The sequence below is a fragment of the Dermacentor variabilis genome, chromosome 5 (genome assembly GCF_050947875.1).
Source record: "Dermacentor variabilis isolate Ectoservices chromosome 5, ASM5094787v1, whole genome shotgun sequence".
Lineage (NCBI taxonomy): Eukaryota > Metazoa > Arthropoda > Arachnida > Ixodida > Ixodidae > Dermacentor > Dermacentor variabilis.
The window spans coordinates 15,331,402-15,457,081 of record NC_134572.1 but is presented as its reverse complement, the minus strand read 5'-3'; the positions used below and the strand labels follow the sequence as shown (position 1 = coordinate 15,457,081).

General features: G+C 44.1%; 1 protein-coding gene across 2 annotated transcripts; it reads left to right on the top strand.

Moving 5' to 3' along the window:
* Positions 1-4,879: 4,879 nt before the first annotated feature.
* Positions 4,880-74,851, top strand: Moca-cyp (nuclear cyclophilin protein Moca-cyp). Of its 2 annotated transcripts, XM_075691798.1 has the most exons (18): positions 4,880-4,975; positions 7,180-7,253; positions 10,914-10,988; positions 11,400-11,507; positions 16,688-16,732; positions 21,824-21,911; positions 22,399-22,428; positions 25,410-25,555; positions 33,377-33,530; positions 34,321-34,452; positions 39,506-39,593; positions 43,231-43,373; positions 44,214-44,294; positions 46,803-47,259; positions 64,268-64,333; positions 64,479-64,817; positions 65,803-65,861; positions 71,033-74,851. In XM_075691798.1, exons 2-18 carry the CDS (start codon positions 7,187-7,189, stop codon positions 71,829-71,831), a joined length of 2,877 nt encoding a protein of 958 aa, XP_075547913.1. In that variant the 5' UTR covers positions 4,880-4,975; positions 7,180-7,186; the 3' UTR covers positions 71,832-74,851. The 2 variants fall into 2 exon arrangements, with proteins under 2 accessions (XP_075547913.1, XP_075547914.1); XM_075691799.1 differs by lacking the exon at positions 64,268-64,333.
* The last annotated feature ends 50,829 nt before the right edge of the window (positions 74,852-125,680 follow it).

Sequence of the window (125,680 nt, the reverse complement as noted above, 5' to 3'; positions counted from 1 at the left end):
ATGGACCATAAATTTCCTATCTCGCCATAGCAATAAGCGACTTTCTTTTCTTCACCTTTTCATGATTTGCCCATAGCCGCTGGATGTTATTTATATTGTCACGGAGCACCCTCTTTTTTCACTGACGCGCAGATCATTGAAGATGTTGCGTTACTATCTCATACTTAACAAAGAAATTTTAGGTGTAGGCAATTGGTTTCGCATATATAAATGTGTCTAAAATGGTCTACTTTCCTTTTTTTTCATCATTTATTGGATAACAACATTAAGTAAGTTAGGGGAGGGGCTTGGGGGGAAGGTGAAGTAAACCGATTTCGTTTGCCTCTGGAGCACGACGTCACTGTAAAACAGCGTGGCTCATATTACGTCATGCGTACTGGTTGCTGCTATACGCCCGTGCGTGATGCCAGAGATCGCTAGTTCAAATTTAGAAGGTGTACAATCTGGTCTAAACGCACACCGAAATCCTAGCTCCATGGCCAGCTCTGTAGCTTGAGTCTCTTGTCAAAGTAGAAAGAAAGGAGAAAAACGTGTACCCCACGTTGCGAAAAAAAGTGCAGCTCACATATAAGAGCCGGAGTAATGTAATTGACATTGACGAGAGCAGTTGTGGTAGCTGTTTCCACTCTTCCTGCCTTGCCTCTTTGCTTTTCGGACTTTTTCTTTCTTCAATGACGCGGCTGTGTTATAGGTTCCATCTGTTTTCTAGTGCAGCACGTCCTGTATCGCTATAGAAAGCGATGACAGTCTTTGTCTTGCGGCCATGGAGCCATAAACTAAGAAAATGGCGCAATTGCGGGAGGAAGCACTCGGGAGGAATTTCCGTGACGCGAGCTGCTTGCGCTGTGTCATTCAGCAGCCACTTGTTTACTCAGAAGTAAGCTACGGGCGACCCTGCTTGCGAGATGTGCGTTGCGATGCCTGTTCGTTCGGCTGGTGAGCGAGAGGTGCGGCTCGATCGAAGGCGGTAACAATCGAGCAGGACTCGCTCCAGGGGTATGTGTAACCTCCTTGTTTGCACTGTGAAGGACAGTCGAACGGACCTGCTGGGGACCTCGGGAATTTACTGAATCGAGCGAGAAGAATGAGGGAACTAGCCAAGAGGCGCATTTTTTTTTAGTTACAATTATAAGCAGAGAATGAAGCCAGAGAAAGCACAGGGGTAATATTTTTTTTTTAATTTAAATGTATAGCCTGCGGTTGAAAGGATATGTTATCTCGTGCGATTGGCTGCACCAGTAGTGACGTGGTTGCTCTCCGTCGCAGCCGAGCGGGCCCGCACTGCAGCTCCGAAATGGGTAGGCCACGCGTCATACCCATATACTGCTGAGGAGCCAGCAGCTTTCGATCAGCAACGCCGCGAGCAGAACCGGGAACGAATTCGTCTAAACCGTGCCGATGCTGCAGCTCGGGCACAGGAATAGGCTCGTGCAGCCGAGCGCAAGCAGCAACTGCGCGCCGAGGATCCGGCAGCTTACCAAGTCGTCGTTTAATGAGCCGTCGGGATTAACTCAGTGATAAACACCGGGACCGCACGTTCCAGCTTCGCTGGTTAACCGTACGGAATGCTTATAGGCGGTGATTTTTTATTTATTTCCTTCATTTCGTTCTGGCTAACTCAAAAGGAGCCTGCTCGAGGGTACTGCTTTATAAAGTGAAAGGGAGCGCAGCCACGTGGTATTCTCTATATTTCGCAGTGCTTATTTATCCGTCGGAAAAAAATTAGTACGCTATTAGCACGTCGCTGAAACTACAGCAATGATATGTCCCTTGGCTGTGCCTACAAATGCCTCATTGACACTTTGATAGTTATAACAGTATGTCTCGAGTTAGGTAATTACTATTACCTAAATAAATCTCAGTAACGAAACAATTACTGGCAGCTACTCCGTTGTACTGGAAACAATATGCACTACGTCTTCTTTGAGTAACGCATTGCCTTTTTTTTAAATCTTGGTGCATGATAGTTTTTGGGACACCCTGTATATACTTATGACCTCTGCATGCAAGTGACTATGTTTCCATTCCTAATAAATGTTGCAAATTATTAGAAGTGTTTTTTAATGAGTCATTAGCTTTGCTTACTGGAAAGAGAAGCGATACTGAGACACATATATCATTCACATGCATTTCACACACCGTTGATAAAAGACTGCCGAAGGGGTGAGTAAAGTCTACAGGTTTTTTTTCAGAGTCACAAAAGCACCCAAAGCATTTTGAAGCGTGGTGAACATATTGCAACATATTCATTCTCTAAGCACAAGCTATCCATACTTTTGGAAATAATTTTTAATTGGCTACCTCGTTCTCTTTAAAAAATATAGTAAACCTTCTCCTGTGTATACATTTAAATATATTGTGTATGTGCATAGTGTTTACAGCGGAAAATTAAAACAATGTTGAAGTGAGAAAGTATACGGATGAGGCAGTAGTAGTAGTAGTATAAACTTTTATTTAAAAAGAAAATCACACTCAGGTCCAGTGGGTGGGTCCCTCAGTCCAGGGCCCCACTGGCGATCCCGGCACGCCGGGCTTGGTCAAGAAGGGCCAGTTGGTCCTCCCGCACCGTGCTGGCTAGCCACACCTCCCACTGCCTACTGTTGGAGTTTTGCCCCATAAGGGGTGATTGGATTTCTTGCGGCCGACTCTGGCACGACCATGTGATATGGTCAAGAAATGGCCGCCCTCCGCACCAAGGGCAAGTGTTGGGATACCGGGTGGGGTGTATGTGGCGAAGTGGGAGTAGGTGTGGGTATGTACGGGTTTGTAGTCGGCGCCAGTCCCGCATTTGCGCTGAGTCCAAGGATGTGTCTGGAAAGCTATACCGTTGCCTTCCTCGTCTCTGTGCCTCCAAGATATCTTTTGCTGTGATCGGAGATTCTACGAGAGTGCGTTCCGTCGCTCGGATGCTATATTCTCGAGCGAGGCGGTCCGCCCTGTCGTTACCGCTCACTCCGGCGTGCGCCGGACACCACGTAATAGCGTGGTGTTCCGTGAGATTTCTTCCTAGGATTTTGACGGTGAGTTTGGGCAGGGTGCCTGCCATGAAAAGGCGACATGCCGACTGCGAGTCGGTTAGTATTAACGCAGAACGTGCTCTATTTTCAGCGTCACGTATAGCCAGAGCCACCGCAGTAGCCTCTGCTGTGGCCACCAACCCTGTTCTGACTGTTGCGGAAATAGTAGTTTGTGCGTTTGTGGCTACCACAGTGAAAGTTTTGCTATCCTGTTTGCACGCGTCCGTGTAATAAACCTCCGGATTTCTACCGAACCTGCTACCGAACCTCCTATTGTCAGGATTTGCAGAAATAAAGCAAAGTATTAATTAAAATCCGTGCACGTCCGCGCCAACAATGAAGCAGTAAGCTATTAGCCACAATAAAATTTTAAGTGAAAAGGCCGAGGCAAGTGAAAAGAATCCTCAAATGATGTGGGTGACAAAACTTGCACCGACACGTTAGGTAGGGGGTGAGACTTCGGCATCGCCGGAAACTTCGGAAAAGGCTCGAGCCCCGGAGTACCCCCCCTCCCCCCCCCCCCCCGTAATCGGCGCCTACGCTTGGCAGTGTTCTTCCTGCGCTTCTTTCTTACGTGGCTCCATTTGACGTAGTTCCTTGTTTGCCAATTAAAGGAGAGGTGTATCTCACAGGCTTATCTGTGTGATACACTTTATTTCATTACAAGCAGGGAGAAACGACACGGACGAGCGCTGTTTTAACGAATGGTGGGCGTTATTCACATTTGTACTAGTAAAGGTACCCCCTCCCCCCCCATTATTTGCATAGAAATGTTACCGTTAAAGTTAAGGTTTCCGTAGTCGCCGGGTGGCGGATCACCCTCTCCTTCAGATGTGCTCGAGGATGAGAGGAGTCGCCGCCGCTGAGACACCATGCTACCACGACTACAGTGAACTAGAAGTATATATTTTCTAGTGCACTGTAACCACGACGAAAGACCACAGAAACTTTGAAATTACCCTGATGGAGAGAGTTCCACTCTCGAAACTGTTGAGGCAAATAAACTTGTCATCCAGTTTTCGTTTACCACAACGCCTCCCTGGTTCCATCATTTCTTCAAATAACACACACACACACACACACACACACACACACACACACACACACACACACACACACACACACACACATATATATATATATATATATATATATATATATATATGTGTGTGTGTGTGTGTGTGTGTGTGCGTATATATATATATATATATATATGTGTGTGTGTGTGTGTGTGTGTGTGTGTGTGTGTGTTATTTGAAGAAATGATGGAACCAGGGAGGCGTTGTGGTAAACGAAAACTGGATGACAAGTTTATTTGCCTCAACAGTTTCGAGAGTGTGTGTGTGTGTGTGTGTGTGTGTGTGTGTGTAAGCGAATATATATATATATATATATATATATATGTGTGTGTGTGTGTGTGTGTGTGTGTGTGTGTGTGTGTGTGTGTGTGTGTGTGTGTGTGTGTAAGCGAAGATATGTATGAAACCGATCATAAATCAAATAGCACGTAAAGTGTAGTCAGAATAGCATAAACAGCAAGAAATAAAAGAAAAGACTTTAAAATAATAAAGCGGTATATTTAGTAGTCGACACCATCATAATTATATCACGGCGGCACTGGAGATCATTTTTCTATGCCTGGTAGGCCAGTGAAAATGTTTTCCTATTTTTCGACAAGGTCTTGACTTTTCTTCACGCTCGACACACTTGCAACGCCTTGCCCAACATTCAAATTCCGCGCCACTTGAACCAGCTTTGGCAATGACATTACCTAAAACCAGGACTGATCGTAAACGTAACAAGCTAGTCAGGTATAATATATATATATATAACAAAAGAAGGAACATTATTTTATGAAAATGTGAACATATGTTGACGGTAAATTCACAACATCGCTTTTGCCGTTGGCAACAAAGGACGTCGCCGAGCATTCAGTTTTTGGAGTTTACCGATGCTGGGTAAGGTTTCTTCGCTGTTTACAAATTGTCGATGACTTCAGCTTCGTAGGAAACAGTTATTTTCTTTACACTAAGAATGTACGGAAGTGTATGATTGGAGAGGCAAACCTAACGGCTGTTTCATAGCCTTTGAAAACACGAATTTTTGATGCCTCGCCAGTGATAGCTACGATTTTTCCAACATGGCAGCGAACCATGCTCGGGCGCTCGGTATTTTTACCTGTGTATATAATGCGGAAAGCGCTGTATATATCATCGCAAAATACGGTCCGAAGTTTGTACAAACTGAATACGCGCGATCGGTTACTTAGATTTGTTTTCATTGTCTGCAAACGAAGCATATAAGCAGACTAGCGTTGGCTCGGACGCCGGGTAGTCGCTTCCGACGTGATGAAATCAATGCTTTCAATATTCTGCTCGTGAGGCTGCACTGGATTTTCTGAGTTTCTGTTGGGTTCTCGCCATCCGGTATTGTCACCTTAGCGTTTCAGTTACTTTTGGCCTTTGCTTGCAAGCTTCTTCAAAGTTCTCCGGCCTTTGAGAACGCGCGCGATCGTTTCAAAACGGACGACGTCATAGCTTGGTTGCGTACTGTTTTCCGCGCTAGGCACGGAATTCGACAGCGTGTTGCGTCTTGCCCTGCCAGATATGTTGCCTGTTTGTTTAAGATATTGAGGCTAACAACACAAAACTGCCCGCCTATTTCTCATTTCGATTGCTGTGTTGAGTGCTCGCGTTCATTTTTGAGAGCGGGCGTTGTGCTCACAGCTGAACTTATACATAGTGTGTGCGCTGTTACATGCTTAAGAAGTGTAACAGCCAGCGGCAACAAGCCGTTGCGACCATACATACCGTACACAAATGACGCTAGCGCGCTTGCTGTTGCGTGTGCGACATTTTATGTGTGTGGCCGGAACGAAGGCAATCTCTAATTCAGACTTAACTTACGGTGCTGCATTGCACGCGGCACAGCTCCTTTTTGAGTCATTAAGTCGCAGAAGACATTTCTGCACACATGTTAACGTGGTATTCAGTGAATGATGAACTTCGAACATATCACTAATGATACGGTTTTGAGATAACTGCAATGCCAAAAGGTTAAGGTCGTACGCATACAAATACTTAACTGTGCTTACGAAACAATAATTGCATGCTGTGCAGCCTCTCAGTGAAGGCTGCTTTCTAGAAGCAGCGCTTCCACAGAATTACTGTTTTGTTCAGTGAATTTTACATTGAGTACTGAGCAGTGTATGCCAGTTTGAACAACCCATGTTTTGCTTCTTGGCATTTTTACATCAGTATACTGTGAATTGCTTAAAGGAGGACTTACATAACGTGTTTGTCTTGTTTTTATTTGTTTATTAGATAGCTTTGACCCAGTAATTATACTATAGAGGCTTAGTTCTTCAAGAGCGCAACAAATAATTATGTCACCTTTTAAAGCGACAAGTTTAAAGTGCAAGTGAAGGGCAGTGCAGCTTGGGTCGTTAAAAAGCAGACTATTCACGCCACTGAAATCTGATGTGGTAGTCTCTTGACACCCGACACTGCTGACATGCGCACACACAGAAACACACCATGACCATGATGCTGACAGTTGAGTCAATTCACGGCTTAACAGAACATGAGGAGAGAGCAGGTTGCCTTGTAAGAGATGTGCACAGATCAAGATATGCACAGTTCTGGCTGGTTTGGTAGCTCACAGTTGCATGGTCATTGTGTATTGGAGGCAGTGCACTTGGTGTGCATTTTTAATTTTTGCACCAGTACTCCTTTAAGCTTGGTTGTTTGAATGGCTTTGGAAAAAGCAGTAAGAGCACATGGCAGGTTACATCAATAGTTATGTGCACAGGTATGCCAAGTATAGATTGAACATACTTGGAGAGAATAAATATGTTAATTTTATGTAAAATATATTACCTTATGTCTCAGCCCATTCCATTCATTGTCACGCTGGCTTTATTTTACCTAGAGACATTCATTTGCTGCTGCTTTACACGAGGAAAATGGTAGAGGTGTGTGTGAGGCAAAAAAGAAACGGGTATAAAATAAAAAATGCAAACAGAGCTCAAGTATCTGACTAGCATTTCAAGAAAACTAGTGTTATACTAAATGGTTATAACTTTTGTTGGCTTTGTGAGGCCTTGCATTGTGAGCCTTTGCCAAAGCCAGTGTCTGCAACAGTGCATTGTGATTTCGTGCAGATGAAAGATGACCATAGAGAAAAAACGATACAACCCTCGCTGCTTCTTTGATGTGCAGATCGGGGACGAGTCTGGTAAGTCACAGTGGTTTGGGCCCGGGAAGTCGCTTCTTGGGTTGTTACAAATGGGTTTCAGGGTACCAGAGTAGCAGAAAAAGAATTTTAAATGAATCAGTAGCATCTAAAAATAGAATATTGGGGGTAATAATGGAAACCCCATCACTTAGATTGGCCATTGGTGGAATGGGTGACACAAAATTAATAGAACACAAAAGAGAAAAATTATCTTCCACCGGACTGTAGCACAAAAATACAAAGGAAAACAGTATAGGTTTTCTTTGAAGCTCTGTGCTGCAGTCGGGTGGATGACAATTTTTCCCTTTCATGAACTTTCCTCCACCTTGCGGGCTTCTGGAGAACTCATTTGCCAAAAATAATAAAATTGAAAAAAAAAAATACAGAATACGGTCTGGGGTGTTAAAGCATGTAGCGCACAGTACATTAATTGCTTTGTATCTTGTTTCTGAGGATTAGATTAATTCCTTTTGTAAAATATAAGATAATGCCATTATAGAGTAAAACAGAGTCTAAGTTTGGAGAATTCAAGTTTATGGTTCAGGGAACTTATTGACATATTTCTGCTGGTGCTCAATCAGCGTTGGTGCTCACTATTTCCGGAATTCCAGTTCAGTATTTTGACTTGCTGCATCACTTGGTAGGATGGGCATTAAAAGGCCAACTGCAATGAAACATTACTGTATAGACTTGCGCAAGGGCTGCACCCCCAACGCAGAAGCAATCACTTTCGATGCCCCATGCTGCGCACATGCATTGGCAAATTTTCATGCGCTGCTCGTTTTCGCATGCTGCTACTAGATGGCGAGAGCTGTGTGTTGGTCTCTGATGCAATGGATCTGGGGTGTGCACGAGTCGCCGGCTGCGCCGACACCCTTTTGACTAAAAAGTTTCAGTCCTGACTAAAAGGTTAGGACTGTCACAACTAAAATGTTTCAGTCCCGTGTAGGGGCCGCACCTCACCAAAATTTTGAAAATATGTGCGGCCCTTACACGAGTCTATATGGTACTTTGGCTGAATTGTATATAAATGACTAGTATGCACTACTGAAGCAATCTAGGTAATGCTGCAGGACCAGGTGCAAGCAGATGCTTGCACCTGGTGGTTAGCAGATGTGATGCAGATCCCTGCACATCGCCTTCTAGATTTTGAAATTGAAATTGAAATTGAAATTAAAGTTTATTCAAAATAGGAAAGTACACAGGAAATGTGGTACAGGACATCTGGATCCCTAGCTCAAGGCTAGTTGGGATCCATGCTAGTTATTATTCACAATCTTAACATCAATACGAAGTATAAGTAAGTCATATATACATAAACATTCATTGAAAGCACAAGGCAGGGTACGTGTATTAGCTACGAGAAACCCACAGAAAGGAATTTGTATTTAGTAAATTATACACTGCAAGTGAAAAAGGTAAACATGTGTACACCATCCAGATGAAAACTATGAAGATAATAGTAATGAGTGATAATGGGATTTCACTGATAGTGAAAAACATTTTGCTTGTTTTACTTCTGTTGGTAGGCCGTTCCATAGGAGTGCTCCAGTGTTGCTTAACCTTCGCCTTCCATATACATTATGCATTTTTGGCAAGAAAAAATTTCCCTTAAGTGCGCTGCGTGTATTGCTTCTGGAATGTAAAAAATTTTTACAAGGACAGGATTCAAGGACAGTTAGTGGTTATGCCGTTATGAGTATGCAATATAGTTTTAAGATTCAGTAATAAATTAAAAGGTAGTATATTTAAACTTTGAAACAGCGGCATTGATATAGCATTGTAGTCCGAAAAAGTCATAAATCACAAGGCCCTTTTCTGAAGAAGTACGATAGGCTCAACATATGTAACGTATGTGTTACCCCACGATGCAATACAGTAGGATAGATGGCTATGGAATATGCTAAAGTAAATTGTTCTCAGAGTGGCAGGGTCGAAGTAATAACGGCATTTATACAGCATAAAACAAGCCTTGCTCAACTTTTTACTCAGCAATGCAATGTGAGGCTTCCAATGAAGATGCTCGTCTAGTGTGACACCCAAGTATAGAATTGAACTCACCATCGTGCCACAGCCACTGCCTAATCTTGGGGGGTCATGCATAAAAGTCACGCTAGTTTTGTACATTCTGGCTTTGGGTTATTTTTGGCAAGCGGTAATTCTGGGGTGTTTTGCTTTCTTTCGGTTTTGGTACCAAAGGCATCTCCTTTCATGACACATCGACTCCACTCATTTCAAACCTAAAATTTTGCAAGGAGGCTGCTCTATACCTACAACATCAGAAACTAGGCTTTATGGTGTCCAAACTTTCGTAGTAGTTGGTCTTTAATACCCTTTGCTAGTTCTAGACAGTCTAGTGCTGGTGCTTTCACAATGTCTGCAGCCTGCGCTTGGGAAATCTTGCATACATCTTCTTTTTGGCAGTTTATCAGGATGACCTTGCCTATTCTTTATTGGCTTTTTGTGGGGTACTGCATCTCCAAGTTGGTTTTCCTGATGCAAAGGCTGTATTCCAACTTAGCGCTTCCTTAATTTGAACACTTCGTCTTTTTAACTATCTTTGTGTTTCCTCACCCTACTGTACACACCCTCTTGTCTTCGTCCCCCATTGGGGGTGGGGAAGAGTGAGCTGTATAAATTCTGCCTAGAAAAGTAGTTGCTGCCCTGATAAAGACAAGTATTGAAACATTGTCTCCAGTGACTTCCCTTGTTCATCCACCGTTGAAACTTGACGAAGGCGTGATCAAGGAAATTAAGGTAGATTCACGCAGTGCTTGTGTGTAAACATACCTTAATTTTGTTGTCCTTGTCTTTGTTAGTACTGTTTGCATCAAGTATGAACGTACACCAGTTTGTCCAAGTTCCTCTGCTACTCTACTGTTGATCACTTCTCAGTGTGATAAGCATTTAGTATGGTCCCGAGTGGTTTGCTGTAACAGGTTCGTACTGTACTTTCTGAAGGTGACGGCTAGTGTTCATACTTTTCAGAAAGCTTGAGTGTTGCAGAGAAAGCTTAAGCACAGCACCGCTGCATGGCTTAAACTTATCCTAGGTCATAAAACATAATGTCTATATTTTTCACTGAGGGTGTACATGCGGAAGCAAAAGTCTGGAGACCATGACTGCCACAGATAACTTTTTTTTCGCAGCCTAAGCGTGCACCTTGAAATCGAGTGGTGCAGTGTACAGGCTGATGTTCAACCAATGAAACACATATACTGTTTGGTAATGCCAGAAGAAAATTAAGTTATTTTGATGGCTGCCATTGTTCACAAACCTTTTCTCCCAATGGCATCATTGTGAGCAGTATGAAGAGAGCTCTGAACCAATAACTATGCCTGGTGCACAAATTCAAACGTGAAATTTGAACATGCATGATTTCATGCTGTGCAGTAGTAGGTGCCGTGGAAGTTTTATATTTCTTTGCATACATGAACCAAATGTTTCCTGTCATGTTACGTGGTGCTGTATGTGATTAAAAATTAACGTTTTTGGCACAAACATTTTGGCATGTGGTAATACCTTAAATATACTGTAGGCTTACCTTAAGCTATGTTGCCATGTGAATTAGAGTCTGTCTGTTTGCTTTGGACATATGCCTCACATACGCATGAGTGAGACTAAGGGCCCTTTAATAGTTTTCTTTTCTCTCTGTTGCAGCGGGAAGGATTGTTTTTGAACTGTTTGCAGACGTCTGTCCCGTCACATGTGAGAACTTCCGGGCCCTTTGCACAGGTTTGTATACATTTACTATGCTAAGCTTATTTTTGAATTTATATAAATTTATAGAGCTATGTACAAAGGTTGGATGATGTTGCACAAGTTAATTGAGCACAATATATAGACGTTATGTAGTGTACACCTTGATGAAGGGTGTTAAACCGAGCTTGTTTAAGCCATATTGAGATTAGCTCTTGTTTTCTGTTTATTTTTTATTTTTGGCTAAGCCCTCTGCCAGTGAGTGTGCCTTTTGGAAATCTGGACACAGGCTCTGTAGCTAGCTAAGAATGCACCCTGCAGCTAGTGACCCTCAATAAGCAAGTGTTTGACAACAGTGTCTGCTGTGAAGACACCACCTGCAGTTTAACTTCTGTTACCTTATACCTAGTAGTAACTCACTAGCTTTCGTTTAATTTCATTCTTCAGGAGAATGTGGCATAGGCAAGACAACGGGCAAGCCACTCCACTACAAAGGTGCAAAGTTTCACCGTGTCATTCGCAGCTTTATGATCCAGGGGGGAGACTTCTCTGTTGGTAAGCGACACTGTCTTCTTTTTGCCTTTTTGTTGAATACCTGACGTGACTCTGAACAGTTGTTGTAAATATAATGCTAGCAGTTCTTCTCTCTCTTTCTTTTGTCAGTAGCTGGAGGATGAGCAATGCAAGTGTGCCTTCAAGATAGATTAATAAAGCCTTCACATGCCTAGTGACATACACGTATTTGATGGAACGTGCAGTCACGTGTGTCTGAGCTTTGCATTTTTGTTCTTTGGTTTATGCAAGGTGCACTAATAGGCATTAGGTTAGTGCAAAACACTGGACTCCTGAAGATGGCACTATACATGCCATCACGCTTGCAATGCCCTTGTTGGTGACTGCGCTGAGAAAAATATTGCTGTTACTAGTGGTGTCAAAACAGCTTACAGTTGTTCATTTGCTCATGTCATACGTGGCAATGTAAACTGTTAAATTTGATGTACATATTGTGGTGAATAAAGTTTGTGGGGCCTTAACTCTTTTGTTACCACACCTATTCAAATCGATCACCGGTGAACGATGCTTTAGATGGCCAATTGCAACTTATAGGAGCCGTTTCTTATCCATATAAGGCCATTCAGTAGTTAGTACAGGCACTGCACTTTCAGAATAACTTTAAATTTTGGCACTCCGGCGATTTCGTGATTTTTGACGGATATTTTTGCAAACTAATGTGCGTATGTTGTAGCGAAAAGAGGCGTGGCTGTCACCTTCTACCGCTCTCGAAAAAAAAAAGCATGCCGCTCACGATTACGCCGTACTTGCATGAAGATCTTGTAATCAAATGACTCCCAGTGCATCACAAATTAAATTATATCACCGGCTTTGCTGTCCAACAGTGTCGAGCGGTGATAATTATCCGAATATGACGCCACCTGTTCACTAGTGAGCTTCGGTTTGGACTCCGAGTCGTTTTATTCCACTAAAATGTATTTCTGAAGGTCGGCCGCATGTCCAAATGTGGACCTGGCTTTTGCAACCAGTTTTCAAGAGTTCCGGTAACGTTTCTCGCGTAAAATTTCGGCAAGGAGCGCTGCTGGTGTCACTGTGCAGTTATCGAAAGTCGTTCCCATGGCGTCGTCCCGTGCAGCTGCATCGCGAGAAAAGCGTCCTGCTCGAAACTGTGTTGCACCCGGACTTGAATTTAGTGATGAGGACTCGAATTAGGATTCTGAAGATGACAGTAAAGCAGATTCAAGCTCTGACGGTGAATGTTTTGAGTCAGCATCGGACATCTGCAGCTGTTCACTAGCAAATTTCCTTTACGGCCTTGAGCGGTCTCCTTCCTTGTGCTCACTTATCTGCTGATATTTTTTCACGACCTGAGAGCTCAACTGATTATCTTCACGGTGCATACTTTGCTTGGTTATGACGTGCTGCCATTGGGAGCAAAGAAACTTCTGTTCACGCCAAAAAGGCCCAGCACTACGGATCAGCGCAAGACGTCTTACAACAGTGTGGGATTTCTTTCTACTCTTCTTCTCTGCAGAGGTGATAAAGACAATGTGCAAAAATGCAAACAGATATGCTTGGATGCATAATATTGTAGTTGCCCGGCTGTGCTGAAAGCGAACGGTCTTGGAAGAGTTGCATGGCTCTAGACAAACTGGTGAAGCACGTTCCTTGGACTTCTCATCGGACCATCCTCAGAAGGTGCCGAAAAGGCGGAACTGCAAAATGTGCTATGAAAACCTCAAAGTTCAACAAAAACCATGCGTTTTGCGGGAAAATTGTGGAGTTCACCTATGCTTCACAAAATCCAGGAACTGCTTCATTGCATGGCATGACCGATTTTCTTTTCTGTATCGGAAGAATGGCGGTGTACTGAGAATTTCATTTTTCAGACACTATTCCTAGTTTATTTATCTTTGAAATGTATATTCTGAATTTGATATTTATATTGTCATGCCATGGGCAGCTCCAGTTATATTGCTCAACAAGAAAGATGACTCATGGTGATTCTGTGCCACCTACAGGTGCCTAAATGCAGTGACAAAGAAGGATGTGTATCCTCTCCCGCATATAGATGACGCCATTGACTGTTTACATTCTGCCTCGTAATTCTCCTCTGTCGATCTGCACTCGGGCATACCCAGACAAGGAGAAGACTGTCTTCATAACGCCTGATGGACTCTTCAAGTTTAACATAATGCCTTTTGGTTTGTGTAATGCTCTGGCAACATTCGAACAATTTATGGACATGATTCTGTGCGCACTTCGGTGGGAAATATGCATGTGTTACCTGGATGACCTTGTCAGTTACAGCAAGACATTTCATGAGCACAACCAACGACTGGAAGTTGTCCTTGACTGCATACGGCAAGCTGGACTGATATTAAACTCCAAAAAGTGCCACTTTGGTGAGCATCAAACACTTGTTTTGGGTTTCCTCGTCGACAAAGAAAGCATCCATCCAGACCCGCAGAAGCTTGCAGCTGTCTGTGGCTTCCACCAGCTAGAGACGGCGAAAGACCTCTGCAGTTTCCTGGAATTATGTTCGTACTTTCGCCGTTTTATTAAGGACTTTGCACGCCTAGCTCAGCTGCTCACGGCACTCCTTCACAAGTACACACCGTTTGTATGGACTACTGAGTGTGAGTCTGCATTCCGTCAACTAAAATTTCTGCTCACCGCAGCTCAAATTTTGTGCCAGTTTGATCCTGAGGCCCCAACTGAACTTCATACCGATGCTAGTGGTCTAGGCGATGGAACAGTACTCATACATATACATGGTGGACGCCAACAAGTCATCGCCTACGCAAGCCATACTCTTAACAAGGCTGAGCAGAATTATACCATAACCGTATTGGAATGCCTTGTGGTAGTCTTCGCCACTCACAAGTTTTGACCATACTTGTATGGCCACCACTTCACGATAGTGACAAACCACCATTCTCTTTGTTGGTTGGTTGTGCTATGCGATCCATCTATCCTATTGGCTCGGTGGTCATTACGGCTTCAAGAATACAACTGTTTCATCACGTACGAGAGTGGTCGCTGTCACACTGATGCTGACTGTTTATCTCGCCTTCGGTCAGCAAGCATGCGAGATGCGGACGATGACTTAGATGAATACCTCCTTACTATCTCTGAACAGTTTCCTGATGCGATTGCCTTCAAGCCTGAGCAAAAGCATGACGCTTCCATTAGACCTATTCTTGACGCCGCATGGTCACCAGCACGGGGCTCACCTTCATTAAATTGTTGATGGTTTATTGTATAAGATGAATTATTCTGCTGACGGTGCTCCACTTCTCCTCGTGGTTCCCCAAACATTGAGAGCTATGATCCTTCAGGCCATGCACGATTACATCACGTCAGGCCACCTTGGCTTTGCTTGGATGCTCCACCAACTGTGCCCACGTTTCTATTGGCCCAAGCTCTGGAAGACGGCGAAGCAGCAAGTTTCCAGCTGTGCAGTTTGCCAACGATATAAGCAGTTAACGCCTTCTGCGGGTGCCCTGCAGCCAGTTAAGCCCTCGACCATGCCATTTGAAAGAGTTGGTCTCGACTTGCTGGGTCCCTTCCCCAAGTCTACTACCAGACGTCGCTGGATTGTTGTGTGTGTGGACTATTTGACCCGCTATACTGAGACTGTGGCACTTGCTTCGGCCACAGCAGCTGATGTGTCATCTTTCCTGCTATACTCCATGATGCTCCGCCACGGTGCTCCACGCGTTATGATTAGTGATCGCGGACGGCAGTTTACTGCGGACGTTGTTAAAGAACTACTACGTTTTTGTAGATGTGATTACTGGCACTCGACCCCTTACCGCCCGCAAACAAATGGCCTCACTGAGCCCACGAATCGTACCCTGACCAACATGCTTGCCAGGTTTGTCTCCACAAATCGCGAAAATTAGGGTTCTTTTTTACCATTTGTTACATACGCTTACAATACTGTCAAGCATGAAGTCGCATGTTATGCACCTTTCTTTCTTCTTTATGCGCGCAACCCCCAAAGCTTTATCGACACTATCCTTCCCTGCTCTCCACATGATGACTTTTTCATAGGCCAGATTTTATGTTGTACCGAAGAAGCCTGTCGACTGGCCAGCCTCCGGACTTTCTCCTCTCGAGATTGTACCAAGGCTCGTCATGGGGGGGGGGGGGGGGGACGCTCGACATATGCTCGTCACATTTGCTCCAGGGGACTTTGTTTGGCTTTGGACACCGGTACGGAAAAAGGGGCTGTACACAAAATTTCTTTTATGGTACACTGGCCCATACGTCATACTGAAACGCTTGAGTGACGTGACATAGGTCATCGCAAGACTGACTTCGCACAACCGGCGGTCACAAACGCAAGTCATGCACGTTGCTCGATTTAAACTGTAGCACCATTGGGCTACGAAGCTGTCATGCTGCATGACACAGCGGAAGGAAGAGAAAGTAGAGGTCTGCATGAGGAGCTGGCTGCTGCCTGTTGGCCTTGCATGACTATCCTGTCCCTTGCTCTACGCTAACCACCTATCATATTGTATAAACCCATCCTATCTGTAACAATTTCTTTGAAGATATCGTGTTTTTTTATTGTTTTGATCAACTGGTGGCAAAAATAGCGGTTTCTAGAATTTTTGTTTTATTTTATAATTTTTTTTGGCAACGTATGTTTTTGGAAAAAGCATTTCATTATGCACAATATGCTATGCTGCAGTGTGTGCTGAATTATTATTTGTAGTGGTAAATAACTTTTTTCTGAGACCTATAAAAAACAACCATTTTCTCACGGTAATGAAAGAGTTAATGAGGCGTCAATATCTCCTGTCAAATGTGCTCTACAAGAGCCCTGTTGTTCCTTCCCAGCACTTTGCTCCTTTATAATTTTTTAAAACACATGTGCCTTGAGATACACAAAAGAAAACTGTTGAAAGCTGTTAAACCGGCCAAATTGTCTTCCTTGGCAGCGCAGAAAATAAACCTTACGTTCAGTCGTGTTGGCTGCTAAGCACACTGAATTACAGACTTCTTAACAAACAACTCCTTTGCCAATTCTTACGAAATCAGAATTGATTCCTGTTGCGGCTGGCCTTTCATTGGCACAAATAATATGTGGATAACTCGGAAAACATGCAGAGAGAAGCTGTAGTGTTTGTTTCACCTCTGGACGTACACTGTTTATGTTTCGCTGTGCTGACTGATGATTTGCCTGTCATTCTTTCTATTGGTGTTGCCAGGTAATGGAAGCGGTGGGGAATCCATCTATGGTGGGACCTTCAAAGGTGCGTTCCATGCTCTTCATTGATAAGGCTTAGCTGAAGTTGGGTTGTTCAGGCCTGCATGCCATAGAGGGAACATGCACTAACAGCACTTGGGGTCAGAAATGCATTATATATCAGAAAAATATAGAGTTCAAGTCACTAGAGACTTTTAGCTTGTATGCTATTCCGGTAAACAGGAGCGGTTTGGGCGGATTACCGGATGGTTTGGGCGTAAACGTGAGCGGCCGGAGCGGTGAAGCCGCCTGGTGTTGTAGAGCTCAACCAGACAAACGCATAGCTAAAACTGCAGTAACTCACCATATCCTGCTTCGTCACACGTGCAAATTTTTGGCAGCGGCGTAATTGTGGACACGATTACGCCACTGTCGAAAATTTACGCCAGCAGCTAAGCAGAATATAGTAATTAGCTCTGTGTATGTGTGGTTGAACTTTGCGCCACCAGCTGGCGCCACCAATCTGGCCGCTCACGTTGACGCCCCCGCTAAACCGGAAAACCGCCCGCGCTTGCCCGAATACCGGACACGCTAAAAGTCTCTACTCTTAACCATCTGTAATGCAGTACCGGATAGGAGATAGCCTTTCCTGACTCCTGTTTTTCTTCCAGCAGAACTGAATGTATACATATAGCATGGCTTAGAATACAGCTGCTGAAAGAAGCTAGTCAATGAGTATGCTTCTTGATGGTGTGCTGAGCGGAGGAGCGTCTGGCAGAGGTGATGGGGAGGGGGAGAACAGTTAAGAAAGTAAAAGATACTCGCTACAGCTGCCATTGTGTAAAGGGGGTGTTCAAGCATTAGCCATGGTGCAGGATAGGCGATTTCCTTTCCAATCTCAAGCCTGCTGAATTGCTTGAGGGTCTGGAGTTCCTGCATCCTGAATGACATTTCAGTTTGAAGGATGTATTATAGTATTCTGGTTTAAAATACTACGCTCCTCTTCGATGCTCAAAGTGCTCACTGGCTCTTCAAGTGTACACTGGCACATGCCACAATGTTAAACACCACACAGTTAATGCGATGTGACTGCAAATGCCCGTCACCATCACTGACACACAGAAAGACAGGCAAAGCGTGGTCACATCATAGCATAACTTCCTTGATACTGCGGCTGCAATATGGGGGTTCTGCCGCCCGTGGTGCGTGGAAGGAAACACCATCCATTGGGAGTTGCAGGAAACCAAGATTTGCGCCACGTGACGGAACACTCCTCTTTCATTGGTGGAAGTGCACAGTCATGCACTTCCACCATTGAGAAAGGAGAGTGGAGCAGGTCTGAGAGATGAGAGAGAAGGTCTGCAGACCATGCCAACTACACGAAACTGAAAAATAAGCTAAGAAAAGCTAATGCTTTAAAAGGAGCTCACTCACACCAGATGTGTTCCACTGAAGTGTGCATGTAGCATCCAGTCAAGTGAATCTACAATGAACGCCTCTACAGCGAAGTGATCTGTATATCGAAGGAATAATTCTGTCCCGGTTCTATTGTGAGATGGGTGCACTACCTTTACAACGAAGCGACCTGTGTGATGAACAATTTTTGGAGGCCCCAAGCACTTCGCTATAAAGGTGTGTGACTGTACATGGTTGTAACATTAGGATGCTCATTTGCTGAAATAGGAAATTCTGTGTGAGAGTATATTCTCTTTATTTAAATGTTATTCTCATTATGTATAACATAATTATATTAATTAACATCATGAAATGTGTAGTGCATGCTTAAGGGGGGATGAGGGTCTTTAAAACTTTTTTTTTATTTCTTAACATATCTTTCTGAAAATTGGCATGCAGATATATCTTTGAATGCTGATTCCAAATATATATTCAGATTTTATATATCTCATCTAGAAATGAAGATATTGCAAAATAATTTATCCCACATAGGTCTTTTCTTACGGGCCATTATGATAATTTCTTAATTAAAAAAATCAGTTTTAAAGAATAGCTGTCATTTTCAAGGGCCCACTGCACATCCTAAAGCTAAAGAAATTTTTAAAAAGTCGTCATATAGGTCATGAATGAATAACAAAGTAGGAAGAAAAAAACAATGTGGGAGTAATTAGCTTACATCTGACTTAATTGCTAGTCTATTGGGTTTAATGAAAAATGGAAAGCTTTAGGATGTAGCTGAGGTCTTACTGAAAAAAATGATACCTAATTCAATAAAATCAGTTGATGCAAACATTATGAAAAGTTCTGTAAGGCAAAGGCATTTGATCGAAAAAGCAAAGCTGAGAAAATTGCATTCAAAGTTTTGCTTACTCTACCACTTTTGTTTACCTATCACATGGAAAAATTTAATGCTTTAGCATGCAGCCCAGTCATTACTGAACACAATAACACCAAACTCACAGAAATCTGTTCATGTAAAAATTGTGAAAACTTCTGTATTGCATTGGCACTTGACAAAAAAAAAAAAAAAAGAAGCTCAGAAAGTCACTTGCTATTTTCTTTGAATCTGCCACACATTCACAAAAGTCCTGGGCAGTAGTGCTGGGTTCTGTCAGGCTTGTGCTTCTTGGCCATCCTCTTCTTCATCTTTTCAGCATTGGTGTGACTTTTATCAGACCTGCAGAGCCTCTGTTTATCTTTTTCAAGGCTCCTACGAATGAGGTAGCTCCCAGGACTGTAACCAAGCTGTGCTGCAACAGCTCTGCTGGTTCTCTCACTGCTCTCTCTCACTGCACTTTGCGAGTTGGAGAGTGGCCATCCCACACTTGCTGCAGCTTGAGGACGCAAACAGCTTCTTTAGCACAGAGAGATCAACGATGATGTACTCTGTGCCGCGATCGTCGTCTTCACTTCCTGTGCCGACGTTCATTAGCTCGAACTCGCGGGAAGTCGCGGAATTCTTTGCCAATGAAGTTTTAATGTTGTCTGCGTATCTTTTCGCGCCCCGCGCACTCCGCCTCCGTGAAAAACACCATGTCGAAGCGTTGAGCACGCGAGCTCGGTTCAGCCGCGTCCGTCGGCACCGAAGCGGCGTGCGGAAACGCCGAAGTCGACGTTAGGCTTCGGTCAGCCGGCTCGGCCGCTTCCGACGACACGGAATCCGAAGCGACTTGCAGCGTCTCAAAAGTTGGTATTTTCGACGGGCTTAGTCCAGGCGCATCCACCGGCACTGCAGAGACTTGCGGTAACACCTAAGTTGACACCGATCGACACTGTCCAGCCGCGTCCACCGGCGAAGCTAGCGTCGATGGGGTTTGTTTAGCCGCGTCCTCCGGCGAAGCTGTTGTTGGCGAGCTCAGTCCGGCCGCATCCACCAAGGGCACAGCAGCTTGCGACATCACCGAAGCTGTAGTTGTCGAAGATGTAGCGCTCATCTTATTGCATGCGCGTCTTTATGCTGACTGCTTTTCGCGTGCTTGCTTTCAAGCGCGCGTCTCGCGCCATCGTGACACGCGGAACAAAGACACCAGGCACGCAAAAGCAAGAAATTTGTGGTTAAAAGAAGCGACTCAATAGCCAAAATATCTACAAGAACGATAAAGAGAAAGGAAGAACGAAAAATACTAGGAAAGAAAGAGCGCGAAAAATGACGTGCGTGCAGGCGAAAGCAGACGACGCGAAGGAGTCGAACAACGGGGCCGCGGCAGGCGAAGCATGCGTCACGGCCAATCAGAGGGCTGCCCTCGAGGAGGCGCCCGTTTCACCCAATCAGCGGCTGTCTCGCGACGATTTCCCGCTTGAGAACTGGTGCCGATCGCTCCGCTGCACGAGAGTCTACAGCGTGCCGAGGGGCGCCAGAATGGAGAGCGGGAAACCAGCTTTTAAACGAGACCAAGATGGCGCCGATCGGTTCGCGTCGCGCGGAGCTACGGCAGCTTGAAAATGAGGCAAACATTCGCGCTTGGCGTTCAATTTCGGCTCACCGACGTTTCTAATTGCCGTTTTTTTTATACTTCGAGTAGGAATTGAGCCATAATATTTTGTAGAGACATAGTTGGGACATTAAAGACTTCAAAAACGCAATTTTTGAAAATTGCCATTTTTGACCATTTTTCGCGATTTCAAGACCCGCGTCCCCCCTTAAAAGAATGTTGTGCTTGATTCTGGGACAGATCTTAGTTCTTGAAAGCTTATTGAAGATAGTGAATCATTTTATATCATTAATTTGATTGGTGTTGTGGAACAATTGTCTTGGCACTTGACTAAACGCCAATTTACGGCTCGAGCATAAATTGACCTTAATCCTTCGCCACAGAGAACATTTGCATAATGCCGTTTAGGAAGATGACTTATCTCAATTATTTCTGTGCGTTCTTGCACATTGTTCATAACAGTCCTTTATTTTATCGCTCTTTGGTTTCCTGCTAAAGCAGCCCAGGTCTGGTCAAGTTACTGGAAAACAAACTGGACTTTATTCCCATTTCAATTATTAACGCTTTTGCTGTCAAGCTGTCTAAAAAAGAAGTATGGAAATTTCCAAATACTTTTATCCTGCTAAGCTGTTGCAGATTTATTTTAATTAGAAAAGTATTTTGCATGTGCTCTGGTATAGTAATTAATGAGACACTTTTCTACAGAAATGCCATGAGGCTTTCCCTCAGCACATGTGACAGCTAGCGCTTTTAGACACCATGTTAGACTGCATTGGCTTTGGGATCGGCCCATGTTTTTAGCAGAGACAGTGATACCTCCAAATTGGGTTAAGTCCACCTATGGTGCTATTGCATTAAAATGTTCCTAGTACCGTTCGCCATAAATGACACATAATCCAGAATGTCGACAACCAGCATGGTTCCTTGGCATGACTTCCAAGATTGGGTGGCATCTCGGACACCATTGTCTGGGATTTACATCATATTTGCTAACCAACAGATGCATGTGTCATCTTCTCAGTTGCTATTCAATTGCTGCTTATAAGAAATTTATACAATTACAAGCCTTACAGCATTGCCAAGTTAGCTTCAGTATTACATTTTTAACTTATTTTGCTAAAGTGAAGTTTTTTTGCCGTTGGCCTTGAAGAGAATATGGCACTTTGAGTGTCAGCTGTGCCGGTGAAGTGGTGACTAAGTTGCAGTCTATTACATTGGAATTCTGTTCTTTTGACACAGCTGCTTATTCTCTCTGGTCATTTTTAACGCAGATGAGAGCTTTGAGCTCAAGCATGATCAGCCATACCTGCTGTCCATGGCCAACCGGGGCAAGGACACTAATGGATCGCAGTTCTTCGTGTGAGTTAAGCAACTGCTGTGTTTTGTGTTGTCATTTTACAGGGAAATACCCTTTCGAAGAACATCGTTCGAGTAAAGTAATCGGGTAAAGTTATAAAGCTCCAATGGAAATACCACTGTGCTTCAAGCAGAATGCAGGAACCTTTTCTTTGTAATTTCCATCGCACTTTATTCACTCAGTATATCTGCCATTTAGTACAGTTCATGTGCAGGTCATTTGTTTTTTTCCTCTTTCGTTAGCTCTGTTTTGTGTTGTGAAATTAAAAGGTTTCAGTGTCTAAGAGCGGTAAGACTCCATGTTGTCGAACAAAAATGCTCAGAAATGCAGGAGTTCCTCGGAAATGCATTCTTATGTAGGGCTAAGAAGTATTGAGTCCGATGTCATTTGAAGTTTTTAATTGAGTTGTCATTAGAATAATTAGAACTATTTTATGCAAGTACAACAATATTTTTCTGCACTGTATGTATGTTTTTGTTTAATTTGCAGAACAACACAGCCAACACCTCATCTTGATGGGTAAGCCTCATTTTCTGCCCATCATGTCAAAAACCTAAATGAAATTTGAGGATTATGGTTTTGCAGTAAAAGGCATTTGCAATGATGCATTCATCTGTGGATTGCCATAAACTGGTAAGCAAGCATTTATTTACTTTTAGTACTTGACAAATATGGGTACCACAGAGCAGGAAATGTGGAGTCGAAGCAGTGCTTTGCCGTCTGGCCATGGGATGTCGCAGATGCTTCTGAACACTCGGAGCTTGTCACATGCTGACATCATTTATGGTATCATCAGGCCATTATCTTGGCAGCTACAGTTGCTAGGTTCTTGTTGTCGTGACAACTAAACGTGCTTTCACTCCATGCCAGCAGATGCCACCCATCTGCCCTTCTCAGGAGCTGTAAACCTTGTCACCAGAAGTATCTGAGAGCTTCTTTGCATGCTAAAAATGAATTTAGAACTCTTTTTAAAATGCATGTCAAATGTACTGCTTCTTACTATGAGGATAGAACTTTTTCGTAATAGCTGTGCCCTTGTGGTAAATTTTTTAATTGCAATTTCCACTACTGTAGAGCCTCGTTGACATGATCCCATTATGTATGCTTTCCCAGCACCAACATTCGCGATCAAGAACACACAAAAATTTTTGGGACCACAACATTCATATGGGGACAAATTACCAGCGAAGCTGTTCAGGCTGCATACCGTGAAATCTCAATATAATGAACTTCAGAGGACTGCAGTAAATTGTTTGTTATTTTGAAAAGTCACTATAGTGAAAGCCCCAAAATTTACCTTTCCATCCATTAACCCATCAGCTTATAAGTTGTCACCATATGAGCTATCCATGAAAATGTCACAGTTGGCTTCCGGCCCCCGCTGTTGCTATTTTCCATAGATTCTGCCTCCACACACTTCCAAGGCACTGTATAATAAGAGTGACACACACAAAACAGACGCTGACTCTGAGAAAACTACCGACGAAAGGTAGCTCCGTGTTGCCTCCAAAGTGCAATGTTTCTTGCTGTTTGTTTTTCACATTCCTTGTCGTACGCAGTGCAACTGTATCGCTCGAGGCAGACACTTGACCTATGCCAAAGCACAAGCACGCGTAAACAACACATTTCCAGAAAGTGCAATGTGTGACCATGTGGCAACCTCGTTAACATCTACGCAGTGGCGCCATCACTATCCGCCTAAGCAGTTTCACCACACAAAACTTTGCCGATGATGCTGGGGCGTTACTTGAATCTGCTCAGCCAACCTATGCTGTTCTAACGTCATCTGTTCCGATCATGCAGGCATAATCCAGCACTTTGTGCCACACAATATCACCGCTAAGGGCAACTTTCTTGGCCCGCATCTCCACGAACCGGGTGTAAACTGCCTTGTCCAAGGCCTCGTGCACCGGCTGAGTCACTTCCTTGTACTTTGCTGACGTCCCCAAAGCTAGCGCTTTGGCTATGGCATCCTTGCTCTTCAATATTGTCAAAAGAGTGCTTGCCAGAATTCCAGATTCTTCCGTCATGACTGACTTTTTCTTTCCAGCTTCAGCCTGGGCAATAACTCGAGCCTTCTCTTCTAGCGACAAAAACTTGCGTTTCGTCAGCTGCGACATGCTTCAGCTGACAATCCAACAGTTTCAAGAGACAATGACCAAATGGCATGCAATCGTTCATTGTCAATTATGTGCGCCCTAACGCCTCGTCGTAGCCTACCAGGATTTGATCTCGCCACCACTACTTCATATAGTAATTAGTGTTGTACACCGGAGCCATTTTCGTGATATTTTGCAGAAAATGAATGATTAGAAATACTATAAAAGTACAATTATTGTGTGCATGTTATATTTATGTGCACCATTTTCTTAACCAATATGACCCAAAACGTTTCCTTGGAGCTCGGATGCACCTCCATAAGAGAGTGTTGCATCGCCATCACCAATGTGGCATGGTGGCTTTCTGTTTTGTTTACGTTGCGTCATGGCCCGAGCAGCTCCAGTTTGTGTGGTTTTTTTGTGCTATCAAGGTCAATGGTTTGTCAAGGCATGAAAAACAGTCTTCGGGGTTTCGATGAGCTGCAATTTAAATAATTTTACTCATGTCTGCTTTGTAAAAAGTACTAAAAACTTTACGTGAGAATGTGTCCGTGAAGTAGTTCATTTTGAAAGGAATTTCGATGCATAATGTTCTATGGGACATTGACGGGGAATGAAAAAAATTTTGTTGAAGTAGACTTTGTTGTGCTGGGATTTAACTGTATACTCGTATCACATGGACACTTTTTAATGGATATTGAGTGTAATGGCCTTTGAGAATTGCAAACTCTAATAAAAACTTGGAAGTTGTGTCGCTGCTACACATAAATCCTGTTGGCCATTAAGGTGCCTCATTTATCTGGCACAAGTCCCTGTGCAACCATCACCAGTGATGAATCTACATCCCCAGATGTGACCAGCTCTGAAATTTAAGAACTTAAAGAGCTCATTATCATCGTTTTAGCACTTAAGGTAATACTGTTATATCGTTTTTAGTTGTATTGTCACCTTCATCCATTTTTTCAGTGGTTGGTTTGATTTGCTTAAGTGTTCTTGCAACAATGAGAGTGCTGGCTGTAGTATTATAAAGACCATGGTATTTTTCTTGAGATGTGAGATTGACAGTCATTGTTGATGAAAGGAAGATATAATTTTTTCAGGGTAAATAATTTTTTTATTCTTTTCTTTTTCAAATACTTTATTTAAAGTGCACCTATGTAATACAAACCTCCACCTTCCACTCAAAGGCCTTTGAGATTTCAATAGAGTTTCATGTAACTGTTGATGCAGTAATAGTTAACCTGACGACTATTGAAGCTGCCTTTGTTAGTAGTCATCACATTGAATTGACAGGCTTTCAGTACAAAAGCCCTAAGAGGGCCCACGTAACACAAGTTTCAGCGTGGCATCCTCTCTCATCTTGCCTGGTATGACCCTTGATGTGTGTCTCGTGATGTGCAGGGTGCACGTGGTGTTTGGGCACGTGATCAAGGGTGAGGATGTGGTGCAGGCCATTGAGTCCCAGCCTGTTGACGGCAACAGCTGCCCTGTGCAGCCAGTGATCATCGCCAACTGCGGCGAGCTTGTGCTAAAGCGCAAGCACAAAGGTGCGTTTCACGAAGACTTATTGTATCATTGGCACCTTGTTGCCTACTATTGTGGTTAAAAGTTCTTAACATGGTATATCCCAAGAAGTTTCAGAGTTCCTTCCACTCTTGTATCAGAGAAATGTGATGTTAGCTGATGGCCTTTCATGCTGTGCTAGGATGGTCTTCCCCTTTGCTTACTAGATATATAGCTTCCCTCCTTGGTAATTTTTTGTAGACTCTTAAGGTACGCGGGGGATCAGATCACGAAAATTGAAAAAAAAAAAAGAAACGTAGATTTTTGGAAACCACGTGTTTCAGTATCTGCAACGCCTAATCTACGTTGTATAAAAATTGTTTGGCTGAAAACGCACTAAAAGTGCCTGAAAAAAAATTAATTTGCCAGTGTGCAGGGCAAGAAAACAGCTTTAAGTCGCACAAAATCACCGCAGTTGGCAGAGCCATATCTCGTCTTTCCCGCCACCAAACACCGCTATCTTGGTATCATTGGAAAACTCAAAAGTTTCATCGCTCTGCTTCTGAATTCTTTGGTAATCGCCATCTTGTAACAAGCACACAAACACAAAAGAAACGTGGGTCAGATGGAAGTGGTCACACGGGCCCTCTGATGAAAGTGGGTCTCCGATTGGCTGCCGTGCTGAAAGCCATCTCCCTATCGGTTGCTGTGGCCACAGCGGGCAGTCATAGTTGTCTGCTTGGCAAACCATGCCAGGCACGCCGGCGTCTTCATTTGATACACAGAATTCGGATTTCTGAGAGCAGTTAGGTTAGTGATGGATCATCGCTCGTTTGAGGAGAAATTTTGGACGAAGCAAGCCTTTGAAAAAAAAGAAGCGCTCATCTCCTCCAGTAAGAAAGAGACGGTGATTAGCATCCGTGTTTTGCAAACACAGTTGTGAAGTTGAGTGCACTCGCCTTGTTAACTTGCAAGAGTTCTAGCAGGAACCAGTAGGGCGAGAATTTAAGAGTGCATGCATTGGTGTTGCTTCGTCATGCATGCATTGGTGTTGCTTTGTCATACTTTCTGTAGGGGTCTGTGAATATTGAATATCATTGTATCAAACTGAATAGTGAACGTTTGAATCGTTTTATTTGTGAATGGAATATCTACTATTAGATTTTCTTGGATATTCTATATATTTGGGGTAGAGAGCTGTGCAGTGCTATATGTTGCATGCGCCGCGGAGCACCTCGTGCAAGATGCCGCCCAAGTGAGCGTTTCAGTCATTTGTGGTGCAAGGAATGGTGTGCGTGCCGTGGATGGGCTGCCCCATCTGACGTGGTAGGGACATCGTCACTGCGAGTGCTCCCTGACTTCGGTCTGAGGCGAGGTTCCGACACACAGCACCCGAACACCGCAGTTCGCAGAATGGCGCTACACTGGCCAGGGCAGTGTCTGCCGGTACAAGGTTCATCTGGGTAGACAGGTACAATTGAAATGATACTTCTACACAAACTGAAGTGAAGGCGCTAAAATGACGGAGGACAAAGAAGAAACACACATACACACAGGGCGCCACTTCCAACAATGTTTAATCGGGAAAAAACGCCACTGATTTATACTAGGAGCGCTATCACAGTTTCTCAGGGCGCATTCGCGTTTAGGCAAAGCAGTTCTTTGCGTGACAGTGATATGGAAGCAACACTTACGCAGTTATCAGCTGCTTCAATTATTCTTTTGGCCTCAATTATTAATCTAACCCATTTGTCATGGCTTCTGGCAACCACAGCGCAGGCGTGGAAGTCTGGCTTACATTTGCAATTTCTACAATGAATTGCCAGGTGGCCCTCCCTCCCATTGTTCACTTTGTTATTGTGTTGCCTCAGCCTGTCATTCAGGCACTGCTCTGCTTGGCCCACGTACTTTCTACCACAATCTAAAGGAATCTCATAAACAACTCCTGCCTGACATTCTACATATTTGTTATTGTGTTTAGTAGCACAGGCCGGTGCCTTGCGGGAATAAGGGTTGGTCATTCTACAGAGCTTAGAGAGCTTGCACGGAGCAGAAAACACGACATTTACGTTAGCTCGCTTTGCAATCTTTTTCAAATTATGCGACATGCGGTGTATGTAGGGTATGACAACAACTTTTTCTTTTTCGCGGGGTGACTCCTGGCACAAGTAGTCGAATACTTGTAAAGACAGACAAAAACAGAATTAGAGGCCTTTTCTGTGGATCTGAAAGATATATATTATAGCATGCCAAAAGCAGAATTGCTTCAGTGCGTCCAGGAAGGCATTGATAGTTTCGGCTCCCTAGCTTTTCAGAATGAATCTGGTATTCCGGAAGACAAATTCTTGGCTATGCTAGAACATTACCTAGCTTCCACCTATATTGAATGGGACAGTCATTTGTACTTGCAAAAGAGCGGCGTCTGCATAGGGTCGTGTTTAGCTCCGATCCTGAGTGACTTATTTTTAGCTCGTGCTGGCAGAACCATTTCTAGCAGTCTCGAGGGTAGTAGCGTAGTCAAAAGTTTTTAGATTTGTTGACGACTTCCTAATTTTGGTAGATAAAAATTGCAGCGACGCTGACTTGGTCGTTAGTCAAACATTGACAACCTTCAGGCAGACCTTATCCCCCGTTGAAGTGACCCACGCACTTTCAGTAGATTCTTCCATCAGGTTTTTAGATCTTAGATTGTTTTTAGCAAGTAACCATGTCTGTTGGCAGTATGAACCTCGGGCTACTAAACCTCTGCTACCTTTTAGTTCCTCTCACTCTAAGCTAGTTAAACGCAGCATTGCTAACATGTGCCTGCTGAATGTCTTTAAGAAGTCCTGTCCACATCGAGCTGCGGGGAGTTTTCTTAAGCAGATTGACCGCCTGGAAGAGGCAGGCTACCCGCAACCTGTTTTAGTGTCCATAGCGGAAACAATCCTGAAGAAGTAGCGAATCCGCCAACCGGACCAGGAGTCACCCCGCGAAAAAGAAAAAGTTGCTGTCATACCCTACATACACCGCATGTCGCATAATTTGAAAAAGATTGCAAAGCGAGCCAACGTAAATGTCGTGTTTTCTGCCCCGTGCAAGCTCTCTAAGCTCTGTAGAATGACCAACCCTTATTCCCGCAAGGCACCGGCCTGTGCTACTAAACACGATAACAAATATGTAGAATGTCAGGCAGGAGTTGTTTATGAGATTCCTTTAGTTTGTGGTAGAAAGTACGTGGGCCAAACAGAGCAGTGCCTGAATGACAGGCTGAAGCAACACAATAACAAAGTGAACAATGGGAGGGAGGGCCACCTGGCAATTCATTGTAGAAATTGCAAATGTAAGCCAGACTTCCACGCCTGCGCTGTGGTTGCCAGAAGCCACGACAAATGGGTTAGATTAATGATTGAGGCCAAAAGAATCATTGAAGCAGCTGATAACTGCGTAAGTGTTGCTTCCATATCACTGTCACGCAAAGAACTGCTTTACCTGAACACAAATGCGCCCTGAGAAACTGTGATAGCTCTCCTAGTATAAATCAGTGGCGTTTTTTCCCGATTAAACATTGTTGGAAGTGGCGCCCTGTGTGTATGTGTGTTTCTTCTTTGTCCTCCGTCATTTTAGTGCCTTCACTTGAGATCATGCTTAACCAACACGCCCAACTATCCATCCTAACTTCTACACGAAGAGAGGGAACGGCAACAAAAGCTGCATGCATTTCGCCAAGTGCGAAAGCATGTGCGAAGGTCAAGCCGATTAGCTGGCGATAGGCAACAGATTGTGTTGGACGATCTGTTGTTGGGCGATGATCTTCATGCTGCTTCAACAGCTGTAAACCTAATACCAGTGTCACACGTACACCTTTGATCACGATCGGGGCAGATCCAGATCAGATTTTACACGGCCCAACGATCCGGATAGAGTTATTATTATTGGCCGTTTGTTGGCAACTCTCAGAACTTCACAATGGCTTGGCTACAAATTCAGATTTGCGAAATATGGTTAAATTTTCAATTTTTACAATATTTCAATTTTACAGCTTATTATTGCCGATAAAAAGGTTTTAATACGTTTTTTATTAAGCTGCCTTCAGTTTTTGTTTTTAGTGTTTCATAAAGTTTCATATTAGTATAACTAGAGGGAAATCTGGCGCTGCGATCATTTGACCATCATAGGAATGATGGGAGGTACAGGCTACAGATTGGCATTCTGTTGACTGGCGAACTAATCTACAAATATTTTTTGGCAGTTTTGGTTTTGCTCCAAGCGCAATTGCTATAACCTGCAGTGGGACTGTGCAATGCAAAGCTTTCTGCTTTTGTTCTGTTGCTCGAAGTGGCGATAGCTTGCTCGGCCAGCGGCTGGGACGATGTTTGTGTCACGGTGTGGTGTCGAAGCCCTGTCGAGAAAGCGACAGCATCGTAAATGTTGAAAGAACGTGTTTTGACCATTTGGACCTTGATTTGTTAAGTGTGTTAGTTTGGCACTGTAGCGTTACGTGCTTTATAAAGCTTCAGAATAGGAAAAAGAAGGCACTACTGATACAAGAAATAGACAGTTGTACTTCTAGTGGCTTGACAATCAAATTTGATTGTGGGCTTCATTATGCATTGCTCGTTTATGTTCGGATTGAAATGCATGTTTTAGGACTTTGAGAACACAAACTTACTTGTGGTAGGAAAGGTTGCTGCTTCCTGGCTGTAGTCTAGTGTCGCAAAATGGGTAAGCGCAAAGCCCCATTAAGTAACGCTTCGGAAGCGGTACGTCAACATAAAATAAAATGAAGCATACTCGTGGGAGGCCACAAGCATCCTAGTTAGCCCACGCGGTGACGCCAGCATTGCCAACGTGCTCTTGTGCACTAGCACTCACCTCATCCAGGATGGCGCATAGTTTGAATTATCGTATAAGCGTATCGGCTCGTAGTTTGAATGTGTCACTGCAACTGGATATCGAGCAAGTGATAAATAAATAAATAAATAAATAAATATGTTTGCCCCATGTTGGGCACCAACACCTGGTTGTTCGCTTGTGCTGTCATGCGAACAGTGGCGCGTTTGAACAATTGTGTTAATTCATTCCGGCATCCTGCTCCTAGGCCTCGCGAGACGGTCTCACAGAAGCATGGATTGGCACACGCGTGGAACATCCACGCCGCTTGCAGACCCTGAGCCAAAGAGGAAGAGCCTTCTCCCTGTCACGCCCGACCATTGCCTCTTTTACTAGATGCCTGCAGAATGGCTCGAGCTCCCAGCATAATGGGCCTGCCCTCAGTTGTGAAGAAGAGTCGCAAGGTGGCGTTTGCGACCGACACTATTATCACGGGCGACAGGCGCTCCCGATGGCTGGTGACCCAGCTCATGGTGTCTGCTTGGTCGGTACCGCAGTGAAACGATGGTTGGCACAATCCTTTGGGTGCGGTTTTTAAAGGCTGGTTGTTTGGCTCTAGAACAGCTGCCATCTGTAATGCCTGCAAACATACGCTGAGCTATGATTCAGGTTAATGGCCTTCGAGGTTGGCGTGCATGCATGATGAAGATTTCAGAAGCCACGCGAGGTAGTTCCCAGTTGTTCCGCCAGCTACATGTGGTGCTCGTGACCAAAACTAGTGAAAAGGAGGAAAGGGAAAGTGTCTGGCAGCTGGTCTTTTGCTCATGCAGCTGGCATCTAGTAAAGGAGGCAATGGCCTGACTAACCCTGCTATTAGGTGGCAATAGCAGTGCAACCCCCGTGCTAACTTTCATAATATGCCACAACCACACCGACTGCCGCCGGCACTTAGCTGCAGGGAGAAGCCGGATTACAGGAGACGTAAGAGCCATGCGGGGAAAACAGCATTGGGGGACTCGTGATAGTTGAGCATCCCCGCAATGTGGACAGTTAAAATATCATTGCAGAAACCTTTCAGTGCTTGTTTTGTGCACAGAAAAAACTTAGTTTAAGAGAAAATTGCGTCTGAAGAGTACGGATACCTTTAGTGCAATTCAAATCGCCCGCCCCCAAGTTGGGGAGTGGTGACGTTGTATACGCGAGCTCCACCCTTTAGAACCCTCTGTAGGCAAAACATTGCCCTACAGATGGCGGTACGGTTTTTTTGTGCAAAATACAAACGCGCAGCCATTGGGAAACCGAGCCAAGATGTTGGATTCACTGCTGCAGCTGCTTTTGCTCAAGTAGCATGGACTGTTTGGGCATCCCACGACATCACGTAGACCTGGAAAGCTCTGCTGCTTGCATTTTGTGGTAGTTTTGTGAGCCAGCAAAACCAGAGTAGTACTTAGCGATAATGAAACTACTGAAGCACGAAGGCACAGGCAGCGCAGATTCGACTGAAAACGAAAAGTTTTGACCGCCCGCATCGTTGTCAAGGGTAACATTGAGTTGATTTTTTCTAAAAATCTAATAGAACTGGACAAGTAGCATTTTCTTCCATCCTATAATGGAATGCAATTAACTTTTTATGAGGAGAAGTTGAGTGCCAGCGACAGAAATAAAATGAGGAGTGCCTTCGTCATCGGGCTAGTACTTTGATGTCCCTGGTGAGTCACAAATTGTGTCCTGCATTTACCTCAATTTCCCGATTACTAAAACATTGTTCTCATTAATATTGAGGTCGTAGGTGTCCTCGAGCAATGATGTATCACTTCAGCTTGACTTAATATTTGCCTTTAGTGTCCCTTTCATCTTCAGTTCAGTCTTGTTTGTGTGCAGCAGTATAGTATCGTCCTACACTTAAACATCTCAAATCCAGACATACTCACATGCTTATATTTCTCTGTCATTGATGCTTCAGGGACTCTCAGAACTATCATATGATAAGGACACCTGTACACACTTGCAGAACTCGTGCCATGGTGTAAATTCTGTCAGTTTGTGTTATCCTTGTAATCTTAGACTGTTCTTTTTCATCTTATATATATGGCCAACTATGTCGAACCACGTTACAGCTCGTAACTATGCACTCATATGAAAGTTTTCCATGTATGGCTGCCCCCTTAAATATTTGAATATTTTAATGGTGATATCAAAGTGCAAGTCAGTGGATTTGGTGGTAGGCTGTAAACAATGCCATGAACGTGCTTTTGGTTTCGTATCTGATTGTATGCACAGGCAATTTTCGGACCCATTTTCTCTGAAAAAAGGTGCATGTTAGGTTTATGTAAATACGATATTCAATATGATAAAGTGAAATAAAATTGCATCATGTGTTGTTGTTTTGGAGAATTGCATGCATCGCAGGATGAAGTAGCATAGTGGTTAATTTAGGCGTGGGCTACTATTCTGTTTGCGATTGTTGTGGAGCCATTTGATAAGCACAGAATATCAAATGCACTATGGACTGTACGAAGGACATGTCGTGGTTCTTCATACAGTGATAAAGTGTTGTCTGAGAGTGATGATGATTGACATTAAGAAAATAAATTTACATTCTGTGAAGGTAAAGTTCGCTGGTTTCATCCTTTTCACATTCGCAGAATCCTAGGCAGGTATAATCCTAGGCATGCATAATTCTTCTAAATAATTGGGCGCGTGATAAATTTCTTTTTTATTTAGGAGCTATAATGTATTTTCTATGTGTTTTCTACTTTGAACTCTTCATCCAGTGTAGAAAATGGTCGAAAAAAATCCCAAATAAATCAGCTGTATTTTGATATTTTTTTCTGCCTCTTGTTTAATTCGACCTGCTGGATAAATGAACCAATTTCGTCAGTCCTGCCAAGATCGAATTGAAGCAAGTTAACTGTATTCGGATTGTGCAGGCTATTCGTCTAGGATCATGCATAGTATATTCTGTTTCACAGCACAAAAGTGTCAGTGAGTGACGAGAAGTCCTGATGAGAAACACGCTGCACCACAGCCTCTCGGTGTTGCTATTTGTGCAGACAAGAAGCACAAGCGATCAGCATCCAATGCACCCAGTACTGGAGCAGAGGAAGGCTCCTCGGCAGAGAAGACCTCGGAACACAAACACCGCAAGCACCACAAGCACCACTCCAAAAAGTCCCGCAAGGACAAGTCAGGCAAACGGGATGCCAGGTGGGTTGTCACTGCTTGCATCTGCACATTTTTGGTGTGGCTGGATTGCTCTGCGTTTGTACAAGGTAGCTTGCAGAGTATGTATCTTCCATCGTGGACTAGTTTGTTTGGTGTAGTTATTCAGCAGAGTTCATGAGGATCCTACACCTTTGAAAACTCTTAAATTTTTTGAAGTGCTTAAACATCTTTGAATATCGCTTTAGGCCAAACTTAAGTGCAGTTTTGTTTTGACACCCGTAGTAGTAGCTCAGTGGTTATGGCATTGCACTGCTGAACTCGAAGTTGCAGATTAATCACTGCGGCGGTGGCCACATTGTAGTGGGGGTAAAATCCAAAAACATTTGTGATATTAGGTTATGTGCTCGTTAAAAAACCTGAGTTGGTCAAAATAATGTGGAGTTCCCCACTACGGCATGCCTCGGGATTAGATTGCAATTGTGACTTGTAATAACCCAGAATTAAATTTTTTTTTTAGCCCTTGTAGGACGTCTTACCTTCTATTTATCTGACTGTCTTTTCTAGTTTCTTTTTTAATGTAAAACTTGTATGCTTAAATGTCATAATATGTTGAGCATAATCTTGCTTGTCAGTTGTTACTTCTTTTCTTGATCAGGAATGTCCTTTCTACGTGTAGCTTTATATTGTACTGAACGATTGTTTGTTCAGCATTTGAAAATCGCTTTTTCCTACACTTGTAACATCATGTTGCTACGCTTCTGCTTTTTTGTTATTGCTGTGCTTTTTTGAGCTAAGGTTTCTCTCTGTCTGATTGGGGTTTCCTTTGTGGCAGCGGGGACAAGCAGGCAGACAAGGTGGATGACGACGCTGAGCAGTCCTTTGTCAAGCCTGAGGAGATACCTGAGGTCCCTGCAAACAACTTTTTGATGCGGCGTGTGCCTGATGAGCCGGCACCTAACTACATGTGAGTGCAATAATCTGCTGTTACTGCCAAAACTATCTTGCAGGCCATGGCTGTCATTTCCCTGTCTTCTCTGCAGCAAATATGGCCAATTGAACAAGCCACACAAGGTGATGAGGCACGCCTTGCTTTGTAGCTTGACGACTTCTGAGGCTCATTTAATTTAGGGCAGAGCAGTTAATGAAAGAAATCCAGGAAAGTCAATCACAAAGTGATAAACGTAAACACTGGTGATCATCCTGGAAGCAGATCCTTAAAGCAAGTTGCCAGTACAGGTTTCTGGGCTCTAGACTGTGGGAACCCCTTGGACCTCCCTCTCCGGTTCACAAAACGACTTGAGTCATTAGGCCATGCAATCGCTGGGGGCACACTATTCCAGCCTTATTTTAGATAGCATACATTCCCCGCGATCGCTGGCACCGGCGTGACGCAGAGCCTGCTGCTTGTATGCGGGGCTCATGTTACGTCGTGTGCCATGCATGAACATGCCCGAAAACCGGGCCCCTGTTGCTCTCTCTTCAGCAGCTCTCACCTTCAGCATCTGAAGTACACAGGCGCCTTCGCCTGACAGGTTCAGCTTCGGTGCTCTTGGTTGTTAGACGTGCGGACCCACTTGGTCCCGTGTCCCTTTGTGCGGCGGAGCTAGCTCAAAAGAGCCTGTGTGGCTGAGTGGACTTCCTGGGACCTTTCATCCATAGTCTGAGACTGACACCCTAGTGCCGTAGCCCTTGTATTGTACCCGCCTTTTGTACACAACAGAGAATAAACCCTTTTGTATGTACCATGGCTAGAGTCGTTTCTACGCCTCGCCAGTGAGTCAGCGAACCTGCCGCAGTGCCCCTTTGCATGCACTGTGGAGTGGGGACGAGATATGTTAGAACTTGACTAGCTGGTACCAGGCATGTAGCCCAAACTCCCACAAGACGAGCGGGCTGGGTACTGTGTATAGCGCCTTTCTGCAGTGCCTTGCCATGTATGGTCGTGTTCAATATGAGCTGCAACATCCGTGCCTATGGTTCAAGGTGCTCCAAGATTGCACGGTGGCACTGACATACTAAAAATGGCAGAACTATACACACTTTCAATTATTGGTATTTATGAAACCAATTTTTCATATGTCAGAGCCATCATGCAATCTTGGAGCTCTTTCCTTGAGCTTTGTTTTTTCTTTTCGATCTGCCAGATATTTAGAGGCAGCTGCATCTACAGTAGAACCTCGTTCACACATACTATTAAAAAAAGAAACACAAGAAAACATAGTGCAGTCGAACCAATTTATAACGATCCCAGATATTTTGGTCTATCAATTATGACAATTAAATTTCAGTGCACTTCAGATTCTCCAACTCTGCCTATTGAAACTGCTTCCATTTATAATGAACATTTTTTAAATTGCCATACTGTTGCAATGAACGCTTTGAATCCAGCCAAGGCAGAAAGAGGGCGCACGTGAAGTACCAAAGCATGTAAATGTGACCAAACTGGGTGCATGGGAGCACCCCTCGTTCCAATCCAACCGTGACGGTGATATGGCTTTCGAGATGAACAAGCGACTGCCAGGCGCGGATTTCAGAAGCCATGAAGGAGGTCACTCACTTTGGAGGCATGCCTCCAGGGAGGAGGTGTACAGTATAAACAGCATGGCATGGGGCATGCACTGGCATGTGTGCCTTTGCGATATTGCATGCCACGACGGTGGCGGCACTCTCGTCGACACCACGTGCGTTACACCTATTTATGTCTTTCCACCATGGGAACAATGGCTGCTCAAGCGTTCCTGTCATTAACATCAATACTCACACGACCCGAGTTGGCAAGAACACTGTGCTACGTGCCGCCACACAAAGTTGCAAAGGGTCGGCAGTTACAACGCCGTTATCAGGAGTTCACGGTTTACCTATGCTTCGTTTACGCATTGCTGATTGCTGATAACAGTTTGCATTGATGTTCTACCTTTCGGACATTGCATTTTTTTGCCCGTAGTGACATATATAACATAATTTTAAGGCTCTTGTAGGGCTGATGCTCATTCATAATGTTAATAGCACATCTGAGACCTTTGCTGGATGGTGACATGGGCAGGACATGTAATGAGGAGGGAAGATAACCGATGGTCATTAAGGGTTACGGACTGGATCCCAAGGGAAGGGAAGCGTAGCAGGGGGCGGCAGAAAGTTAGGTGGGCGGATGAGATTAAGAAGTTTGCAGGGACGGCACGGCCACAATTAGTACATGACCGGGGTTGTTGGAGAAGTATGGGAGAGGCCTTTGCCCTGCAGTGGGCGTAACCAGGCTGCTGCTGCTGCTGCTGCTGATGATGATGATGATGATGATGATGATGATGATGACATGCTGCAGGAGTGTCCGAAGTTTATGCTTCCAGCCCACTAGAACGCTTTGCTCTCTTGTACAGGATGCAGTCATCGTCCACTGATAGTAAAATATCACAAGCTCTCAAATAAAAAATGGCAGCTGCGCTTGTAGTTTCGAAATGACAGGTGATCGGAACTGGGTACCATTTTGAAAGAGCTATATGACGCCGCGTTTTGTTCTTTAGATGGACGTTTCTTATGGAAACTTGTGGCTAGATGCCAGAATGCACCGGGAAAAATAATTACACTGAAAATATGGTTTTGAGCCAAAGTGCTGCTGAATTTTTACTGCTGATGCCAGCTTTAGTGCAGTTAATGTTTGAGGGTTTCTAAGGGAGAGTCCATATATAACTGCTGATTTAACGACCACTTTTTCTGAAACTATCTAGTTCATTATAAACGGGTTTGGCTGTAATGGGGAAAACGTACGATCTGAAGTTATTAAAATTTGGCAGATTCTACTGGGGGGTAGCTGATATCTATGTAATGCGAAACTTTGCCTGAACTGTAGCAGCATGAAATGCCAACTTGCACTGCATTGGTGCGGCCCAAGACGCATGTCAATTTCGCAGCTTCCTCAAGCTTATATTTGCGCTGCTCGAATTCAGCCTGGGTCAGCAGCTCCTTGGGGTGGGGCATTTTGGTGGGAAGTTTTGATGTGCCCACTTCACAAGAACCGTTTTTGCAGCAGGGACGCCAGTGCAATGCGCATTCGTAGAGCTGGTAGGGCTTGAGCAACCAGAGACGCACTGTTTTGTTTTTTGAATTCGTAGTGTTTTGAGACAGCAATCGGAAGCACGCTAGAATACAATGCTGCCAGAGCGAAATATCACACTCACTTCTTGCCGCCTGCAGCAGGGAACTGCGGCGTGTTTGGATTATCGCCTGTTAAAAGTGTGCAGTATGTCACACGCACTGTGAAACAGATTGGTTAAGATACTTATCACAATAGGGTTGGCGGTGATTGCTGTGAATGTAAAGTGTGACAATCCGCAAGGAATTTTGTTGGTACCAGAAAAGAAAACTGAGTGCCTGCCGGCGTGACATGGGCATGCGAGCATTGCGGGGAAGCTGCCAATGGCAAGTGCTTCCTGCTGTCAGTCATGCGTGCCTTACGCCTATTGTTCACATGGGATCTAGCAATGGGAAAACGTATCATATGATCGCAGTTTAGTGATGTGAATGTTAGTGCCGAAAATAGTGTTTTTCAAAAAATATTAGCTGCTAAAATAGAAGTGTAACAGCATCTGGCAATTTTTTGGGTTCTCAGTCGCAAACGTGAGTGCCGGAAATTGTACAAAACTGAATCGTATCAATGATGTTTTACTGTACAGACTCGCACACACTACAGAATCCTAACATGATGTTGAGACATACACAAAAGTTAGTAGCACAGTTGTAGTGCAAACTGAGTAGAAATGATAAAAAATTTACTTGAACAGAAAAGTGTGTTTTGAAGCGGAGTTTCCCAGTAATACCTTGTTAATATGCACCTGCATTGAACGTACTGACAGTTTAGACTTATTTGATATGTATTCTCGACCCAGTCTTCTTAGAGCCTAATGTCTGATTACTGATGAGCGCATCATGAGAAGCCAACAAAGACACCAAGGACAACATAGGGGAAATTATTTGTGCTTACTAATTGAATTAAAGAAATGATAAATTAATGGCAATGAAAGTGGATGAAAAAGCAACTTGCCGCAGGTGGGGAACGATCCCACGTCTTTGCATTATGCGTGCGAGCACATAACATGATCTCTTTTTGTCACATAAAGGTTAATTGCACTGCCTCAACTCGTTATACGGCCAATTTCACGCTGTACTGCAGAAGACCTTACGCCTTTTTGGAAAGAACAGATACCGATTCAGGAATGATTCCCACTTCGGCACGAGTGCAGTGATGCCTATTCTGATAAGCATCAGAAATGCATGAAGGTATGATCACGTCTTCACCAAACTCTGTAACCACCGACGAGCATGCCAGTGTGACTTATTGCGGCCAACCTTATTGCGATAAACATCTTCAACTGTCTGCTCAGCAACGTTGTAATGTTGTACAAGCAATGTTGTAAGGCCTATTGCATGCTTTTAATAGGTAATAGCCCAAAAGCCCCACCAGCTGTTTTCTGCTGCCTTTTTGAGCAGGACCACATCAAGTATGCATCGTTTCCATAAATGAGAGCAGCTTGTTGTCGGGGCATTGCCTCAACAAGATATGTGCATGCCGAGGAGCTGCATATCTGTACTTGGTGGTTAGCGCATAGTTATGCTACGTTCTCGCCAAGTACTATTAACAAGGTTTCACTGGATTGTGAGGGCAGTGCTTGAACTTGGCAACTTGTAGTACGCAGTGATGTTAAGCATCAAAACAGCGAAACAAATTGTACATGAAAGAGACAGACAGGCACAAGCATGCAAGTCGACCGACCGACCGACTCTCTTTCTTGTCCTGTTTGCTGTTTCTGTTCTTATAACCAGCCCAACAGAAAACTCTCCTGGAATATGCAGTGATTGCTACTTGGCAGGCTGGTAAGGCAGCAGAGCAGTAGGTGTTGAGACTTGAAGGGTGTGTAGATTTGTGCCATTGGGTTTGTTTCTCTTGTAAACCAAGTGAGGCAGCTCCTGCGTGATAGAGGTGACAGTGTTGCTGTTGCTGATGCAGCTTGTTTTCATCTTTGCAGGCAGCAAGGCCGTAGAATGGGGAGCTTCTACAGCCGTCGTCCTCAGGTCTCCCGCTCAGGCCGCAAGATCAAAGGCCGTGGCTTCATGGTGAGTTAGTCCATGCTCCGTATGAAGCAAGGCTGCTTCTGTATTTCTTCCTACTGCTGTGCAACAGCATGAATGTACAGTAGATAGCCTGCCCACCGGTTATGCTGGTAAGAACACCATGACATAGACGCATGAGGTTTGATTCCTGACTGCACTGGTCATATTTTGATGTGGACAGATTGCAAGATTCCTTGTGTGCCAGGCTTTGGGTGCACAATAAAGAATCCTTGGTGATCACAATCAATCTGAGGCCTTCCACTACAGCATCTCTAAAATCCCGTGTGAGGTGTGACACTCAACTTGAAGCTTAGTGTGCAAGGGAAGCTTCGGTTGTAGCCACACTCACTTGGACTGTAATGCAACCCACAGTAAAAGTATATTGCAGCGATGGCAGGTTTAGGTGAGTAAGGAATGACAATGTTGTACACTCGAGACATTATTCATTGCTTGGATGATAAGCAAGCTGGCTCTAAGTGGAGTGGCATACTTTTATTTATTATCATACTCTCAAGGCCCGGGGGCATTACAGAGAGCAGTGGTGATTATTACAAATAAATTCGTTGACAATATTCTTGAAGTTTGTGGCATCAGAAATGGCAGTGATGGAGGCAGGGAGGTGGTTCCAGTCATTCGTCGTTCTTGGTAAAAAGGAATCAAAATAAACGTTGGTGCGACAAGTTGGAACTTCAACCTTAAAACGATGATCTGTGCGTGACGATATGTGATTAGTGACGATATGAGATTAGTTCTTCCTTAAGTGTTTCGTTAGTGTAATAAATCGTAGGAAAAAGGCATAGGCGAAAGTACTTATGATGTAACTCGAGGTTAGGCAAACCAAGGGTTAGTTTCATTGACGAGACACTTGCGTGATGAGAATAATTAGAAGGAATTAAACGAGCAGCTCAGTTTTGAATGGATTCGACGGTATTTTTTAGCTTTAGAGTAGAAGGGTCGAACATGGAGCATGCATATTCGAGTTTAGGCCTCACTAAGGATTTGTACAGAAGTAACTTGACAGCTGCAGTTGCCGACGAGAAATTACGCCGTGAAAACACACGCATGTGATTAGCGTTACCGTAAATGTAATTTATATGATTGTTCCAGTTAAGATTGTGTGTAGTGTGGATACCAAGATACTTGTATGATGAAACATTTTCTACAGCTATGTTGTTAATATTGTACTTAGGAAGAGTGGTATTTCTGACAGCACGGAGACACACGCATCGCCTTACATTTATTAGAATTGAGCTTCATTTGTGATCTAGAACACCATGATGTTGCTATGCCAATGTCTGATTGAAGAGTATTGCAGTCGCCAGCGTTAGAAATGACACGATAGAGAACACAGTCATAGGTGAATAACTTGATTGATGATTTAATTTGGTCTGGGAGGTCGTTAATATAAATTAAAAATAATAATGGTCCTAGAACTGACCCTTGCAGTACACTGGAGGTTACTCGACCAGTGGAAGACAAACAAAAACAAATTGTGAACGGTTAGACGAAAAACACTTAATCCAAGCAAGCACATTAGGACCAATATTGAGGTTACTTAATTTAGTTAGAAGTAATGTATGTGAAACAGTATTGAAGGCTTTGGCAAAGTCTAAAAAAATGCAGTCAATAATAATGTTAGCATCCATCGCCTGGAATAAATCATTAGTGAATGACAAAAGCTGTGTTTCGCAGGAAAAGTGTTTTTTAAATCCGTGTTGGTAGGGGGTAAAAAATAAGTTTGATTCGAGAAATGAAACCAGGTGGGAGTAAATTATGTGCACCAATAATTTTCAGGGAGCGCTGGTTAGGGATATAGCTCTGTTATTAAGAGGGGAGTAACGATTACCAGACTTATGTATGGGAATCACCATCCCTGCCTTCCAAACGTTCGGAAGGATGGTAGTTTGAAGTGATTGGGGGAGCAAAGATTTCGCGCAGAATTATAGATGAATAAGTAATAGTTCCCTTAAGAAATTTCGAGTTGATACCATCTACTCCAGTGCATGCAGAAACTTTTGAAGTCTGTATCAACTTTACAACACCATCAAGGTCAATGGTAATAGGAAACATTGGAAAATAATATACGTCAGGAAAAACAGTGCTTGCGTACAGCACAGAATACGAAAATGCAGAGATGAATGCGTCATTCAACACTTCACAACAGATGCTGCGATCGACAGGTTTGTTGTTGAGATCGCACAGTTCAGTGGCACTAGATTTTTTTTCATTGACCACACTCCAAAATTTCTGTGGGCTGTCTTTCAAGAAAGAAGGCAACGTGTGCTCATAAAATGTTTTTTTCGTCTCAGCTACAGCATTCTGCTCAGTGCTATTGTGTAAGCATTCGAACGTTCATCACTGCCAGTTATTTTTGCTTGTTGGAAAAGCCTTTTCTTTTTGTTTAGTAAATGTTTAAGACGCAAGTTGAACCAAGGTGTGCAAGAATTAGAATAAATAGGTTTTTGCGGGATGTACCGGTTAATTAAGGAGTTGGCTTTTTCTTTGAATATTCACCAGTTTTCTTTAACCGATCGGGAGTGGAAACTTGGAATGTAGCCAATGATGAAAGATTCTAGTTCGTTATTAATGGGAACAAAATCAGCATTTCTGTAATCACGAATAACTTTGGACAAGGTAACAGACGGGATAGTTAACTGCAAATTACACTGGATTATACAGTGGTCGCTAATACCCGGTAGGTAAGTTAGAGGTGAAACAAATTCCGGTGATGTAGTGAGTATTAAATCTAGGATAATAGTCGAGTGTGCTGAACATTGAGTAGGCTTCATAACAAGCTAGTGCAGGTTTAAATCGAGGCTAGAAATGGTAAACACCCTCGCATCCCAAAATTTCGCGGTCTTCAAATTTGCTAGAAGGCCATGTCTCTGTCAAGATAACAATATCGGCACTGCACGTGTCGACGACAGAAGATAAAGCATCCCGCTTGATGCATACGCTGCAAATATTTGAATACAAAAGAGAAATATATTTTTCCACCGGACCATGACTCCACTATGTTTGTGGACTGCTAGGGCCATCAGAAGGTGTATTTATGACAGAATTTGTTGAATGAAGTTTGTCTATGGGGATTTCGCAGACTCACTCAGTTACCGAACAGTAAACGTAAGTTTTTTTGCAGATTTGTAGACGGTTAAGGCGTAGCATATATTTCTGTCTGCTAGCCTTTCCGAATTCAATCAACTTTTTATGTGACAAGCTTGTGGCGCGGCAGAAGTCTTTGCTAACAGAAATGCCAGAACCTTTGAATTTTTTTCGCTCAGTGAAAACCTTTTGCTTATGCTTTGAGGACGAGAATTTTACGGTTATAGGCCAGTGTTTATTTACTGCGTAGGAACCCAGCCTGTAGGTGCGGGAAATGGCTTTGTCTATTAAAGTTATCTGTAGTAAATTGGTAAGGCAGTTTACCCTTGTAGTTTATCACTTACCCTCTGTAAGTGATAGAAGTTGGCTTACCTCTTGTTGAATATAGTTGGGCAACAAGCTCATTCATGAGTGGTGGGGGCAAATGTGATTTGAAATCCTTACACAATTTTATCACAATGGTTTCATTAGCAAAGCGCCATTGCTGCATCCATGTATGGTCTAATGCGAATGCTACATCATCTATACTGGCATTTAGCGCTACCGGACACCATCACCTGAAGGCAGTCGTTCTGGAAGCGAGACACCACCTCACTGGAGGCAGGCACAAGCGCGGATGCGGCCCCTCCGTGACTACCTTGAGTTACAGGATGGCGAGGAAGAGGGTGGCCGAGAAGAACAGTGAGTGTGCTTTGGCAGACCTTTTGTACTTGCCACTTGCGTTGTACAGCTAGCAGACCCACCATGTATGCCCCACAGCTGCAATTTCAACTGGATATAGCCACAGGGACCGGTTATGCATCTTTGTTAAACTGCTGCAACACAGTTGAACCAATCAATATCTGATGCAAAGAGTGTTCGTTAAGCTGTAGCAGCATCTTTGTTATTTCTTGTGGCATTATTTTGTGGGGATGAGGCCATAATACAGTCACCGACCAATAATTCGAACACAACAGGGACTGCCAAAAAGTCTGGATAATCGAGAGTCCAAAATATTGGATTCACCGGAAAAGAAGTGCCTTTATCCCAAAAGTAGCCAACAGATTCAATACTGTGATCTAAAAACAATGTGTTTGTCTCTACTGATCCAGGTTTACTGCCATTTGCGTGCTGCACCTAAAGCTAAACCATGGTCAATAATGTGCCTATGTATCCCATAAAAGGTGTGTAAAAATGTGTGCTATCCCTCACCCCTCCCTTTCCTCACATTATTATTGTCACAACAAAGATTAAAGGATGTGACAACTCAGTATCGCAGGCCATTGTTGCAGTGCACGCCTGTGTTTCAATCTGCATGAACACAAACGCAACATTCTGGTGCACGCGCATCTGGGGGGGAAAGAGGGGTATTCTGTAAGAGTCCACCTAGTGGACTGTCCATTTCAACTGCTGCTGATTGGCTGGGGCCGCTCTTCCAATCAGCACATCACCAGCAGCCGAAACGGACGGTCCACTAGGTGGACTCTTGCAGAACACCCCTCCAGGTCTCAACAGTTTGCCACTAAACCTCGCTGCTTGCAGGTTACCTGAGGAGGGAGAGCTCACCAATCACACGGAGCAGGCCTCGAAAGAAAAGGAAAAAGAAAATAGGTCACGGCGTAGGTGAGATGCACACCACACATCTTAAAAAGTTACTGTTATAGTAATTTTTGTTCAACCGAGTGGCTGTCTCTCATGCTGTTCCAGCAGTATTTCCCTTGTGTGCCATTGAAAGGACAGCAGTACACAGTTGGAGAAGAGTGATGGAATTTTCTAGCAGTGAAAAGATAGGTAATGCTGTTGAATGTGAGCTTAAATTAGATGTTGGTAAACAGTCTGTGTGCAGCAAGAGAGAAATTGCTATGTTCTCAGTCCATTACTTAATTTTGCTAATCAGTTGTTAATGCCACAGAAGTGCACTGAAAAAAATTTTTTTTTTATCAAGTGCTTTTAAGTGGTCCTGAACCACTTTTTATTGATGAGGAGAAACGAATTTGAAGTTAAAATAGGCTAGTTCAGAAATACTTTGCCACAAAATAAATTTCAATGCGTTCAGCAGAAGCGGAGTTATTGGCAACCAAACACGGCCTTTGCGGTGCTCCTTCTTCAATGTCCTGCACTGCGAAGGCTATGGCAGAGTGGGGCGTGCCTACAGTGCACCATCTTTTAAATGTCGCCATGGTACACAGTTCAAATTTAATTTTGTATGTTACTGTAGACACCGCTAGTTCAATTTTGGTGCCTACGACACGCTAAACATATGTCAAACACGGTTGTCCTCAGTGAGCCACCGTGCGCTTAGCCAGTGGACTCGTCCCGGCACCCCGTGGCAGCTGTGGTATCTACACTACGTAGCAGGCCACCACTACCAATAGTAGCCATGTATGGGAATCCGCTTTATTACGAAATAAAGCGTCCAGAAGAGACTGAGGAGAGGCTTCTGTTGAAAAGAGAGCATTTGAGAGAAAGGTGACATCACGCTGCGCTTGCGAGCTCTAACTGCCTACGAAAGCAAAACTTGGTGGAGATGTTCACAGCAGCGTAGGCTATCTGTGGATTATGTTATTTCACCAAGCCCAAGGGGTGGTTCAGGACCCAGTATTCTGTAGAAAGGCATGAATTTATTCGTGTTGCTCTAAAGGTGGTCTTGTAAGCTAGTCTTTAAAGGGCAAGAGTGTCAGAAAGGGGATCTTATAGATGCTAGAAATATCATCATCATCATCATCATCGGCCTGGTTACGCCCACTGCAGGGCAAAGGCCTCTCCCATACTTCTCCAACTACCCCGGTCATGTACTAATTGTGGCCATGTTGCCCCTGCAAACTTCTTAATCTCATCCGCCCACCTAACTTTCTGCCGCCCTCTGCTACGCTTCCCTTCCCTTGGAATCCATTCTGTAACTCTTAATGACCATCGGTTATCATCCCTCCTCATTACGTGTCCTGCCCATGCCCATTTCTTTTTCTTGATTTCAACCAAGATATCATTAACTCGCGTTTGTTCCCTCACCCAATCTGCTCTTTTCTTATCCCTTAACGTTACACCTATCATTCTTCTTTCCATAGCTCGTTGCGTCGTCCTCAATTTAAGTAGAACCCTTTTCGTAAGCCTCCAAGTTTCTGTCCCGTACGTGAGTACTGGTAAGATACAGCTGTTATAAACTTTTCTCTTGAGGGATAATGGTAACCTGCTGTTCATGATCTGAGAATGCCTGCCAAACGCACCCCAGCCCATTCTAATTCTTCTGATTATTTCATTCTCATGATCTGGATCCGCAGTCACTACCTGTCCTAAGTAGATGTATTCCCTTACCACTTCCAGTGCCTCACTACCTATCGTAAACTGCTGTTCTCTCCCGAGACTGTTAAACATTACTTTAGTTTTCTGCAAATTAATATTTAGACCCACCCTCCGGCTTTGCCTCTCCAGGTCAGTGAGCATGCATTGCAGTTAGTCCCCTGAGTTACTAAGCAAGGCAATATCATCAGCGAATCGCAAGTTACTAAGGTATTCTCCATTAACTCTTATCCCCAATTCTTCCCAATCCAGGTCTCGGAATACCTCCTGTAAACACGCTGTGAATAGCATTGGTGAGATCGTATCTCCCTGTCTGACACCTTTCTTTATTGGGATTTTGTTGCTTTCTTTATGGAGGACTACGGTGGCAGTGGAGCCGCTATAGATACCTTTGAGTATATTTACATACGGCTCGTCTACACCCTGATTCCGCAATGCCTCCATGACTGCTGAGGTTTCGACTGAATCAAACGCTTTCTCGTAATCAATGAAAGCTATATATAAAGGTTGGTTATATTCCGCACATTTTTCTATCACCTGATTGATAGTGTGAATATGGTCTATTGTTGAGTAGCCTTTACGGAATCCTGCCTGGTCCTTTGGTTGACGGAAGTCTAAGGTGTTCCTGATTCTATTTGCAATTACCTTAGTAAATACTTTGTAAGCAACGGACAGTAAGCTGATCGCTCTATAATTTTTCAAGTCTTTGGCGTCCCCTATCTTATGGATTAGGATTATGTTAGCGTTTTTCCAAGATTGCGGTACGCTCGAAGTCATGAGGCATTGCGTATACAGGGTGGCCAGTTTCTCTAGAACAATCTTTTGTTCTCGCAGCCCAAGTCCCTCAGATAAGCGGCGAGAGCGACGTGATCGGAATGTTGACCGCAATCACGACAGAAACCAAGACAGAAACCAAGACAAAAACCAAGACAGAAATCAAGACAGAAATCGTGACCGCTACAGAGACAGGCGAGAACGCCGCGATCGGGACACAAGCCGTCGGTCACCACACCGAAACACCCAGGACGAAAACCAGCCACTGCCTGGTGGGGACGAGCAGCCACGGCGGCGGCAGCGTAAGTTTGAGGAAGATCCACGGTCGAAGAAGACTTCGAGGGAGGAGCGATCACCAAGAAGGCGTTCCCGTTCACCTAGACAGCGGCAGACACGGCAGCGGCCCAATGAAAACAAGAGTGGTGGAAAGCCATCAGGGTCTAGGCAACACGATGTCCTGACAACATCCAACAAGGAGAGGAGCCGTGAAAACAAGGCAAAATCTCCTCAGAGCAGTGTAAGCATTTATTTGACACGGAAGATTTGTCTGTTGTTGTTTCTTGTGTCCTTCCTTTTGTTTTTACAGCCAAACCCACTTGTAATAACACAGTCGACTACCGTTATTTCGACCCTGATGGGACCGCCAAAGTTGATTCAATTATCTGGCGGTTTGAATTAAACAAGGTGCAGAAAAAACATCAAAACACACTGCTGATTCATTTGGCAGTACTTGCCTGATTCTAAAAGCCCCGAATCAAATGCATGTCTGCTTTCTGTCTGTTCAAAGTAGGAAATTAACGTAGAAATTACGTTGAAGCTCCTACACAAAGTAGAAATATTGAAGTGAGAAAAATGGGTGCTGGTCTACTATGTGTTGCAGAGTGGTGGCTGGTTTTCTAAATCAGTTCTGCCGCAATACAGCCATGTTACGTGGCAATGCATACGAATGCCACATACATGGTTTATGGTTCAATTTTCTTGGGGGCAGCCCTCATCAGAATCAGGTTAATACCGTAATCGGTAGGGGTGTGCGAATGTCGAATATTGCCGAACCGAATCAGATAGTGAATGTACGAATAATCCTATTTTTCAAATATTAGATGTATTGGATGTAGAGATGCGTGCAGTGCCACGTGTTGCAGAGCTCCTCATGCTTGATGCCGCCCAAGCGAGCGTTTCACTTCGTTTTAGCTGCATAAGGACTGCCGAGTGTGCCATGGACGAGCCGCCCCAGCTAACGCAGATGTGGACTTTGTCACTTCGAACGCTCCTCGACGGTCGCCGGGGCTGCCTCGGTTGGTGCACGGTTCGTCCGGGTCAACAGGACTGATAGAAATGTTAGTGCATCACCGAAACGGAGGGAACGGCAACATAAGCACTGCGTATTTCGTAAAGTGTAATGATCGGGCAGATTAGCCGCTGATAGGCAGACAGATTGTATGTAGAATCTTTGACAGCTGGCAAATTATGCCAAACCTGACAATGAAATTGAGCGGATGGCGCATGCTCTTTACTGTCAGTGCCAGCAATGCAAGCCATATGATGTGCGATCCTTTCTTCTGTCATGCAGACTGGCCTTATGATAACCCTGGCTGTGAAGTGTGGTGGATAGCCCCTGTGCATTTTAGAGAGAAACTCGAAAGAAAAACTTTCTACACAATAAATAAAACATTGGCGCAAAGCACAGGTACAGTATTATACTGAGAACCTCACTGATTTTCAGTACAGCAGAACACCCCTGATTCATTAGTTTCAGACGAAAACAGCACTTGATAATATTCAACAAAAGTTGTATTGATAAAAAAATAAATATTTCCCAGACCTCTATATACTAGAATTGAGCTGTAATCAGTGCTGGCATACTAATTTGGTGTTCTCTTTAATAAGTGTAAATCGTACCATATTTCTTGATTTCTATGTATCTGTGTTTCTGATAGCTTGCTTGATTCTTGTTGTACAATGCTAGGGGACTTCCGAGCATGTGCAGCATTGTACTTTCTTTCCAAAAATTTTTTGTAAGCATCAAATGTTGTGAAAAATATTCTGATATTCAATTCGATATTCATCATTTTTTCTTAATTTGATTCAATATTCAGTTTGAAATCAAATATTTGGTATTTGCACACCCCTAGTATTCAGTACAACAAAGCGTCATACTTCATTAGTTTCAGAGGAGAAAAAAAGACTTGATTCTATTCAACAAAAATTCTATTGATAATAAACAGATATATTTTCCATATCTTCGTATAAGAACTGAGCTGTAATAGCGCTGGCATACCTATTTATTTATTTCAGATACCCTCATGGCCCACAAGGCATTATTGAGGGGAGTGGTTTACACATATAAGTAAATTTGTTACAGAAGGAGACAACGCATATGTAAAAATATATATATACCGGAACAAATACATAATTCACAACCCGGAACATGAAGTGAGTTCAAGATTATACAAATACCAAGAAACGCTAAATCACACAAAGAAAAGTGATGCAAATTGCAAAATGCCACCATTAGTACAAATATGAACACAGCAAATCTGGGGAAGAAATATATAAGAATGTGCATGATTACGAGGAAAAGGGAAATGGAACCAAAGCTATGGCAAGCAATAATGTGTTGATAATTTCTTCTTAAATTCATCAAAGTCTTTCGAAAGTGCAATATCCCAAGGTAGCTGGCTCCAGTCCAACAATGTTTTTGGAATGAATGAATTCCTGCTGGATGTTGTATGGCACTGTGGAACACCAACTTTGCAAGGATGATCTAAGTGGGATGAAACATATGTTGGGGGCGTGAGTAATGTATCTTTAAGGGTGGAATTCATGTGGTAAATTTTTAAAAACATACACAGGTGTGATATTTTCCTGCGCATTGAGAAAGGGGTTATTGACAATGTGCTTTTCATTTCTGTGACACTAGACAAACGATGATGGTTACGGAAGATGAAACGTGCTGCTCTGTTCTGTACGGCTTCGAGGGTGTCGCTAAGAGAGTTTGTGAAAGGTTCCCATACTGAGTTAGCATATTCTAATTTGGAGCGGACAAGCGATTTGTACAGAAGAAGTTTAACCAGTGTCGGGGCTAAGGAAACATTCCGTTTCAGATATCCAAGCATGCGGTTAGCGGACACGATGATAGAAATGATATGTGCCTTCTAAGCTAGGTTTGACGTTATAATGACGCCGAGGTATTTGTAAGATGTTACCGGTGTTAGTAGGGAAGAACAAATAGTGTAGGGAGCGGGGCAGGGATTGACGCGACGTGAAAAAATCCATTACTTTGCATTCAGTCTCGTTAAGTGCCATCTTACATTGCGAACACCAGTTAGATATAATAGTTAACTCTTCCTGGAGTAGTACAGTGTCATTAGTATTTCTTATTTCCCAATAAACCACACAGTCATCCGAAAAAAGTCGCACTGTGGATGTTACATTGTTATCAAGTCATTAATATATACCAGAAACAGCAGTGGACCGATAACAGAACCTTGTGGGATGCCTGAGGTCACAGAAACCGATGATGAGTTAACCCTTTGAGGGTAGATTTCTTTCGCCATATGCGACTACCCTGGTCCAATTTTTTTATTGCAGATTCTAATTCTTCATAGGGACGTATTTAAAAAAAATTTACCGTAATTTTTCTAGGGTGACCATAAATTGAGAAAAAAATATTTTGAATTGGTATATATGCACTCTTCATTCATGAATAACAACAATAAAAAAGGAAATAAACTTATTAGAATTAAAAATTTTATGCATTTTTATGCACATAGTTCAAGACTTTTAAAATCCGCACACGAGAATATTTCGCAAGTCTCGAAATTTTCCTGCTCTTACACTAATACATACGTCCATAGCATAATCAAACTGTGTAGGTGCGCACACTCAAGAAAACTGTCAGGTTGTGTGCCAACCAGCTAGGCAATTAGTTTTCGCGAGTCTTAACCCTTTGAGGGTCGAATTATGTAAAAAAATAAACTTCCCCAGGTGGTCAAATTACTTTATTGCGGATCTTGAATGTACAAAATGTATAAAGTCGGGAATAAATAGTAAAAAGAAATTAGGAACAGTATTTTGGTGTCGGCATCACTCAGAGCTGCAAAATGTTCAATAGTATTTCAGAGTGTGGTTCTCTTTGAAACACGGTTCTATGCACAGTGCCTTATCGCAGTCTGCACACCTAAAATGCGTGTCTGTTCTCCTCTTGGAGTGACGAGTTGTGTTGGCGGTCACATGACATCTCTGCGTGAGGCTGCCTTGGGCAGAGGTCTGAGGCACCCTCTCGTGTAAGCGCGTTGCCACAGAGAGCGAGAATACCTCGTGAGCGATGGTGATAAACAAGCTAAGAGCAGCGCCAATTAAGATAGAAATCAACTTCTGCCACCTCTGCAAGAGAGTGCTGACGAAGAAAAAAATGATGTTTCACGCGCCTCCGTTGCGATCACCCAGCGAAACCGAAACCGCAAAAGGGGTGTCGCCGCAATCTGCGCGACGCGCTGAAGCTAGAATTCTGTTTATCTCCCTAAGAAGGTAGCGCAAATTTCAAATGCTTCTTATAAGTCCTAAGACGTGGCAGCACCTCCCAGTGAACGCGCATCGTCATTATGGCGCGAAATTTCAAACAGAGGGTCGAAACCGTACCCGTACGGCAAAGACTTTGCGGCACAGAAAACTGCTGCCGTACGTGTACGGCAAAAACCTTCAAAAGGTTAAAAAAAAAAAGGAAAAGAAACGGAAACACATGCACGGGGGCATCCTTCCTATGCGCACCCCTGTGAGCACTAAACAAGCGAAAAACAAGCGGTCGCCCTTTGAGCGATTAGTAACGAGATAGCCATCAGTTTTGCAAGCGCAGAAAGCCAAAACCGCCCGCGAAATAAAATCCAAACGGCTGCCCACACGCGTGGTCGCCAATGCACGAGCAGTAGTATATAGACGCGCGGGAGCAAACTAGCACTAAAACGAACCATGCAACGAAAACCGAGAGAGGGAGGCGCACGAAAAAAAATTCCCTGTATCCCCACATAGTGGCAGCACATGACAGATAAAAAAAGTTAGGAAATTGGCGCACTTTTTAAATGTACAGACGGCATCGTAAATATACTGCATCGACCATTTTCGGACTTGTTCGCAGCGCCGTATATTAACATCATTGACCGTCAAAAGGTTAATGCCGTTAGCGTGCATGTACTAAAACCTGTTAGACAAAAAGCATTCAATCCATCGTAGTACATTTTGGTCGATGTTAAGTTTACTTAGTTTGTGAAGAAGCAAGCTGTGAGATGCTTTGTCAAATGCATTGGGAAAATCTAAATAGATACAGTCAACCTCACTGCCACGATCAAGTATGAAGTGAATATCATTTGTAAAATTTATTAGCTGTGTTTCACAAGAAAAGCACTTTCTGAAACCATGCTGTGCACGAGTGAAAAAGGATGATGACTCAAGAAAGTTTGCTAGGGATGACAAGATGACATGTTCCATTATCTTGCAAGGACTGCTGTTTAGTGATACTGGCCGATAGTTGAGTGATAGATGCTTGTCGCCTGATTTATGGAGTGGAACCAGCTTAGCCAATTTCTAGTCTGGGAGGTCACAAGTTTGAAGGGATTGCTCAAATATACTAATTTGGTTTTCCCTTTAATAAGTGTAGACCGTACTGTATGTGTTGATTTCTATGTGTCTGTGTTACTGATGGCTTTCTGGATTATTGTTATGCAATGCTAGGAGACTTTAGAGCACGCGCAGCACTGTATTTTCTTGCCCGAAATTTGTTAGCATTAAATTTGGCGAAAAATTTTCTGATATTAGATTCGGTATTTGGTTTTTTTTCTTTATTCGATTTGAAATGCACTATTTGGTACTCGCACACACCTAGTAATTGAACATTGTAAGCTACTATTATTACTTGAAAATCTTCCTAGGGCAGGTTGAAAAGGCTTTTTTCGGCGTCAGATTACATGTGTTCAAAGCATTCACTCTCCCACAAGATCTGCTAAGACAGATGCTGCTAGTAAAGGAGTTGCTATTAGGGTCACCGTAGGGGTCGAGCTGTGCAAGTTATCTGGTGAAGAATCATTTTAGGATTGATATAACGAAAGTTTGTGCCCATAGAAATTCATAGGTGCCGGCCCGAAATTTCGATCAGGACCTAATTAACTGAAATGTTAATTAACTGGCATATAATTAACAGAAGTTCTATTAATAGAAATTTACTGTACCGGTTTTAACAATAAGTCAGATAACAATAAGCATCCAATGCATCCTAAATGTGTGTGTGTGTGTTTTTATGGTGTATATATATACAGTAGAACCCCGCTGTTATGTTCCTCACTGCTGCGTTTTCCCGGCTGCTACGTCATTTTCATCCGGTCCCGGCATAGCTTCCATAGGATCCTATGTATAAGGAGCCCCGCTGTTACGTAGTAGATGTGAAAACGTTCCCGCATGATGCGTTGCAACCCGAACCCGTCTGGGCTAAAGTAGGCAACGCGCTCCAACGGCCATTTTGGTTTTTGACGAGTTTTGACCGGGCTTGGCCGGGTTTGGCTATGGAACTGGCTGCAAGAAGCCGCACGCCAGTTCGAGAGGCTGCCAATAGATGGCCATATGTGAAAAATGCTCTCACTATCACTGTGATTACGGTTTGTTGGACGGGTCGACTCACGGAGGAAGGAAACTCGGGAGAGGCCTTGACGTCACTCTTTGTGAAGCTATAGCTAAAGGGAAGGCGGAAGTTGGCGTTGCTCCGCCTATCGGGCTAGCTCTCCTCTCTTGTTTACATCTCTCGCGAAACCACGCTGCACTGCGCGCAACCGGGCTGCTCGGACGCGCACGCTTCGCAGCAATACTAAACAATCGTTAGCACATTAGCATGATTACGCCAAAGAGGGCAAAATTTCCCGCGGATATTCCTTCGTCCGTTGCCATTGCCGTGGCGCGCTGACGACGAGGAGCACGAGCCGCATGTTGCCGGAGAGTTTGGAGAAGCCATCGCGGCTCTGGGCCTCCTCCGCAGGTAAGCCGCACCTCACAGCGACGCTGACAGCAATGCGGCCTTCCAGGCTATTGAGAAACATGTGATTTCTAGCGAGCGAAAGAAACGGCAAGCCACCATTCTGGACTTCTTTAAGGTCTAAGCGCACTCTGTGGAAATAAATTGTCTATAGTTGAAGCTGCACTTTTTTCATTCATTTTCGGAGCTTTCCTCACTGTTGCGTTTTCTCGGCTGTTACGTTTTTTTTCCGCGGTCCGGTGAAAAACGTAAGAACGGGGTTCCACTGTATATATACATATTTCTTGCACTTGAAGAAACTTCGTGTGACCTCAAATTGTTCACTGAAGTGACGGGCTTATATGAGAATTTACAAGACCTCATAGTAGGAGACGGCTCAGTTTTACAGCCTGACTGACATCTCTCGGTGGTGTAATCTACCTTCACATGATTGTTGTATACTTCGCTATCAGTAATACTGCTTCACTTTTCCTGCGAAACTGCTGCCTCTCTCGGTCTTTCTTTCTTTTTTGTACAAGTTCGAGTATAAGTGCTCCTGTGCACGTATGCTTTTGATTCTGATTTTGAGTGAATCTGGCTTGGCCTCATTTTGGTTACTGCTATCATGCACCAAGACTTAAAGAAAGAGCAGTTGCGTTACTAGAAGAAAACCTAGTGCATATTGTTTCCAGTGCAGTGGAGTAGCCGCCAGTAATTCTTTCGTTCCTGAAATTTCATTTGACAGTTGCAATTAATTATGTAAATCGAGAAGTACCGTCCTAATTCTCAAAGCGTCAATGAGGCATCTGTAGGCACCCCCAGGCAGCCCCAAATGACATCTAACTGCTGTGTTTTCAGCAACGTACTAATTGCACACAATTTTTTCCAACTGGCAAACAGGCCTCACAAAATAGGAAATATACCATGTTATTGCGCTCCCCCCCGCATTGTAAAGCAGCGAGCGCCCTCAACAAAGCTGATTGAAAGCAACTGCATTACCTGTCGCAAACCCAGAGACAGTGCGTCACCTTGATAATGGTATGGAAGGAGCACCAACAGCAGGTTTCGCTGCTTTGAAGCTATTCCTTCTCTACGTCACACTTATTCGGCTCTCAAGGCCGACTGATCACATTGATAACAAAAGCCCCTTGCTAATGCGGCTGAAATGCTGCTATGACCACGCACGAAACGCGAGAAGCAATGTAGTAGGTATATAATGGTTCAAAATCTTGGCTTTGTTCGCACTGCATCGACAGAGTGCGCGCAGCTATATCTCGCGCCAGAAACTTGCTTCGGACCAAAGCCAAATTAAAGTGACAGTTTGAGTTTTTATGAGCATATATACATGCTCGAAAAATAAACTTGTGGCAACAAATAAAAGCAAAATAGACAGGGAAGCGACCCACGTGTTGTGAAAAGACAAAACCAATGCGTTCAAGAAGGTAAATACCCACTTCTATATGAGCTGAACTGACAAGGGACGCCTGCGCAAAAAAGAGTACATCAGATTTCCATGTGCCCTTCATCATCATCATCAGCCTGTTTTATGTTCACTGCAGGACGAAGGCCTCTCCCTGCGATCTCCAATTACCCCTCTTTTGCGCTGATTGATTCCAACTAGCGCCCGCAAATTTCCTAATTTAATCGCTCCACCTAGTCTTCCGTCGTCCTCGATTGCGTTTCCCTTCTTATGGTACGCATTCTGTTACCCTAGTGGTCCAACAGTTATCTAACCGGTGCATTACATGACCTGCCCAGCTCCATTTTTTTCTCTTTATGTCAATTAGAATATTGTCTATACCCGTTTGCTCTCTGATCCAAACCGCTCTTTTTCTGTCTGTTAACGTTATGCCTAGCAATCTTCGTTCCATTGCTTTTTGCACGGTCCTTAACTTGTTCTCAAGCTTCTTTGTCAGTCTCCAAGTCTCTGCCTCATATGTCAGCACTGGTAAAATCTACTGATTGTACGTACACCTTCCTTTTCAATGATAATGGTAAGCTTCCAGTCAGAAGCTGGCAATGTCTGCTGTATGCGATCCAATCCATTTTTATTCTTCTGTCGATTTCCTAGGACATTCATGTGTAGATAGGACTCAAAGATGGAGCGAATCCTATGCCACTGTTTCTTGAAGCTGCCGGTTTGTCTCAAGTTTTCATCATTTCTGATGATAGTCGATGCATTTGGTCTACCGCCACACTTACCATGACTGATATACAGTTGCGGCCTTCCTCTTGTCAGTTGCAGCTCCCAAGGCAAGGATCATTTTAAAGCGAAAGCTTTACTGGTCACGAACTTGCGATTTCGCTGTGGCTGTGCTCTGAGGAGGCACATGACGTCACACTGCGTTCCTCGTCGTTGCGTTTGCCTCCGCTCGCTTCGCCAGCTGCGTCGCATGTTTCTCTCTCTCTCGCTCCCTAGTCACTACTGCGCATGCGCCACTAGTAGCACTGAGCCACAGGTCTTCCGCCGCTGCGCAGCGCCGCGCCTTTCCGCAGTCGCCGTTTGGTATGATGTCACACCGCGTTCCTCGTCGTTGCGTTCATCTCCGCTCACTTCGCCAGCTGCGTCTCATGTTTCTCTATCGCTCCCTAGTCACTACTGCGCATGCGTCACTAGTAGCACTGAGCCACAGGTCTTCCGCCGCTGCGCAGCGCCGCGCCTTTCCGCAGTCGCCGTTTAGTATGACGTCACACCGCGTTCCTCGTCGTTGCGCTCGCCTCCACTCACTTCGCCAGCTGTGTTGCATGTTTCTATCTCGCTCCCTAGTCACTACTGCGCATGTGCCACTAGTAGCACTGAGCCGCAGGTCTTCCGCCGCTGCGTAGTGCCGCGCCTTTCCACAGTCACGTTTGGTACGACGTCACACCACGTTCCTCGTCGTTGCGCTCGCCTCCACTCGCTTCGCCAGCTGCGTCGCATGTTTCTCTCTCGCTCCCTAGTCACTACTGTGCATGCGCCACTAGTAGCACGGATCCTCAGGTGTTCCGCCGCTGCGCAGCGCCGCGCCTTTCCGCAGTCGCTGTTTGGTATGACGTCACACCGCGTTCCTCGTCGTTGCGCTCGCCTCCACTCACTTCGCCAGCTGTGTTGCATGTTTCTATCTCGCTCCCTAGTCACTACTGCGCATGTGCCACTAGTAGCACTGAGCCACAGGTCTTCCGCCGCTGTGCAGTGCCGCGCCTTTCCACAGTCACGTTTGGTACGACGTCACACCACGTTCCTCGTCGTTGCGCTCGCCTCCACTCGCTTCGCCAGCTGCGTCGCATGTTTCTCTCTCGCTCCCTAGTCACTACTGTGCATGCGCCACTAGTAGCACGGATCCTCAGGTCTTCCGCCGCTGCGCAGCGCCGCGCCTTTCCGCAGTCGCTGTTTGGTATGACGTCACACCGCGTTCCTCGTCGTTGCGTTCATCTCCGCTCACTTCGCCAGCTGCGTCTCATGTTTCTCTATCGCTCCCTAGTCACTACTGCGCATGCGCCACTAGTAGCACTGAGCCACAGGTCTTCCGCCGCTGTGCAGCGCCGCGTCTTTCCGCAGTCGCCGTTTGGTATGACGTCACACCACGTTCCTTGTCATTGCGTTCGCCTCCGCTCGCTTCGCCAGCTGCATCGCATGTTTCTCTCTCTCTCGCTCCCTAGTCACTACTGCGCATGCGCCACTAGTAGCACTGAGCCACAGGTCTTCTGCTGCGCAGCGCTGCGCCTTTCCGCAGTCGCCGTTTGGTATGACATCACACAGCATTCCTTGTCGTTGCACTCACCTCCGCTCGCTTCGCCAGCTGCATCGCATGTTTCTCTCTCTCTCGCTCCCTAGTCACTACTGCGCATGCGCCACTAGTAGCACTGAGCCACAGGTCTTCTGCTGCGCAGCGCTGCGCCTTTCCGCAGTCGCCGTTTGGTATGACATCACACAGCATTCCTTGTCGTTGCACTCACCTCCACTCGCTTCGCCAGCTGCGTCGTATGCCTGATAACATGTCGGGGGATAGAAAAGGAGAGCTCGCGTGCGCCACAACCACAGTTGAGGCAGCAGTATGGACGGCGACAATTCTGATAAGCAGGAAGAAGCCTGGAATCTACATCGGAACGAGATGAAGAGAAAACGAATCGCCCAGGAAACAAACGAACAGCGTGTCGAATGACTGGCTAAACACCGCAACATAGCTAGACAACCAGACTAACCTGGACTTGCAATCAAAGTTAACCAAGGCTAACCATGCTGTGCCTTAGCTTTTGCTATGTATATCCTGGTATAGCCGAGCTAAGCCACTGCCAATTTTTTACCTTCTGCTCATTAGAGAACAAAATGACGACTGGGACGAAACAAAACACACCTTTAAACATTTGCACTGATGTTGTAAATTTGCTTTTGTGGTGTTAGGTATTCTGTCAGAAAAAACAAAACATCCATCCACTTTATCTACGCTAAGACAACCGCTATCACAGCTTGTTTCCAAGTAACACCAGATGCAACGTGTTACTTCGACCGAGGGGCGGCAGATAAGGCACTGGCTCGATCACAATGTTTTTCTTTATTTTCTTTGTTTTCTTCTGGCTAACTCAGAGGGAGCTTGTTCGAGGGCGCTGCTTTATGATGCAAGTGGGAGCACAGTCGCATAGTATTGTTAATATTTTGTGGGGTTTATCTATCGTTGGAAAAAATTAGTACGTAATTAGTATGTCACTGAATATAATGCAATTAGATGTCCCTCGGCTCTGCCTACATATGCCTCACTGACACTTCGATAATTAAGATACGTCTTGAGTTAGAAAATTAATTACAATTGCCTAAATAAATCTCAGTAATGAAAAAATTACTGGCACCTACTCTACTGTACTGGAAACAATATGCACTAGGTTTTCTTCGAGTAATGCAATTGCTCTTTTTTTTTAGTTTAAGTGCATGATAGTTAACTGGTATATCCTGTATATATATGACATCTGCTTGCAAGTGACGATGTTTCCATTGCTAATAAACGTAAATTATCAGAAGAGGTTTTTTTTTTCATTAGTCATTAGCATTGCTTAATGGAAAGAGAAGCAATACTGAGACACACATCATTCACGTGCATTCCACACTCCGTTGTTAAAAGACTCTGCCAGAGGGATCACTGAAGCCTGCAGGTTTTTTTTAGGGTCAAAATTTGAAACGAGGTGAACATACAGCAATATATTCATTCTCTAAGCATGGACTATCCATACCTTTAGAAATAATTTTTAATTGGCTACCTGCTTGTCTTTAAAAAAATATAATAAACTTTGTCCTATGTGTATATTTACATATACTGTATATGTGCATGGTGTTTACAGTGGAAAGTTAAAACAATGCATGTTCAATGAGAAAATATGAATGAGGCAGCCGCTGCTAGTGCTTCTAATGCGCTTGTCCTGCTATTGTCAGGATTTTCAGAAATAAAGCAAAGTATGAATTAAAATCCATGCGCGCGCGCCAACAATGTTGCAGTAAGCTATTAGCCACAATAAAATGTTAAGTGAAAAGATTGAGGCAAGTCAAAAGAAACCTCAAATGATGGGGGTGACAAAACTGTCCAAGACACGTTAGGGATGGTGTAGGATTTGGCATTGCTGGGGGGGAGGGGCGACCCCCCCCAGGGAACTTTGGAGGGGGCTCGGGCCCCGGAGCCTCCCTGCAGTCGGCGCCTATGGTTATAACAATTAAATTTGGCTTCTGGGTGTGTGCCGGAAGGAAAAAAAAAGCACAAGATCCTTGAAAAGAGGAAAGAAAAAAAAGAAAGCGAATGTGAGCCGCTTTGCTTCTTCCTACCTTTTTGCCTTGTGCCCTGCATGGCATGCCTTCTAGCAGCATAACATCACAGGCTTTCCCGCGCCCCTCTTCCGTCTCCCTTTCATCCTTCTCCCTTCCACCAAGCGCAACATTGCCAGCGTCGGCGAGGTTAAAAGGAGACTGAAGAGGAGGGATAAAGGAATGCCATGTAGGGTGCATAGCACAAAGGCGGGCATGGTGACGCAGCTGGCGCTTTCTTTTTTTTTTTCTTTTACTGAATTTTGCATTACTCTTCTTCACCGCACAGGCACTCTGCAGCCAGATTTACTTGTTATAAGCAATAACATGGCATGGGAACATTGTAGTATGCGGTATATTTTATCATAGAACACATGCAAAAGTTCACAGTGCAACACGGGCTCACTGTTACATTCAAGTATTGTTAAAACCGCTAATGTTATAAGTGAATCATAACTCCGAGTTGGCCTAGTTGGAACAGATTCATTTTTTAGAAAGACTTTATGTGCAAAACAAACATGGACAAAGAAAAGGAGCAACACAAGAAGGAGTGCTCTCTAACAACTGTACTTCTTCCTGTCTAATGACGATGTTTCGATGTTAGTCCCCTCTACTTTTTTAATGCAACCCGGTTATAACAATTATCGGTTATAACAATGGGATTTTCTTGGCACTTCATTATTGTTATAGGTGGATATGGCTATTTCATTAAGGTGTATTCTATGACTGTCTTACGCAGCATGGAAGTGAAAATGGTGGCATTCCTCAGGTTACTTGCATTAGCTAGATGGCTGTTAAGCTTTTTCATTGTTGTATTGGAGCTATGCGTGCCAGATATACAGGGCCTAAAATGTATTGACATTGTAAATCTCAGCAGAGCGGAGATCTACTAACAGCAACACACGAGTGCCTAGCCAACAGTACCGTTCACACTACTTGCTGACCATAGCTGCCTCTATCTTTTATGGTGCTAACAAGGGTTGAAAAAATTGGGAAAGATCCTGAAAAATCCTGCGGCATGATAAATAGCCTGTGTAGCTAAAAATGCACACATCTCATGTGTGCTGTTCCAACTGTGGTGATTATGTGTCGGTCTGCTAAGCACGAGGGTGTGGATCGAATCCTGACCACGGTGGCTGCATTTCGATGGGGGGCAAAATTGCAAAACACCCATGTACTTAGATTTAGGTGCACGTTAAAGAACCCCATGTGAGTGAGTGAGTGAAAGAACTTTATTTCAGTCCACAGAAGGCACAGACCCCTGTGGTCCAAATTTCCGGAGCTCCCCACTGCGGCGTGCCTCATAATCAGATTGTGGTTTTGGCACATAAAACCACATAATTTAATTTAATTGCTTTCACTATGATCGTATGCATCCTGGGATTGAGTCTTCATGTGCAAAAGCCCCTGTTCATGGCCCTCTTAATGCCAGACACATTCCACACTTCTTATGAAAGGTATTGTAAGGCCCAATTAAAGTATTGGCATCCTCACATAACTTGCATCTTGACATCTCTTGTTTTTTGCCTTTGTGTTTTCTTCCTGGACTTGCAAATGATTTCAAGATGCTCATGGGAAGTGGCGCCTCTCTGTGCTGCTGCACAGTGCTAAGGAGCATGTGTGTGTACGTGCAGCACACACAGTTTCGTGCTTACTGCATTCTTCTGGTCACATGCATTGTCTTGCTTCCCATTGCAGTGGCTTCCAACCATTCATGCATATGCTGACTGTCTCCCTCACTCCTAGATGTTTAAAACAACTTTTTTCATCCAATAGCACTTGTGCAGACATGTCATACCAACATGGGGCCTTGCATCGAGTGTGGTGAAGTTGATGCCTGTGCCAGAGGACAACTTGACCTCTGAAAAACACACTTGCTGGTGACTACTGAGATGGTGATCGGAGCTAAAATAAAGGCTCATTAGTTCAAACATACCTTTGAGAACTTATTTATATTTGCACCTCACCTGTGATGGTATGTGTTATGGTACTGCCGTTAATATGGAAAGCTTTCTCTTGGACTCCCTTTTGTGTGTTGTGGAGTCGCCCCAGCTACAGCTGAGGTATTTTTCTTCGGCCTTTTCTCATTCCCATGACGTTATCCTTATCTAGGCGATAGGAATACTAGTATGAAACTCCACATCGTCTCTGTGATGGATTCTGTGTCTTCAGATTTAATTCTGATGCAGTACTGTGCCTCATCACAGCATCCCACTCACTGGTGCACTTGATTAGTTTCACACCATTCTGACAAGTCATCTGCATGCCTGGCCAAGGCCTTGCAGCTGCTCAAAGGCCTTCAACATGCCTGGCTCTTTGGAAGCTTTCCTTGAGACATGTGACAAACTTCCTGCCAAGTTACCATAGAGGGTGCTGCTGAATTCAAGATTGGTTCCTCCTCAACCTTAATTGCTCCGTGGCATTGGGAAACAATGAACCTGCTAAATGCGTCGCTGGCAATGTCCACTCTGCAGTGCTCCGGTACACACACCTTCAATTCAATGTACTTCACGGTGGATAGTCACACATCTTGTGCCGAGCGAAAACAAATGAGAGGGTTGCAGCGGCTGCCAAGCCTAGTGATTTGGCAAAGTACTAGGCTTATACCTGCCAACGTTTACAATTTTATTGTTAAATGTTCAGTTTTTTTAGTGTCCTAATGATAAGAGCTCCTTTACATTAGTAATTTAAACATATTTAATTTGCTTCCTAGTTTAGGGTAAAAGTGGTTACAAAAGAATACAGAACACATTCATGACAAATTTGTTAGCCTGATTTCTTGGTCAAAACTTTAGTCTGACTGAGATAGTTGGTTCATTGCTCTAATAGGTATGTTAACAGCGCGAAAGAAAAAATGAAAACATGAGTAAAAGCATGCATAAAACACATACAGAGACCACTGCTGGATTATTCAGACATACCCACAGTGGCCCTCAAACTTATTGAACCAGCTTATAAATGAAACTGAATTTTCTGCAGCCATTACATGAATGTTTCATGAATAAACTTTGTGAACATTTTTGTTTGTCAGTGGCACATACTGCTCTTGCTGCCACTATAGAAGAGTGCCTTGCTGTTAACAGTGTTCTTACAGAACAAACCCTCGAAATTCAAAAAATAAACAGTCAACATTCTGAGTAATAAAGCAATTTTAGTATCTTTCACCATATTTTAGTATCTTTTGGCTTCAGACAATTTCTTGATTATTATTATTATTTTTTTAGCTGTTAAGTTTGGCAGGTCCACAGACTGTTCTTGCATTAACTCCAGCTGAAATGGATAATTATGGCTGCTTTGCATATGTTGCATTTTCTAGTTGGTCAGCGGGACACGTAATTGCAGGTTTCTTTCATCTTGATGAGCACAACGAAAGCATGGTTCAAGTATTCTATATGCAGCATTGTCTGCATGAAGAAGGATCGCGACCACATTAGTGTCAGCCAGGATTGGCACTTGTTCGCAAGTCTAAGGTACCCGCCGTGGTTGCTCAGTGGCTATGGTGTTGGGCTGCTGAGCACGAGGTCGCGGGATCGAATCCCAGCCATGGCGGCCGCATTTCGATGGGGGCGAAATGCGAAAACACCCGTGTACTTAGACTTAGGTGCACGTTAAAGAACCCTAGGTGGTCGAAATTTTCGGAGTCCTCCACTACAACGTGCCTCATAATAAGAAAGTGGTTTTGGCACGCAAAACCCCATAATTAAATTAAGTCTAAGGTGCACAGCGTCCCCCATATTCATGGTCTGCATAGGTGGGGCCTCAAAGCTCCAGCCATCAGGCTCCTGCCACAGACTAGTCATTTCTCCTCCTCTTGTCCCAGTGACTCTTTTTTTTTTTTATCCTGACGATAACAATATTAGCATCGCACCCACCAATGGATTGTGTAGATTTCGGTCACTTGGGCACCTGCTGCTGCCACATGCTCAGAAGCAACAACGGCTGCCCATTTGCATTGATCCAGCTAAGCAGTGTAGTAGCCACTCTAGAGACTATGCTACATGAAAGCCATTAACAATCATTTTGAAACTACAGCAAGTCACATTTTGAATGTAAACTGTGTGATAAAATTGTGCACATTTAAAAAAATTATCTGCTGGCTATTTTGCACTGTCAAAAGCACCCAAAGGGGTATAAAAATGATTAAGGATGTGCTTCTGACAGTCTGCAGAACCTCACTTCTCTTGTATGCTACAAAGCTAATCAAGATTACTACACTGCAAAGCAAAGCTTTTTCGTTTTCATGAATTTATATAGCAGCTCCTGAAGTAAAACTTGCTGATAAGGGTGGTGGGAAAGGCACATCTCCTACAAACTGCCTTTCTCGAGGTTGACATCTGAAGTATATTTCATTTCAGAGTAGGAGCTTTCATCACTGTGCTCACATGTGTCTCTCCCAACTGCTGATTGAGCAAAGTGCTGCTTAGCTTTGGTGACCCGAACCAAACCGGCGCACTCAGCATGACATGGCTGAGGTCCAGGTTACAATTCTTGCAGATGCACTTAGATAACAACTACAAAACCTTGGGCTGCTGAAACAGCAGTCTTATATGCAGATAACCACCATCTTGTGTTTGCTGAGGCATTCTTACATATTGTTTACTGCTTAGTGAGGTGTTTATAATGTGTTCAATTTGTCATGTGCACTGTGTTTATGACATTGTATTTTGTGTTGCTTTACACTGCTTTCCACAAAGAATCAGCTCTGTTAATGGGTTTATCTGGGATGTTCTTGTGAACAAGAAGCTTACAGTGAGCTTTTGTTTCCAGAAAGACAAGCAACAAAGGTCGCACCTCTCGCATTCTACGCAGAGCTCTAGACCTACAAGACCTCACGTGAGACGCTTCTAAAGACTTCTTGTGTGTGTGCTGGGGTATTGTTCAAAAGCTGCATGTACACTCTGAGGTTTAACACGAAGGTGCAAGATAAAAGACATTTGTTGCAACCAACCCTATGTCACTTTTGCTTTTTGTTCAAAAGGTGTCATCTTCTTTGAAGCCAGCCTCAAAGGGATCAACAGAGACAAACCATCGTGCTGAGAAATCGGGTGGCGGTGTAGCAGCCTCTGCCACAACAGGCCGGCAGACAGCGCTTCGGTCATCTTCCGAGAAGGGAGCAGCCTCATCCTCTTCAACGCAGCAGGGGTCTACGGTGATGTCACGCCCTTCGCGCAAGTTTGAAGAGAATCCACCACCAACTCGAGGTTCCACGGAAGCAGCAGTCGAAGAGGTGGCCTCTGCAGTTCTTCGCTCTAGGCTTCCACTGGCACAGCTGCTCGATCCGACAGAACCACTTCCACCAGGTGTGGAGCCAGATGAGGTGAGGAATTTGTCCATAATACCGCTAAATTTGTGAGCTTGGGGTCGATAACTAGTATTTGACTGTAAACAGCAGTTGTGAGTCAAATGTTCATCACGCTTTGGGTCAGGGATGGCACAATGTAACAGAGGATATAAAACAGTATCAAACTACTAATCATGCAGTTTTATTAGTTTTGTTGCCGCTTTGTGCAAGTGAACACATAATACTTGTCAAGTGAAATCTTCATACCACAATGGAATATGTCCAGTATGAGTAAAATCAAGCGCCACAAAAGTCATTTTATATATACTTGTATAAAGCAAAGAGTTTTGATGTGGTATAGCTGAGGATCCTGATTGACTGTAGTGAAGATTCGCATCATATATGATGTAGATTTGAGACCTTACTCTGTGATTGAAGGGAACAGTGTCTAGAAAGGTAGTGCTGGGTATAAATACAGTTCAAAAGGATCAGAATCATTACAGTCTCTAGCTTTTTGTTTGTGTAGTGCTTGTTTAGTACTTGTTGAGAGCACAATAATTTAACAGTGAAGCTGGGCTGTCCGAGCAATGATATAACTTGAATATACATCTGTAATCTTACCTTGTACCTGCATTTACAAAAATTGTAAAGCGTCAATTGCATTTCGGGATTTTTGCAGAAAGCGAGCTCAATTGTGATACATGGAGAAATTTTTCATTTCCAGTGGTTTCGAGTCACACAGAATGAGATTGAATAAAGTGATTATACACTTTTTGTTTGTAATGGGAGCAATTACTTGTTTTCGTTTTTGCCTGCTATTATAACTTTAATGTTTAAAAACAGCGCTGAAGACTTGCACCAGACAACAGAAAGGAGGATGGGACACACATGGTGCTGCGTGTGTTCCTTCCTCCTTTCTGTTGTCTGGAGTGAGTTTTTAGCGCTATTTTTAGACATTATGGAAATCCACCAACTCGCCCAATCTGCCGCTCTTCTTTAGTATAACTGCTTTTATTTCCAGATATCATCTGGCCTGAACACTGCCAGCTCCTTGCCACTGTCACAAGTCAAGTGGAGCAGGTGAGTAGCATTGCCTGTGCTGTCACTTACCAAGTGTAACAGGGGACATGGTGCAAGAAAATTAATTTTGAAGCACAGGCAAGATTTAAATAAAATTGTAAGACCATGCTCACATTATAAGTGTAATGTGTGAATACTCAAATATTTGATTTTGAAGTGATTAGGGAACATTCGAATGATTTTAATGCGAATAGAATATCTAGTATTTGATGTCTCTAATATTTGGTATACAGTAGAAACTCGTTGATACGATCCCGTTATGTATGTTTTCCTGGCACCAGTGTTTGCAATTGAGAACACAAAAAATGGCCCAACAGAGTTGCACTCATTTGTTACCAATTAGTAACAAATGTGAGCATCATGTTTCGCTTTGGTGGCAGCTGGTGTCGCCCACCGGCTCGATTTAGTTTCGGTTTCCCGTTGCCCTCTTAAAACACCGCGCAATAGGAAAACAATGAAATGCGTCTCGAGCTGCAACGATTCTCACGACGCTTCGCATTACATACATGGCTACAATAGTCGAGTCTGTCAATATTTTTTAGTTATTCCAGATCGTACGTTTTCCTGGTTAGTATGCTTTTTCTCGCATTTTTTTCCAAAACATATGAGCGAGGTTTTGCTGCATTCGGTGAATGACCCGACTGTGGTTGGTGCCTCGACTCGTACAGCATTCCCACAGAGCGCGATCTCTGCTGGTAAAAGATTTAGCAGCATCGATGGGAATGATCGAAATGATTGACTTAATGCAAGCAGAGGGAACAACAAAAGCAGTGCATGTGGAAAGCACAGGAGCCTGTGTGAAGATCGGGCTGATTAGCCACCGGGAGGCACACTAATTGTATTGAATACATGCGTTCACTGTTCAGGCTGTTCAGGCACACAGATTCGTGTAGTTCGAAGCTTTCCGCCCATGTGTGAGCACATAGATGAACTTTGCACCCATGCTCGTGGTACTTGCTGGCTGGTCAACCGCAGACCTGAACCCCGCTTCAACGGCTGTCAACCTAACCTGTATGCATGGTCTCGTGACCGATCACTGATGAACCATATGTAGAAACATATGACTGACAAGCGTTCCACAAAGGTTTACAGCCTTTTATCGCATCAGCCAGCAGTAAATTTTCCTCATGGCCACACCATTGGCCACACTGTCTAGCCTGCCAGCCCTAATCAGAACTGCTTTGCTTGGTGTTGGTGACCAAAGTTCGGGACCACCCCCTTTGGTATTTAGGATAGCTTTGCTATTTCTTCAGCTTCAGAAGCAAAGAAAGCGCTAGATTCTGTTCCACAGGCACATTTTATTAATATAAAGAATATGATAGTTATTCAAAAAGTAAGGGTCGTTTGGCTCGAAAAAAAGTATATATTCTTTAGTAAAAGTTTTACTGACAGGTTTAGTTTAGTACAAACCTACTTCACTTTTCTACATAATCACCATTAACTCCTAAGCATTTTTCATACCACTGCGCCAGTTATCCCTCTGTATAGAAGTTTGCCGCCTGGGAATTGAACCAGTTGACCGCGGTAGTCTTGAGTTTCTCGTCTTCAAACCATTGGCCCCTAAGCCACTGTTTCAAGTGCAAGAAGAGGAAATAATCACTTGGTACAAGGTCGGGTCTGCAGGGTGGGTGAAAAAAAGGTTGCCAACCAAACTCTTGAATCTTCTCCTTGGTTAAGGCAGCAGTGTGAGCATGCACATTGTCATGGAGGAGGACAATTCCAGATGACAGTTTCTTGTGCTGTCTATTTTTGATCATACATCTCAGTTTGGTGAGTGTTTCTTAGTATACGTCAGGTGTAACCGTAGTCCCACATTCCATGAAATCAAACAAAAAGATGCCTTTTTCGTCCCAGGAAACAATAGCCATCATTTTCCGACCCGAGTAAGGAGATTGCTTGAATTTTTACAGGTTTGGGGAAGAGGAGTGGCACCACTGCATTGATCGTTGTTTTGCTTCCAGAGTGGCGTAGGATATCCAAGTCTAGTCGCCTGTAACAATGTGCGAAAACTACTCATCTCTGTCGTGTTGGTAGCGGTCCAAAGACACTCGTCCACTTGACATTCTTTGCTGTTTTAGTTCGCTGGTAAGCATACTTGGGATCCACCTTGCACACACCCTGTGATATCCTAGCTTTTCAGGTACAGTCATGTAAATTGTAGTGTATCCAACAAGAGAAAATTAATCAGCCAGACCACTAACTGTCAGTGGTCGATCTAATTGCAATTTCGGGTCTTTTTGTTGAACAGTTTCATTGTTCTGGATGCTGGGCCTGCCACTCCACTCTTCATCGTGCACGTTTGTGCAGCCATTTTCGAAGTCTCGATACCATTCTCTGACCTTTCCTTTGCTCATCACTGTAGGTCCATAAACTGAGCACAACTGCCCATGAATTTGCTAAACTGATGATCCTTTTGCATGCAAAAATCATCTAATTACAGCTCGCACTTCACAACAGGGGGGGGAAACGATTTTTGCAGACGTTGTCTACATTGCCTGACAAGCAGGCGACTACTGGGCCTAAACACTAACTTCATTACCTTCATGAAGAATTAACAAATGGTGTTGCACAAATAAAACTTTATTCTGACATGTAAATATTTAAACATAAGCAAATGGCTCTCACTTTTTTAACCCTTGTATCTTTCGGGCCTTTGTGTGCCAGCACTGACAACAACCGAATTGTTGTCAGTGCTGGCACACTAATTTGGTGTTTCCTTTAGTAAGAATAGAGCACACTATACATCTTGATTTCTAGGTACTTGAGTTACTGATAGTTAGCAACGTTCTTGTTACTAATCAGCCTCTTCGATTTTCGGAGTTCTGGCAGCCAGACGGCACCCAGCTAGTTCCGGTCCTGATAGGAAGTCACGTGTGCTGGGATCCCAAGACAACCCGAAGCTGCTCGAAGTTTCCGAAATCAAACATCGGGGCACTTGGCCGCCGAGTAAATTTAAACATGCTACCAGCATGGTAGTGCCAGTGAAGTCGGCGCGCGCTCGGTGTAGTCGGCCCATTTATATGCGTTGCCAGCTTGAAAATATACAGTTGCATCCAGGGATACAATCACTTTCGCGAGATTTCATGCGACTTAACGCAGGACGCGCATTGGGCCAACCTCATTTTGCACAGCACAACAGGTGGCCTCCGACGCGTCCAATACCAAGATTCGAAATTGCACGTAAGTGATTGTATCCTTCAAAACGATCACTCGAGGATGCCTGCTCGCAGCGATCGTGTCGCCCATCGGCGACATTGATAAGTTGGCATTGTGTGATCACTTGATAATAAAAAGGCAGGATATGGGGTACGCTTAAAATTTCATGCTGACCTGCTTGGGCTTCAAGTTAAGAAGTTTGTTTTGGCCGATGGTGCTTCTCTTATGACCCTAAGGAGCTGGGGATGCGGCTAGTGCATGGAAATGCATGCCGCCTGTGACCAGCTAAATGTTTCACACGAAAAACAATATTGGTCACGATTATGAGAGCAACAAGCTAATGTATGTGTGCCTATTATTCAACCATTGCATTCCTAACATCAACAGCCTGCAGTTCGAACACATATCAGTTTCGAGCTGCTACCCAAGCAAAGACGGAACGAACACAGGCTATAGCTGCAATACCTTTGCTAACTGCAGAAAAAGGAGCTATTGCCGCATGCATACGCGAGATATGTGAAATGGTACACCACCAGAGAAATATCAACTGAAAATGCACTGCAGTGTGTATGAATGAGCATCTACAACGCATGAGAGCGTGGCGCGCTGTTCACTGCTAGGAAAAAGCCTTCCCGACACACGCACGCGCGCACACACACACACACACACACACACACACACACACACACACAAAAGAGCTTCAAATGGTATTCACCACCACTTGTATTTCACCACCTCACAATGCAGAACGGTGTGTTAGAACCTGAGAAGATAACACGAAGTAAGGAAATCCGAAGATGACCATAGCCAGTTGGCTGAACGAGGTAAAGTCCTCAAGTGCCCGCGTTGCAATCTACCAAGTCCCCACAAACATGGTGCCGAGTGCTCATCGCCTCTTTTAGTCATCTGCTAGCCAGAGAACTAGCCAGACCGAAATTATCTTGGCTGGTTCTGGCAGCCTGCGGGTAGCCATAACCGTCCAGCCCGAGTAATATGAAAGCCCAGCGGAAGTGCGTGGCACGGGGGATGGAGCAACCCGAGAAAAATGAAGGTGCTGTACCCGGAAGGTGCGGGTAGCCAGAAGTGGAAAATCAAAGAGGCCCAGTGTGTGTAGCCTCCTCAGCATCTGCAGTATCGTGTTCTTTTCACAAAATTTGTAGGCATAAATGTTTTAATGCGGAAGTGTTAAGGGCCCCGTGCCGCATAAAATTCGGCATCGGCGCCCAGCGTCGGACGTCGCCCTGGCAAAAATAATTTCGAACCTGATTCCGAACCACGCATACCCAACCACATTCTACCACCAAAGTTGCTCGTACCTTGCACTTCATTCTTTACAAAGTTATTCGTCGGAATTTTGAAAACAGCAGCCCACAAACAAATCTAATGGAAAGAAAACACCGACGGCACATATCTTTTATGTTAGCTCTTCTCAGACTGAAATATTAAAAGTGCGAAGCAATAACAGGAGATGACCCACGCAAGAGGCCGCGTTTCTACCAGAAAGCTTGCCTTCGTGCATAGCGTTAGCCGCCAGCGTTTTCGGGTAAACGTTACGGTTACTTAAGCTGCAGTTGCCGGGAAGCATGAAAAGCAGTCAGAGGGTTTTGAATGCTTTCGTGTTCCACTCTTAAAGGCGAAGTTTAAGCATCCTCCAAATCCTTTTTTAAGTTTTCTGATATTTGATTTCGTATACGACTTTTTTTTCTTGATTCCATTCTATATTCGATCTGTGATTGCTTAGAGAGATTTTCATATGGAAATTAACAAATGGGCTGTGATGCTTATGCTTTAGCTTTCCTAAAGAGGGCACATCATTTATAGCTGGTTATTGTTTATATTTTAGTTTTGTTTACCGCAAATATGCATGTGATGATGTAAATTAATTAATTTACTTTTTAATATGTTGCTGCCTAAGCCTGATCTGCATAGAAATTAGTACCTAATGGTTGACTTTGCTTCCGGCATGAACTGTGCTTGCAACATCAACGGTGCATATTTTTTTTTGTTGCTTTCAGTGGGGGTTCTTCCAGCACATCTGGTGTGACGCCAGTGCCACCATCAACCAGCAGCCGATGGCAGAGTGCTCCCTCCACATCAAAGCCCACTGAATTGAAGCAGTTAGACCGTTCATCCCAAGCTACATCACAGTCATCATCGGCATTGAAACCATCCGCATCCACTAAAGAGCCAGAGAAAGCACCACTGGCAGACAAGGGACCATCGGTAGCCAAGTCATCCTCAGCAACTACCAAGCCTGGGCGCACAAGCCAGGCCAAAGAAGGTGCAAGTAAGGCCGAACAACCAGCGAACAAGCCAGCAGTCACAGCCACGAAGGGGGCGGCGGCATCAACCAGCAGTTCCCGATCTACTGCCAAGACAGCGAGGGAGACATTACGGCGAGAAAAGGACGACTCGCTATCATCGCGTTCTCGCTCACGAAGCCGCAAGCGAGGTCGGAACCGATCATTGTCACAGCGTCGGCGCCGACGGTCGTCATCTTCATCATCGACGTCGTCTTCATCATCCGATGGTGGTGGCAGCGGTAGCAGGCGGCGAACCAGGGGCGGCCGGAGTCGACGGCGCAGCAAGAGTGCCTCAACGTCAGATGGTTCACGTGGTGGGGGAAGCTCCCGCAGGGGCCGGAGGCGCCGAAGGCGATCGTCCAGCTCCAGCTCGAGGTCGTCAAGTTCAAGTTCAAGTTCCAGCAGCGACGGCCATGGCAGTAATCACCGAGGGCACCGGAAGAGGTCACCAGGTCGTCGCAAGAGCAGGCGCCATAGGTCGAGCTCCAGTGGGTCAAGCAGCAGCGACTGAAGCTTTATTATTGCAGTCGATATCATAGGGTGAGAAGAAAAAAATTTGCTGTAAGAGACCTCTTCCTAATGCAGCAAGCTGGCTTCCCTGCATGCAACTTTTCACTGGCGTTGCTTTACCGCTCGTGCCCAAGGCAGCCTTGTGCGATTGGTGATGTACAGCTCTGTTTTGTGCAAGTCCTGTGGAGCCGAAATGAGGAGCAGCTGGAGCACAGTGAAGGTTGTAGCTTGCATGTTTCAAAAATGGTTCCTGGCTGTCGGACAGTGCCATGGCCTCAGAGAAAAGCTTGGGAAGATGGCATATAGTCTGTTTCTCCACTCTGCCCTTGACTTTGTGATATGGCAGCCTGCAGTAAGGAAGTCATTCATTTTTCAGTTAATGAAAAATGATTGCTCATTGCACTGTTCTGTTATTTTCTGGTTTCCTTTTGTCTTGATTTCTTCTTTGTGGCGTATCATCAGTTTGCGTAAGCAAGCGCCCATTCCTGGCCTGCCACAACCGTAAGATATGCGTCATGTTACTCGAGCAAGCATGAATTGTCTGTAATTTTTTGGAGTATTTAGGAAATGCTTAGTCACCATCTAGGTGAATGTCAGCCTGCGTGTGAATTCTTGTAATTGAATTCACCTAAGGGTGATCGATTTCAGCTTGTCAATATGCATAGCGATTACTTGGCTGTTCATCAGGGCACACCTTTGGGACACGGCCCTAGTCGGTCACCTGTTATTTCCATCCGGACATGGTGGCGAATGACCAAAAACGCAGCTGTGGAGAGTCGCGAGTGTCTATTCCTGCATTTGAAGTATAGAACAGCAGATCGTCCCAGGAATGGCATCCTGTGAGCCGGCTTATCTGCTGGACTTAGGGCTTCATATGGTTCTAAGTGAATGCGAGTTCACTGTCTAAGACTTGTATTTAAGAAAGACCGTGTAGATTCCACAAAGGCAATGCAATCCATCCATGTGCTGCGTTGATGTTGGATAGGAGGACATGTCCACGGAATAAAACCTTTCATATCAAGGATTCTTTTTGAATCTGGCCCTATGGGGCTGAATCATGTGCAAGCAAGAAAGCATCATTTACATAAGAAATTTTGATCTCGTATGACAACAGTCAGGTGCAGATGTTCTTAATAGCCCCTACAAGCTACTTATAAATTGTCATTGAGCAGTGGTAGGAAAACTCTTAAGCAAGCACAGTCAGTGAACTTCGTAAAGAAAAAAATGAATTATAAATGTTATCAGGTTAGGATCAGCAAGGAACTGCTTGGTTAAAAAAAAAACTTCATTTGTCATTTAGTCATTGCATGCATTGGCGTGGGTACCACTGGCAACATTCATGATAATTTGTTTGAGCGGTGTGTGCCATGCTATATTCTGTAGGTTTGGGAGAAGTATGGATATGTCGTTTAGTGCCTCCTTGCAAGTTCGGTTGGTTTGTAGTCGGTAGCTTGGACCTTGGCTGTAGGCATTCATTCACTTTAACAGTAAGCTTCTTTATTTTGTTTTATAATATTGAGGCCCAGAAGCCCCTGTGCTCACACTGCTATAACATTGCACAACACCCTTGTCCGAGCTTACTGTATAAAGATTTTGTTGCTTGTGATAGCGGACATCATAAAAAGCAGTATTGGTCGCATTCTTGTCCTGGCTGCCTTTCCTCAATTTATACTGCTGCTCCGGAACTTTTTTTTTTTTCACAGTGGAAACTATTATTGTAATGCAGACCTAGTAAAAACCTATTATGAAGGCTTCATAGTGTTGCAGGAAAGCTGCACTTAATGAATAAGGTCTTGACGCTGAAACTGTCATCTGCTACCGAGCATTGTCTTTTCACAAAGTTGTGCTAACATAATTTTAAATATCTGGCTCTTGGCTGGGTGTTTTTCTCTTTGCAATTGAACACCGTCTGACCTTGCAATTTTATGCGTCAAAGTGAATGTCACTTTGAAGCATTTATTTCTTGCAGGTATGCTGTGAAAAGTGGTAACACAGGTGTAAAAACTTGACTCAAGCACCTACAGAATGAGAGCAGTTGACTGCCTGCGACTTAGCCATGTTTTCTTATCAGAGGGACAGACAACACTGAAATTTGCCAGCATTGGAAATGAGAAATTGCAGATGTTTGCCTGGTTCCTTACCTTCCCTGCTACTCTGGTTAAAGTGTGAAAGAGAATACAACACACATAAGAAGGCACACAGTGCACCAACAACTGTCTGCAAGATCTTGTAAATTCCTGCTTAAGCCAAAAGCATGGTGGTGAATTGCCCGGAATAGGCCACCTCCTCTATAGCTCTGAGGCACTATCCAAGTCTTGAAAGGACTTATATTCTGGACATGACTTCTCGGTTGACTGAATGGCCAGATATGACAGCAGCCTGCAGGACCCCGAAATGTTGTCATAAGTGTACTGTGTTCTGCCGTGCGGGCACAACAATGTTTAGCAGTGTTTGTGGGTTTCCTAACTACATTTACAACCACCGTAGATTTTTCTTTCCTTTTTCTTTTTTTTTTTTTTGCAGCAGTGCAATTTCTGGGCAGTTTCGCTTTCTATAAAGCTATTTACCTAGAAACAGCAGTATGCAAAGGTGCAGGGGCACAGATAAGTCAGTCTAGTGATAGACACGCAGGTGATAGCACTGGATCTGTGGCTACAGGCCACATTGGCAGATTGTTCCTTGGTATTCCGCAGTGACAACCGTACATTTGCATGCTTGTGTAGCAAAATGGTGTTTTTCTTTTTTTTTTATGCGATGGGTTATGAAAAGTGAGACAAACTCAAACAATGCTGCTTTTGCGGCGGAGTCTTGAAACAGTCAAAACTGACATTGACTTATACAACCCGCCTCCTCCTCTTCCTTTCACAGCCAGACCATGTCCGCTTGTGACACTCAATGTGTCTCGTGTGTGTCTATCTTTGTCGTGTGCTTTTGTCATATTTGCACGCACTGTACAATATTTCATGACATTTGTTTCGTGGAATTCACAATGTCAATTAAAAGAGTTCACATTTTTCTCTTGCCCCGCACCTTGTCTCGATCCTGGTTTGGCTGGAACAAAAGAAGCGGTTATTTAAGGCGCCTCGAATCTCCTGATTGGTCTACAAACATTTCATGGTCTGCTTTTTTTTTTAAGCAAGTAGTTTTCTTTCTTTTTTTGTTCTTTTGCCTGTTTGTGTGGTGGACCACAGCCGAACTTTCTACGCCAGTACATTAGTGGTGAAGCTAAGTGCGCATGTAGTCGCGCAACTGTGAGTTGCGCGATGCATTTGCCGCCGAGCACCAACTAGCTCTTTGAGATGCACATGCTGTCGGGCGAGAGCATTGTGACATCTGGAGGTTTAGATGCTGTAGTGGAACACACTGGAAGGGCTGCACTCCCCTCTTCAATTGCCTCGCACTCCACCTGTGGCGGCAACAGGAGTGTCGCCTTCCACACAGGTGCCATGCCGCGGCTCGCGCTGCTGGACACAACAATGTGACATCTGCGCTTATATGCGTTGGGCGCGAGGTTATATGGTGAGTAAAGTGATTAACTGGGCTAGTTGGTGCTCATTCAATTTAAACTGCTCTAATTGGCTCTGGTCACGGTAAATGACATGGACACCACTTGCCACGGTGGCGACATCTTCGAGGAGTGCGCCGCTAGTACTCTAGCCAATGTACCGCTGAAGCGTACGAAGGACAGTGTTGCCATAAGTTTCTTTTAAAGCATTTCGCTAAAGCTTGTGAGAATTTTGGGTAAAGACAGTTTTGGAACACTATTACGCTAGCATGGCGTAAGTCATTCACCAAAACGTCTCGCGTTTGTCTTGGGTCCATGTGAGAGGAATAAACTGAATTTACCAGCAGTGTGTCGTGGACCTTGATTTAACTGTTATATGAGCATATCAACGCATGATAACAGCTGAAATTTGGTGTTTACCCTGAGATTGTTAGGTTCCAAATGCAGCACGATTTAATAGGAAACAAAAGCAGTCTGAATTTCCTAGCATGCAAAGGCTCTTAGTCTACATCCTACCTGAAAATTTTCATTCTCGGCGTTCTTGAAAGGATGCAAAGTTGCATGTTAAAGGCAACACCGGCGATTTCTTTATCATGTCAAGGTAATGGCATCTTTAGGTTCCTGAAACCCCTCTGACACGCAAAATTGTTCCACAAATTCAAAAAAACTTTTAAATAGGCAAAAAAGTGCGATAAACTTGGGCGACACTTTACCAGGAAACGCTTGCAGCGAGCGGTATGCACGGATGCGAGCTTTCTTTCTTTTTTTTCCGCCTGGCTGGTTGGCCGGCGCTGCGATGGTAGAAGCTAGTGTGCTAGGATACGGCTTGGTGGGACGAACAACTGGGGCGGCGCATGCTTTTCAGTGAGGCGCGCGACAACGAAAAATACTGTGGCAGTGCTGCGATTGAAGTGAATTGGGCCACATCAAGGTCGCGCCGTTGGAAACTGCTGGCGATGTTTCTCAGAAGGGTCATTCATACTACTTTGCGCGCTGATATGCGTTCGGACCGCTCAAACTGTGTTAACTGTGTTTATAATTGCATGTGACAGGTATGTATGCCTGTCACATATGTTGCTGCATGTTCACCTCGCTTCAAAATGCATTGCCTTCTTTTTTGACCCGGAAAAATGAATAGATGCCTTTCTTTCTCTTCATTTTATTTTTATTTAATGCAGCTCGGTGATTGCGCAGCATTGCGGCCACAGTGTCAGCTTTCATTCTTTTATGCTATTGTATGGTTCCCTTTGGAGAAAAAATTTTTCTTGTTCTTCAAGCAGCCTGTATCTCTCGTGAGTATTTTTTCTGCATATAGTTTTCCATAAGTAGGTCTTTCGAAACGCAGACGGAAAAACATGTAAACTTCCTGCTTGCCGCTTCAAACAAATAAAACATGTGGCCCATCTGGCACCCTGTACTCAAATTTAAGGAAAGTATTACAGAAAAAGAAATGCAGTGCAACATTCCATTCATGTTTCCATAGGCGCCGACTATGGGAGGGCGTCAGGGGCCCGAGCCCTCTGGGGAGATTCCCGCATGGCGGGGGGGGGGGGGGGGGGAATTGCGATGCCGAAGCCTACCCCTTGCCCTCCCCACACACCTAACGTGACGTTGCCAGAGTTTTGTCACCGATATCATTTAAGGTTTCTTTTGACTTGCCTCGACCTTTTGACTTAAAACTGCACCATTGTTGGCATGGGCGTTCACAGATTTTAATTCACACTTTGCTTTATTTCTGCAAATCTTGACAGTAGAACAGGCGCGTTACTAGTATCAGCGGCGGCTGCCTCATCCGTATTTTCTCACTTCAACATTGTTTTAAATTTCCGCTGTAATCACAATGCACATATACAATATATTTAAATATATATGCAGAAAAAAGTTTATTATATTTTTAATGCGAAGGAGGTAGCCAATTAGCAATTATTTTAAATATGGATAGCTTATGCCTACAGAATGAATATGTTGCTGTATGTTCACCTCACTTCAAAATGCATTGCTTGCTTTTTTGACTCTGAAAAAAAAAAAAACCTGTAGGCTTTAGTGACCCCTTCGGCAGAGTATTTTATCAAAGGGGTGTGAAATGCACGTGAATGATATGTCTCGTATCAGTTCTCTTTCCAGTAAGCAAAGCTAACGACTCATTAAAAAAACACTTCTAATAATTTACATTTATAAGGGATGGAAACATCGTCACTTGCATACAGAGGTAATAAATACATACAGCGTGTCCCGATTAACTATTGTGCACCAAGATTTTAAAAAAAAGCAATGCGTTACTCAAAGAAAACCGAGTGCATATTGTTTCCAGCACAGTGGAGTAGCTGCCAGGAATCTTTTTGTTGCGGAGATTTAATTAGCCAGTTGTAATTAATTATCTAACTTGAAACACTATCATAATTATCAATGAAGCATTTGTAGGCACAGCCAAGGGACATTGAACTGCAGTATTTTCAGCGACATACTAATTGCATACAAATTTTCTAACTGATAAACCCTGTGAAATATGGCGAATACCACATAATTACGCTTCCACCCACATCATAAAGCAGCGTCGTTGAACAGGCTCCTTCTGAGTTAGCCAGAACGAAATGAAGGAAAAAAGAAGGAATCACCGCCCAGGCATTCCGTACAGATGGTTAACCAGCAAAGCTGAAACGTGCGGCCCCGGTGTTTATCACTGGGTTAATCCCGATGGTTAATAAACAATGGCTTGGTAGGCTACAGGATCCTCGGTACGCAGTTGCTGCTTGCGATCAGCTGCACGAGTCTGTTCTTGTGCCCGGGCTGCAGCATTGGCACTGCGTAGATGAGCTCATTCCCAGTTCTGCGCGCTGCATTGCTGATCAAGAGCTGCCTGCTCCTCAAGAGTATGCATGACGCGTTGCCTACCCATTTTGGAGCCGGAAAGAAACTGCTGCGCGCCCGCTCGGCTGTGACAGAGAGCAACGACGTCACGAGTGGCGCAGCCAACCGCGTGCCTCTTTTTTGCTTTGTTCCCTTTTTGTGAGTTCGCATGGGGTTGCGCCGGAGGAGTTTTCGGCATGCAGGTGACAGACGGAGGGACGAATCGGCTAGCCATATACAGCTTCGCTGTAAAACATCGTGATTGAGCTACTGCCTTATCTGGCGCGTCTTGGCCGAAGTAACATGTTGCGTTTGGTGTTAGTTGGAAACAACGTTAGATAAAGTGCATGGATTGTACTTTTTTTTCCACAATATCTATTATCACAAAAGTGAATTGACAACGTCAGTGCAAATGTTTATAGGTGCGTTTTGTTTCGTCCCAGTCATCATGTTTTTCTCTAATGAGCAGAACGTAAAAATGATCCTTGACTTGGGAGCTGCAAATGACAACAAGAGGAAGGCCACAACTATGTATTAGTCATGGTAAGTGTGGCGGCATACCAAACGCATTGACTATCACCAGAAATGATGAAAACTTGAGACAAACAGGCAGCTTCAAGAAACAGCGGTATAGGACTCCCTCCATCTTTGAGTCCTAGCCTACGCACGGATGTTATAGCATTTATTGCCTCAAACCCTCATGCTAGCATGCGGGACGTGGCCATCCAGGTACCAATTTCCAAGTCATCAGTTTGGAGGATTCTAAACAATGGTTGTTCACCCGTACCACCTTAACCAGCACCAATTCTTGGAAGATAGGGACCTGTAGAATCGTCTAGGTTTCTCGAATTGGGTCCTCACAAAAGCCAATGAGTCACCTGACTTTTTCAGCAACATCATGTACAGAGATGAAGCCAATTTTCAGAGAAACGCCTAGGTAAATTTGCATAACACTATTGGAGTGACTACAATGCACACTGGGTAAAGCGCAATCGGCACCAGTAGCAGTGGTTCAATGTGGGGTGCGAAATATCTTGTCCCTAACACTGTTCATATTAACGTCCAATAATTGCCTTGATTCCTTTTCTCGGCAAGTTGATTGGTTCAAGGGGCTAGCGCAGCTTTTAAACGAAACATGCTTTATTCCGCTCGGGAGTTTTCACTTTTTCAATCAGTGCATTCAGAATATTTGATAATCTTTCTCTTACGTATATATGTCGTTAATATATATGTCTATGTACCCTTACATTTACCTATACATAGTATGCACATGACGTCACATCCGCTGCTTCCGCTACCTTCCGCCATCTTGGGGTACCTTATCCACCGTTTATTATAAACGGTGACCTTATCAACAGGCGCGCGCATAGGCCTATAGGTTCCTCAAGATGGCGCTGCCGTAAACCGGAAGTCGCGGAGTATCATTGAATGACGTACGTGCATACTTTGTATAGAAGTGCAATTGGTCTGTGCATATTTTCGCGCCACACAGTTAATAAACCTAGTTTATTTCACTATAATGCTGTTTTCTTTTATCATTTCCTCTGATAAATAATACACCAACAAGAAGCGCGCGTAAAATGACACGATCTCCACAAAAAAAAAAAAAAAAAATTATGTAGCGCAATGTTGCAGTTAGGCGACTTCTGTGGCAAAAGTTACGTGTTACTTTTAGAAAAAAAATGGTAAAAACAGCAGTTCACCTGGATAAAACTACAAGTGTTACCGGCCGACAAGAGTCGTGGACGCATCAAGGCAAGTAAAACCAGAAACAAAATTTTGCTGCACAGACTTTCTGCGAGAAAAACGGCGAACGCCAGCGTCCGCGCTCAATGAACGCGCGCTCGCTATCAGACGACGCACTTGACAACGACATTAAAATTGAAGACGTCATATTGTGTAACCCACGCCTGAAATATGTATACGTAGCAAAAGAGATGTCAATATAAATTTGCTATTGAAATAAAGCACCATTACATGAGGCTACGCGCGCAATAGGTCCCAGCGCCCGCAGCGCAATTATACGTTGAATATGCCGCGAAGCGCGTCTCCGCCCCAATCCAGTTAGAGTCACTGGAAAAAAAAAAATCAAGATTGTTTCCAGTGACTCTAAATCCAATTCGCTCGCACCGCCCTCGCATAATTTTTCCACAAGCGGTGCCTCAGCAGAAGAGCGCCGAAACAGAAAAAGGAGGAAAACAAGAGAGCTCGCCATGCAATAAGCTACATAAACGCACAGGGCGGCAGAAGGAAAGAAAAGTTGGTAGAGTTTGAGGAGCAGTTAAATAGAGAACAAATAGGAGTATATGCGGTTACAGAAACGCACCTTAGAGACTCGGAAAGGCCGCCAGTTATGGATAATTATGTTTGGGAAGGGTGGCAACGGAACTAAATCGCAATGAAAGGGAGGGGGAGTCGGTGTGCTCATCCATCAGAGAGTCAAATGGAAGAGTAAATTCAAGATGTCAAGAGAATCTTCGGTTATCCTGTACAATGAGTGGAAAAAAAAAACTTGGCTAGGCGTAAGGTATTTGTAATCTGGAAATAATTGCACAGAGAAGGATGAAGAGTTAGTGGAATGCCTAATTCCTGATATTAAGGGTTTTGGGTATGATGCCGAAATTATCCTAAGAGGTGAAATGAATGCCCACATACAGGATCTAGATGGCTATACCGACAACAACTGAGCAACATAATTTCGTTATCTTGAATACAGGGCCTAAATGTGACGGGCAGACCACGTGGGAAGTGGGAAACCGGCGATCGACCATTGATTACTGTCTGACGACAGAAGGAATTCTTGATAAGCTGAGAGAAATGGTCATTGACGAGGAAGCGTATAGCAGCATAGGAGTGATCATAAACGATCGAATCATTATGAAAATGGGATATGTAGTTGGGAAAGCGAGCAAGGAGCGAAGAATACCCAGTGCAAATTTGAACACTGAACAAATAAATATAGTGACACGAGTCGAGGAAGAACTTGGCAAATGGCCAAGCAAAGAGTGGGAATATAGTGAGCTTCTAAGTGTAATAACGACAGAAATATGGAAAGAGAAGCAACATAGCTCGTCGGAAAGGAAAAAAAGAACCTGAAAATCTGGTGGAACAGGGAGATACAGGAAGCGATCGCCGAACGACAGAAAGCATCCCTAGAGCACAGGCAGGCAAAAAAAGCGCAGTTGCGGCAGGATGAAGTAGCCGGTAAATGGGAAATATACCGGGAGAAACAATATATGGTTCAAATACTGGTTCAACCCAAGATAAAAGGTGAAAGTGAACGTTGGTTGTCAGAAATACATGAGAAAAAGAAGGCTGCACCTAGAATATTTTGTAACCACATGAACTTATATGGCAGGAAGTCTGGCGCAATACAACAACATATCCTAGATAAAGATGAAAACAGACTGGAAGGGAACACGGCATTAAATTACATCCGGAGAATAACAGCCGAATATTTCCAAGGCGACAACAAGGTTGTATTTGAGGAAAAAGAGGGCATGAAAGAGAACCAGATGGATAAGGAGCTGGTGCTGACAAATTTCAACTGGAAGGAAGCCGAAGAGATAAGCGCACAGCCACAGGGCTAGACGAGGTTCCCGTTAGGCTGATTAATAAACTAGGAACAAAAAGTAAGGAAGCTCTGTTGAAAACAGTAGCAAAACTTTAAAAGATAGACGAATACCAGACAGGTGGCGACAAAGTAGAACGAATTTAATTTATAGAGGTAAGGGGGAGAAAGACTTCACTGATATAGACCGTTGGCCATTACATCGGTAATATACAGGTTAGCAGTGCAGGCAATTAAATTAAGGCTGCAAGCTTGGACAGAGAATAATGGCATTTTGGGAGAACTTCAGAATGGCTCCAGAATATATGTAAACGTCTGGATGATAACTTATTTGTCCTTATTACATCTGTAATATACAGGTTAGCAATGCAGGCAATTAAAGCTGCAAGCACGGGCAGATAATAATGGCATTTTGGGAGAACTTCAGAATGGCTTCAGAATAGGTAGGCGTCTGGATGATCACTTATTTGTCCTTACTCAGTGTATTGAAATATCCGGAGTAGAAAGGAGACCCTGATATGGGGCATTTTTAGACATTACAGGAGTGTATGACAACGTAGACCGCAGCATTTTGTGGGATATTCTGGAAGGAGAAGGGCTTGGGCGACGATTGTATACAGCTGTTGAGGGAGGTTTACCTAGAAAGTACCGTTTGCGTTGAATGGGAAAGGATGAGGAGCGAGGAGAAAGTTGATATCAACAAGGGACTGCTGCAGGGGTGCCCTCTATCCCCCCTGCTGTTTATGATGCACATGGTGAGGATGGAGAGGGCGCTAGATGGAAGTAATATCTGGTCTAATCTCTCACACAAACAGGCAGGCACACTAATAGAGCAGCAGTTTCCAGTTTTGTTTTATGCGGACGACATTGTGTTGCTAGCTAACAAGGAAAATATTATGCAACGTATGGCTAATATCCCTGGCGAGGAAGGCGAGAATCTAGGTTTGAAATTTAGCGTTACAAAAACTGGTGTTGTTGTATTCAGTGAAAACAGTGAACAGTGTGTCAGTACAGGGCCAGGAAATACCTTGCGTGAAGGAATATAAATACCTTGGTATATGAACAAACGAAGGCAATAGATATATGGGAACACAGGACAAGAACAATAACAGTAAGGCGGAAGAGAAATGCGGCCATGATGAAACGCAGAGCGCTATGGGGATACAAAAGGTACGAGGTGCTCCGGGTTACATGGAGAGGTGTAATGGTTCCAGGACTTACTTTTGGAAATGCGTTTGTTTGCTTGAAATCAGGGGTACAATCAGGACTCGATGGCAACCAAAGGTCAGTGGGCGCCTCACATTGGGCACTCACGGGAAGACCACAAATGAAGCTGTGCAGGGTGAGAGGGGCTGGAGAAGTTTTGAAGTGAGGGAAGCTCACTGTAAAATGGATTATGAAGAACGAATGAGGATATGGAAGAAAGTAAATGGGCTGGAAGAGTGTTAAAGTATTCGTACAGGAGAAACATTGATCCACAGTGGAGGAAAAGAACTGGGAAGCTTACCAGCAAGTACGCTATTGGTATAGTGAGTATCGCGACAGCAAAGCACGTCAAGCGCAGTCAGAGAGGCTGAAACAATCTCGTGGGTGGTCGCAATGGAAAAGAAACCTGCTATGAGTAACTACTTAAGAGGAAACAACGAAATCAGGAAAGAAACAATTTACGATAACTCAAAGCAAAGCTCTTTACTTTTCGAAGCGAGATCAGGATGCCTAAAGCGAGATACAACAAGGAAGAAGAAACGTGCTTGCTGCTACAAAGCTAGGGAAACTATGGAGCATGTTTTATTAGAATGTGAAGATATCTGCGCAGCGGTCCATTAGGCACGTCTGGCCTCCTTGAAGCCCTTGGGTTCAGCCAGAGCAGGGAGAAAGTAAACATGTCCGCGATAGAGATTAGTAAGAGGTGATTGAAAGATTGGTGGAAGAAAAATAAGAAAACGACAAAAAACGGATGCGTACAAAAACAAAGTTCACAATAGGGGTTCAGAATCTTTGGTTATGGAAATTCCCATCGTGTTTTATTTTTCCTTTTCTGTTTTCTATCTTAACATAGGTAGGACATTAGACAATACAGTAAGAGCTTGGTGGCGCAACCCATCACCCCGTTCCAAAGGGGACGCTCATAGCATTCACCGATTCACCGAGCCGTTCCCCCCATTGTCTAGTACACCGTAGTAGAAACCCAGCGCGGCGCGCTATGGTTGGTGGCATTAGAGTGGTTGGTAAAAAGCACGCGGCGTGCGCCTCGCTACGACGCACGTTTCGCTCACGGTGAACTCACGTTCAACATCCCTTACGCCGTGCTCACTGCGCAACGGGTGGCCGAAACATGGTGAATCCGCCCGTCCGTAGCGCCCTCGTTCACCCGCGCGTAGGTGGCTGTCCGGTCGTTCGGACTAGAGATGTAAAATTTCATGAAATTTTGAGAAGCGTGAAAAGAACTGGTTTCTGTCATGTTTTTTTTTTTGTTGAGAAAGAACGCGGAACATTTGAAAAGCAAAATTATTGTTCACAGAACTATGAAAAAACCCGACATATTTATTTCTCTAACACTGAAAAGAATATAACTGTTACGTCATTGCATCACAGAAGTCCCAGCAGAGCTTCAGGGTTCGAAATCTACGCACGATTCGACGTCAAGGCATTGATTCCTCATCTAAGCGTCAAGACCGACGTTTGTGTCAATCTGTGTCCTATTCATTTCCGCTTGATGCGTCAACGCTTCGCTGTGCAGCGGACGAAGCCTTTCGGATATTCAGGTTCGAGTGCACGTACACAACGTTCTTGCTCGCGATCCCCTGCGAGCCTGTTGCGTAGCTTGGTGCGCACACTTTCCAACTCGGACCAACTTCCTTCACAGGCCGCAGAAGAAGGAGGAATCTGCAGGACGCGACAGGCGAGGAGGCTCAAGGGTTTGTTGAAGCAGTCCTTGCCACCGCGTGGATGGATCCAGGTGCTTCGTAGACTCCCAAACTCTTTTTGACCAAACTATAGATAAGTAAAGAGAAGTCGCATTGTTTGTTCCTTTTCTCAAATTTTATCCTGGTTGAAAAAATAAAAACGAAAAAAGACCCTACTTCACCCCCGAAATTTTCAATGTTTTTTTCACCGCTTGCATCTCTAGTCTGGACCACATACGGACGACCGTTTGCAACTTTGCCATCCGCCCGCCTGCTCGTCTCTCATTAGCTGGTCCGAGGCGGACGACGTCGGGCGTCTTCATGGCAAACATGGCGCTTGCTTGAATCGAAGCGGGGACACGAGGCCTAAGCTACAGCCGCGTTAGCAAGAGTCTATTTCTTCTCGTCTTTGGGATTTTACTACAGTTATCCAGCACCCACGGAGATAGTCATCGAAAGCAGCAAGCAGATGTACCCTACCAGGCCTCATCAGTGCGTGCGATCGCCAACAGAAACAGACGATGGCAGAGAGCCATCGGCAGGAAGACGAAGATCCATCTCTGTGCCAGCCAACATCGGCAAAGCACGACAAATGTCGCAGACAAAACCCAAGACAAACACAGTCATGCAAAAACCCGGTGATACATGCCCCTAGTGTACGTCCGGTCTTGTAGAACAGGCCAACATAGAGCATTTCATGTGGGAGTGCTCGGGCCCTGGTGATATTCGGCGCCGGGTAACCGAAGAACTCCCTATGGATCAACTACCGCATTCCTTCAGTGCGGGCATTCCAACTAGGGGATGGCCGCCGGAGCGAAATAAGACAACCTCTATCCTGGACTTCACTGACAGCCCTTTCAAAGAGCAAAACGTGAGGACCGCGGTTACTAGTAGATATCTGGCTCATTCAAGTCATTTACAACATCGATTCTCAGCGAGTGGCTACACGTGCCCATGTTCGTAGTTATTGCGCGATATTTCCATTTTCCTTTATCGTTGTTAGATACGGGACCTTTTTCTGAGCCTCCTTCGAGTTCAGCAGAACACATCGAATCGCGCCACAGCTAATTAAGGAGCGCAGAAGCACATCTACCCCGTTCCCGAAGCGCGGCACGTGCAAACGAGTGGCGTCCCCCACCTGGTGCGCCGCAGGTGGAGCTATTCGCTGCTTGACTCTTCCCGAAAGTGTAGCGGGAGCCTGGCACTGTTCCAGGTAACGTGGGTCCAGAGGCAAGACGGCTGTAATGCACCGTGAAGCCCTGGCAGCAATCCCCCCCATCCGCCCTTGTGACGGTAGTTGCAAGCCGGGACGGCAATACCGCAGAGAGAAGTAAGCGCTCGGACAATTGGGGCCCAAGGAGCGACCCTGTGCGCCGGGTGTGACAAAATCACACGGGCGCCTACCATTGGCCGAAAATGACGACATTCTCTCAAGCAGTCGCGTTAGACTGACGTACTTTCTCTCGCAGTCATGCTAGAACTGATGAACTGCATGTAAATACTGTAGATAAACCCTTATTCCTCGTTCTCGATGAGAAGCAGTCCTTCCCTTCATCAACGTCCTCAGCTACCTTCGAATTCATGCCGGACTCCAATCTTGACAACGGATTACGAGCGATGGGATTGAGCCCCCAATCCTGACATCGTGCGATATTTTCATTTCTCTACGAGCAGTACCGCCTGTGCGTTTCGTTTCTTCTTTTAGCTTTAACTGCTTTCTTTTTTACAGCAAAAGCTCTATATGGACTAACCTTCCGTAGTTTTTTCGGCGTCCGTCAACGGAAAAAATGCTGGTGACAGAGCAGAAAGGGTCCAAGCTGAATGGCACATACCCCTGTGGGCTCGGGAACCCGTAACGCGGCCTTGAACTATTCTTGCCATACGTGGGACACAAAGAGGTCCCAGACACACGGGTAAGAACAGATGCTTTTGAAAAAAGAAATTAAGAACAACATGCGCACGAGGAGCGCCAGAGGGAACAGCAACGAGATGCCAACGGCGGCGGCGCGAAACGAACACCGACGAAGAACGTTCCCGCGATGCTGAACGAAAACGACAATCGCGAGCCCGGGCACCTCCGAACGAGCAACGACGCCAGACTGGCAACGCAATACGGCGGCAGAGGTACCGGATTCACCGGGTGAACGACTTCAAAGATGTGGATGCCAAGTTCTGACGAAACTTTCTGGATAAACATTTCGGATTTAGTCGCAGAGTGCGCGACCGTCTGTGGTTCGAGAACGATCTGACGAGGATCGGAAATGTACGAGGCATGACTAATGGGGACCATGCGCTACAGGCACTGTCCCGTACGTTCCCAGACCTTCCTGGCGACCGTTCTCGTGTTGCTCGACTTTCGTCATGCGCATCATGGTGTAGAACTCCTCGGCCGTCAGGATGTCTTCGCGCTTCTTCACCGCGTCGCACGGCGACAGTCATTCAATCAATGAAAGCTGACGGAAGTCAAAGCTTCCAAAGGAAAAGCAAAATGCTTTCGCTGCCGTTCCATCTTCACAGAGTGGAATGATTGTCATTTTTCAATATCACCTAGCTTGGGTGATCTTGAAAAAAAAAAAGTTAGAGCTAAAAGAATAGACGAAACGCACAGGCGGTACCGCTCGTAGAGAAATGAAAATATCTCACGATAAAGTAAAATGGAAATATCGCGCGATAACATACTAACGCGTGTACTTGTTTATCTTTATCGGGCGGCCACGTTTCACCGCCTAACAAATGTTATCGCACAGCGCAGGACGCGCCTGCATGTATAGGAAGTTTCTGGAATGTTATCGATGGTTCCATCCGCTGTCTGTGACCGAACCTTGCGTAATCTGATTGCAGGTATGCGCGACGCGAATAATGTAGATCTTTGTGGAAGACACGCGGGTCCCAGCGATTACTCTGGAACATTTGACGACTGATGTATGAAAGCCGACGCGCTTGACCCGTTGATCAGATTCTGACGATCGCCGACTGTGTTCGCCGCTGTCGCCGTTCTTTAAGTGTAGCCTGTTTTTGTGGGCACAGGTTCGCCCAATAAAAGTTAGTTTCGTCTTTCACAGTATTCCTACTGTGTTCTTTATACGTCACTACCACTTGACATCTTCACCGCGACATCTTCACCGGCGCACGGCGACCGTCATTCAATCAATGAAAGCTGACCACATTCAAAGCTCTCAAAGGAAAAGCAAAATGCTTTCGCTGCCATTCCATCTTCACAGAGTGGAATGGGTGTCATTTTTCAAGATCACCTAGCTTAGGCGATATTGAAAAAAAAACAAGTTAAAGCTAAAGGAATAAACGAAATGCACAGGCGGCAAAGCTCGCAGAGAAATGAAAATATCGCCCGATAAAGGAAAATGGAAATATCAGCGATAACATACGAACATGGACACGTGCAGTCACTCGTTGAGAATCGCTTTTGTTCTTTGAAAGAACGCAATTCGGTATGTTAAGGTGGATTAGAGTAGTCGAGGTTTGTCACAATGAAATCAAGCGCGTCCTTGATTTCATTGTGAACAAGGCTCCAGTCAGGGGAGCCGAAACGTCTTTTCTTATATTCACTCAGTGGTCGGTGTCCTTCCTTTTTACCCTTCTTCGTTAAGGTGGATTGCATGAAAAAGCCGGTGTCACTTTCAAGACAAATCAAAATGGCTATGTAGCTAATTGAGAAAATGGGCTAATGAATTTTTCTTTCTTTTTCCTTCTTTTAATTTCTCTTGTTCGATTTGCGAAGTTAAAACCGAAACACAGTGAAGCCATATCTGCCTAGCAGAAATCCTGATATTAGGATCACTTTCGAATTATCCGTCCCCAAATTGTGCTCAAATATACATGGGCGTTGCGGTTGTCGTTCCTAACTGTATATAGTAGGGAGGCTCTTGTGAAACAATCAACAGAAGCGCCAATGTATTTCGTACCAAATCTTTGAGACGCAGATGTTAAAAGCGGTGCTCGTCTTTGGATTTCCGCTAAGGCATTACTTTACAGTTGCCCATTTCCAGGGCTGGATTAACCTAAGTGCTGAGGGGCGCTGAAGCCCCCCCCCCCCCCCCCCCCCCCCGACAGCCAGGGGGCCCCATGGAAAATGTTTCCTCGACGGGTCCCTCAAGAATTTAAAAAGTCCCTCATCTGGGCCCGTCGGAAATTTGGTTATACAAAATAAATTCTAAAGCTTCGTCCAGGGAGCGTTGTACCACAAGAATTCTTTAAAAGGGTTTATTAGTATAGCCGAAATCATCATCGTCATTAACCTGTTTTATGTCCACTGCAGGACGAAGGCCAAAAGCCAATAATCTGCCGACAATCTGTGGTGTGACGAAGTGACCTGGCCTTTCCTGCACAGAGGCACTTTTCCTTTTCTCGACCAGTGACTGCGAGCGGCCTTCCTTTCTTGCCTTCTCTCATACGCAAAGGGGTTCACATGCCAGTGCGTGCGCTTTCTGGTATTCGCCTGGATTGTATGCCACACTTACAGAGCAATTTAACGTGTCCATGCATAACTAAAATGTATTTTTGTTTTGTTTACAATACGCGGTTCTCTTTTTTCCTGAGTGATGGCAATGGAGTAGTTCGTGGGTATGTGATGAACTTCACGGTTAAATGATAGTGACGTGCCCGTTAGAGAATAAGCATTAGATTACAACCCAACAGAAGAAAAGAACAACGTTTTCTCCTAGCAGAAATGTTGCAAACGTTATATCAAGATGCAAGATGTCCTCTTATGTACGTTCATAGGAATATAACTTTCTATCTGAGAATGAAATGGAAAACAGCAGACGAAACCTGTAACAGTCTAAATATCTTGCATCTTAATCGATCATCGTCATCGTCGTCGTCGTAATCACTGGGGCCTCGAAGCAAATTTAGCCTCTGGCCGCAAAATTACTTAATCCATCACTGCTCATGTTTACAATTTCTACCCGTAACATGAAGTGAATGTCAGTGAATCTGTTCAATAACAACTACTTCGACATTGCGATTTGCTATGCAAGTAATGTCTGCATATTCAGATAACCCAGTTGATCAGATCGAATATCGTTTTCAAGGCGATTAAAAAAAAAACTGCACTAATTAAAATAAATAAATAATACACAGCATATTGCAATTTCGTCTGTATTTAAGCTTGCTTTACGGCTTTATGCCCAAACAACAAGGACAAAACGGGGCGATCAAGAGCGTACATCACAAGGCGGGGTTCTGTCCGCTCTTAATTGTCCCATTTTACGCGCAGTTCTTTTTTTCGTCACACTTACCCCACGTTTGTGCGCCGTGCCGTGTGCCATGCATCGTGCTCCATGCCGTCGCAGCATGTGAGCATCCGATGGGGCAAAGGCAAACATTATTTTCGAAAACTCCGGAAGCGTTAGCAAAACATCTTCGCTATGCAGCGAGAGACTTAGTCGCCTACGGGGCCATGCGATAGCCTTTAGCAAGAAATAAATATTTTTTTAGTTGCTTTTGATGCTTTATTATTTATCATACGTGAATTGCGAACCACATCGCGTCTAAGGCTTCCCTTGCGTTGCTAAAGCTTTCGTACTCGGCCCACGAGATCTTTCATGCTACGTCACATCGACTGCTGCGCCAGTCTTTTCAGTGGTGGCGCTCGCACGTACTCATCCCCCCCCCCCCCCCTTCAGACGTGCCAGTTACTGTCTCTGTTCTCTACGGAGTTACGCTAGAAAATAACAAACTCTAACTAGATATCCACACTGCAACAGATGTACGCCTTGAAGCGCATGATCTTCTCAATCAAGCTAATAGCTTACGTTTACAATCATCGTCGATGATTTCTGCAGATCTTTTTCGAACAAGTAGCTCCTTGCTGTATAGTCCAGCTATCACCCGGGAGGAGAATCCCCACCTAGGCAGATGGTGGCCTCGGTCAGCAATCTGTAAAGACTGAAGACCTCAGTGTCTTTTAAAGGGACATTAACATGAATATTAAGTTAAGCCGGATTGATAAATTACGCCTCTGGAAAAACAAAAATATCACTCTTACCGCTACCGAATTATTGGTAAGCCAGAAAACAGGCAAATGCGAAAGAAAGGCGGTGACAGCACCTTGAGGTTTCTGCACTACCTCCTTGTGACGTCATGGAGTTTGACAGCACCTGGTATGCGACTAGTAATTAATAGTTTTATTCGTAAACAAGGATCGCTTTGCACATTACAGGGACCAGAGGCTCAAGCCTAGTGAATTCCAGGTCTTTCTGTGAACGAGATCGCCCAAACTTGAGCAAGATATATTGAAATCTGTGACGTTGAACTAACATAGCGGCATAGCAGCGCTGCAGCTTGGGCGCGAAATTCAAAAAGCAAATCGTTGCCCTTCATTATTGCCGCTAATGAGCGACTTTTTTGTCCATAAGAGACATGAAAATCGAGTCTGGAAGTAAGAATTCACCAGACTGAATTAATTTAGTGCTGCTCTCTAGCGTTCCTCTAAAGCCACAGAAGCAGTCTTCCTTTTACGAGCTACATGCCTTGTTCTAGACACGGGTGCGCGCATGTTTTGATGGCGCGTGCCATGGTGCATATACCGGACTTGCCAAACCTCGGGTAAAGGGGTAAGAGCTGCCATTTCTCGTCGCCAAGCGTTGAGTAGCCCGCAACTTGGCAGATGCTGGTACATGTCTATTTATTTATTTATTTATTTACAATACCCCTAAAGTCCCTCGAAGGAGGGTATTACATAAAGGGGGGGGGGGGCTACAAGAAAGAACACAAATGTACATTCCGGTACAGCATACATAAAAAAAAACATTTACAAGAATTTTTTTTTCCGCTCAACAAGGCAGTGTAGTTATCATTTGAACCAAGAAAAAAAAAAGAAAAAAAAAGCAATGTACATAAAAACATCAGGAGCAAGCAACAACTCACAAAGCATCCAAAATATCAGGGAAACACACTTAATAAGAAAACACAACATTTTTAACAGCAAGTCACAGTAGTGCAAATTGTTTCCTTAAATTTGGCTTTCAGTTTCCATGGCTATGTATGAGGGTAAATCGTTCCAATCGATGATAGTGCGTGGTACGAAGGATTGAGCGAAAGTTGATGACCTACACAAAATGCGTTTCACTTTGTTAGGGTGATCACGGCGAGGAAAGATAATCGGCGGTGACTGAAAAAAAATCATCATGTTGTGATGAGTGGTGGAAAATTTTATGAAATAGTGATAAGCGAGAATGTTTTCGACGAAGGGTCAAGGATTGCAAACCGGCACGTTTCTTTAAAGATGTAACGCTGGTGAATGTTGAATAATCTGAAAAAAATAAATCGAGCAGCATGGTTCTGCAGGGCTTCAAGGTTAGAGGCTAGATATACCTGATGGGGATCCCAAATTGCCGCAGCATATTCAATTTTCGGGCGAATGATTGTAATATATGCCTGTTTTCGTACGAGTGGTGGCGCTTGCTTGAGGGTTCGTTTAAGTATTCCAAGAGTACGGTTAGCAGCTGCCAGGGTTAAATTGATATGGTGATGCCACGTTAGGTCAGACTGGAAATGAAGGCCAAGATATTTGTTGGAAGTGGAAGACTCAATCGTGCTGTTATTAATGAAGTAAGTGTTGTCAATTTGAGACTGTCGGCAGTTAAATCTCATTAACTAGGTTTTAGAGATGTTAAGCGACATTAGCCATTTGGAGCACCATAAGGTAATTGCATCAAGGTCAGATTGCAAGCATTGGCGATCGATATCAGAGGAAATTGTGCGGTAAATTACGACATCATCGGAAAAGAGACGAACCCGGGACGTTACGCAAGAAGGAAGATCGTTAATATATATTAAGAAAAGTAAAGGACCTAGCACGCTGCCCTGGGGGCACCGGAAGTAACATGGGCGAAAGAAGAATTGTAGTTGTTAGCGGAAGTAAACTGGGAGCCCGGAGGAAAGACAAGCTTTAACCCATGCGAGGACGTTAGGGTAAATGTTTAGGCATGCAAGTTTGAGAAGTAATCTGTGGTGCGGAACGCGATCAAAAGCTTTTGAGAAATCAAGGAAAACTGCATCTACTTGTAAACCAGTGTCAACGGATGAGTGTAAGTCATGAACAAACCCTGCAAGTTGAGTTTCTCAAGAGCAGCTCTTGCGGAAACCGTGCTGATACTGGTATATTATGTTGTGGTTTTCTGAGTATTTGGAAGTTGGGGGTGAATGACGTGTTCCATGACCTTGCATATGGTACTTGTTAGCGAAATAGGTCTGTAGTTGCATTAAAGGCTTGTTCTTCGGCATTGGGAGAGGGGGGTCGCAATTTCGCGATTACACCTCTTCCTGCTATCGCATATAGTTATCGCCTCATTTTGCACATACTGGGCATACGGGGGGGTAGCGGGCGCGAAAACAACCGAGCTTCCTGGTCACTACAACGTAGTGACCTTGGTCGTGGCAAGGCAGCGCGGAACGGTTAATACCTTTCCGATTTGGTTTTACGAGCTCTTCGAGATCGGCACGTGTGCGCTGAGGGAAAACCATTTTCTCTCTACGTAGCTGATAGCGCTCGTTCTCAATGCATTCACCTATATCTCGCTCGGTCACTGCTGTACGTATACTGTATGCGCTGCAGTGGCCCTTACTTTTTTTGTGTGTGATCCCACAGCGTTAGCCTGCACCTGCAGCTTTCCTCTTATAGTGTCAGCGTTTCTGGTGGCTGTCATTGCGTTTCTATGTAATTACGGGACAATTAACTACGGCCCTATATTGTTGGCGAGGTAGTAATGCCATTTGCGCGTTTCGTCGCAGACCTCTGAGCCATGCGGGCATCTCTACCGCCCACGGATTTCCTGAGCTGTTCATGGCCGCCATCGCGCTGCAGACAAAGCAGACAAATTATGAACGAGACAAGTAGCTGTCACAGAACGAAAACACGGAATTTCGCGTCGCTATAAAAAAAAAAAAAGAAGAGGCAGGGAAAAGGGGGTCATGGACAATAACCTTTTTTTCCATATCGCGGTCGTTAAAAAATAAAGCAGCCTTCATCCTGCTCGTCAAGGGACACCTTCAACTAACTGCATTAAGTACGAAATGAAACGCTGCTTAAGCTTTTTAGCCCTGTGATGTATAGGTGGACGACACTTGTATGCATGATGGCTCAAATGCTTAAAGAGAAGTCGCTACAGACTCATTTTCGATGACCTCGTATGCCACTTGCCTTACGGCAACTGGCATCGAAAAATATCGACAGAGCATTATTCTCCCCAACGCTTCGCAGACATCTGCAAGCCGCGAAGTTACATTGTTGTGGTAGCCACGGGTTGGTTTCGGGGCACGTTGGCCACTGTACAGTGACTTCCATTCATTGCGATTTTACAAATCTCTATATGCATCTATAGAGGTTAGGAGAGATGGAAAGACACGGAAGCCAGTGCAAGATTTGGCCGGCTATGCTGTGCTGGAGTAAAGGGGGTTAAGGGATTGTAAGGTAATATGAAATACGAAATCAAAGAGAGACAGAGAGAGAGCATGGATAGCAGGGGGAAATAAACGCATCCGCAATAGGATTAGTGAATTAGAGGTTTGGTGGCAAAAAAGTAGGAAGACCGCAAACAATAGAGGGGCACAAAATTGAAGTTCCCAATAGTGGTCCAAAAAGTGTGTGTGTGTGTGTGTGTGTGTGTGTGTGTGTGTGTGTGTGTGTGTGTGTGTGTGTGTGTGTGTGTGTGTGTGTGTGTGTGTGTGTGTGTGTGTGTGTGTGTGTGTGTGTGTGTGTGTGTGTGTGTGTGTGTGTGTGTGTGTGTGTGTGTGTGTGTGTGTGTGTGTGTGTGTGTGTGTGTGTGTGTGTGTGTGTGTGTGTGTGTGTGTGTGTGTGTGTGTGTGTGTGTGTGTGTGTGTGTGTGTGTGTGTGTGTGTGTGTGTGTGTGTGTGTGTGTGTGTGTGTGTGTGTGTGTGTGTGTGTGTGTGTGTGTGTGTGTGTGTGTGTGTGTGTGTGTGTGTGTGTGTGTGTGTGTGTGTGTGTGTGTGTGTGTGTGTGTGTGTGTGTGTGTGTGTGTGTGTGTGTGTGTGTGTGTGTGTGTGTGTGTGTGTGTGTGTGTGTGTGTGTGTGTGTGTGTGTGTGTGTGTGTGTGTGTGTGTGTGTGTGTGTGTGTGTGTGTGTGTGTGTGTGTGTGTGTGTGTGTGTGTGTGTGTGTGTGTGTGTGTGTGTGTGTGTGTGTGTGTGTGTGTGTGTGTGTGTGTGTGTGTGTGTGTGTGTGTGTGTGTGTGTGTGTGTGTGTGTGTGTGTGTGTGTGTGTGTGTGTGTGTGTGTGTGTGTGTGTGTGTGTGTGTGTGTGTGTGTGTGTGTGTGTGTGTGTGTGTGTGTGTGTGTGTGTGTGTGTGTGTGTGTGTGTGTGTGTGTGTGTGTGTGTGTGTGTGTGTGTGTGTGTGTGTGTGTGTGTGTGTGTGTGTGTGTGTGTGTGTGTGTGTGTGTGTGTGTGTGTGTGTGTGTGTGTGTGTGTGTGTGTGTGTGTGTGTGTGTGTGTGTGTGTGTGTGTGTGTGTGTGTGTGTGTGTGTGTGTGTGTGTGTGTGTGTGTGTGTGTGTGTGTGTGTGTGTGTGTGTGTGTGTGTGTGTGTGTGTGTGTGTGTGTGTGTGTGTGTGTGTGTGTGTGTGTGTGTGTGTGTGTGTGTGTGTGTGTGTGTGTGTGTGTGTGTGTGTGTGTGTGTGTGTGTGTGTGTGTGTGTGTGTGTGTGTGTGTGTGTGTGTGTGTGTGTGTGTGTGTGTGTGTGTGTGTGTGTGTGTGTTTAGAGGTAGGTAGGGCATTAGGCAAAATAAGAACAAGAGTTTGGTGGCGCAACCCATCGCCCGATTTCAAAGGGGACGCTCATAGCATTCATTCATACATCCTGTATCCTCACTCGTACTGTCCTCACTTGCTGTGCCACAAAAAACAAGTGAGGATAGTGGTATCGTATGAAAGTACACGTATGGAAGTAGAAGGGACTACTCCGGATTATCAACACCGGTAAATATCCCGAATGGTTGTTTATATGGCGATTGGTCGCATTAACACACACACACACACGCATGGCCTGTGGTCTGGATGGCATACCGGCCGGGGTCGTCAAGCACCTGAGACCAGGTTCAAGACAACAGACGACAACGGATGGGTAAAATTTTCAGTGGAATTCTCGCCGGCGATGACATGCCACCAGAGTGGCTCCAGAGCAATTGAGCCACTCTCATTCGCAAGAGAGGCGGAGACTCTGGATTGCTCCGAGGTTATAAAGGCAGCTCACAGTTATGTGTGTGTTGTATAGGGGTTTTGCCCAGGTCCTTACAACGTGCATGGCAGCCTGGACAGAGGCAAAACGGAGCACCAAAACGGATTTCACCAGCACCAAAAGCTGGGATATAACCTGTTTGTCCGGTGCCAGTGCGTAGAGATCGCAAGAAAGGAGTCACGTTTTTTGCTATGCTGCTTCCTAGACGTACGTGGCGAAGGTCTGCGCTAGCGTCCAGCATCGAGAGGTAATTCAGTATTTACAAGATATTAATATGCTACATACATGAACGATCGTGATGATGATTGTGTTTAAATGGCGCAAGGGCCAGTTTTGGCCAAGGAGTGCCAAACACATGGTGCATTGACTTAACAATGGTTCATAAAGTTCATAATAATGGTTCCTAAATCAGTCACTGTGCAAGTGCGTAAAATATAACAATGACAAGCCAGGTATGCTATGACCATAAAATATACGTTGCGAAGTGTTCATAAGATAAAGTAGCACTGCCGCCTTACCTGTGTCTTTGAGCGCAAGAACCGAGAGGCGCGTGCTCTCTAATAGGGCTGCCTCTCTGAACTGAGAGGCAGCCTCTGAGAGGAGGCGGTGCTGCGGATCACTTCGGTGTATAATATGCCGTACACCTGCATCCTTTTAAAAAAGTTAACTTTGATTTAACGTCAAAGAGTGGGTCGTTGCCTAGGAACATTGCTGGATGTAGTGGAACTTGTTGATGGCGTGGTAGACGGAAGTTCTTTTTTTTTTCTGTCAGCCTCTAATTCACGACATTACAGCAACAAGTGAAGTACAGCCAGTGTCTCGTCACATTTGCCACAGATAGGTGGCTCATCACCAGCCAGCAAGTAGGAGTGTGTACCATACGTGCGGTCGATTCTCATTCGACGGAAGATGACCTCGGTTCGTCGTAATCTTGATATGGGTGGCCAATTCCCTAACTGTGGTTTACTGATACGCAGCTTATTGGATGTTTCAGTGTCCCATAAGCGTTGCCAATAGCTCCTACTCTTTTCTTCCGCAAAAAAGGTTTCAAGTCTATAGCAGGGACAGCTGCAGAGAAGTTGGTGGCTTTCGTAGTCCTTGATGTGATGGTTTCATCTGCAAAAATATTGCCTTCAATATCTCTATGGCCAGGTAACCATCATATTGTAATATGCCGGTTAGAGATATACATTGTACATAGAAGTGAGTAAAGGTCATTAAACAGGGGACTTTTTTATGTTTAGTGAACATTATGGATCTTACGAGACTTAAGGAGTCAGTGAATATAACAACTTTTTGTGTCTGTTTTCTTGGTGTATTTGACAACCAACAATACCGCATACGTCTCGGCCGTGAAGACACTCCTTTCCGGATGTAAAATATCTGATTCGGAGAAGGATGGACCAACTGCTGTGTAAGACACGCAGGCATGAGACTTAGATACGTTAGTGTAAAATTCTTAGCACGAATATTTTGACTGAAGTTCGAGGAAATGCATTCGAATATGCGCCTTTGGAGCGTATTTTGTAACGTCTACAAATGATGTGCCACATTCTATGTCCTGCCAGTAATACGGCGGCAATGGGGGCGCTGGAGCAATCGGGCTGTGCTGAAATAGTTGGACATCCCTTTCCTTGCTGAGGCTTCTCGCACGCAAGAAGAAAGGCTGTCTCACTGCAGGTCGATTATAAAAGAGTGTGGCGCTGTTCATATCGTTTACGCTAGAACGAGGGAGATGCTCAAAGTTGGCACTTACTTTCAAAAAGCTCGAATGTGATCACTGCATGTAGATTGACCGCTCGCTAGCCTCTTCGTAGAGGCTTGCTACAGGGCTTGTCCTGCTGGCGCCTGTGGCCAGTCGGGTGCCTAGATGGTGAACGGGATACAGTGTCTTTAGAGCGCTTGACGCAGCTGACTGGACACTATGGCGCCGTAATCCAATCGCGTACGTATGAGACTCTTGTTCATGAAGTTCATGAGGTTCATGAGGCACTTTAAATTACTACCCCACCTAAAGTGTAACAGTATTGCAGTAATGACCATTGTTTTTAGGCATTTGTTGTTAAAACATCTTATATGTGAGATGAAAGTTAACTTTGGAGTCCAGTATCATGCCTAGAACTCCGTGTTTTGTGGTCCGCGGCACGAGCTGTCTGTGAAGTTCTATATTGGGCTCTACAAGCAAGCCTTTTTTTTCATGTGAAAAACGCACATAAACATTACAGAGGATTTAGGTAAAAGCCTTTTTTTTTCTGCCCATTTACACACCTCGTTCAAGCCAAGCTGAACATGCATGTCGCTCACAGATTGGGAGGTTTAGTGACTTGAATCCTAATTGCACATACCATCCACGTATACGGAATAAAATATACTCCGCAGTATAAATGACCGCAAGGAGTGAATTTTTACGATAAAAAGGGTAAATCTTAATACCCCTCGTTGTGTACCCCAGTTTCTTGAATAAATGGCCTGGATAGAGCGTTGACAACTCTAGCACGAAATGTACGGTGTGCTAAGTAACTTTTAATTACATTCAGCACATTGTCTCGAATACCCATTTTTGAGAGGTCTCGTAAAATAACATACTGCCAAGTAAGTTGTGTCATATGCGTTTTCCATGTCTATAACATGGAAAGAAAGAACTGCTTATGGATAAAGGCGTCGCGAATGTTTGTTTCAATACGCACGAGATGGTCGGCAGTCGACCGACCTTCTTTGAAACCGCACTGATAATGATCAAGCATTTTTTTCAGTTGAAAAAAATGTGAAAGACGACGATCTGTCATTTTGTAGAACAGTTTGCATAAGCAGCATGTGAGCACTATATTGGGCGGTAACTTGATACGTCGGATGGCCGACCCTGTTCCGAGACCGGGACTAAAACCGCTTCTTTCCATGTGGATGGAAGATATCCGGAAGGCCAGAGTTGAAAAGCGCCAGCAGTGCCACCTGTGTGTACGGCGTGCAGGTTCCTAATCGTGTCACACACGATTCTGTCAGCTCCCGGTGCCGAGCGCCTACATGCGCTCAAGGCAGCTCTCAGCTCGGCAATATTAAGCTGACAGTAGTGCGGTTCATTCGGTCGGCATTTACGGTCCAGTGATTTAAGTTCTGCTATTGGTTGTATTTAAGAAATGGTTATGAGTAGCATGTAGAGATTGATAGACGATACAAGTGTATGCCAAGGGCGTAGGCCTGGCTTTCAAAAGTATTCCCTTGGTTATTGACCAAGGGCAATGGGTGGATTTGCTGCCTCTTTAGCCTTCCGAGTCCATTCCAAACTTCCTGCTCTTGTGTGTAAGAATTTGTTTGATAGAAACCTCTCCCAGCTTGTTCGCCTATATAGCTTGCCTCCGCGTCTTGCGTTCCTGTGACTTGACGTATTTAAATTAATGAGCGAATGTATCTCGGTACCATCTGCGCTGTGTGCAAAAAAAAAAAAGAAAAGAAAATGCCTGCGTGTGAGCATAATCTATCGACTGAAATGTATGACGTTAAATGAGCTCCTAGCATGTTTTAATTACTTCCGAAGCGGTGTGTATACATTTCGCCATGACCAAAAGGCAAACCATTGAAATTATCGGTTTTTAACGCAGATTCCACCTGTCTTACGTAAAACTGAACTTCCTTTTCTTTCTCTGCTGTTGTACTCACATTTATGACGTGATGATGATGATGATGATGATGATTATGCACATAAACATGCAAAAGTTGGGTCTTAATTAAGTTGAGACTAGCAAAGGGAGGCAGCAGACACAACACCTGTGCAACACCTGGATTATTTACTTATGCACGCTTGCGATTGGTACACTTACAAGACAATGACTAATAATTAAAATTAAATCATGGTGTTTAACATTCGTAAGCTGCCCAGCGCCTTATGAAGGACACTGTAAGGAAAGACTCCGGATTAATGATGACCACTTAGAGTTTCTTACCGTGTCCCTAAAGCACGGTAGCAAGTGTTTCTACTTTTCTCCGTCATTTGAATTTACGCGGCGCCATTTGGTACGGCTCCACTAAGCCGCCGTGATGGGTATGGCTGATAGGTGTAGAAGTTCATCTTGTACATCGTTTAAAGCTGCAGTATAAAGGGGTTGCAAATGAGCACCTTCACGACAATGCAATACAAATCGTTGTCCGAAGACCTTTCACCTAAGCAAAGTGCGCACCGTGAGAATGTGCATCACCTCTGATAAAATATTAGTTTTCGAAGAGTAATACAGTTTTGTGCCTGTTTGATGTATGGAAGAGGCACACTTTTACGAAATAAATACATCATCATCATCATCATCATCATCATCATCATCATCATCATCATCATCATCATCATCATCATCATCATCATCATCAAAGACTATGCACTAAGAACAAGGTGCCTCACGCGTTTGACTCGGAAAGACGTGCCTTTTCAATGGGACGAGGGGTTCGAAGCTGTCTATTGTGAACTTGTAAAACTAGTACCATCGGACTCCATCTTGCGAATACCGGATTTTTCTCTACCTTTCGTGCTGAACACGGACGCATCACATTATGCTGCCGGTGCAGTTCTATACCAGAAATCCTCAAAGCAAGCTGATCAAACCAAATACTACATAGTGGAGTATTATAGCTATAACTTGAAACCAGCTGAAATCAATTACTCTACCACAGAAAATGAAGCTCTGGCCGTCTTAAAAGCTGTGCAGTACTTTCGCACTTACCTGGAAGGTGCCAAATTCATACTTTTCACTGACCACCAAGCACTGACTCAACTTCTGAGCATGACCCAGCCAAGAGGCAGCATTGCTAAATGGGTGAACTATCTACAACAATTTGATTTCGTAATTTCGCACCGTCCTGGCCCGCTCCTCACTGACGCTGATGCACTATCAAGATTACCTGTACACGAATCAAGCAAGAATCCATAGGCAATCAATCATATTAAGTTGTGGGAAGGTACAGAAGAGCGCCAGTTTATCAATGGAAAGTATCACGTACCACCAGCTATGGTTCCAAGGATTCTTCAGCTGTACCATATTACTATTATTAGAGCATCGCACGCGTAATGCGAAGAGGTGGGATCGTTCCCCACCTGCGGCAAGTTATTTTTTCATCCACTTTCATTGCAATTAATTTATAATTTCTTTAACTGAATTAGTAAGCACAAGTAATTTCCTTTATGCTTTCCTTGGCGTCTTTGACTTCTCACGATATGATTAAACAAAAATCGGGCCCCTCGGTTAACCCCCTTTCTTCTCGTTCATCTGTACCACGACACTACTGGATCGGGAAGAAATGATAGCTTCTGGCGCACTTATAAGAAATTGCTCATGAGATTCACATGGCCGGGCATGAAAAATGACATCAGCCATTACATTCGCACATGCCACCTCTGCCAGGTGAACAAAGTTAAATTCAAGCAATAGACAAAAGTTATGACAAACCCTCAAAATCCAAGCGTCCCGTTCGAAGTAATTCGTTTGGACTTCGCAGAGCTCAAAAAGAAAGGCGAAGGAGTCAAGCGAACGCAAGCTTTCTTGCTCTCCATCGATGAGTGCACAAGGACGATTGCGGCTAAAGCTGGCAAAGAGGACGCAAACAGCGTAATAGATCTCCTCAAGGCTGAATGTTTTAAATAGACAAAGACGCTAGTCTGCGACAACGGGCCGGCTTTCTGGAGTGCCAATTTATCAAAGCGGGCACAGTAACACGGGATAATGATCAAGTAATCTTCTCCATACCACCCGGCGGCAAACGGCCCAGCGGAACGTGCCATACAGGACGTCAAACAATATCTAAAGATCTACCCAGACTTTGCCGGTGGCTGGGAGTGCTGTCTCGAGGCCGCTGTGGAACATCACGACAGGCCGTACGCCACTGGTTTAGGCTGCAGTCCTCATTTTGCCACTTCGGGTACAGCGCCCATACTTGTAGATCGTGAGCTAGGCCTTCTAGAGAACCTCAAGCTCGCTGAAGTAAGAAAAACTGTCAAAGAACAGGAGGTCTACAAGCGCCACATGAAGAGAAACTTTGACAAAAGGCACAGTAGCGAGATACCAGACATACAACCTGTAGACTGTGTCCTTGTAAGGAAAGGAGCTGTACCTTCGAATTCTCAATTTTACGGACCATTTAACGTGATCAAGGCTGCACCCCAGCATGGAATATTGAAGAACGTCTGGTACACCGGAGCCTCGGATCGAACGGAGTGCGCCTCTATTGGAAGCATGTTCAAGTATTACGCCAGGAGGTGTAATAAAAAAAAATCTGGAAGAGTGAAGCAGTCTGCGCTGGATGCATGAAAGACGACGTAGAAGTAGGCTAGGGGTGAAGTGAGGATGAAGAAGTTAGAATAAAATGGCGGGCGACACCCGTCTCACTGAGATTGTCTTTTCTACTGCCGTTCTAGTTAGGAGCGCTACAATTATTATTATTATTATTATTATTATTATTATTATTATTATTATTATTATTATTATTATTATTATTATTATTATTATTATTATTATTATTATTATTATTATTATTATTATTGGAAACACACAAGCAAACCAAGGAAACAGGGAGGGAGCAAGCTGTCAGCAGCCACCGAGAGGTGCACAATTAACGCCTGCCTACTTTTTCTGGAGGAGGGAATGAAAAAGAGGAGAACAAGATAGGAAACAAAGAAATAGGAAAGAAAATAGTAAATAAACAAATGACAGACACGGACAAAAGGAAGTAGGAACACGGAAAAAAATCACTTCATGCTGACTTGAGGGAACCATGCACTCGGCAACAACGCTACGTTGCTGTGCTGGTAAAGCGGGGACGATTATACTTGCTAAGCACAGTTCGTAGATGCTGTCACTTCAAAAGATAGCAATTAGCCGCAATTACGATCGCGGCCGTTGATATACAAGCAGTGCTCTTATGCAGAGCGAACGTTTTTTTGCCAACTAGCGCCCACTTCGAGGGTGCGGCAGATGGGAGGGGCACTCGCAGTGACTTCACGCTGTTTACAGTATTCCTCCGGACGAGGTCATAGGGTCGTGGCGGTCTTTGCCAAAAATGGCCTCAGGAATTTTGTGTGTGCTGGGTTTCAGATGTGTTTTCTGAACACACCTCACCTTCGGACTATAATCATTAAAGAGTTCTCTAATGTCATCGAGGTTATGGAGAAGTCCCCTAACGTTCAATTGAAATATTTGCGTGTCCATATTGAAACAAGAAGTTTGTTTTGTGTGTTCAGGGAATGTAAATCAGCTTACAGAGCCCTTGTTGGGCCCTGTGATGCGGGGTTTTTATTTTTTGAAGCGATCGCGAGAATCTCGCCTGTCCATAGGCGCTAGCGGTGCAGTCTGGCTGGTTATGTCCATAACCTCTTGCGAGGCGCTCGAAACGCGCTTTTGCGTGTGCTGTGTTTGATGTGAAAGCCTCGACCCGTGGGACGAGACCTCTGAGGCCGCCATCCCGGAGGTCGATGGCTCCTTCTACCGGGTGGCGGAGTAGCGCTAGCTGCAGCCGCCGAGGGGGCGGATGGCGGCTCATTGCGTGTGAACTAGACAGCCGCCGGAAGCTGTTGTGTCGCTGCCGCTGACGCACCACATCGGCAAAGGCGCTCCTTGGGAGATATGATACCCGCCTACGTGCTTCCTTGAATTATGCTTTCTTTGACTTTGATTGTGAAGATTTATTTCCTCCAAGACGTGTAGGACCGCGAGTATGCGGCATGCTCGCCATCACAGTTGACACAGTGTGGAGTGTTCTGGCCTGTTGCAGAAGAATGTTCAGTGGCGCTTAACTATAGGCACAAGTCAGCCGGACTCGACAGTTCTGCGAACTGTGGCCAAACCTTTGGCAATTGAAGCATCCGACAGGATTTGGCACGTATGGCCTAACACGGACTTGAGGTACCCGGCCTCGATGGACTCGGGCAGAACAGTTGAGCCGAAAGTAAGTGCTAGTTGCTTGGTCTGGATTTCTTTTCCATCACGCCTCATATTAATTTGTTTCCCACTGATAACCTTCTGATCACATCTATTCTTCCTGTTTCCCCCTCCCCAAGTGGAGCGTAGCCAACCGGGGAAGTCCTTGGTCAACCTCTCTGCCTTTCCCTTTTCGTTTCTCTCTCTGCCTTAGCCCTCTAGGAGTTTAGCCTCAGACAGCTCCAACAAATCAGCATCAGAGACGACGACGCGGGTGGCATTCATGGTACGGTGCGGGGTCAGCTGTTACTGGAACATCCCCAAAGGACATTAGATTGGGCAGTTTTTCACGTTGTTTCCGATCGCGGAACTCCAGCTGCGGATCACAACTTGCCATTTTCGATGCTTTGTAACCTGCACTGAAAACTTCAGTCAGGGATTTCGAGACGAGGAAGGATGAGATCGTTTCGCCGTCTTTACAGCTTTATCGGAGTGGATGACGTGAAAACGGGGAAACTTTTGTGTTCGGTTGGCTAATATATATATATATATATATATATATATATATATATATATATATATATATATATATATATATATATATATATATATATATATATATATATATATATATATATATATTAATTACATATCTGGTACGTCCTCGCTTCTAAGGGCGATCAGGGAGTTTCGGGAAAGAACTATGCATAGGTGTTTACTGGCAATACCTGACATTTGCCTGGAAACGGCTATGGGCGTTGTCAGGTTAATTTTAGTATACGCGTGCATAGTCGGCTGTTCGTCGCCGTGACTACATAGTCGTGCTGGGTGTTGTAAATATATGGGTCCGGTTAGGTCTAGATATGTTCGTGCTGCTTTGTTTAATGCTTTGGCATACAATTGTTCTACTGTTATGCTGCTTCGCTGTAAATAAATCGCGAACAGCATAAACTAACTTCGACGCACACGCCAGCCGTGCACAGATACCACAACTGACAACAGCAGAATGAGCGACAGGTCGCGGCGGCGGCGTTGTTTTCGCGTGGGCTGGCATCCAAGTGCCAGATCTTTCCACGCTTACCACCTCACGCCAATGCATAGCGCGCACCGCTCCTGAACAGAATTTCTCCATCTGGTGTAGTGCAGCACTGTGTATGTACCGCTCTTGAATATAAATAAACCTCTCGCCAACTTGGGTCACTGAGTATGTGGCACAGAGTGTGCGGCATGCAAGGGAAGGCCACGCTTCCCGTCTCGGAGGTCACGTGCGGGTTTTCGGCAGCGCTACTAGACACTAGATGGCACAGCGTGTCCAGTACGAAACGCGATGGAGGAGCCCGGTATCGAATGACGCATTTCTCAGCGGTCGCCACGCACCGGCGGGGCACGCATCGCGGCGCCGCCGCTAGATGGCGCCAAGTGCTCTTAGGGAAGCGCGAAATAGGAGCACCGCCGCAGTACACGCCTGATGCATAACTCGTTCCGAGGGCGGCAGTGTGTTATGTCGCTATATTGGTTCAATGCCAAGCGCGTTCTCATCGACTATCATCGTGAGGTTGGTTCTGCAGAATTTTTGATAAGGCACCAACTGTGTATCACTTAACTAGACGCATCTTAAGCTGTTCCATGTGTACTATATAGTTGCAAGCGGATGCCTTTTGCCACTACTTTGGTGTGCGAAACGCACTGAAGGAGCAGGGAGGCAGATATATCTGCTTGTAGGGCCTCCATGTGTGTACCTACCTTTCAAACGTAAAGAACTTGAGTGGTGCTACAAGGTAAACAGAACAAGTATATATATATATATATATATATATATATATATATATATATATATATATATATATATATATATATATATATATATATATATATATATATATATATATATATATATAGGACAAACACACCGCTCGCGTTTATCCGTCTATCGCTGACCCTTTATTCTGTTTCTTTCCGCACTTCAGCGCTTCGCGTTACAGAAATCATACCATAAACTAAGACCAACTACTTCAAATCGCTGTCCTTATCCAATGCATCTACGTCGTATAATGGAGTTCACCAGTTCCAGTCCATCTGTTTCGATGTAAATGTATGCAAATCACCGTGGGGCAAGTTAGCCCTAGAGCAGGCGCTTTCCATGACGCATGTCATGGGTCGGCGCACGTAGGACACATCACTCGTAAACGTGTACGTTCGCTTCGACGCCGTGCGTGTTGTGTTTATTTCCTGATGTCACACAGTTTGGTAACAGCAAGAAACTTCAATAACATAAGCGGAAAACTTCTCTTCGCCGAGAAGTTGGCACCGTCGGAAAGAAAGAAGGCAAACAAGCACGCAAGCTGAAGGAGTGAGCCAGACGCAGGTGTCTATCACGAAGGCTGTAAAATTTGATATGCGTTCTACCGCAGTTTTAATAGTTCCCCCGAAGGACCGAATTGAAAGTGTCCCGTGCATTGGGGGCACGTAAAAGATCACCTGGTGGTCAAAATTAATGCGGAGTCCCCCACTACGGCGTGCCTCATAATCAAATCGTGGTGTTGGAACGCCAAACCCCAGAATACAATTCAATTCGTTGCCGAATTGAAAAAAAAAAGATCATAGTTATCTGAGCACAATACCGCCAGTGTGTCAACGACAGGATTCGACGCAATTTTTGATAAGTTGAGAGACAGTTGTGAAAGGCTAACACATGTTCTGCTGCTTCTCCGTTGTTTTTGTACATGCATGCCACGCCATTAATTTCGGCTTGTAATGATGTGGCCGCGACTATCCGCTGTTGACCGAACTTGATACGGCCAAGTTGCGTGGTATAAAAATTTTGCAAATAAAATAACATTACAACACGCTCGAAAAACTTGTGTGATTTCCCCTAATTAAAATTATTGTTTCTATCATTCCAACGTGTCAAACTGTCAGTAATGTCAGCATCATAAGGAACTGCAGCGTTACCGCGCAATGTAAGAGGGGCTAAATCGGGGCTGCGAATTTAATCTTTCTATGACACATCAGTGAAGGAACGAAATAAATAAAGCTCTTATGAGCGAATGCTGGGAAACTATTAAAAACTCAGAATCGCTTTCGTTACGTCAGCTTATTCGCTGTCCGACTCATCTGTGCCCAGGTCACAGATGCGCCTGTGACAGAATAATGAGGAAAGGTTGGTTCTAAGGATTTCCAGTTGCCCGTCCTTACAGATTCTTGAGAAAATGTGTGCGCTGTTGTCCCGGAAAATAGGGAGGGGACACTTATTATTTCTTTAAAGCTATCAACAAAGCGTGATGGATATATTATTAATAAGAAAAAGCAAGAGAAAGTAGATACAGTAGTATTAGTTATGCATCAAAATGTAATTTACGGAAGAACGCTATAGTTTCACTCTGCCCTCCCCTCCCCCCTCCCTCCCAAAGAAAGAAGAAAATATACGAAAAGGTTCCATCAGCTTATACAAGCACAAACCCTGAAGAGTGGTGCTGACAATATTGGCGGCAGTGTAATCGACTCGTGCATTGTACGAACCAAAAATAAATGAAAAATAATTCTTGCAACAATATTCTGTCGCAAAGAATTTACGTTTCAGCGAACGATGAAAAGAAAACGAGGAATGAAAAAAAGGAAAAGATGAGAAAAGTCAGAAAGTTAAACAATATGGCCGAGAGCTGTAAATAACAAACGTGCATGGGACAGCGGGTACAAAGCGCCGGGCTGTAATTTCCGCACGAAGAAACTCGACGTTTATATGCATAGGAATCATATATACATGCACGCACTACGTGCAAACAAAATTTGCACGTAAGCTCCCTAGCTTGACGCCATTGCTTTCTTTTCTTTCTTTGTTCTTTTTGGAAACCAACGAGTGATTGATCATTATTGTGCAAGTGGTACAATAACGGTGCATGTACACGAGCCAAAGTAATTGATATTTTAGCTTTACGAAGCTGTAAGTGCATGTATATTTCGTTAAATGTGGCATCGTTTTTATATAGCTCAGTGTTCCTGTCCACTGCCCGGCATCGCGAATGCACCTGTCGCGTGTGTGATGAAGTACAAAGAATGCATGCTAGGCGGCGGAGCCCGATTTGTGTACACGTTTCGGTCCACGAGCGACGCCTGAAGGGAGAGGCGATATGCCTCGTCTGCGAATGCACATCTCCGTCGACCCAACAACAACAACAACAACAACAAAGCACTACTTAGGTGCCCTGTTGTTTTTTCGTACTCTTGAGTGGTGCAGAATGGATAAAATGGAAGTGCACAAAATCCCGCCTACTATATAGCTAACGGTGCTCATGTATGTTGCTTCAATATGGCGATCAACCCGCCGTGGATGCTTGGAGGCTATGGTGTTGGGCTGCTAAGCACGAGGTCGCAGGATGGAATCCCGGCCATGGCGGCTACATTTCGATCGGGGCGACTTGCGAAAACACCAGTGTAGTTAGATTTAGGTGCTCATTAAAGATCCTCACGTGGTCTAAATTATTCCGGAGTCTCCCACTACAGCGTGCCTCATAATCATATCGTGGCTCTGGCACGTAAAATGGCACAATTAATTGCCTGATTGAGTTGATCAATATTGCCATCGAGAGGAGCAACACATACAACAAAAACTTCGCCAGCTTATAATATATATATATATATATATATATATATATATATATATATATATATATATATATATACACGCGGTTGATCAGTTTTACTTTTACCGGAATTTAATAAAATGTCTTTGGCAGGCGGTACATTGCTTCTCCCTGTGCAGGATTATTTGAAGAGGCGGACATTAATAGCACGAGAAATCGAAACTCGTTTTCTGTTTCTATCGAAGCACATTCAACACTTAACTTCATAATTAATTATATTACGACACATATTGCAATTTACGCATTGTAGCCGGTGAGTTTGCAAGACGTATCCACTTTAAATGAATTTCCGGAAGACACCCGGTTTAGCAATAATATTTCCCAAAGTGTAGGACAAAATACATGAGCGAACCGCTTACTCTTGGGCTCCAACGCATAGAAGAGCGTCTTGTTAAAAAAATAAGTTGAACAGTGCATTTTCACGGCGATTTCGATGCCATATATCTTCAAACTGGTGCCATTCTGGAAATTCTTTTCAAGTGAATACTCCTTGCAAACTCACCACCTAGAATTAGCAAATTGCAATATGTGCTGTGAAGTAGTTAATTAAAAAGTCAATCAGCGATCTTCTTGTTAATCAGGTGAATGTGTGTTTCAGCTTCCCGTGCACGTGAAGCCGCCTCTGTGAATAATTCCGCTCAATAAGGACCAGAACTATGTTATCCGTGACATGCATTTGCTTTTAATTCCTTAAAACTTAAATATGATCACAGCGTATACGTATGCTGTCACAACACGGCCATCTACACCGAATGTACAGTCCGCAGCACCCCTATAACTCGACGGACGAAAACAACACCGACGACACGTGACCTTGAGTCCGGTAATGAGAACTGTGCAGCAAATTTGAATTTATTGTGAAAAGAAATGAGGTCAGATGAAGTAGGGAAATGGAACCTTTGCAGAAGCAGAATGGCCCGGAAGGCACTCATGATAGTTTGCTATGACACTCGAAGAATCTGCGATGTGGCGCATTGATGTGCAGAGCAGTTTGATTAAAAAATTACTAGAAGGCAACTCAGGCGCGGCAATCGTTTCAGCTACGATGTGAATCTAGGCCTGTTCATCTGCGGTTTGTCGAATCTTTGCGCTTGTAGCAATTCAGACGTTCTTGCGTCATTATTTTCCCCACGGTATATGTTTCTAATTTTCTGCCGTTGCTTCCCCAGGATGAAGGAAAGGGCCTGTATACGAAATTAATTGTTTGGAAACAAGTGTTATACGTGGCAATGCATAGGCCAACAAACAGAAAAATGCAGCATTATTTTGTCACACATATACTTAGAGAGTCAGAAGGAGTAAAACTCGTTTTTGTATGCGTGTGTTCAGTTTTCGTCTAGTCCCATGTACAAAATAAACTTGCCTTTGTCGCTCATAGACAATTTACGTGTTTGTTTCCTTTCCTTCTTGTATTTTTTATGCTTTTTCCATTCTCCGCATGCGGCCCTTCTCAGACTATATATTATCTGCACAAGCAGGTGGTATAAAACGCCGTGTTGTCGTTTTATACCTTCTCTTGTCCTTGTCCTGTGTTGCGCTGTAACGAACCTTACTATGAATCCCAACCAACTGGTCCAACTTGCCGTTTTTTACAAGCAAAGCTGTCTGATGTGCTTTATACATGTACGTGTTTTATGTTTATACGTAGATGTTGATTCGGCGTGTATGTAGCATTTTCGTCCTGACGTTTTAAACAATTTCTCTTAAGCTCACATAGTGCCTAACAGCTAAGCAGCCACCTCCCGTGGTTGTATAGTGAAGCAGATCCCAATGAATTTCAAGTTATCGCACGTAACGACATCTACAACGGCAGGACTAGCAGCCCTCCGGGCCGCCTTGAACTATGTCACAGATGAACCGGTACAGAAATGGTCATGTTCTGTAGTCCCAAAGCAGCTCATCGCAGCCTCCAGTCTGCTTTACGTCATATAACATACAAGCAGATGGTACCCGTCATAAGGGAAATACACCATCTTGCTCTATAAACAGGCCGCGACTCGATCTTTCAGGGATTTCAGATCCACTGCGGCATCGTCGGCAACCACATTGCTGGCAAGGCTGCCCGGTCTGCCCACGAAGACACGCAGATACTTCCAATACCTTATGGCGAGTACCGATGCTGCCAGGGAACTTTGCCTGCTTGCCCGAAAAAAGACAGCTTCTCTGGCGTTCTGAGAGTGTCTCCAATTGTGAACTGCGTAAATTGGATCCCTCGCTATGGCAGCAAATGTAGCCTTTCCGGCTGCGAAGCAACGTAGTTGTACCGCCTATGGCTGGGAGTGGCATTTGCCAACGCTTACACTCCTACTTTGTTGTAATGGCCGATAACACGACATGCGACTCCTGTCAGTGCGAGGAAACCATTGAGCACCTGTTGTGTATCTGTCCTCGCGGTGACGTCCAACGCCTCTCTCTCTCAGTACAACATTAAACTGTATGGACTAGAGACTGTTCTCTGAGCCAAATAAACTCTGACCGTGGCCACATCCGTCGACGCTATCCGCGCTCCGGTGCAATTCGTGAAGTGCTCATCATTATTCAAAAGACTAGCGCAAAATAGCAGGGACAAAGACAGAAGACGACAGGACGAATTCATCTTTGGCTTTAGAAACTGTATGTTTAAAGACAGCTCGAAAAAAATTATAGTCACTCCAATTTTTGGGACTCTGGCAATGCAATAATTTTTTCCAAGCAGCTTTTCTCTTTCTGTAGTCTCGAGCGCATTCTTCATTCCACCAAGGACTGTAAGAAGTCCTTTTATTCAATCTAATCTCAAATTGAGCCTTTTTTGAGAACTTTCCGAAGCGGAACAGATAATCGTGGTTTTTTGTTCTGTAGGCACATCGTTAGCGCTCGTCCTGTCGTCTTCTGTCTTTGTCCCTGCTATTTCGCGCTAGTCTTTTGAATAATGATGACACACCAACTAGCCCAGCTTTCTGCCTTGATCGTGAAGTGCACCCGCCTACAAGTGACCGTGTACATATTCCTGCTGTGAATCCTTCCTCGTGCACGCAGTTTTCCTTGTCTCCCTCTTTTCGTCTTTATAATCCCCCTTTCCATCACCCCCAGCGTAGGGCAGCAAACGGGACGTTCGCCTCGTTTACCTCTCTGCCATTTCTCCCCTTTCTTTCTCTTTGTTTTCTCTTTGCCTTTCCTGTGTTTTCGTGCACGTGTGTTCATTAAATATGCGATATTTTGGTTATTTAGCCTTGTCGATGCATGGCATGCAGTTTACTGGCTAGAAAGAAGTGTGAAACGGCTGCGGTTTTGTTGTCAAACAACCCATTTTTGTCGCATGAAAAGTACGAATATGAATTGTGAAATTGTAGTGTAGCAGTTCGGCCCACCCTTCGAATCTGTCCTGGATTTCAAATGGAAACGAGATTATCATCGACACTCTTCCAACTCACTTACGACCTCAATTTCAAACTTCCGCCACGCCTGACACCGCGTTCGCAGCTTGTGCCACGTTTTTAATTGTGCTATTTTATTGCTCACTGTCCATTTTTTCCGTGCCGCTATGAACCCAGGCGTATGGTATGATATGTTATGGTATGGTATGGTATTCCTTATGCGATGGCGCACACCCACTGTGGGGGATTGGCCAAGGTTTGGGTGAAATTAGGCAATCTTTATTAAATACTAAAATTGGTAAGCTAACTGGAGGAAACGAACAAAAATAATATGTTTAAGAATTCAAGACAATCGCTTCGTAGCAACTATAAATTCATCCACGCTTGAGCAAATATCCCTGTGGCACTTTCCAAGAGAGGAGGCTCCTAGAGAAAGGATATTTATAATTGAAAAGCTTAAACCAAGCTGTGTAAATCTTGATTGTAGAATATTTTTTCTTAAAGAAGTAAAACGGCGGCAGAATATGAAAAAAATGATCTATTGTTTCATCTTCTCCACAGACTGGGCACAAAGGGGAGGGCACCAGACCAGCCCTGTGACGATAGAAGTTTAATTTTGGTATTCGGCAACGTAATCGGGTAAAGATGACTTCAATTTTTCTGGTGTGAAAGCAATTTTTGGGCCAAGGGAATAGGAGGTGTCGATATTCTGAAGAATTAGATACAGCTGGGTTCAAAAAGTCTTGATTGATTGTATATCTCCTGAATCTAGTAGTCGTTAGGTAAGCTATTGTAGGAAGTAATCGTAATACAGGGCCACTGAGGGCCGCTCTCGCGAGACTGTCAGCCATTTCGTTCATGACTAATCCTTTATGTCCAGGCACCCAAAGCAATCTAATTAAATTTATGTAGGCAGGCACTAGAAAATGAAATGTACGTAAAAAGGTTAGTGACACCATTTGCTGTGAGCGAGGAACGTAAGGCTAAAGAATCTGTTATTATTACAACCGCCGATATTGACGAATTTAGTTTGCGTAAGGCAAGAACTACAGCTATAAATTCAGCCAAAAATACGGAAAAGAAGTCCGGAATCCTGATTGCAAATGACCAGTCTAGAGCGGGAGAGAAAATGCCAATTCCAGATTTTTCTTCACACTGTGAGGCGTCTGTCGCAATGACCGTACTTATAGATAAACTCAAAAAATGGTCCTGTAATAATCCGTTTAATATATTATAAGAGAGAAGTTTTGCATTATTTGGGTAGATGTCATCAAATATAATTTGTAGGTTCTCTCGCACATCACAAATAGTCGGTACCTCCCAGAGACGTACATTTAAGGGATTCATCAATGTTTGTACGAAGACCACCTCTGGTGTATGAAAACCATGCCAGTGTACTCCGAAGAATAGTGCAGGCTGGGAAATGAATATGTATTGCAATCTTGTAATAGGGGATTCATACAATTTTAAGAATGTTTGCACCGTCAGTAAACGAAATCTACTCAATATTGAGGGCAACCTGACTTCTTGGTGTAGCATGTTATTGGCAACACATTTCGGTAATCCCCAACACAGTCGTAGGGCTTCCCGCTCAAGTAGAACAAGGGGACGTAATTTATAAGCTGGCGCACCAGAAAATAAAACACATCCATATTCTAAAATGGACCGCACATACATTTTGTATATCATTAAAAGTGGATCTCTCCGCATTCCGGACCGACTGTTGCGCAGCTTACGTAGCCTACCAACTGCTTGCACTCCTTCTTTAACTATATGGTCAATATGGCCGAGCCAGCTGAGGGAACCGTCATATACTACACCTAAATATTTCACCGACTCCACTTGAGGTATAGTCTCGAGGCGATAGGATATCGATATGTTAACGGGATTGTTAAGAAGGAAAACCAATATCGAGCATTTTCTAACGTTAAGTGAAAGGCGAATTTCGTTTAACCTGGTTTCTATGGCGTTGAGGTAGTTCTGTAGTCGATAATATAGAGAGTGAATATCACTGTCTGATGCGAAGAAAGCAATGTCATCCGCGTAAACGTATGTTTGTACATCTTGATGAAGAGGAATGGAACACATCAGAATATTAAATAGTAATGGTGAATTGACAACTCCTTGAGGAACACCTCGTGATTGATAATATATACTCGAGGAAACGCCTCTTAGACAGCAGTAAAATGTTCTTCCATTTAAAAATTCACCAATCCAGTTTGAAAAATAATTTGGAATCTGTAGATTTCGCAATATATCTAATAAAATTAAGTGTTCTACACTGTCCTAGGCTTTGGAAATGTCTAATGTCACAAGAGCACCTATTTGCCTCTGTCGCCGTGCTAATTTTATTCTACTTTCTAAGTCCACGTGAGCATGCCAAATTGAACATGATGGTCGGAATCCAATTTGGCAGGGGCTAAGCAAGTCTTTGTTCTGTATAAATTTAGTCATACGGGCATATAGAATTCTTTCAATTAATTTAACCAAATTTGAAGTTAGCGCAATTGGCCTAATGTTATCTATTGTATATCCTTCCCCATGATTTTTAAGAATAGGGATAACTTCAGCAATTTTCCACGCAGACGGAATCCATGAGAACCGAATTGACTAATTTACAACAGATAAAAGGTCATCAGAAGCTTCCTTAAATAAAATTCTGATGATAGTAGATGTTACCCCATCCACGCCGGGAGCTGAATCTGGAAGTCGCTCCACGCTTTCAGCCAATTCTAACTTGGAGATTTCTGTAAAATCATCTGATACCTTTCGTAAGCGAGAACAACTTGGCAAGACAGAAGAAAATCTAATTTCTAATCCCTTCGCGATTTCTTCTAGTGATTGTTTCATTTCATCGCTACTTAAGATTATAGAGTCAATATTAATTTGACCCGGAAGAACTTTTCTACCGCGGCGAAAACGGAACAATGCGCGCTTATTTTTATTGTTAGACAACAAATCAAAATCCTTACAGTCGAATTCATCTTTGGCTTTAGAAACTGTATGTTTAAAGACAGCTCGAAAAAATTTATAGTCACTCCAATTTTTGGGACTCTGGCTATGCAATAATTTTTTCCAAGCAGCTTTTCTGTTTCTGTAGTCTCGAGTGCATTCTTCATTCCACCAAGGACTGTAAGAAGTCCTTTTATTCAATCTAATCTCAAATTGAGCCTTTTTTGAGAACTTTCCAAAGCGGAACAGATAATCGTGGTTTTTTTGTTCTGTAGGCACATCAGACAGATATGAAAGTACATTTCGTAAACATTTTTTAAAAATGTTATAATTTATTAAAGTTCGAACCTGGTCACTCATAACTGTTACAGGACGTGCAACGTCAAATACTATTGGAAGGTGATCACTGCTTGTCGAACAATCGATAGTCGACCAAGAAGTTACGGAGAGACTCGGGCCACAGAATGTAAGATCTAGTGAAGAGTAAGATCGGCCCCTCACAAACGTAATAGATCCGGAGTTTACACACGTTAGTCGATTGTCCAACGACCATTTCCACAATCGAGTGCCGCACAAATCTGTTCTTAAACCCCATGAGATATGGTGAGAATTGAAATCACCTGTGATTACAATGTCACGTCCACAAGAGTTAATAACACTATCCAGTGTGCTAGTATCCTGTACGCCAGATGGAAAATGTGCATTAACTACGGTAATGGGACAACATCCCGGGAGAACCAGCTCTATCGCTTGGATTTCACACTCTGGAGTAGAAAGTTGAAATGAAATTTTAGCCTTATGGCAAATTTTAGATGAGATAAATGTAATTAATCCACCGCCTCTTGTAGGACGGTCTAATCGAAATGATCTGTAGAATTTCATTTGATAAGATTTCTCAGGATTTAGCCACGTTTCTTGTAACATAATTAAATCAGGATTAAGTTGAGAAGTTAGACAAGTTAAATCTACTAAAGTAGAATATAAAGAGCGGCAGTTACACTGAAGCACTTTTAGTGATCCTATTTTTTTGGAAAGTACCGCAGTCGAAACTGCCTTCTGTAGAATGTTTTCCTTTAGCACAACACTGGACTGACTTTTCTTAGTTTTTGAGTGAGGACCGGGGGAGGAGTTTTTATTAATAGAAGACATGGTTATTTTATATGCTCGAGCATTTTGTTCTACCTCTGTCATCTCCAAATCTATATTACTCATATTGCAAATTGTAGGGCCCGCCGAAGAGGGAGTTGAAAGTTCAATGTCATTATTGCAAGGATTGGCATCTGATCTTTTATGGTTAGTTTGGTGCTCATGATCAACTGTTTGCGTTGTTACAGGAGCTGGGCAGGTAGTTTACAACAAATGAGATAAATGACTAGAAACGGCTTGTTAGATGCATTCACCAAGGCTCATTGCCAACCTTTCCATAGCTTTTGTAACTGCCTTTTCCACAGCGGCCTCTATAGTTGCAGTAAGTGATCGGTCCGTGGTAAGATTTTGTCTGTCTATTATCCCCGCATAGCCAGATGCCCTTTCTTTCACAATGTTTATGGCCTCCATCCTAGAGCAGCGTCGACGATCAATTATTTCAATCACCTGTAATTCTTGAGCCCTAACAGAACAGTTTAAATAATTGGCTGGATGATTTCCATCACAGAGACAGCATCGCTCTTCTTGGGCACTACAATAACTTTGAGCGTGTTCTTCCCCACATGCGCAAAAACTTTCTCTTGATTTACACCGTGCCATACTATGGCCGTATCGCCAGCAATTACGGCATTGAATCGGACGCGACGCCAGGGGTTCAACTCTGAACACAAGGGACCACACCTTGAGTTCTGATGGGCAGGAAGTTCCAGCAAAAGTTGCGATCACCGATTTTGTTGGGACCCGCTTATTGTCTACCACTCGATTGCATCGGTAAACAGCAATTACTCCAGTCCCAGACAATCTTTCTAGTGCTTCAGCGGGAGAAAGATCAGCATCGGCACCTCTGACTATTCCCTTAGTGCAGGCGAGGTGAGCAGGGATGTAGGCACTCACCGGTAATGACGCGAATGATGAGCACTTAAGCAAATCCGCGACACAGGACTGGTCTGGCGATCGACACACGATACCTCCGCGGCCTCACTGCCTCACTTCCGTGATGGTCTGGTATGAAGAGGTAGCAGCCTGCAGAAATTCCTGGATCGCCTGGGGGTTGGTCAGACGTATAAAGCCTCCATTTGAAGGAACCAGAGCCACCGGGATGCTGCTCACACCACTGCGGATGAACAAATATAGAGGTAATTCATCCGTTGGAATAGAGGCCACCCATGGGGAAAAACCCCTACCGGGGGAATTTATGGACATATGCCTAGGATGAAGCTGGCGTTAGAATTAGTGAGAACTCAACAAATAAGATTAGTAAAGCCTAGTAAAGCCATAGTAAAGCCAGGAACCTGGCCAAGTGACAGAAGCCGCAGAGAACCCAGGCGAGTGCCGTGTTCGCCACCATAGGTCATCGAGGTCACCATAGGCCACCATAGGTATGCGAGAAAGTCTGAGAAGGCGTATACGCAACTCTCCTCTTCTTTATCCTTATAGTGCTGCTATTATAGCAAGGTGTGTGATTCCTCTTTCGATTACTAATGATTTGCTGAGGCAGTTTTAGTAAGAGCCGCGGAGCTACAACGTTTGCTGCTGGGTGTTTCGCTCTGCGTGGCGCTCTTGTTAGAACTTGTCACGCAAGGAATATTTTCAACTTCCGCGCATGCCATACGAGCACGAGTTGTGTATGTGTCATCCTGCCTTATGTGCCATTGTGTCAAGGCTAAGGATTGCATGCATATAAAAGGCGCTTGCTAAAGGTTTCTCAATTATCAGAACACGTGCAAAAATATGTCGAGATACGATGACAACTATATATATGTGCAATATACAGACCACTCAAAGTGGCAGAGTTCATACTGTGTGAATCAATATCGTGTATCTATGTTCAATTTAGCTATTTTTCCCCTCTTTGAAGGATAAGCTTTGCATGAGATGTATCACTTATGAGGGCGACCTTCCTCTACATAACCTGTACATTGGCCGCGGTTGCTTGTACAATACAAGCCTGCGAGAAAGTCTGAGAAGGCACTTCAGAAAATAAACTGTCGTGTTTCTGGTCTACAGATAAGGTCACCGCCCGTAGTTGTGAACGTATTAAATTATCTCTTGCCCTGAACATCTCACTTATGTAAATGCAAAGTGTAACTACAAAATTTGCATGTATGTAGGGCTATATTTCGATAACATTCCTTATATTTTCTGCTTCTTGTTCGACGATTGCTCAGTCGCAAGTGAGACATAGTCACGATGCATCAAGAGATTCACTAGAGATCATTTTCTTAGAAAAAAGCGCTGCTTGCGTTTGCATGTTGTGGAATAGAAAATAACACTTTATTCCTGTTGTTGATGTAAAAGGAGAGGAAAAAAGGCTACAGATGTAGCTTGACAATACCTCTTTCATCTCCTGCATGAATAGAGCAAACGGCGCAGTTTAAAAAAATTCTTAAAAACAAAACAAAACGCAAAGTACAATTGATTAGAATATGTAGACGTATATATTGCAGTAAAAAAAAGAGAGAGCGAGAAAAGAAAAAAAAGACACATTATTACAGCTAATGAAAGTAACAAACTCTCAAATGTACATGCCATAGGGCATAATAACCAGAAAATAAAGCAACATCTTGTGAAGAGAAAACACTCGCAGTCAAAGGTAAGTTGCTTAGAAGTTCTCTGCTCACAGTGATTAAGTATTATAACAAACTTACATTGCACATCGTTTATTCAAAAACAAGTTTCAACCAGGATAACGAAACACATATAAATAATAACGTTAGATCGTTAGTGTTCGAAATTTTAGGACTAATCACGTTGTATTTCCTCTTGTGGAGAGTTACTTAGAAGTATATTATGATATAATTTCTTTATCAATGCCGGCTTCAGAATTCAGAGATGTGATGAAACAATTCTGACAGGAAACACATTCCTCACTGTGGAAGCGGTTGCGCATTAAAGTTGACATATAATATTTGCTAAATATAATTATAACGTAGAAATTTTACAATTATATGTGCTAATGTTTGTAAAGGTTTTGTTATTACATGTTTGCTATTGTCCAAATTCTCGATGCCACATGGACAAGAAGTGACTGCGAAATCGCTGTTCCATAAGTGTTCCATATTAACGTGAAGTTCACCCCCTTCCTTTCTCACTCGTTTTATTTCTATTTAATTATTGGTGTCTTTTTCTGCTATACTATTCCTGAAGTGTATCTACCTAGTTCCATTCCTTCACTAATATGCTGAAACTAACGTCCCCCCCCCTTCTCTTTAAAAATAAATAAAGTATAAGAGCAATTGGCAAAAACACCTGCGAACATTGTTGTTTTTCACAGAGCAGAAGCGAAATTGTCTTGCAATAAAATAAATATCAGAAAAAGCCTTAGAATAGCAAATGCGACGGTCGGTCATAGTTTCTGCTAAACACAACAAAAGTAAGTTTCGCGATGTCATTTAATCACTATGCACGTACGACAAGGCTCTATAGCTTGCAAAAGTGATCTAAGCCCACACTTCTTCAATAGCGTGACGGCGGAAGTAACTAGCGATAAACGAAATTCCTACCGATAACATCTGGAATTTGTCCTTGTGACATTGAACTACATAGATAAGGGAGCGCCGCACGAACAGTAACTGCAGGAATACCATTTTGCACGCTGTGAGAGCGTCGCTCCATATCCTACGTCAGATCCTCCATCATATTCGTTTTTTTTTGTTTCAGCAGGGCGGTCACAGTCAACGGGATGTACACTGAGTATGTTCCAGAAACAAAGCCAGTAGTGTGGCGGGCATATTACGGGCCGTTTCGAGACGCTAGACGCTTTGCGCGCACTTTGTGCATACGTGAACAATAGTAAACATGGCGCGAAAACCCTGCTTGATCTTGAGCCCTGTTCGGAAGCAGCTCCAACCGGCGCAGAGTACACTGAGGCAAACTGTACGCATTACTTGTTCTTAAAACGAACCGGAAGATTGGCGCGCAGGCAGGACAATGCAATGCGCTCGGCCTTACCACGCAATCACCGGTTACTAAAGTTTACAGTGGCGTGCATCGAAGCCCGTGGAAGACATGGTCGCGGAATCCCTTCCACACCGGTGGCATTCCGATAGTATTGTAAAAAAAGGAAGAGGAAAGCTGCTGTGTGCCAACACCGTCTATTCATTATATAAGCACAATGTTTATCACGAGCTCTCCAGTGTGGCTTTCGTCATGACCAATATTAATTTTTGCAACTATAAGCCGCACGCGGGCAGTCCAGCAAGCCCGTGAGGCGGCGTTGAGGTAGGGCCTTGACGTTCCCCCGTGGGAGACTTGAGTCCGGGTCGCGTTAAACCTTGCCGGACATACAATGAAGTTGTATCCATCCATCCATCCATTAAGCCGCACCACTGACCACTTCAGTGAAGCGATAGAACTGCAAGAACACGACAGTGAGGACAGAAAAGGGTATCCATTGTGACGAGCAAATTACGTGCAGCGTTTGCGAAGGACCATGCTGAGGATTTCTTCGGCGTGCATTGAACCAGGGCATTGCAGAGTCGCGGGAGCACTTCTTGCATTCCATGACTGTCCATTCCGTGACGACGAGGGAGAAAAGTTCATGTTAGCGTCACGGGATTCTTTATCCGAAAGCAACCATAAGAGATTGTACATGCGTTTGAAGAATAAGAATTCGGCCCAGTATATGAACGCGATCTTCAGCGTTACTCCCTGCCTTTCGTTTATCCTTCTCGCTCGGCTTATCTTAGGGGAAATCTTAGGAGAAAAGGTGAGCGGGAAAGAAAGTAACGGAAGAAATATATTAAGAGGTCACAAATAAGGAACATTATGAATATATAGATGGGACAATGCATTGAACGTTATCAGTCATTATGTAGATGAAACCGAATTGTGAAGGCGCACGTAGCCGTGTTTCGTTATTATGGCCCTGGTCAACAAGAAGTATTTGATTTCTGGAAGCTTTTCGGGGCAACCAATTTTTTTCGTATTCATTTGTGCCTGGGCAACATGTGAACTCGAACTCCGGACAATACACCTGTCGAAAACGCACAGAGCTCGTGCAATCCCACGTGTGTTTGCTTGTTCAGTATGGGTGGTGTCGGTATGGACGGAACCTCCTCTAAATGAAGGAGCGAAAAGCCCCGCACATAAAGTGCTTGAATGCGCGCAACATTCTTTGAGCTTTCTTTGATATACAAACTTTCTCTGAACGAAAGCTATCTTTGGGAATGTCACCAACACGAGGCTTTCATCATAGTCCGTCACAGCCATGGTCACAGCACTGCACTGCAATTTATTAAAATAAAGCGGAGACCAAAATACCGCGCTTCAACTCACTCAAGTCTTTAAAATTTTAATTCGAGTGCGCAGTGCCGCGTGCAGAAACAAACTCTATTTACATATTTGTCCCTTCAACAAGTGTTCCTAATAACGAGTCATAACTGTATGTACCTCTGAATGGGGCACAGTGGGAACTTTGGTCAGAGTCTGCCTCCCGTCGCAACCTTAGAACATTATTAGCACGTTGGTGGGATTCTTGGTGCCGTGTAGTTTTAATTGTCTAATTGAAATGAATTCTAGGATTTTACTTGCCAGAACCACGATCTGATTATGAGGCACGTCGTAGAGTGGGAGACTCCGAAATAATTTTGGCCTCCTGGGGCTCACCAGGTGTGGCCATTTTAAGCTGACAATCGCGGTGCATACAATGTGCGCTAACGATCGTGTCTGCTAAGTGTTACCTCGCTACGCGCTGCCAGAAAGAGCTGAAATTTCAAACCAAACGTCGTTTGCCTTTTCCCTCGCGGGCGTCGCGCTCCCACCCAGAAAGGTGACGTATTTGCCCAAGTGCGCCTACGTAGATGTATATGATGTGACGTCGCTCATAGTGACACGTGACTTCGAGAATCATTCAAGGCAACATCTGTCATTTGTATAATTTGTGGCTTCAATATACGAATTCAAGTTTAGAATGGTGTCCGGATAGCGCAGAAAAACACGGGCACATGAAGACACGAAGACTAAGACAAGCCCATATTGCCACCCTCGTTAAATTTAAAGAAATACTAAAACACACAGACCTAATGTCTGCATGTGTTTTTGTTTTACTTTGTACTGTAGCAAGAAATATGTATAACTTCCGTTTAGTCTGCTTGTTTCCCCGTCGTTCAGTCGCGCGCGCAGACAACAAAACTATGTAATTTTCTACCGTGTTCCAGCGCGCGATCATGCTCTGTATCCCCTTCTGTTTGCCTCAGTGTTCATGCATCACTGACTTATACCGCCAATCAGGTGTTTTTGTGCACAACGCGCAGCAAAAAAAAAAGTGCGCCGTACATCAAAAAAGGCAGGAAAAAAAAATAACCCGGCAGATCCCACGCCCTGTGGGAATCGATGTTATGCGAAGCAGTGTGCGGGGATCCTAACAAGTTACCGGAACGACCATGAGAGCACCAAGACGTAGGCGGCTATTCCATGACCTACGTGACACGCATGTCATGACATTCACATCATGACCTATCATTTATGTTCGTCATACGCTCTTGTCATACTATGCCAATTTTGGTACATTTCAAGACGTAGGTGGTTGTTTCATGACCTACATGACACGCATGTCATGACCAATCATTTATGTTCGTCATACACTCTTGACATACTATGCCGATTTTGGTACATGGCAGGACGTATGCGGCTGTTTCATGACCGACATGACACGCATGCCATGACATTCATGTCATATCATTCATGTTCGTGATTTACTATTGTCATACTATGCCAATTTTGGTACCTACCAAGTTAAAGAATTTGCAGTTGAAGTTTTTTGACATTTCGGAAGTTTAAAGTACATTTATGCAGGATGAGTGTACAATCAGAGGTCCCAAAGTAAAAACTGTCGGGTGGACCTCCCAACAAAAAGTATGCAGGGGTTGAGTATATTAGTCAGCAGACAATGGCGGATTAGCGGGATAAAAATACATTATCTACATATACATGAATATTGTGGCAACGAATAAGAATAATTACAGGTTGTTTTAATACAACGAAATCAAAAGAAGGAAAACGAAGATATCAAACCGCTAGATTATCTAATAAATGAATTTTAAGACATCGACAAAATGAGTACATTGTACATTGTTTTAAAGCAGAAGGTAACATGTTCCAAAGTGACATACATGAAGATCTTGCTGTCATTTGGTCGTAATTTTGTTGTACTTTAGGTAAGAGTAGGTCGTGGTTTGTGGAAAACCTGGTGTTGTTGGTATTCATAAGCCTAAGATCAGTAAAACTGTGAATAGATAATCACGATATATAAGACGAAACATAACGATCAGTAATTTATGGCTAATAAGTTTGCTTAGACGTAAAATATTCAGGTTACAAGAAATGGGGGCTGATGGAGATTGAAATGAGTGGAAGGTGATGAGTCACAAAAGTTGGCTTTGCAAACGCTCAAGTTGTCCAAGATGCCACCAATACGAGGCATTACGAAAGATGACTATGAATAAATGCGTTATATGAGGAAAGAATGATTTCTGTTTCAAAGTAATATTGAGTTTTCATGATAACATGAATGCGGAAAGAAACTTTTTGAATCAAGGACTCAGCATGCTTTAGATGTTTATCCAAGATGACTACAAGAAATTTTGTAGACTCAGATGTATGAATGAATCTCCATGAAGTGTCACCGTTAAGGAATAAATGTTTAGCGATAACTGAGGGGAATGAAACACCATGAATTTCGTCTTCGATGGATTGATACGTAATGCGTTCGTTACGAACCATGAGATAACATTGTTTAAGTCGACATTTAGCAGCTGTTGTAGCGTACGTGCATTCTTATGCGTGATAAAAATTGTGGCGTCATAAGCATAAAGGAGAGAGTTAGTGTGTTTCAGTTTAAGCGGTAAGTTGGTAATGAATAGCAAGAACAAAAGAAGCCCCAAGAATGATCCTTAGGGAACGCCAATGTTAGTGATTTTTGGTGTTGAGAGACAATAACTTACCTCAACAACCTGCGTCCGATTTGTAAGATAGCTTTGAATAAGCTGTAAAGGTGGTCCAGATATTCCGTAGCAATCAAGTTTGTGAAATAGGATGTGGTGATTATTTCTATCAAACGCCTTAGTGAAATCAATAAACACAGCTCCAAAGTGAAGGCCCTTACCAATTTCTAGTTTAACTCTGTCAGTCAAAATGATTACTGCGATTTCAACAGCGAGGCCTTGTCTGACCATGAGACCATGAAGCCTCAAGACGACGACGGGTGTTTCATGACCTACATGACACACATGTCATGACATTCATGTCATATGACCTATCATTTATGTTCGTCATACACTCTTGTCAGACCATGCCAATTTTGGTACCTATACTAAGTTAACGAAACGAACATGAGAGCTCCATGACGTAGGTGGCTGTTTCGTGATCTACATGACACACATCTTATGATATTCATGTCATGACCTATCATTTATGTTCGTCATACACTCTTGTCATACTATGCCAAATTTGGTCCCTACCAAGTGAATGAAACGACCATGTGAGCACCAAGACGCAGGCGGCTAGATAGACACTGTCAAAGTGGCAAATGTTCGCCAAGAAGTGCTTCGCATTTACGTAGTTAAAACAGCGCCAGGAAACATAAGGGACCAGACGAAGAAGAACCAACTAGTCCAAAAATATGTCTTGACCTCGCATTACTCCTGAAATCATGGGTTCGCGACACGGATATATTTCAATCTCGGCTATTAATCGACCAATTTGAAAAATTCTTTCGGTAGAACGCTCCCTAGAGGACATGTAATAACTTTCAGCGTATAACCGAAATTTTCTATGTGACCTGGTGAGGGGCCCTTTAACGTGCACCTGCACCTAAGTACACGAACGTTCTTCAAAGCGAAGCTTTCCTTGCTCTTCCTTCGACTTTCGCGCTGCAGCTGCTGCTGTTTCCTTGCACGCCGTGTTGGGGGCCAGTTCAAACGCCTACAACATGCGCTAAGGAACCTCCTCCGTAGTACCTAGGCAGAGTCATATATTCAAGGGAACGTTAAGGGATAAAAATGAGCAGATTGGGTGAGGGAACAAACGCGAGTTAATGACATCTTAGTTGAAATCAAGAAAAAAAAATGGGGTGGGGGCATGGGCAGGACATGTAATGAGAAGGGAAGATAACCGATGGTCATTAAGAGTTACGGACTGGATTCCAAGGGAAGGGAAGCGTAGCAGGGTGCGGCAGAAAGTTAGGTAGGCGGATGAGATTAAGAAGTTTGCAGGGACGACATGGCCACAATTAGTACATGACCGGGGTTGTTGGAGAAGTATGGGAGAGGCCTTTGCCCTGCAGTGGGCGTAACCAGGCTGATGATGATGATGATATATTCAAGGAGCAAAAGCACCCAGATTTTCTCTCTCGCGCCCGCTCTTACTCGCGCCTGCGCACAAACGACTGGCGATCCCTCAAATGAACGTCTCGTGCTAAGAGACACGACAGCGGTTGCGGACAAACTTGGTAAACTTAAGTTCAGGGTACGGATGTTACGTTTTTGCGATTTCTGAAAACTGGATAAATTGAAGTTAACAGTACGGTACGGTACGTTTCCGCGATTTCTGAAAAATAAACTCCACGCAAATTTGTCAAACGAACTCACACGGCGTGCAGAGTCAAAGCTGCATTAAAGCAGCGCGTATAGTGGAACCGTAGGATCTAGGCATTGCACTTGGACCATCGTGTTACCACCGTGGTAGCTTGGCGGATACGGCTATGGCTCTAGGTGGCGGGTTCGATCCCGACCGCGGCAGCCACGTTTCGATGGGGGCGAAATACGAAAGCGCGCATGTGCTTAGGTTTAGTTGTGCATTAAAGAACCCCGAGGGGTCAAAATTATTCCGTAGTTTG

Excerpts from the sequence above, each read along its gene's own strand:
- Moca-cyp (XM_075691798.1), top strand. The coding sequence starts at position 7,187 with ATGACCATAGAGAAAAAACGATACAACCCTCGCTGCTTCTTTGATGTG. Across the intron at positions 11,508-16,687 it reads GGGGGGAGACTTCTCTGTTG|GTAATGGAAGCGGTGGGGAA; the intron begins GTAAGCGACACT and ends TGGTGTTGCCAG. Across the intron at positions 25,556-33,376 it reads GCTAAAGCGCAAGCACAAAG|ACAAGAAGCACAAGCGATCA; the intron begins GTGCGTTTCACG and ends CTATTTGTGCAG.